Source organism: Arachis hypogaea, chromosome 8, assembly GCF_003086295.3.
Source record: "Arachis hypogaea cultivar Tifrunner chromosome 8, arahy.Tifrunner.gnm2.J5K5, whole genome shotgun sequence".
In the NCBI taxonomy this organism is placed as follows: Eukaryota; Viridiplantae; Streptophyta; class Magnoliopsida; order Fabales; family Fabaceae; genus Arachis; species Arachis hypogaea.
Genome location: NC_092043.1, coordinates 11,432,889 through 11,577,067, shown reverse-complemented (window position 1 = coordinate 11,577,067; position 144,179 = coordinate 11,432,889). Strand labels below are relative to the sequence as shown.

The following is a 144,179-nucleotide window of genomic DNA, read 5'->3' as shown; positions in this document are numbered from 1 at the left end:
GGATTTTTGATATCAAAACAACTCCTCTTGCATAAGCAGATTACTATATTCAGCCTGTAACTCCCTTTCTTCCTGTATAAGGGATAGAGCATCAACTCTCTCCATTCTCTGTTGGATACTGGTCACAAGCCTCTCCAATTTCCTCTTTCTTTTAAAAATATTCCGAAAGACATCTCGGTTAAAGGCCAAAACATCATCTCTGACCTGAGAAAGGCAACGAATAGAATTGGGTCTATCCTTGTCCCAAGCACCCCTAACCACCGACGAAAACCTTGGGTGATAAGACCAAGCTACTTGAAAACGAAAAGGTTTTACCCTAGCTCTTCTATCATTACCTTGACATCGTACCATAATGGGACAGTGGTCAAAATGCATCCTCGCCAAATTCTCCATATAGCTTTCCGGAAAACGAAAACACCAAGCATCAGCAGCCACAACTGTATCTGGCCTCTCCGAGATGAACCGATTACCCTGCATATGTCTGAACTAAGTTTACAAAGATCCATGAGCTCCCAAATCAATCAAACCACACTCATCTAGGAGAGCTCCAAACCGCTCTACCCTTCGAGAGACAAAGTTTCCACCTTTAACTTCAGATGAAAGAAGGATCTCATTAAAATCCCCAATAGCTAATAAAAGACCTAAATAATTTCTGAAAAAATCTGTCAAAACCCTCCAAGCTTCTTCCCTTATGCTAGGAATGGGACTTGCAATAAATCACTGCACAGACCCAAGTGAAACCGCCATTTGAAAACTCAATACACACCACTTGTAAACTCGCTGCCACGACATTGCAATATACTCCGGGCCATGCAGAGAGCACCCAAATACCTCCACTATGCCCTTGAACTTCTTCAATATGTATAGGAGTATAACCTAATCTGTTTCAAAAGACAGCCACCTTTTGGAAAGCACAATGAGTCTCTAAAATGATAAAAATGTACGAATGAAAATTATTTACCAATTGTTTCAGATGCACCCGAGCCAGCTTATTTCTAGCTCCTCTCACATTTCAAGCTATAATGTTTGCACAATCCATATTAATATTACTTGGAGTGAGACCCACACCTCAGATTATTTGAGGGTAGTAAGTGGAGTCTTCACTGTAACCACACTGTGCCCATTCTCAACCGGGAAATTTTGAAGAGAATTAGAACATAATCTCTTTAAATTGCTTCTGAATGGCATTTTAGAAGTTCCCGCACCTTGTGAACAAGCCCCTGTCCGTTCTGAACCAGGTCCTTGCTTGCCACCTGTCACACCTTGAGCAGAGGTAGAACCTGACGAAGCTAATTTAAAGTTTCTCACTTGTTTTAGCACTTGATTGCCCTAACTTATGTGTAAAGATGATTCAACCCCATTAAAGCCTTTCATAGCAGGTTCTTCTTTAGCAATATAATTAGAAGATTTATCCACATAAGCTTCTTTGAACTTATCATGGTCATGCCTACCCAAAAAGACCTTCTTGTCTTTTGCATTTTTTTCTACCTTGGTCCACGTTGTATCTCCTGCATGTGCCCCTTCCATTACATGCACTTCCTTATCCTTATTCTTCTCTATCCCAATTGTAGCACTACCGAAAACAAAAGGCTTCTCAATATTAGAAGAAAATGGCACATGATCCATCTTCTCATGATCTTGTTCCTTGTCTTTATTCATCCCTGTTTCATCAATATTCGCCAAAATTGAACTAATCAATTTACAGTCTACACCAACATACCCATAACAACCACACGTATTGTAGACCAACTCAAGGCTTTCATATTCAACATTCAAAACCCTCCCATCCACCTCAACACTACGAGTAATGGGAATACCTAAATCAATCTCCACACAAGTCCTCGCATACTTCCCTCTTGCTGCCATCTTAGTTGCTACATCGACTTTCACTGGCTTTCCCACCGCAGTGGCAATCCTCAACATAGCCTTCTCATGGTAGTAACGAATTCCTAAGCCGTAAAAGCGTACCCATACCATGGTTGATCCAAAAACCTCCTCCTCTGAAAAGAACTCAGGCGACCATGGCTTTACAGCAAGATAGAACCCAGATATCATCCAAGGACCACCAAGTAATACCCTCTCCCGATCTTCGAAAGCATCAAACTTCACCAGAAAATAACCATTTCTTACGTCCAGAACTTGAAACCCACCCTTCAATCTCCACACCATACCCAGCTTATGCACCATCGCCGTGTAACTCATATGCTTGCCTAAGACTTTGACAATGATTGCCTCCTTATATGGTACAGATAACGCCACCAGCCCTTCTTCTGAGAAGATGGCCCGAGGAGGATGCGAATTTTTGTGGTTTCCTTTGATCACCTTGGCTAACCTCTCTCCATCTAAAGCCTCATTCCAAAACATAGGAGACAGAGATTTCTGTCCAGTCACCATGTCGTGGAAGGAAACCTTTTGAAAGCCATGTTCTCCCTTAGAAACCCTAATACCCTCCTCTTTCTCACTAGATACAACCTACCGACGCTCTCTCCCTTAGTTCTACCGCTGGCATTACCTGTTATCTCACTGTGTGTCACTCTCTTCGTAAACCTTCCACTTACTCCGTCACTCATACCTAAACCCTAGCAGAAAGAATACAGAAAGAGTAAAGATCTTTTTTAATTGTTTGTTGTAATGTTGATAAATTAATAGTCGATAAAAATTGGTTTTTAATATTTTTTCCTATAAAAGATAAAAATAGAAAATTCTTATTTACTCCATGGTGTAAATCTATTTTTTGGTCCACTATATCTATTTACTATTTATTGTTTCTTTTTTATTTTATTAAATTTCTTTTTAAAAAAATAAATGGATGAATCACCGATATAAAAGAATTTTACTTCATAAAATAAGAAAGAATGACTCGATAAAAAAATTAAAAACATAAACCAAACCTACACATGGTATAATAATGTGACATGTTTTAAAGTAATATGTGACATATCAATATTCTATTAGTAGCGTTGATATAATTCAGGCTTATAAATCTCAGAAATCAAATTAATTAATAATTAAAAAAGTCAAATATTAAATTAATTTTTATTTTATATAAAATCTAGAATATGCTACTATTTTTATCTACGAAAGTTGAAAATACTAATATATTTATTCATAAAAAAAGAAAATTATCATTTGTACTCATGAAACATGGGTTCCATATAACAAAATTATCCAAACACTAAAAAATCACATAAAACTCCAAATTACCGTTATCATCATCCGCATCATCTTTCTCCTCTCCACTAATCACTCCATCATCCTCATCTGCTCATCACCTTACCACCACCACCACCACCACCACCACTCACCCCATCTGCTACCGTTCTCTTTCGCCATGGCCACCCCTCCTTCTCTCCTTTCTTGTCTTGTCCTCACCGATCAGGGAATCTTCGCACCAGCCCTTGCTTCGCCGCCATCAACAACCCTAGAGCCGCAGTACTCCCCTCTCCTCTCTTTACCTAACGTCGCTACCTTCTCCTCATCATTGAACTAGTGCCGCCGATGGGCCATTGCGCTAGTCGCCACCACCGCGGTCCTCTTTGCGAACCAAAACTGCTGCGACTCTCTCTCTCTCTCTCTCTCTCTCTCTCTCTCTCTCTCTCTCTCTCTCTCTCTCTCTCTCTCTCTCTCTCTCCATATGTTTTAAGCCGTCGAACCCTAATTTACTTCTCCTTCTCCTCTTCTTCCCCTTCTTCTATCCTCTTCAAGAACTAGAGACCTCCGAACCACCATCACAGCCCTACCATCATCGTCGTCCGCACTTCTAGCCGCCAGAACTGTCGTGAATTACCGTCGTCTCCACCATTTGTGACGAACCCGAGCCACCCTCACCGTTCTAGTCATTCTTTCTCTCGGTTCAAACCACCGCCAGCGAGCCACTCACCAGTTTCGCACCTCTTCCACAGAATCCTAACTCAGCCTCTGTTCTCACTCTCTTTATTTCTATTCCAACGAGCTTTCGGCGACGTCACCATCATCATCAATTTCTCAGTTGCTGAACCTTCAAAGCAACTACCATAGCTAACATTTCTCTCGCCGAAACAGAGTTGAAATAGAACAAGCTCACCTACCCCTACCTCTCAGGATTTGACTCAGGTGAGAATTGTTCAATTCGTTCAATTTTTTATATAGCTTGTTTGAGTTTGGCAATTGATTTGTTGCAGGGGTATTAGGTGGTATGAAGCACTCTATTTTGAGTTCAATGAAAAATTGAAAACGATGATGATAAGGATAATTTAAAATTTTTATATAATTTTTTAGTGTTTGAATAATTTTATTGTATGGAACCCATATTTCATGGGTACAAACGGTAATTTTTTTTCTATGAATACATATGTTAGCGTTTTTAAATTTTGTGGGTAAAAATGATAATTTACTCTAAAATCTATTTTAGCTTCTGGTAGCAAAAGTAAGGGTATTTTAGCTTATTAATAAACTTTTTTAGTTACCATTAAATTTTAAAATTATAACAAAAAAATAAAAAAATTGAACTTACTGATGCTAAGTACAACGCTGATAAAAAAATTTAGAATGGGTTTGATTTGTAGTTTTATTTTTAAAATATTATAAAAAATAATTTATATATATTTAAAAAATTTAATTTGTATGTATTAACAATATAAAATATTTTATATAATCGTATAATTACGATTATTTTTTTAGATGATTATATTTATTAATGTAGCCAATATAAAATATAGTTATTTTTGTTAATATAACGCTACGTAATTAAATATACGTATAAAACTATTTTACAAATCATAGCGCATCAAAATTAAATTAAAAAAAAATCTTTAACTTATTAGCCGAAGGCTTTGAAAAACATCTTGTCAGTGTCGAGAACCTCTCAATCTTCATCTTTCACTTTTTAGATTTTACGATCCTCTCCACGTGTTCATCAATGCTTCTGTTTCCTTACGGTGCCCCCTCTGCATGCAATTCTATTCTCTCTGCGTCATTATTTTCCTATTTTGCATGTCAATTATATTCTTTCAAACAATTGCTTCATATATATCATTTTTTTATAGAGTTTATTAGAAGATTAAATAATTTTTTAATTAATATCAGTTAATTTTTTAAAATTATTTTTTGTTTAAAATTTTAAAGCTTACATTTCAAATTTTAGATTTTAATCATAAACTTAAACTCTTCACAAAATAGAATTAAAAAATAATTTGATAATAAAAGATAAATTTATTAATTTAACTAATTTAAAATTATTTCCTTATATTTAATTTTTATCCCGCTCCTATGTTGTTATATAAGCTAATATTTATGAAGGTATTTTGAACCCAAAATCTCTTATTAACTAAGCAAAATTGTTGTCAACTAAGTCATGTGTTCGTTGATATATATATCAAGGTTTAGAAAATTGGACCGGTCATCAAATCGCTCTAGTCATTGGTTTATTAGTTTATTGGTCTAATTAGTTCAATCGGTGATTTAACCGAAAAAAATCATTTTAGAATAGAATAATAAATAAATTATAAATACACATCCTAAAATATAATTATAGTCTGATATAAATCTTAAAATATCTTCGAAATTTAAAACACTATATAAAATATCATCAACCAAATACATATGATCTTATCAAAATCCAAACTCAAAAGTTAAATAGTAATAAAAGCATATCTAAATATTAAATCCTAACATCATGGTTTATCAATCATCAAAATTCGCAAGAATTTGTTGCAAATCTGCTTCGATGGGATGATCTTCACCTTCATTCCCACCCTGATCAACAGAAGAATCAAGAGATGCAGCATAAAGACCATTACTACCACCGCCACTTTGATATAAATCAGCATCAATTTTACCTAATAAAATAGACATGTTATCAGTATATTATAAACTAACAACATTCTAATAAATCATTAGAACTAAATATACTATACTCACGCAATAAGTCATCCACATTACTAGGAAGATCAGGCTCTTTCTCTATAACCTCTTCAGTCACCCAAAAGTCAACTTGACTGATACTTTCATAATCAATTGGATCATATTGTATCTTTTGCTTTCTTTTTTCTTTTTCCTTCCTAAAAAGTTAAATACAATATATGAAGATTTAATAATTTACAAATTTGTTATGCTAAAGATTACAAATGAAACAATATAGTATTTCATGAAACATATATTACCTGGATTTAAGACGCAAATTATAGGTAACATAAACAATGTCATTCAGTCTTCATGCTCCAATCTATTTCTTCTTTTTGTATGAATCTGGTCAAAAAGGCTCCAATTTCTCTCACACCTAGAAGAAGCAGATACTTGGCTAAGAATGCGAACAGCTATCTTTTATAGACATGGAACAGAGCCTCCGAATAACCTCTACCATTCATCTACCAATTATAAAACCATAACATATTACAAGATATCAATTAAGAACATAGGAGCATAAAACAAGTTACTATTAATTAAACAAATATTCAGCCATATTCTTACCAGGCTTAAGTTCAGATGCAGCTGGAATAACTTTTTGTCTATCAAAACTTTTCTTCCGATCTCTATATAAATGTATTTCTTTCATTGCCTGAACTAAATCCAAATTGTTACACTTGCAATACAAGGTAACAAGATCAAGCAAACCTCGCATAACATCAGGTGCTTCTTTATAATTTTCATTAAAAAAGAATTTAGGATTTAGGAAGTAAGCTGCCGCATGAAGATCTTTCTTCAAATGCTTGTCCCATCTTGAGTTGATAATATCTGTGTACGGCTGATATGTAGTCTTGGATTGCCTAAACATCTCCTTAATTGCATCTTCTGTCCTTAGCATTCCTTCATAAATATATCCCAAAGATAGTTTGTCATCAGCATCAACAACCCTCAGCAAGTAAATCAGAGGGCCCACAAGTTTACATATAGTAAAGCAATCGTCCCAAAATTTGCAGTCCAGAATAATAGCACTCACGGCTCTACCAGTAGCATTCCTTCCTAATTTATGATCAGTGAAAATTGAATCTACAACCAATTGTTGCAACTCCTTTTTACGGTCAAAGATGCTCTTCAATGTAATAAATACAGTTGCAAACCGAGTTGCACCAGGACGTATAATTTCTCTCCAATGAGGTCTTTGTCTTAGCCAAGATAAGAAAACCGTATGATTGTACACAAATACTGTGATCTTTGAAGCACGAGTTGCAAGGTTAGAAATATGTACCATGCTGCTTATATCTTTTAAAATAAGATTAAGGCAATGAGCAGCACATGGTGACCAATAGATATTATCATATTTTCTATTGATAAGCCTACAAGCAGCAACATAATTGGCCGCATTGTCAGTCACAACATGCACAATATTATTTGGGCCAATCCATTCAATCACCTCAGAAAACAAATTACACAAGTGTGAAGCATTTTTTACCATACTGGAAGCATTTACTGATTTCACGAAGCACAAACCTTTAGAACAATACACCAAGAAATTGATTAACGTTCTTTGTCTTTGATCTGTCCAACCATCAGCTATGATGGTACATCCAGTTTCCTTCCATGCACTCCTATAATTATCAACTAGCATTTGACTTTCTCTTTTAAGATCAGACAACAAATGAACCCTTAACTTATCATAAGAAAGCCCCTTGTAACCAGGTCCAATACCAGCAACACCATCCAACATATCTTGGAAATATGGCGACATCACAGCATTAAATAGAATTTTACAATCCAAAAGCCACCGAGCAAATCGTTTATCAACCTCGTGTATCGCCTCTTTGTTTTGCATAACACTTTTAATACTTGGTTGAGCTCCTGGAGTTGTTCTTGGTGCAAACATAGGAGGAATGACTTTGGCTTTTTTTCTTTGGATCGCCTCCAACTCCTTGCTAACTCGAGGTACGCTGTTGTTCCTGTTCTTCTTGAGCTATTGCCTCATCAATTGCATCCTCTACCTCATCACCACCCTCTTCACCAAAACTTACTTTTCTTTTCTTTTTGCTGGTCTGAATATCTTTCAACAAACTTTCCATCTGTTTTTTCACATTATATGGAACTTTATGACATTTTTTCACGTCTCCAGTAATCTCTGCTAGATATTTCTTCATCCTGTGAATTCCATCTCCATTGAAAACCTGTAGACAAAATAAACATTGATATTGTGGTTTTCCATTCACCATTTGTAGAGCAACATATTTCCAAGCTAAATCTGTTTTTCCCCTAAGGTTAGAAGAACCTTGTGACTGACTATCATTAGCACTACGGGAATTAGGATTAGCAGCATCATTCGGAATAGGAGTCTCAGCAGGCATGTTATTATTCACAGAAGCATTGTTATCAGTAGTTGCTTCTTGATTAATACTATCTTCCATAACTGAAATTAATAAAAGTAAAATATATATGGAATTAAAAAGTAAAAACAGCCACAAGCCTACAGGCCACAACACAACACAACACAATGAACATACATAGAAATTGAACAGTTCACAGATGAAGTTCCAGAAATTGAACAGTTCATAGAGAAAGTTCACAGAAATTGAACAGTTCACAGATGAAGTTCCAGAAAATTAAACAGAAATCTAAGTTCAGTTCACAGAGGAAGTTGAGCTGCAAAATAGAAGACCAGCCAGCTTAATTTTCTGATTTTTTATTTCTTATGCTGAGCAGCAAACAGAAATTGAGCCGAAGACCAAACACAAATTGACCAACAAATAGAAATTGTGCAACAAACAGGAATTGAGCTGCAAAATAGAAGACCAGCCACAGCCAGTTAATTTTCAGATTATTAATTTTTTATGCTAACCAACAAATAGAAATTGAGCAGAGGAGCAAAGAGGGAAGAAGATGAGCACTGAGCAGAGGAAATTCACAGAGCAAGTTCACAGAAATTGAACAGTTCACAGATGAAGTTCATAGAAAATTAAACAGAAACCTAAGTTCAGTTCACAGAGGAAGTTATCAATTTCATGTATGTTTCTACCAGGGTCGATGGAAGAACATGAGCAGAGGCGAAGAACAAAGAAGATGAGCAGAGGACGAGTCACTCACCTGGGGTCGATGGAGGGCTACCGGTGTTGATTGTTGAGGACCACGCGATGAGAGGGCTACTGCGTGCTGGTGTTGAGAAGATAAAGACGATGGAGATGGAGGGCTACTGGGCAGGAACCAGGCGACGATGGAGATTGGAGGGTTACTGGGGCTGAGGATGGCAATTGGCGACACCAGGGGACGAAGGATGGTGACAGGGGGGCTATGGTTCAGGGCGGCTAGGGTTCTCCATTGGAGATGATTCAGATGAATCATGAATGAATGGGGTCGGGGGAAGAAAGGGAGGTGGGATGCCCCACGAGCGGGTCGTGTCGGGTTCATTTTTTTATTTTTTTTAAATCATAAAACGACGTCGTTTAAAGTAAACGGCCGGTCACCGATTCGATCCAACAGGCCAGTTTTTGGCCGGTTTACCAGTTCTTCTCTGCACGGTTTTCAGATGAGGATCGGACTGTTTGTAGCGCCGATTTGCGGTTAAACCGGTCGAACCGGCCGGTCCAATCCGATTTTCAGAACCTTGATATATATATTTAATTTGAAGTTATAAGAAATTAAACTAATATATAATTTTCATATATGTTATTGAAATTCTATAATAAAATGTTAGCTACTTATATGACTTTTATGATGACTTAGCTTGCGTAACATAGTTCATTTTATGTTATCCAGAATCTATAAAGTCTCTTTATACATACCTAACAAAATCGTTGTAATCAAATATAATTCACTAATTATTACTCTCAAACTTAAACCCCAAGTTAATATATATAAAAGTTTTGGCATCTAGACAGGTAGGTTTACTATTGGTCTAGGAATATATAAATAATTAGAGGGAAAGCTTTAAATATTAAGTGAATTCTATGGTGTCTTTTATTGTTGTGTCTAAATTGTTTAACTTATTTTTATAGGTAAAAAATAAAATGTATAAAATAAAAATAAAATAATTAAAGTTTATTAAATATTATTTTTTTATATTTTTTAGTAAGTTAGGCATCATAACTTAGACACCATAACATTCACCTAAATATTAACATGATCTAATGCGTGTTGGGATTGAATTTTGATAATATAAAATTATTGCTTCTGATTTAAGTGAATTAGTGAAGTTTAAATAGTTGTTCTTTTCTACAAAAACAACAAAAAAAAAGTTTCTAGAAAATTTATACTACATTTGCTTAAACCGTATAAAACAAAATTAATTTATTAGATAATATAGTGAAAAAATTATATTACTTTAATTTTGCACTAATAATAAGTATTAATGGATAATTTAGATATATATAAAAATATTATATTAATAATATTTCTATAATTTAAATTGTTGTATTCGTGATTTGTTAACAGCAAAAAATTATTTTTTGATATCTTTACACAGTGTTTATGTGTTCTCTATATACGTAACGGTCGATCGTAGACTTGGTTCGATCGTGTTCAAAATCCATGATATAATTATGGATTAGATTGTCTACCTTATTCTAGTTCTGTGAGAGTTTCATCGATAAATTTCTATTTTTTCGAGAGTCCGAAGTGATATTTAATTTTCACAGTTCTAAACCTCTAACTTATTATACTTTTCATAATTTTCTCCATTCAAGTGTATTTACGTGATTACATTTGTTGGATTGTCACTCGTATTAAAATCATATGACAGAATAAATTTTCTTAATTCCTTTTTCTGAAGTTTCTGGTATATTTACAGAATTTTTTTCTAGATTATCCATTATTAATAAGCAAAAATCTTGATGAACAACTACATGTAAATTATATATAGACTTTTTCCTCCTCTTTTGGTCCAAAAGCTAGCGTTTTTCTTTACACATTCGAACAAATTCACTGGCATTATTAATTAAAAAGAATAAAATGTTCCAATTCAATATTCAACTAATTGGGATAGCGCGTGAAAAAAGAAATTAAAAGGGACCTAGTCATTTTTTATTCAAATCGGTTGGAAGTTGGCAATGCAATTTTTATTATATCTAAAGGTTACGGCCGTAGACGTGAGTTTCTTCAATTGACGCACCGAAAAGAAAAGTCCAAAATTAAAGCAGAAGAAAATTATAATTTTAAATTCATCCTGGAACTTATCAAATAATTAGAAATTTGAGTTCTTTTTGTGGAATCTTAGTATCATTCCAAGATTCGCTTCTATTAGATATTTTATAAAAATTAAATATGATGTTACGGTTATCAAGTATAATGGTATGGGACTAATAATGGATAAATTACTTTTTTTTAATGGTTTGTTATCTAATATTATTCAATTGCCCTGTTTCGATTTTTGTTCGAAATTATCTTTATAAAAATCGATTGTTTAAATCGATTTAAGTATGTATTCATAGTAAATCGTTTTAAATTGAATTGAATTACTCTTATAATGTAAATTGTTTTAAATTAAATTAATTTAATAAACAAATATTTTATTATAATTCAATCTGTTAAACCAATTTAGTAGGATGTTGTGCTTTATGTAAATCGATTCATACTAAATTGATTTAGTAGGATGTTGTGCTATATGTAAATCAATTTAAGCTAAATTGATTTACTAAGCATAAAATAAACTATTTTAATACATACCTGTGGTAGGAATTACTTTTATTAGGTCTCTTATAGTATTAGTCTTTATTCACAAATTTCACATACATTAAATAGATATTAAGACGTCTTATTTTAACGAAGATCTTAATAAAAAAGAATTATATAGAGCAACGGGAAGACTCTGTACTACTCAAAAATAAAAACAAAATTTGTAAATTAGTTATATTTTTATATGGCTTAAAATAAACACCTAAACAATGCCATAAAGAGTTTAATTCAATAGTGTTTATCAAATAGCTTTTTATATAATAGTGCGGATAAATATATTTATTTAAAATTTATTAAAGATTATAGAGTAATTATTTGTATAATAAAAAAGTATCTAATTTTTAAATTTAAGATAAAAAATTTGAATGAAGTTGATATAATATTAGACATAAAAATATAAAAAAATGAAATAGGCTCTATTTAAATCAATCTTATTATATTAAAAATATATTGAAAAAGTTTGATCATCTTGTAATTAAAAAATTCAATACTGTCTATCATCCTAATTTTAAATTAAAAAAATATGAAAAAATTTATAGCACAATTAGAATATACTAGTACTATAGGTAGTTTAATTTATGCAATGCATTGTACTAGCAAGGTATGATATAACATTTGCTATGTGCAAATTATCAAGTTTTGCAAGAAAATCCAGCAATCAATATTAAAAAGTTATAACAAGAGTTCTTGATTATCTCAAGAAAACCACAAACTTGCACTGCAAAAAAAATATTGAATACCATCAGATTTACCGTCGTCCTAGAGTTGACAGTATAAATGTCGCCAGAAATTGATTACCGACAGATTTTTTTGTCCGACACTAATCACTGACGGATTTTCCGTCACTATTTTCAATGGATTTGTTGAGACTAAGTTGACGATTACTGTCAGAGTAATTTGACGATAACTTTAGCACTATTTCACGTGTTTAGGCGCCAAGTTAAAATTCGACGATAAATCCTACGGTAATATTTGATATTGTTTTATTTTTTGGCACAATTAAGTCACAATTAGTAGTCAAACTAAAACTCTCGTTAACAAAATTGTTCGTAGAAATCTAAAATTATTAGAAATCAACAAATTATCTTATTAAAAATAAATGGTAAGAATACAATAAAATGTCATAAAAGTAGAATAGAATGAAGCAAACAAACAAAAAAATAAAACCCTAATCCCTACAGATCCTGGTAATCGTCGTTGTCGTGGTCCTCCTGTTGAGGCGGCGGAGTAAGTGCTGACGTCGATGTCCCACCAGCAGTGCTGTCGCTAGAACCAGCAGTGCCGCTGGTTCCAGCACGCATCTGCTGGTTGTTCGCCTCCATCTACTATCGCAACTGATCTAGCTGCTCCAGGTTCTCCGTTAAGTCTGAGCTGATGGCAACGGCTCCTTCCACGCATCCAAGAAGGTCATTATACCTTTACTCAGACTGCTCCGCTTGCTGGTGAAGCTCCTGTGTCAGCTTCTGTACCTCTTCCCTCAAGTCGATAACTTCCTGAAAATCGGCAGGACTGGTGGTAGAGGCAGAGGCAGAGGAAGCCGCTAATGTGGAGGAGAAGAGGCCACTGGTGAAGAACGACCCCAATCCGAAGCGGCGAGTCTTGTGGGGTTCAGAGGCGGTCTTGCGTGAAACCCTATCAGGATCTACCACTGAGGTCTCGGAGCCAGTTTTGCCGTTCCTACTAGGCAACTGAGATTGCTAGGTCATGGCCTCCAACCTTTGCATGTAATCCTTCTGTGTCACACAAGTCGTGATTAGGATAATAGTTAATTGACTTTAACCCAAATAAATTTGAAACTTAGGATTAATTTAAACTCAGATAATGGGACGCAGACCACTTGTTAGCAAATCTCTCCTTTTTGACCTTCAAAGTATGAGTATACTTGAAAGTCTCTGCCAGTGTCGCCTCATGGTCCAACAAATTAGATTACAAATTAATATATCAACCAATAAAATAAATGAACAAATTAACCAACTAATTCAAGTAACTACTAAGAGAAATTAAACAATAACAAAATTCTTACCAGTCTGTTTTTCGTCTTCATAAAGGTCACCGACCCACCTATATACTTTGACGACTTGGGCGAAGCTCTAGTGACGTTCGTCAGATGACGATGCTAGAACCACTCATCATTATTAAAATAGGCCTCCAGTTCCTTCTTGGTGGTTGGATGGATGTACGACGTTAGGTGGTCGTGCCCCTTACGAACGTCGCTATCATCTGCTGAAGTCGTTTAGCTGTCCGGTGGTCGTAGTTCTTCCTGGTCATGAGATTATGCTCTGCATCCCATATGAATTTTAACTACCCAAAGTAATTCAACAATATTAATTAGTCGGAATAAATATAGTTCAAATACAGTTAATTAATTCAACATTATTAGTTTCTTACCGCCCACTTCTGAAACTATCAATCTCTGGTCTCAGTTAGAATCTGCGTGTAGGTCGGCCATGGATGGTCGTACATCGACTTAATGACCTTGGAGATACCCTGTGTGCAAACATTATTGTTTGGTACAAATCTATCAGAGAAAAAAATCTAATATTAACAAACACATAGAAATGCATAAACTTAAGATTAACAAACTTAACCTTAAAAAAATTATATATACTCACCCCTGCATGACATCGGGCTAAATCCTCAGCTGGCGCGGTGGTGGAGGGGCATCCTGTTGGGGTACTGGAGGAATCACCCACCGCAGACTTTGTTGCTGGATCTGCAGGAAGCATAGCAGAAGGAGGTGTGTAGTTTAGGTTTGGGACCATGATGAACTGCTGGTCCGCTGGACCCACCTATGACGTCACAGAGGTCAACGGGGTAGTTGGAGGTAGAGGGCAAGGACTGAACAGTCGCAAAAGATTCGGTGGAAACTCTTCCTCTACCACGACCACGAGACCCACTAGGTCTATCTCTACTATATGTCGTCATGTCTGCAAAATAAATGTATTATTAATACTAATCAGCATATATATAAATTACACGAATCATTCAACATTTATATTATTTAAAAAAATTGATATAATCTTCTCTAAAATTGGATATATACCCACCTTAACAATTTTCACAAATTCAACCAATTTCAATCCACAGCATCAATTAAAACACAATTAAATAAAAATGCACACTATCACTAAAAACTCCAAAGACTAAAGTCGCTAATAATAGTACTATTTATGTGAAGAGAATATAATAAAGATAAATAAATAAAAATTCAAGTCTCTTTATTTGATATTAACATTAATCTAAACCTCTTCCACTTATATTGACTAACAAGAGTTTTTTAATTAAATAATTTACTATATTCATTTTATATATAGGATTAATCAAATTAAAAATAATTATTTCATAAGTAAATGGTACATCATTATTCTTAAATGGTCACATGCACTTTATATGCCTCAAATTCTACTTTACTAGTTTTAGTTATTCACATAAAAATTAGTTTAATCCAAGTTATTATGATACTAAAACTCCTTCCAATAATCATACCTACTAAATGTATATTATATATTAAACGAGGTAATGACCAAATCAGTACCCGAAAAATTGAAACGCTGACATTCTGGTACCTGACTATTGTAATCAACAAAATAATACCTGGTTAATTTTAAAAACTGACAAGCGTGTCCATGTGCTTGCCGGACCAAGGCTCCGGTGAGGACAATGCTGACCTGGAGGCCGGATTTTGCTGACAAATTATGTTTTATTTGAGTTGTAATTTCTAATTAATTAATTAGTTAGGGTAGGTGGAAATTAGATCAATTGGATTTCAATTTGCCCCAAATCAGAACTCTTTGCCCTAATCCCAAATTAACAAGCTCTCTGTTCGTTCATTCGTAGGAGGGGATCCAAGATTGGAAGATGCATACTGCAAGGGCTCGTGGAAAAGCTACAACGCTGAGAAGGAAGTCATCGATGCAAGCCTTCGATGTGGATGGTGCTTCGGGCATTGTGAGCAAAAGTTACGATGGCTGTTGCTTTTGTCCTCTTCCAGTGGTTCCGTTGAAGTCGAAGACAAGTAGCAACCCTAATAGATGGTTTCTACGCTGCCCTATGTGGAAGGTAAGGTTGGAATTGTGATGAATATGTGAGGAAGTAGAATAATATCCCTTCTTGGTTTGTCGTTTGTTTGTATTCAGTTTTGGTATTCGATTACTCTCTGATCTTTGAAATTTTCGTGTTGTGCTAGAACACACAAATGCGTTGCGGGTATTTCCAATGGTTGGATGAAATACAAGCGGAATGTGTAGAAGGAGAAGTTTCTTCAGAGAATAGTAATATGCTGGGCAAATCAGAACCCAAAAGGAAAGGCCGAATCAATGTCGACTGTGGGGATGGCCAGGAAATTCAAAGGATGATGATGGTACTATCTGTGGTGAATGACATGAAGGAAAATCTGAAGAGGGTTGAGTTGTGCTTAATTTTTATCTGTATTTTGATTGGGTTAAATGTGGCTTTGATTATGTTTAGTTTGGCTAAGTAGGTAGACATTGCACAGTATAATAGTATAACAGTGAGACTTTGAAATTTTGTAATCTTGTCCTCATTGTAATTGAGATGAATTAATGTATGCTGTGTTCTTCTTGTGCCTTGTTTGAGTTATTGTTGTTGTGATTTGAGCAAGATATATGGAATATATGTAAGCCATGTAAAATAGTTTTGTGACCAGAATCTGAATAAACACCAAAATAACATCAAGTTATAACCATTAACTATTCAGACTAACAAAGTTCAGGCCCCAAATAAGAGTACCAAAATGACACATGTTCATAGTAACTGCTGCAGACCCAAAATGACAGTAACAAAACACAGAAACACTAGGTTAGCACTTACATGCCATAATGGCAGTTGGGTGCATGTTAACTAAATCCTGTCCAAAATGCAAATAACAACAAACTAAAAAATCCAAGAATCTCAACTCATTTCTTGTCATTTGTTGATGGCTTTGATGGTGGTGGTCCGGATGGCTTTTTCTTCTTCAAGGATGGGGTGGGCATGAAGCCTGTGAACCTGCTCTATGTGGCTGGGCTTGCTGCTGCCATGGTCTCCCTAGTCACAGTTGGTGGCCTAAATGGTGCTGTAGGTTAGGCCTGATGAGTGGGCCTAAGTAATGGACCTTGAGACAATGACCCAACATTGAATGGAGATGCAGGAATTTGGGATCTAGACCCAACATCATGCCTGACAACCCTAGGTTGAGCAGGGGGTAGTGGTGCAGCTGCTGCATTTTGTGCTGGAGTTGGAGGTGTTATAGTGGCTGCCATTCTTCTTCGAGTGGTGCTGCCTCTTCCTATTGGTGGAACTGAGTTGCCCCATATAAAAGTTGGTCTGCCTCTCCTCTTTAGTGCAGGTGCTGGTTCTGAACTAGCTGTTGGACCAACCAAGTTGGTTGCTACTAGAATGGTGGCTCCATTAGGGGGTGAAGCATTTGTTGTAGTGTTGCCATCATTGATGTTATTCTGCATCATTTTGTCCATTAATGAAAACAAATTTTCTATGGAAATAAACCCAACAGTTGAGTACAATAAGGCAACATAAATCACATTGTTTACCTGATCAGGCTGACTTTATGGATGGTTTTGAGTGAGATCTTCCTCATCTGCAACATGTAGCCTCCATGGTCTCCTCCCAGTTAGCTTCTTGCTCCCTAGCTTCTTCCTCATCAAGATCTGGTTTTTCAGTTGGTGTTCCAGTACCTTTTGTCAGGACAAGTTCTGCTATTATGTCCAGCCTTACAAGAAGCACATGAGTAAGAAAAATTAGCATTAATAAAGTTACAGATAAGAAATACAATGTAAAGTAAATACATATTGATAATGATTTTTGTTTTGCTCACCCTTTTGCAGGTTTGGCATGTTATCTGACCGTATTTTCTCTTGGCCTTGTATTGGCTGCCAGAACTTTGCTCAGTGCTATCCTTTCTCCTCTTCTTTGTAGGTCTGCCAATAGGCCTCTTGTATGGAAGGGGCAGACATGGCAGCCATTCGTGATGCTCCCAGTACTCCTGACTCGGTATGCTGCTAATGTGAAACATGTAAGTCCTATTATAAGCCTCAATGGTTAGCTTATGATGGACATAGTCTTCAGGCTTCTCATTCTTTCTTTGGATTGCTGCAATCCCATGACAACATGGTAATCTAGTGAGCTGCCATTTTCTGCATGAGCATGTCCACTCTTGTGTATTGACTCTCACTCTATGTTGCCACTTTATTACTTCAAATTGGTTGTGCTCGTCATCACCACACCATTGTGCTTCCCAGTAATTGGCTTGTCTTTTTTCTTTCTCTAACCTACTAACTTGTACAGGGGCTATCTGTCTATTATAAGCCATCAGTGAATCCTTGTGAGTTGCCATTGTCTTCATGATGTAGAACTTAAGCTCCTCAAGCATTGTCAAAATGCTTTTTCCCCGAAGGCCCACAATTGTTAAGTTAAATGACTCACAGTTGTTGCTTGTCAAACTATCTACCTTTGGCCAGTCTGAAAACCTTGATCTCGACCACTGTTCTTGTTCAAATTTGGACAGATACTCCCATGCTTGTTTGTTGATCCATTTCACAGCTCCCATTGCATCATTAAAGTCTTGATCAGTTGTTGCTTTTGCACATTGCCAAAATGCTGCCTTAAGTTCCTTATCCTTCCATCCCTTGTTCAGATTTCTCCACATATGCATACAACAGAATCTGTGCTTCACCCCTGGCATCACGTCTTGTAATGCTGGGATTAGTCCCTGCATTGAATGGTAACCACAAATAATTAGGAGACATTTGAAAAGTAATTTATAGAAACATACAAGAACTCAAAAAGCATGAACATAATGCTCATCACCTTCTGCTGGTCTGACATAAAAACCCAGCCATTCTCATTGTAGTCCCCAATATCAGTGCGCAACTCCTCCAGAAAGAATCTCCAATTTTCTCTTGTTTCTGCATCAACAACCCCATACGCTATTGGAAACAGCTGATTGTTCGCATCCTAACCAACGGCTGTTAGTAATTGTCCTCCAAAGTAACCTTTCAAAAATGTTCCATCCAAAACTATAAATGGTCTACACCCTGCTTTAAAGCCATTTTTGCATGCAGCCAAACAGATGTATAAGTTCCTAAACCTAGGCAACCCCTCTGGCTGTGGAGTAGTCTCCATGTTGGCTCTTGAACCAGGATTAGCCTTCATGATTTCGTTAAGGTAGTCTCTGAGCCTTAGGTATTGATCTTTCTCTGTTCCCTCAATAACTTCTTTGGCTTTCTCCATAGCTCTATACATCATCCTCTCGTTGACTGAAATGTCATACTCCACTTTAAACCACTTATGTGCCTCCCTCTGCAGCATGTTGGGATGGATCCTGAGTTTTGGGACCAGTTCCTCAGCAACCCAAGTACATGAAACTGATTTACTCTTGTTGCTCCTGGGGCAGGTATGCTCGTCCACAAATGTCTTTATCTGAAAGGATGCTGGGTAGTTGGTCATGGCACAGTAGCACAACCAAGGGCAGTCTGGATCATAGCAGATCACCCTACACCTCTTCTTCTCATTCCTAAGGTAGAATACCTGTCTCTCAATTTGTATGTTGTACTTCTGCACTGCTGCTTTGAACTGGTCCATGGTCTCGAACTCCATATTCAACTCCAAAGTTATTTTTCCATATGGTGTGTTGGGATTATGTTGAGAAAATACAGGTTCCTCTTCATCATCAGATGCAGGAGGGCTACATAGTTCTTCAGATTCATATTGGTACATTTCAGGTTCATTATCGCCATCTTCTCTATTCGGGTTAGGCACCTCTACCCTTGGTGCTTCATCCTCCTTTTCAGGTACAATTCTTTGCCTAGACGGTTGAGGTCTTTGATGATTTCTCCTTGCATTATTTCTCTCACTTGTTTGTGTTACATTATCTGTTGCAGAGTCATTTGAGATACATGAGAATTGATGCAATTTTTATTCACATAACCTCTAACTAAACAAAAATCAAATTTACCTGTTCGGCTTTCTGTAACAGGTTCCTCTGCCCTTTGCTCATCCACAAAAGGTTCTCCAAAATCAGAACCTTCATTCAAATCAGCAACATCATCAGCATTAGTCTCCTCTGTGGGTTCATTCACAGCTTCAGCTTCTGCAGGATTACTCTCAGGAATCTCATTCTCGGCAGCTCTTCTTTCTTGGGGTAAACCACTAGGTAGTGGTCTTGGATGTCTCTTTCTAACCTTTTTAGCAGGTTTCTCCAGAGCAGATACTCCTTTAGTGTCTTTCTCCACATTCCCGTTATTCGCAGCTTCTTTCCCTGCACCACTCTCACCTTTGTTCGACTCATTAACATCAACAGTGGCCTCATTTACAACCTCATTCACATTCTCCTTCACAACCACACTCAACACCATGTCCAATTCATTAACCTCACCACTGGTCTCATTCACACTTTTATTCTCCTTCTCATTAGCCTGATCATCAACTTTATTAGTAACTTCAACCTCTTTGACATTATCACCACCTGGATTGACTTCAACCACACTATCACTGCTACCATCAGACACGACTTCTTCATCAATGATTTCAGGGTTTGCATCAATTGGGTGATCAAAATATAGGTCGACAGTGTTGTCATTCTTCATCGCACTCTCACACATTCTCATGACTTCAGCATCTGTCCTAAGCACTTTAAGACCCTTACCTAAGTCTAAACCAGGTTCTAGCCGGTACACCTCATTGTATCCAGGGTAACCCAAGTCTAGAAATAATCCCTCAACGAAGAATAAATTACATGTCTCCACATTCACCCTATGTATCTCAGTTACTAAACCCCCGTCGTATATCATATTACCGTCAACACCCCTTTTCAAGGCACCCATGTGATGATAAACAAACATAACTAGACGATCCATCTAAAAAATCGTAGAGGGAAGATATATACAATGAATAAAACAATCAAAATGATCATAATGCTGTCGACAAAAGCCACGTAAATGAGAGGATGGAGTTAAGGCGAACTTACCTCTTCGTAGGTTGCTTCCTAGCGAAGACTGGGGTCGCGATGATGCCACTACCAACCCCTCACTGTTGACGCTACGACTTCGACAATGTCTCTCAACTCGTCTTCGTTCTTCTTCGCGCCAAGTAACCAGAGCAACGTCTCTCCCTCTTTACGTGACCTTTCAGTTTTACTCTTAGTCAAACACTAAGTCACAGTAAGTCACCAAGCAGTAACAGAGCTTGCTAATTTGGGATTAGGGTAAAGAGTTCTGATTTGGGGCAAATTGAAATCCAATTGATCTAATTTCCACCTAGCCTAACTAATTAATTAATTAGAAATTACAACTCAAATAAAACATGATTTGTCAGTAAAATCTGGTGTCCATGTAAGCATTGTCCTCACCGGAGTTTTGGTCCGGCAAGCTTATGGATACGTTTGTCAGTTTTTAAAATTAACCAGGTACCATTTTGTCGATTACAATAATCAGGTACCGGAATGTCAGCGTTTTAATCTTTCGGATACTGATTTGGTCATTACCTATATATTAAACATAGTAATATATTTGTTAAATTATGTGTATGCCTCATTGAAATTATGTGTGTGTCAATACATTTTTCTCTTTTTTATTTTAAACTAATTAAATTATATGTGTGCCTCATTAAAAAACAGAGACATAGACTTAACAGTAAAGTTAGACCACTCATCAACTATGGTTCTTGTTGAATTCTCCCTTATTTTAGCCATACTAAGAACCTTAAATATAACCAATGAGGCTAATAGAGTTATGACTTGGATTAGAGGATTTCTTTTTATTCGTGTTTTTTTTTAATTTATCTACTGTAGACCAAAAAAATTTAAAGTATAAAAATATAATATGATATTATTAATTTTATTTTAAAAAATATATTTTTATCATAAAAAGCTATTTCGAGTTAAGTCGGGTGACTCAAAATATAACTTAAATCCAACCCAAAAAAATATCAAATATAAAAAATAAACCAAAATTTGATAAAAATATGTCTTAAATTTTTGGATTCTATTATGTTTCTCCCTCTTTTCTTATCTTTCAAATCTAGGAAGTTGCCAACCAATGTACGACCACAAAATAAATTCCTTTTTATAGGTTGTGGTTTTTATTTGTGTCTCTGTTATTAGTATTGATAATTTTTTTTAACCATGTGAAATTTATACAAAAAATCAGTTATTAATCAAATAAATTATTTATATAAAATATATATTAGAAATAAATTAAATAATATATATATATTTACTCATAAACATAAATATATAATTATTAATTTAACAACTAATTTTTAATATATATATATATATATATATATATATATATATATATATATATATATATATATATAATCAAAATTTAACTACTTTAATTAGAATTGTGAATGATTCTTTTAGTGCGAATTTTTTTTATACATAAGCTTAAACTCAAAACTATAAATTAAAAAGGAAAACAAATTTACCTATCTATATCATTCAACTAATTATGACATTAGTTTTATAATTTATAGTTAGAGATATAATAATCAATAAAACTCTAGATCCAAATAAAATACTAAATTAAGTCTAATCAAGTTGTAATAATTTTTTAAATCACGTGCATTTTCTTTCTTTTTTTTCTTCTCTTTTTCCATCTCCTCTTCCTCCTCTTCTTTCAAATTTATGCATACAGGTTCTTCTTCTTCCTTTCTTCTTCTCCTCCTACTCCTTCGGTCCTTCTTCTTTTTCCAAATTTGTGCACGTAGATTCTCCTCCTCCACCTCCTCCTCTTTCTTCTTCTCCAATGTTGTGTCTTCTTCTTTTTCTTTTCCTTTTTCGTTATCATCATTACCAATAACACTAACATTTTGCAAATATCTTTATTAGTTATGATTTTCTCTGAAGCCGTCATTAAATAATTTCGGTTCATTTTTTAATTTATTTCGATTTATTTGTGTGTTAATTGAGGTTCACTTAATGCTGCTGATAAGTATTGACCAAATTTTTTATTCCTTAAGTAATTTCAGTTCCTTTCTTAGTTTAATTGAGGTTTATTTGGATCCATAAATGAATTCGATGTGTTTTTCTTAATGATTGAGTCTTTTTAACTGTTTGTTCAAATATGAACTAATTTCGATTCATTTGTGTGCTAATTGAGATTCACTTGATGCTGCTGATAAGTATTGACTAAATTTTTTATTTCTTAAGTAATTTCGGTTAATTTCTTAGTTTAATTGAAGTTCATTTGGATCCAGAAATAAATTTGATGTGTTTTTGTTGATGATTAAGTTTTTTTGACTGCTTGTTCAAATTTGAACTAATTGAATGGAATAGAGTGGAATCTAATGCAATTGAATAAAGTGATAATAAATAATTTCATTTTTTTTGCTAAAAATTTTGGTCAATACTTATCAGAAGCATCAAGTGAACCTCAAACACAAACACATCGAATTCATTTCTGGATCCAAATAAACCTCAAATAAACTAAGAAATGAACCAAAATTATTTAAGAAATAAAAAAATTGGTCAATACTTATCAGCAGCATCAGATGAACCTCAATTAACATATAAATGAACCGAAATTAGTTCAGTTTTGAACAAGCAGTCAAAAAGACTCAATCATCTACAAAAATACATACAATTTATTTCTGTATTCAAATGAACTTCAATTAAACTAAAAAATAGATCGAAATTATTTAAGAAATAAAAAATTTGGTCAATCCTTATCAGTAGTATCAAGTGAACCTCAATTAATTCATAAATAAACCGAAATAAACTAAAAAATGAACCGAAATTATTTAATGATGACACCAGAGAAAATCAAAACTAATAAAAATGTTAGCAGAATGTTGGTGTTATTGGTGATGACGATAACGAAGAAGAACTTACATGTGCGAATTTGAAAGAAAAATGAGGAGGAGGAGGAGGAAACAGAGAAGGAGAAGGAGAAGACGAAGACGAAGAAGGATATGTTTTGTGTTATTGAAACGCACGTGTGCACACGCTGGTGCGATGAAAGTGATTTTTGTTGAGTTTAGACCAATTTGGTTGGACTTGGTTGTCAAAAATACTTGGATATATAGTTGGACTGTATAATAATTTCTATATCTCCTTTTATCAACTTAAGCTTTTGAAAAACGCAATATTATAACATAATATCAGAATTTTTATGTTTATTAAAAGATCTAGAATTTAATTCTTGTTGAAATAAAATAAAAAGAATTTTAGTTAAAGATAAAATAAATTTATACAAAATTTAAATAAATTCAAAAGATATTTTTTATTTAAAAAACATATTAAATATAAATATTTATATATTTTTTTATCGGTTTAAATTTAAAAAGAAAAAGAATAATTGATATCATATCTTTTATAGTAAACCAGAGTAATGTAATATCCGAAGCAAAAAGAGAGAATTTTCGAATCTATGATTTAGGATATTCGTACAACTATATATGCGCCTAGTTTATTAAGTCCATAAGGCCATAACTATTATATTATATATAGATATAGATATAATGGCATACTGGCATATATGGAACGATAAAATTGACAAGTTTTATTTGGACATACGAAGCATTAAACTCTTTCTTTTTCTATGAATTTGATGAGAACTGATTCAAATCGATTATGAGAACTTTTAATTTTAGTATATTAATAGCCGCTCATAGTTGTTTTAATAAAAGTTATAAATATGAATGATAGTAGTTGTAGTAGGTTAATATACATTAACAATGTAAAATATTTTTCGGTATCATCCAATAAAAAAATCATTAATATGTACATAAGTTTTAAAATAGTTATTAGTTGAAAGTCAAATAATTTTGCTAATATAATAATATATTATTGGATATTTTGTTAAAATAAACAAATATTATACACATGTTATTATAATAAATTTGGGTTAATAGGGTGGTAAACTCATCCATACATCTAAACAAATGTTAGGAGTTTGAATTCTATTTTGTGTATATACAATAATTTATTCACCAATAACAAATTTTTAAATAGAGTTCAGATATACAATGAATTAGTCCTTAGTCAACTGAACTGGGAGATATCGTAAAAAAAATTATTATTATAGTTAATTAACAATCAAATTATTTTATACTATTAATAAAAAATAAATTCTCTTAATTTTTTCACAATTAATATTATAAAATGTAATTTTTGGCCATGCACAATCTTAATTAAAGGATTTAAGAAAAGATATATGAAAAAATTATAGTAAAAAAAAATCACATTTGACAATTAAAAAAAATTAAAAAAGATTCATCCCCTTATCAATATACTTAAAATTAAGTAACAAAATTGAAATTTAAACTCAGAATTTTTTAAATATTTTCTTTACAGTAGCAATGTTTTAAAATTAAGAACGTAACTTTTATGTATTATGACATCAATAAAATAACAATGTTTAATTATTTAAAAAAATAATTTAAGTACATAAATTAATAATAACTGTATAATTTTTTTATGTTGTATCAAAATAAATTTAAAATTAAAGTATAAACAAAATGAAAAAAAACCGAAGAAATATTTGTTGGCTTTTTAATAAATAAAAAATTTTCATATTTACTACACAAATTTTATGTTTTAGTTCAAATTTTAAAAAATTTATATTTTTATAAATTTATAATTTTAACATGGAACGCAATATTAAAAAATATATTAAAACTCATATTTTATCTTATTATCATTTAAAAAATTACTATTAAGATTTGTGATGTTAAAAAGTGAATATAGTGTATAACTTTTTAAAGTGGCATAGGAGTTAAAATATAAATCTTTTAAAATTCAGAAATAACAGATAGTTATACAATATAAAAAGATAAATTATATTTATATAATATATAATTTAGAAAATAATTAAAATATTACATTAATCAAATTATCATTTAGTTGGTGAAATCGAATGTGGAACAAACGTTTTGATGGTGTCATGCATTATTTTTAATTCTGAAAAATTAAAGTTTGAGTTATCATATTATTTTAGAGAGTTATATTTTATATTAATTTTTTTAACATTAAAAATTTTAGTAATAATTTTTTAGATACTAATAATGAGTCAAAAAATAATTTTTAATAAATTTTCAGAAATTATTTATCGTTTTATTTTAAATTCATAAGTTTGTAAAAAATTAAAAACTCATATGAAATTATTTTTATATGAAATTAATAGTTAAAATTATTAAATAATAATTTAATTAAATTTATTAAATTATTTAATAATTTTTAAATATCAACTTTATATAAAAATGATTACACACATAAATCTTTATCTTGTAAAAAATAATATTACCCATAATACTTATGTCCACTAAAATAATCTTCAAGATTCTAATAATCTTTAAATTCTAACTATACCAATTAGATTCTGAAATTGGTAAAAGTGCTGTATATTAGTCCTTTATTTTTGTCCGATTCCTCATTTTATTAAAGACTAATGTTATATACTTTTATCAATTTCAAAAACGAAATTTGTGCAATAAAATAAAATTGCATGTTATCAATATCAATATAAAAGAACATACTGGAGCTTAACTCACTAATTACTTAAAAAACCATTAAACACATAAATCTGATACAAAATTAAATTCTAAATTAAATGTATAAAGAAAGATTTGTTGCGTGTGTTATTCACTTATTTGTTATTTGGCATGAGTGAATAAAGAGCACGTGCCGAAGGGTCACTTTCGGTTGAAGTTGAAGAGGGAAGCGAGAAGTCTGAACACAAAAAGGAGGTAAGAGAGAAAAGTGTTAACGTGTACCACAGACACAGAGGATCACGGGACTAACCGTTTTTAGTTTGACCCAAAAGTGTGAGTCAAAACGCAGCGTTGCGGCTGACAAGGATAACAGAGACACGTGGCGGGGTTAGAGCGTGTTTGGCGCCCCCCATTGCGAATGAGTTTGGTGCAGAAGCGTACGTTGTTCATCTGAATGACAATTGAGAAGGGCCACCATGGCTTCTTGTATTGTGTCATGTCTCCTCAATTTTTGTGTTAATTGTTTCTTCAACTTCTCAATCTCACCTGCAACTGCAACAACCACTATTCTTATTTTTTCACACCCAAACAATTAAGTAGAAATTCATACGTAGTTAGTTTTATATAAAATTGTTAATTGAGATTATTAATATATTTAATTAAATTTTTATTTAATATTTTTATTATTAATTTTATATAAAAATATGAATATTTATCTTATAAAATATTATGTTTTTAGGTAAGCTATTTAAAATAGGGCAATTTACTTAAATAAATAAGGTGGGAGATTTATTTACGTAAATGTGCAAATCTGTTTGTTGTTACGATTTTGTGCAAAACAGATTTATATGTAAACCGTGGTAACCCACCACGGTTTCTAAATATGCATAAACCGTGGGAGGTCACCACGGATTAGGAGCAAATGGTTTTACACGTAAACCGTGGTAGGTCACCACGGTTTACGAAGGCAAATCGGCGTGCATAAACCGTGGGGAGTCACCACGGTTTATGAGGAAACAATGTTGAACGTAAAACCCGGTAACCCACCGCGGTTTACGTGTATCTATATATATGTAATCCGCTGAAGGCAGGGACGGATTCATTTGCAACATAAGGAAGAAAGTGGGTTGATTGTTGTAGAGAGAATTTGGGAAAAGGTTTGGAGGCAACGAAGGAGAAGTGGGTGGTGGGGCCAATGGAGGATGAGGATCGATTGTACCGACTAAATGGCATCGCTCACGTGGCAGGATATATCGACGAAGAGGTGAGTTACTGTTATTGTTATTATTATTGTAATTAAATTTAATTCTAATATAGCAATTGATATGTTAGTAGGAATATTGCTAGTAAATATTTTTATTTTATTACGTTTATTTGTTTTGTAATTCTGATTAATATTATTTTCATAAATATTAATGTTATTATCGGTATTTTTAGTAATGCATGTTTTATTATGCTTATTTATTTTCTTAGTGTGGTTAATAGTATTTTTGCACAATATTTTATTATCATTATTTTATTTTATTCAAAGTTTTTTTTTATTTATTTAAATTGTTAATTTGTTGTAGTGAGTGCACAGTTTTCTTAGCTTCAGTATTTAATACACGATAACAGAATCCATGAATTTAATGTGCACAGTTCTCTTAGCACCAGTATTATGTATGTTGTTGTTTGTAATGGTTGTATGTTAAGGGATTTTATTACCAACGTTTTGCAGCCTAGTAGGGTGATTACAGCCGTTAGGCGGCAGCAGAATATGCCCTTACATGACCGGATTATACCGTATCTGGAGACTGCGGGCTTGTATCATCTTGCTAGGCTAAACAGTCAGTGGTTCTGGGTTGATGAATCTCTGCTTAGCGCATTTATTGAGCGGTGGCGTCCGGAGACCCACACGTTCCATATGCCGTTTGGTGAGTGCACCATTACTTTACAGGATGTTGCGTATCAGCTGGGTTTGCCGATTGATGGTGCACCCGTTAGTGGGTGCTTGACTGAGTTTGAGAATCTGATGGAACACGGTAGACCAGCATGGGTGTGGTTCCGGGAGTTGTTCGGGGAGTTACCTCCACAGAGTAAAGTGAAGCAGATGACAGTGTGCTACACCTGGTTCCATGAGAGGTTCCGTGTTCTCCCTTACCTTTGAACGTTAGGGCGAAATTCGCTGCCACATGCCTTATACAGTAGGCCCGGAAAGCACGAGGAGGCAGCCATCCAGTCTCAGGTGCCTCAAGGGCCGCCTTGATCCCATTATGCCTGTCTGAGATAACTAGGATACCCTCCTGAGGAGTCACATGCTCTCGGAGGTTGGACAAGAAGAATGACCACGACTCTGCATTTTCCCCCTCTACAAGGGCGAATGCTATCGGCAGGATGTTGGAGTTTCCGTCCTGAGCTATCGCCAACAGGAGCGTCCCTCCATACTTCCCATACAAGTGGGTACCGTCAATACTGACGAGTGGCTTGCAATGCCGGAATGCCTCTATACAGGGTGGAAATGTCCAGAAAAGTCGGTGAAAGTACACCGTCGACTCATCAACCGCACCACCAATCTGAACCGGAGACGTCTTCAGCAACGTGATTGTTCCCGGCATTGTTGCCTGGATCCCTAGCATCCAACGGGGCAACTCCGCGTAAGACTCTTCCCAATCTCCATATATTTGTGCCACTGCCTTCTGCTTAGCCAACCAGACCTTCCTGTAACTAGGCCTGAAACCGTAATCAGCTTCTGTCGCTTGTTGAAGTACCTTTACCGTAACCGCAGCATCTGCCCTAACCATAGGAAGAATCCTCGCACATATAACGTTATAATCCAGCTGACGGTGATCACTTGAAATAGAAGTTGCGAGGCACGTGTGTGGGCCGTTGTACCTCCTGACCTCCCAAGTTCCCTTTCGTGCACGAAGCGCTACACGAATCAACCAAGTGCAACCCTTGCCGAATTCCTTGCATTTTCCATGATACTTCAAATGATCCGATTCGATGACTCTGTACTCAACACCTCGCCGGATGCTATAGTCCTTCACACTGAGCACAGCTTCATCTTTACTCTGGAACGATTGCCCAATCTCAAATTCTGTAGAAGATCTACCCACTCTGTTACCACTGTCTTCCTGTTGACCAAGAGCTTCCAAGTTTAGTGTGGAGAAGTGTGGAGGGTATTGATGAGAAGCAGAACTTGAAGGCCGATGCTGCGCATGTGGATCGCCGCCTGTGTTTTCGTCGCTGTCACCATCGATATCAACAGGCTCCTCGTCAGACTCATCGTCACGCATTGCATTCTCTACTTGATCAGGTCCACCAAACTCTTCGAGATAAGGCACGAGGCCACCACCGGTGCCCACAACGTTGGGAGGCTCAATGACTGCTGCATGCTCCAAAGGGACAGAACCAACAACCTCCGTTTGTTCTAAGTCAGCCACAAAAGAAGGTGATTGAACCGGCGGAAGATGCGGTCTGACCGCAGGCATCGAACTAGATGCACCACCCGCGGAAGCTACGCAAGGAACTGGAGTGGATGCCCCAGAACTATCGACACCAACCTCCAACTTCGCGAACAACTCATGGATTCTAATCTCCGGAAAACTCCTTACACAGTAGAACAGAACCCTAATATCTTCATCAGACTTAACCGCAAAGGTTTCATACTGAACACCGGTCGAGACAACCGCCATGGGAATCTTGTAGAATAGTTTCTTCACCCACTTGCAACCCAACACGCCAAGCTTCTCCAAGATGCTGTTCTTCAAGTCCGACAAACTCATAGACGAACTGATAAAAATACTTAGGGGTTCTCTGTCGGTGAACTTCACACCTTGGCTTTTGCTTTTTTTAATTTTTCCAGAGCAATGCACCAGAGCAAGAAAGCTCTCTTCCTCACTAGCCATTGTGAGAATGATCTCTTCTGGTGCTTGAATCACCCACATATATATAGATTTTCCGTCATAGTAAACCGTGGCAACCCACCACGTTTTTTGCCCATTACTCTACATAAACCGTGGTGACCCACCGGGTTTTATGTGCTTATATCTTTTCCTCATAAACCGTGGTGACTTTCCACGGTTTATGCTTGCCAAATTTGCTCCTAATCCGTGGTGACCTCCCACGGTTTATGCATATTTAGAAACCGTGGTGGGTTGCCACGGTTTACATATAAATCTGTTTTGCACAAAATCGTAACAACAAACAGATTTGCAAATTTATGTAAATAAATCTCCCACTTTATTTATTTAAGTAAATTGCCCTTTAAAATATGTTGTCATTAAAAAATGTGGCTGTTTTTTTAGTTTAAATAAAGAATTAATTATTTATCACTTTAAATACAGCTACAAAAATACACTATTTTATACATTTTATTATATTTTTGCAAAAAAAAAAATGAAAGCTAAGAAAGTAAGAATGTATTTAATTTATATTTATATTTTTAATATTTTTTGTTTTTTATATTTTATAAAAAAATAAAAAATAAAAGATAAAAACAAAAAATAAAATTTTATTTTTTTTTACAAAATTTAAAAACAAAAATATTAAAAATAAAAACACAAACTAAGCACAACATAAGTTTTTCGTTTTTGCAAATATCACCTGCAAAAACGTGGAGGAATTATTCTTCTTTTCACAATGTGTGCCGCGAAAATATAAGAGAAAAGACATTTTTTTTACTAAATGACATGACAAGTGATAAATAATCAAAATAGTTCCGCATGAATTAATTTGGTGCCCATAATCATATTTAATTAATAGTAATATTCACATGTTTTATATAAAATTAATAGTTAATAATTATTAGATAATTTAATAAATTTAATTAAATTATTATTTAACGTAATATTTTTTAATTATTAATTTTACATAAAAATAATTATACATAAATTTTTATCTTAATTAATAAAAAGACTAATTTGACCATGGTATATTCCAAAAATTATTTTGAAGTGTTTGATCGTTAAATTGATGATCCACATGCCATTTTCAAAGGCTATTTAATTAAAATTTAATTAATATGTATTGTAAGGACATATATATATATATATATATATATATATATATATATATATATATATTTTAATTAAAAAATTTCATAAAAAAATATAAAATTTAAATTTTTAATATAGTTAAAAAATATATTTAAAAACTTCTTTTAATAGTTACCTATCCTTTTAACTATTAACCCATAGTATATAAATCAGAATTTTAGTTTAATTTTTTTTAATGGTTAAGTACGATCTTGATCCCTAAAGTAGGGGGTAAAAAAATTTTTTTGTCTTCAATCTTTTTTTACTTACAAAATCGTCACTAAGATTTAACTTATTTTTAAAACCGTGTTTCGAACTAAAATATGCTTCTCCTTCTTCACCAAAATACCCAATTTCTATTCTTCTTTTTCGTTCTTCTCCATCAACAGCAACAACAATAGTAAAATCACCAGCAATAACAATAAAATCAACAACTATGAATCAAAAGGAAAATCAATAAAGCACAAGAACAATGAATCCGAATCCGAATCTGTAGCACAAGAAAAATGAATCAAAAGCAAAAACAATGAAGCCATCTCTTATTTTTTTTTCTTCTTTAGCAACAACAATGAAGCAGAAGTATAAGCAGAATTGGAAACAAAAGTTGAAGCAAAATTGAAAATAGAAATAGAAGCAAAAACAGAAGTAACAGAAGCATCAAACTCATCTCTAACATTTTAAACGTCCTATTTGTATCCCAAACGTTTCTAAATCGAATCAATGTTGTCCTACCGTCCAAATGACTAATATTTTGTTAACGGCGTTGCATACGTGGAGGTTAAGTGAGTAAGTACAAAGGTTAACATAGATACATATGCTTCTTCGCGCCCAATATACCATTCACTGTAGCAAATACAAAACGTTGAAGAATCAGAACACTTCTACGTAACATTTTCCATTCCAGTTCTCCTTACCACACACGTTTTACTCTTCTTCGAGGCTGATCACAAGGAGGGATTGCAAGGTAGTTGGCGGATCGTTGTTGGTTGTGTTGCATGAAAGCTTACACCTTTGTTCTGGTAATAGAGTGGTTTCGTTCGACAAGGTATGTACCAGGAAAAAATTTTATTTTTTAGGGTTTTATTGAGTAGTTCCACGAAGAACGATGACCATATATGAGATTGTTTGCATTTTAGGGTTTAGTTGATTTTTTGTATTCCCAGAAAAATGTTCCTTGCTTATGTTAGTTAGGGCATGAATTTACTTTTTTTTGGTGATTCAATGTGTGCTTGCGGTTGATGTTGTTTCACTATGTTTACCTGATGTAACAGGGTCTGTTGTTTAGGATGAGTTATTTTAGTGTCAAAGTTTACCACCAAGGTAGCTTTGGACTTCAAGGATGGCCTTTGAAGTATTTGGGTGGGGAGACAACTTTGATAGACTACTGCAATAAAGATGAGTGGAGCCTAATTGAGGTTTATGACATAGTGAGCAAACAAAGATATTTAAAGAAAGATATTACAGTAATGTGGTACAAATCACAGGATCAGAATACAGAAGAAGGCTTAAGGATGCTGCAAACTGACAAAGATGCAATAGATATGGTTAACATTGGGGTTAGGGAGGATATGGTGGAGCTGTAAGTAGTTCACAAAACTAGTGATATCCATGAAGAGGTTGAGGATGTACACATGTTAGGGAGTACTGAAACTATTATGTAAGTGAAGGCTAGTAGATCTGATGGGCTAGGCCCGATGGTTACATTTGAGGCCCATGCAGTTGGACAAGTGGAGATAAATTCTGGCCCAAATGTGGAGAAAGAAATTGTGGGTAAGAAAGATGGAACAAATGAATCAGATGAGGAAGAAGAGGTTAGTGATGGCATTGAGGACAAGGACTATGAACCCAAGGATGGTGAAGATGATAGTTGTGATTCATGGAGTTCTGATTCCAGAAATGATTATTGTTTAGAAGATAGTGTTGCCGAAGTTGTGTTTGGTGACAGTGATGATGACAAGGAAAGGGCAGAGGACTTAGTAGTTGTCAACATCAGGGTAGAGGATAGATTCGAGGCTGCATCAACTGAAACTCAAACAGATGCAGAAAAAGAAAGTAGGAGTGACAAAGGTAAGGAGAAGATTGTTGCAGGTTTAGGTGATGAGGAAGAAGGATACGAATATGAAGATTTTTTGGATATGCCTATTGTTGATGATGATGAAGATGATAATAGTGTTGTCAAGAAGTATCCGTTGCACAAGCAGCTAAAGGACATGAGTGAGTATAAGTGGGAGGTTGGAACTCTTTATGTCTCAAGAGAGGAGTTTAAGGATTGTGCCACTGCCTATGCTGTATACACTCGGAGGGGTTTGAGGTTTGATAAGGTTGATATTCGGAGAGTGAAGGTTACTTGCGTGGAGGGTTGTAATTGGTTTGTATACTGTGGGAAGATGAAGAATGAGCAAACATGGCAATTAACCAGCTGCCACAATAAGCATAGCTGTTATAGAGAGTTGAAAATTGGGATTATGCATGCAAAATAGTTGAGCAAGGTGTTTCTAAAAAAGATTGTTGAGAATCTAAAGATAAATCTCTCCACACTAATGAAGAAAGCATACAACAAGTGGAATGTAGAGCTGACTAAGTCTAAAGCTGCCCGAGTTAAACAGTTTGCACTTGGTGAATTACAAGGAATGTACATAGAGTAGTATTGAAGACTCTATAACTATTGTCATGAATTGCTGAGGTCTAACCCGGGTTGTACAGTTAAGTTGCAAGTGGAGAGACCACCTGAGTTTGCTTTTGAGAGACCAAAATCGGGTGTAGATTTAAGGCCAAAGTTTCAAAGACTCTATGTGTGTCTTGATGCATGCAAGAAGAGTTTTATGGTTTGTAGACTAATAATTTTTCTTGACGGGTGCTTCATCAAGACACCATATGGAGGTCAACTTCTCACGGCTATTGGCTAGGACCCGAACGATCAGATATTGCCAATAACCTATGCAGTGGTTGAAGCAGAGACTAAGGACACATGGATTTGGTTTCTTACCAATCTGTGTGATGACTTTGGCTATGACAAGATAAGGAGATGCACCTTTATGTCTGACTAACAGAAGGTACTTATTTCTACACTCACCTGAACTAAAAGTTACTTTATTGATCTTAATGTTAGTGTTAGACTTGCTGCCCTGGTGATCCTAGTGTTTGAATTGTATGAGTTATTATTTGAATTATGCATGTCCAATTCAGTTACTGATTTAATTGTGCCTATCAAATATCATACTAATTTAATTACTGCTTCAACTGTGTATGGTGGGTTTATGGTTTAGTTCCAACCTCCGATGAGCTCATTCCCGGGGTGGATCATAGATTTTGTGTTAGACATCTTTACAGCAATTTCAGGAAGAGATTTCCAGGACTGCAACTAAAACTGATGATGTGGAATGCTGTAAAAGCTACTTATTTACAAGAGTAGGAGAGAAGGATGACTGATATCCAAAAGGTTGATAATGGAGCCTATAACCACCTTATAGAGATACTAACCAGATATTGGTGCCGGCATAAGTTTAGGACTTGGTCTAAGTGTGATACCTTGGTAAACAATATGTATGAAGTATTTAACTCTGTGATTGTGGACGCCAGAGAGAAACCAATAGTCAGCATGCTTGAAAACATCAGAGTATACATAATGAGGCGTTGGGCTGATAATAGAGATCGGATAATTGAATACCCAAGAGAGGTGTTGCCCCGTATCAGGATTAAGGTTGAAAAATAAGCTGATGCAAGTGGTAAGTGGGTGAGCACATATGCTGGTCGTGACAAATATGAGGTAACTAGTATCCATGGAGGCAAAGAGAAGTTCATGGTTGATTTGAAGACTCACGAGTGTTTGTGCAGGAAGTTTCAGTTGTCTGGAATCCCCTATGCTCATGCAATGACCTGAATTAGAAAGATGTGCTTCAATGTGGACAACTTTGTTGCAAACTATTACAAGAAAGCAACTTACTCTGAGTGCTACCAACATATGGTGTATCCCCTGAATGGCCCCCAACCTGTGGGAGAAGACACAATTTGATGACGTTTTGCCACCAATCTACAGAAAACCTACTGGAAGGCCTAAACTAAAACGGAATAAAGCTGCGGATGAGAACCCAACTAAGGGAGGAGTATCTTGTGAAGGGCAGAATCAGAAGTGCTCCTATTGTTTTGCTAGAGGCCACAACAAACGGACCTGTCCAAAGAAGTGCAAAGTAGCTGCCACTATGTCGGTAAGTACTCTGCTTGGTTTTTTTCTGGTTTGGGCTTCATTTTTATTGATTGCATTCAAAGATTATAATGTGGTATTGTGGCTGTTAACTAGGCAAATAAACCTGCTGGATCTACAAGAAGAGCTTCAAGAATCATCTCTAGCACTATCTCTAGTACTATCTCTAGTCAGGCTTCTAAGCAATCACAAGCTGCTTCAAAGAAGACCACGATGTCAAGGGCAAAGAGAAAATCATCTGCCAATGATGTGAGTTCCCAACAATCTCAGGCTACTTCAAAGAAGGCTAAGTTGACCCCATCCAACAATAATTCTGGACAATAACTGAAGGGTGCTGCCAAGCCCATCCAAGCTCGTCAGCATATTCCAACTCAAGTTCATGGCTAGGACACCTCCCAAAGCATGAAAAAAAATGTGATGATTATGATGTGTGCAGTTTTATATTTTTTGGAAACTTTATTTTTGAGTAAAAGACTTCTCTTTAGTATCATTATAATGTGTGAAACTAGTTTAAAGATTATAGTTTGTTATTTCAGACCATTATTGTGGAGCAAAATGTGTAGCTCTTGTTTTTTTATTTTGCTGTGAATCTGTTGTGGTTGTAGCCAATGACAATGTTATGGTTAATGATTAAATAATATGTTAGAGTTCAGATTGTTGTTATGCTCATGAGTTGCTTAATTTAAATAGGATGTAAAATATAACATTTTATTTCATTCAATTCATTTTCACAATTCAGATGAGTTCAATAAAACAACATTGCTGCTGCACAATCTATCATTGCATTTAATTACACATGCACAATCTAGCCCTTCATCAAACTTAATTCAACAAAATATCATTTCATTACAATTTCATTGAATTCAACAAAACACCAACCAGTTCAACATCACTGCTATTTCTAAGCCAAAATACAGAGCACAAGTTAGGGATCTAATAATTTTCTCCTAACCCTCATCATCTTCAGCAACATCATTGTAGTAAAAGTCTCCCAAATTTGGTGGTGGTTGTTTTTTCACAAACCAATATTAGTGCAACTGTCCATCCAACTAAAACAACTCCCACTGCAACCATGAACCTGAACTCAACCTTATCCAATTTGCCCTTCAAATTTTTTACCTTCATTCTTAACCTTGAAACTTGTGGGGGATCTTCCTCTCGTTTTGTCCATACAAAATAGCCGCATTCTTCTCCAATCTAGGCCAAACATGAGACAACCGAGTCACACCCACAGATTGTCAAAACATATAACTCAACAACAAATAAACACATGGCTAAATCTCACCTCAAAGTTAACACAACCTCAGAACCTCCGCCTAGGATTTTCTACTGTCGATGAGGTGGCGAGCACAGGCCGTTCACCACAGTAGCAAGTTGTCCTCCTTCGACGTGCCTAGTTTTTATTTTATGTCGCCTGCTTGCTGCTTTGCGTCGCTTCAGATTGGCATTCTTCATACTCCATCCTTTTTCAAGCAGAGGAAATCGAGCTTCAGAGAAGGTGCAGCAGCAAGGAGGAGATAAGATTTTGCAATTAGGATTTTGAAGAGGACCATTTTTTGCTGTTTATCTATTTATTTTTTCTTTTCTTTTTAATTCAATAATGGTAACAAACAAACGCCCTGCCATCGTGTATACTAATGTCCACGTATGCAACGCCGTTAACAAAATGTTAGTCATTTGGACGGTAGGACAACATTGATTCGATTTAGAAACATTTGGGATACAGATAGGACGTTTAAGACGTTAGAGACATGTTTGAGACTTATCCCGAACATTGGGGACATAAATGATACTTTACTCTATTTTTAAAACCGTCCTTCGGACCAAAATATGCTTTTCCTTCTTCACCAAAATACCTAATTTCTATTCTTCTCTTTCGTTCTTCTCCATCAATAGCAACAACAACAGTAAAATCACTAGCAATAACAACAATAAAATCAGCAACAATGAATCAAAAGAAAAATCAATGAAGCACAAGAACAATGAATCCGAATCCGAATCTATAGCACAAGAAAAATGAATTAAAAGCAAAAACAATGAAGCCATCTCTTATTTTTTTTTTCTTCTTCAGCAACAACAATGAAGCAGAAGCATAAGCAGAATTGAAAACAAAAGTTGAAGCAAAATTGAAAATAGAAATATAAGCAAAAATAGAAGTAACAGAAGCATCAAAATTAAAAATACAAAGAATCAGATGCATAATTAGAAACAGAAGCAGAATCAGAAGCAGATGCATAATTAGAAACATAAATAGAATCAGAAGCAGAAGAATTAAAAACAGAAGTAGAATCAAATGTGAAAGTAACAGAAGTAGAAGAACAAAGAGGACGGAGAGTGCGATGATGCGATGATGTGGAGGTAACAGATGCGGAGGACGCCGTCGTTACGGCGACAACAACAAGGAGGGTGAAAGTGCGACGATGCAACGCTTGTTGAGGGACTGGGCAGACAATGCGACGCTTGTGAGGAAGAGGAGCAACGGGATCTGGCAGCGAGCACCGAACAATGAGGAGCAGCGGCAGCAGCAGTGGCAGCGAGGACCGAACGACGAGCAACGGTAACGACAGCGGCGGCGGATTCCCTTCCCATTCTCTTTCCCACCTTCCCTTTCCCCGCTTCTTCCCTGGAACACTTTCCAGAGTCATTCCCTTCTCCATTTCTCTTATCCCGTTTCCTATTTTTTCTTTTTCTTTTTGTATTTTTTTAGTTAGGAATACTTTAATAATAAAAATTAAAATTTTGATAAAAATAACGATTTTAAAATTAAATTAAATCTTAAGAATGTTTTGTAAAGAAAAAAATGGTTGGGGACGAAATATGATAAGCATAATTTGAGATAAGATTTATTTGTGTACTAGAATTGTAAATAAAAATGATTTAGTTTCTATATATTTTTTTTAAACCATAAAATATATTAAGATTAAATTTTCATTCTTTTGATTAACCACACATATTTGTTAGTTATAATATATATTAAATTAATAGGTACATAACTCTGTACCTATTAGTACACTCTACTATAATATATATTAATTGATGCACAGTTAGTGTAAAGAAATTTTACATGTATATTTAATTACATAACGTCATATATCAATAAAAATTAATTATCTTTTACATTGACTGTGTAAATAATTATTTATCCCAAAGAATAGATATTATATAACTGTATAAAACGCTTTTTTTGTTATATATATCTCACTCTCATATCTACTAAAAAGTTTGTTATTTTAATTAATTTTTTTCATTCATTATTAAACATGTTTAGGGACAGAGGACAACATTGAGTTGATAAAATTAAAATCACGACAAATTAAAGCTTATTACTACTCTAAGTGTGTTTCAACTCTAAACATGAATGAACCTTTCTCATCTTCTTGTAACAGATAATATACAATGTACAAAATCTTCCTTGTTGGCACTGCTTTAAATAGTTAAACATATCATCTATACAACTTACTTTTTAACATTTATGTCACATGAAATTCTCCAAACGCCTGAACTCATGTCGTTTATTATTATATGTGTTTCAAACTCATTCGATCACTTGTTATTTGGCATTATTCTCTGTATCTGTTTGCCATTTTTATTTTCTACTTTCTAACTTGAGGTGTAGGGTTATTTCACTTCCAAAGGAGGGGAAAATAAAGAAACAACCACTTGGTAATTTAAATTGAAAAAAATTTACGTACAGTTGTCTTTACGTAAAGTTATTAGTTAAAAGTCGTTAGATAATTTAACATATTTAACTAAATTGTTATCTATCGATTCCCAACTGTCAATTTTATATTAAGTCAACTACATGTAAGTTTTCACTTTTTACCATCCATTAAATTCTTCTATTTTTAATCATTTTTTTACAAAAAAAAAATTAAATATAAATGTGATATTCTTTCTCTTTCTAGCATTTAGGGATAAAAATTAAATATATTAGATTCGAAAAATCTTTTCTAAAAATAGAAAAATAACATTATAAAAAGCTAATTAAATTATTTTATTAATTAAATTTAAAAATTGAGTGAAGGATAAAATTTTAAAGAATGAGTATTATTTCTCTAATATCACATTTAATTCTAAATAAATAATAATTAAAATATAAATACATGTTATATTAAACAGTCAAATATATTAAATTATTATTAACTATAATCTGTTGGAATTTTTTTCAAAATTCTTTAACCCAAAGATCGTCCATGTTAAATCATTAAGAAATAAAACACTTTAATGCAGAAGCGTACTTGAATTCATAAATATGAATTATGATTGGAAGAGTCTCGATCTTGTAGTCTTTTGATGGAAAAAAAGCGATAAAGGCGGTTTTGATATATTGATGACCGAAACCTTGAAAGTACTGTTTATATTTGAGCATGACACCCATTAAACCCCAAAGTTCAAATAAAATAGTATCTAAAGTCCAAAAGATAATATATCTAAAATCTAAAAAATAATTATCTAAAGAATAAAAAATAATATATAGTTTTATTCTCATTTAATTCCAAATCAAAAGTAATAATAACTTATTCAATTTAACATTTATAACAATAAATAAAATTACTATTATATAAATTATTTAATTTGAAATAGTATAATTTATGATTATAATTAATATATGTATTGTTCACAAATAAATTAAAAAATTAAAATAATTTTCTAACATAATCTTCGTATAAAAATATTTTTAAATGAGTAATATTTTTACCGACATTGATATTGATGTATGTAATATAGATATATACACATGCGAGTATTGACATATCATATATCCTTTTCAAGGAAAGGATGATATTTCCTTAATGGAATTCATTTCATCATATTTAATGCATGACTAAATTTTACCAATATATATATATATATATATATATAGGGTAAAAGAAGCCACGGCATATAATACAGAGTGGGTTTGTGTCTTGTTCCGATCTCTCTCACAAGAAGCCTCATTAGTTTCATGTGACATAATGGTCCAAAATGGTGCAATGCTCCTAATGCCTCTCGTCACCCTCCATCTTCCACATATAAATATATATACACTTTAAGGTTGGTCGAGTGGTCAGCTCACTCGTCTGCTCGATTAAGTGTCGAGGATTCAAATTTCACTTTGTATATGCAGTAATTCATTGACTAGTGACAGATCCTTAAATAAAGCTTAAATTCGTAACGAATTAGTCATTCACTTGTTGAGTTAGGGGATACTATAAACAACAAAAAATATATATCCACTTTATTTATTACTTAATTATTTTATGACATTAACAAATGGATCTACATACACTAATAAGCTTAATCATTAATAAGCAATAATGTTGAATTTGTTGATCATATATTCATATATTAATATTCACATATGTTTTTTAAAAATGGGTGTTTAAGTGATTATAGATGGCATTATTTAAAAAAAAAGTCTAACTAGGTTAGTCAATAATAATTAATTAACTCGTTCGTTTAATTAAGTGTTATAAATTTAAATTTTAACTTGTGTGTGTAATAATTTATATGAAATGTTAGTTGTTTTTTAACTTTTAGCTTTTAACCAGCTTTTTTAAAAATTTATTATTATTTAATTAATTTATAAATATTCATTTTTACATATTAGTTGCTTACAAAATCAAAAGAACTATTTATTTTTTATTCTTTTTTTTCTAAAAATTGAATAAAAATAATATTTAAAAATTATTTAATTATACTATATATTAGTTAATAACAAATATTTAAATAAAATTTTAATCTGAATTTTTAATCCTTTAAACTAAGAAATAATGTGAGATACAAAAAAACGTAACTGTAATGACATCCCAAAATTTCCACCACTCTAGACTTTAAAGTTATCACATTTTCATTTGTCGTTGCTTAATTGGGAGAATGACAAGTTTAAAACCAAAGAAGATATACTAAAGAAAGAAAGAAATAAAGTAAAGAAAGTGGGTTGACAAAACAGCCATTACCACTTCTCATGCGTATTTATTTATTTATTATTTATCTTTTGGCTACTGTTGTTTTGGCAAGGGCTAATCAAATCAATGATTGTGAACACTCTCTTTTGATGATTATTTAACTTTAATGATTCAGTTAGTCATATCTACTTCGATAATGGCAAGATAATCATGTGTTTCTATTGTACAAGATTGAGAATATATGAAAGAGCTTTAGTAATCATATATTCAAACCATGCTTAAGATCTTAATAAAAGCTACTCTAATTAATTAAATAATACTTTCTCATTGGTTCAATTAGTTCAACACTCATGCTCACTCAACAATCTAAAATATTTATAATGCTAGAAAAAAAATTATAATTTATTTTATTTAATATTTAATAAATATTAAATAAGATAAAATTTGGTTATTTTTTGTTAATTTTTTTATTATTAAATATTTCTGATAAAATATATATTATAGAAAAAGGAGTTTGAAATTTTTGTGTGATGATTAAACATCAATTTTAATATATTCTTGATCACTTTACAAGCTAACATTTTTGTTTTATAAGATTAAATGAGCCAAATTTAGACCAAAAATAGCCAAATTTAATTATGTTTAAGTAATGATTTTAATTAAATAAAAATTCACATGTAATTTTTTTGCATGAAGTTAATAGTTATAAATTATTAAATAATAATTTAATTAAATATATTAAATTATTTAATTTCATATAAAGATAAGAGGGCTGTTACACATACAAGTCTTTTTGGCTTACAAGTCATACAAGTTGGCACAAGTCCAACAAAACACACGCATTACACTTCCACATTCAAGAATAAATAAACGCACGTTATTCAACCACTTCCTGTTTCCAAAGCGCACTACTCACCATACATTATGAATGACTCTTCTTCTTCTTCCTCTATGAAAACGAGTTTCTTGTCAAATTTGAAGATAATGGAACTTCAGAAATACACCCAAACGATTACAGAAATACACCCAAACGGTTACAGGAATTCACCCAAACAATTATAGAAATACACTCAAAGGATTACATAAATACACCAAAAGGATTACAAAACTATACCCAAAGGATTTAAGAAATACACCCAAAATTCGTTGAAGTACACCTTATGCATAATTCAGAACTCTTTCTCTTTCTCCTCCTCATCTTTTGCTGCTTCTTCTTTTTCAAAAATGATTTCAGAGTTTGATGTCAAAAAACAATGAAAATCGAGAATAACGAAAAAAGAAAATAGAGAGAAAAGCACGTAAATAAAGAAGGAGAAAGAGAATGCAAGAAACGAAAGAAAAAAAGAAGAAGAAGAAAAAGAAGAAGAAGAGGAAGAAGAACGTACAGCAAGAAGAAGAAGAAGGTGCAGAGAAAAAAATAATGGAAATCGAGAATAACGAAAAAAGAAAATAAAGAGAAAAACACGTAAATGAAGAAGAAAAAAGAGAAGGTAAGAAAGGAAAGAAAAGAAGAAGAAGAAGAGGAAGAGGAAGAAGAACGTACAGTAAGAAAAAGAAGAAGGTGCAGTGAAAATGAATGTGTAGTATAGTTCAAAGCGCGTTATAACTTATAAAGACTTGTATAAAAAAACGCTTGTATGTGGAGAATTATTTTATAGATAAATGATGTGAAGTTTCATCCATTAAGTAGTTCAAATGAAAATCTTTGTAGACCAAAAAAAGAAGAAAAGATAAAGCATCTTTAATAAACAAGGACATAAGGTTAATGATAAGTGTAATAGTGAATGTACTATGCATGGTGTCTTATTCGGCCTCCAACTCCAACTTTCTTACCATATAAAATATAAATAAATATTGTTTTATTGTTGTGTTGAAGTCACAAGTAATTAAGTTAGGCCCACCAAAGGCCTGCTCCCCCATGTGATCATAGCAAAGGATCTTTGACTAATCTTCTTTTGTGTTTCTTTTTCCATTAATCATAAGTAATTATTATGGCTCACCAAATTTATTACAAATAACATAACATAACATACACTGCAGGCCCTGTCTCATGATCTGAATTCTCAGGCATACATATCCCATTCTCTCTTTTGTGTTGTGTTTGTCTTTCACTCAGATGCTTCTTAATTAACCTATTTAATAATTTCTTTCACTTTAATTGTTTCACATTTTCTTATTTGTCGTCACTTCCCAATTTTCATTGGAAGCAGACGTGTAAATTGTACCTTGTGCAATGCAAGATCAGAGTCGTACTATTATTTGTACACAATAATAATAATAATAATTTTATATTATAAAAAAAAATTTAAATGTATTAAAAATACCAATGTTTTAATTATTTTAACTATTGATTTTAAATTAATATTATATATATATATTTTATAATTTAGATCAACGGTTAAAACAATTGAAACATTAATATTTCTGATATACTTAAAACTCTTCCTATATTATATACATATATTAAATTTGTCTTAAAAGGAATATGTGAAATGTTATCAAGAATGGATTACAAAATGAAAAAAGAAAACTTTTAATTTTTTCCCTCATGTTTATATAGTGCCATATTTTTAAAATACATAAGCATCAACATTCAAATGGCATAAAATTTTTTTTATTAATGTATGCTTTTAAAAAAAAATTATTGCATAATTTTCAAATAAAATATTTTGACAGTAAAAATTTAAATCACTAACAATTCAATCATAAAAAAATAAAACTAATTCGATATTAATCAATGATGGGTAAATTTGACAAAATATCCAAAATATTCAATCAGCTATCTATTTGAATAGTTTTATTGAACTAACTTAATTTTTTATAAACATAAAGTTAATTTTTATTTTTCATAGTTAAAATTAGTAGTGCTTAAATCTTTTATGATAAAAAATTATAATTTACTCTCAACAAAATGAGATAAAAAAAATTGTGTATAGAAAGATAAGTATTGAAAAAGTAAAAATAGCAAAGTTTTTGTTTTTTCAATGTGTCAATATTATAAGAAAATTTTGTGTAAATGACTAAAATAGTACATAAAAACTCTATGTTGCTAACAAAAATAATTCTAAAAGATATAAGAGACAAATAAATTTTTGAAAAATTAAAAAATGTGATGAAAAAATATTTTTCTCTTTAGTAGCAAATATATTTTGTACATACGACTTACACATTTTTGTAGAACATTTGAATACTTATTTTAAAGGAGCATGCGAAAAATTAGAGAAAAATTCAACCACTAGACCACATTTTCATTTTTTTAAATTTTTTCAATCATTAAAAAAAATCACGAAAACAATTTATTTTGTATAAACTTCAAAATTATTAAATTTTAAGAATAAAAATATTATTTTCTAATCATACTTACAAAAAATTATATCAAAATTTAATATCTAAAACTATTTTTGAGAATATATATGTTTTTTTTTTAAATTTGTTTATGATTCGTATTTTTGATATTATTTTTCTCAGAAATATAAATTTTTGGGTAATACTTTATTACTTTACCCAACAGCTTTTAAACCAAATACAAATATTACTATTAGGTGCAAAATATGGACATAAATATAACATCTCATGTTTAAATATATGTACAACAAAAATGAATCTCTTCAATTTGGTTCCAAATATAAACATACTCAAATGAGTGTGACATCCACTAACTTTATTAACGCTTGTCTTCAAATATTAGGCGTTATTATTAGCCTTAATTATCAAAGAAAATTTTCCAAAACATGAGAACATGCAAGCAGTTTGAAATTCAGTGGTGTGAAATTACAAAAATTATTTTTAATATGGAAATGAGATGGTATTTTAGTTGAATATTAATATTTAAAATATATTAAATCATAGTGTTTCAACACGCTTTTCACGTGTTTCAACACATTTTCCATGTGTTGACCAATATATTGTCACGTGTCTAACACGCTTTCTATGTATTGCAACACGTCCCCCCACGTGTTGACTTTTCACCTACAAAATCCACCCATATCTAATTACACCAAATAATTTCATTTTTAAAAAAAATACTAATATTTTTTTCATATAAAAAAAAATCAGCCGGAAAATTACTTTGAGTATTTGACAACTGTTTCTTAACTCATTCACTCACATGATGATGATGATGATTGCTGAAAACGTCATCAACAGCATAGTACTATCCATAGACACTTTACTTGTGAATATAGCACCAACCTGGAAAGCACACCATCATTCTTCACACTTTCACATATAATTTCCCTTTTATGATAATCTTACACAACATCTTGAAGGTACAATTTATTTACATATATAGAATCTTCATTTCCTGAAGCCTCTTGTAATATAGTGACACAATTTACAGTTAAAAGTTATCTGATTTCTGATCCCAGACCCTCTTAATAATAATGCCAAGAAACCAAATGGTACTTTAGACAGCTAGACTAATTAAGTTATTAGGACCTACTACATTCATTATTAATTGTTAATTAATATTAATAGTAATTGTCATAAACATGTTCAGAATATTACAGATGTTATGTCTGATAGCGACATGTACCAAATTTAGTGTTACCAGCTATGTTTTCCATAACCAATGCCTAAAGAACTCCATTTGTGGGTGTGGGGAGGGAGGGTGGCTCGAGAAGTGATGACAAATAATAGAGCTAGTAGCAATAGCCAATTGCAGTTCACAAAATATGTATTTATTTTTTTAAATTTTTTTTGATTTCTCACGGTATTTCTCAACCCAACAGGTTAAGAACTAATCCGTCGCGGATTTGAGTTCCATTTAAGGGTCTGCCACTGACCAATGAGTTGCTGCATGCACAAGGTGGGATTCAAACCCCGATACTTGCTTATGCGGACGTGTGAGCTAACCACTCGACACTTGCAATTCACAAAATATGCATTTATTATTTTTATTTTTATTATTTTTATTATTGAATTGAGTATACCATTAAATTAACTTCACTCTGATAGATAAAAAGTAAATCAATTAAACGTATAAAGAAGTGTGTTTTATGAAAATATTATCAGAAGAGATTTATCACTCAATTAGTTTGAATTAAATATATATTTTTTTATTACCATTAGATTGCTGTATGTACAAAATGATATTCGAGTTTGCGACAATTACTTAAACAGGATGAGTGAAAATTTATTAGTTTAGCACGGGAGAAAAACGGTGTGCAAAAATTGTCTCATATGGAGAGTAATGCCCCATTTCACCTAAAAGTTGAAAAAGAAAACCCAAATTTAGCGGAAGAAGATACAGCTTTGTCCATAGGGCATGCTGGCAATATCAAATTCTCAAAAAGGAGGGAGTAAAAAATAAATGCAGTTTCTTTGAGGTCCTATCACTAGACTCTTTTTGCCATCCTTTTTGAGAACGACTAAACCTCTATAATTATACTATATGATGGGGACATTGGATGTTACATTAGAGTTCATGCTTATAGTGGCATCATCTAACATATTGATTAGGAATTTTGTTGAAATGGTAAGAAAGAGTGTCCATGTGTTGGGGTGAGTGGTGTGATATCTTACGTAACCTTCAGGAAATACAAACAAATGGAGAGACACATGTCCTGAAAGAGAAAGAGCAAGTACTCCTCGACCATAGAACATGTCACTCCCCACCATATAGAGAGGGAAATGCTGAATGCATATGTGATATGTGCACTTTTTATTTTTTTAAATGATGGTAAAAATGATGTTTTACTAAAATGTATGTTAAAATCGTGTAATATAAAGACATAGATATCCAAAAAATTTTCTGAGCCAAAAGCAATTTTGTTGAGTGACAAACTTTTACTCTGCAAATGTTGAATCATGTTTTTTCGCCACTACTAAAAAGACTTTTTGGTCCTAGAGAATTACTTTCATTCATATATATATGAATTGAATATTTTTCATGGATTTGGGTAACAACCATTAGAAGATCCATTCCAATATATAACTTATTATTGAAAGACTAATGCAATGCATGTTTGAAGCAAAATCTAATATGTCATAATGACCCAAGATGAGTCCATTTGAAAAAGCGACATAACCTCGAAATTACAGAATATGACACCTTGGTCATGATGGGGTGGTAGATGGATGACAGACAGTCAACAAAATCTGATTGATTAAGCATCTAATTCAAGCATACACTTTAGTAGGAAGCAAAGGTGATTAATGAGCACAACAATGAATCACATAGACATTATTTAAAATAAAAAGAAAAAAATTCAGATAATTTTATTATTGCTGGCCAAGGACCATCTAACTCCTTGCAAATGATTGGTTAAAGCAAAAAGACCTATCAATATATAATTATATATAGCAAAGCAGGCGCCTAACAAATTTGAAAGAAATTCACTGATGATATATTATGAAACAAAATGTGATAATATGTGAAAATTATTTAGCTAGAAAAGCCACCCCGAAGGCCCCAAGACCTTAATAATAATAAAAAATAAAACAATTATATATACAAAGTGTGTTATTGCTGTTGTTGGCTTGTGAATGCATCAAGGAATCTTCTTCTTTAGTCAAGTTAAGTTTCCTTCTGACAAGTCCTTTGGAAAGGTCAAAGCTGTCGCCACAAATATAAAATTATTTTGAATTTCAAAATTGGTATCACAGACATGTCATGCAATAGCAAATTTGAAATGTTCATTTCATTTATAAACTGTGCATAGTGGTTGCTCAGCAGTATTTTGTGGAATCTTAATTAGTGGTATAGCACCAATGACCCAAGAAAAACGGTCTCTAATATCTTAATGAATAATGTTATATATATTTTAGACAGAAGAGAATTGTTCAATACCTTCAATGGCCAAATAATGCAGTTAGAAGGAAAATGACATTTTATGTTTGTTCATTTGTTGATTACCTATTACCATCAGAGTAGAGCTCAGACAATTGATTGTCATCACCGACAGCCAACAATTATACTGACGATTTGAAGCCCTACATATCAAAGAGAATTGAAAAATTTGAAACTTACATCACTTTCTAACAATGGTGACAACTGACAACAGAATTTAAACCATCATAATGCCATTGAAAATGGTTGGTCAATGATATACATATACATATACATATACATATTTATTAGGTCTTTTAAGTTAGTTCCATTTTTGAAAGTATTCCAATCTAATCATAATTAATCATCAACCATTAGCATAAATTGAAAATTTGTGTTTTGTATTTACAAATTTTGAAGGTAAGTACAAACTTGATATGTGCTCTAAATCTACATGCATTGTCCTCATTCTTTTTTAGCACAACAACTCTGTCCACTGCATGGCATTTTGAATGTATATAGATGACCATAGTTAAATCATTTCACATTTATGCATTAACAGGATGTGAATAGACATAATGTTTAAAACTACAGTTTGAACTGATACCTAAAGTTCATTTGGGTTTGAAGCTAGGGAGTAGTAGGGTTGAGGTTACTCAATCATAGTATTGATTGTCAACGTAGTGTGTAGCCACACGGGATTGAAATTTGTTCCCTGAAGAATCTCTTGAAATAACAGTTATCTGGTTTCTGTTAGGTAAATTTTTTTTTTTTTTGGTATTATCTGTTAGGTAAAATTTAAAGATGGCAATATCAATCATTACCCCTAACTCTACCATGCTCGCAAGAAATCTTAGTTATGCTTCATTATCATTCCCAAATCTGTAACCAACTGGGATTCTCTTTGCAAGAATTCCTTACACAATATATAAGAAAAGATAAATACTGTTCTGCATAAGAGATTGCTCAAATCACCTGAAATCAGTGGAATCTTCTGTAGAATTCCTATTTATAACAATTTAATCTTCCAGGCATGAGTGTTTTCTCATCTCAACAGCAAAAGGTTATTTCTCATTCCTTGTTCTGCTTAACTATTATATATCTTGTCAAATATAGGAACAAATTTGGACTCATGGATTAAGATTTAACTGAGGTATATTGACATGAAACCAAAACTGGAAAAAGGGAAAAAGTTAGCAGTTATGTAAAGTACATCAAACTATTTGCCCCTGCATCAGCTAAACTATACCAAATAATCACTGTAGAGATCCATTCTGCTCTCCCAAATGCTCAAGCCCTAGATTCACTTGAACCAATCACGTGAATGATCACTATTTTGTACATATACTGAAGAGGCTTGCTACAACACTTAAAACGTGGTGCATGCATGCATGCGAACATATGCAACCATGTCATATAATATAAGCTCCTCTAGGGTTTGAAATCCTGCTCTAAAAAGGAACAAGCCAAATTCAACATTACATTAAGTGGTATAAACAGTGATGGTAAGTAATGGGAGCTATTTCTTATTAATTAACAGATAATAGATCAAGTTTAAGAAGACAATCCACAAACTTATGCGCATTTGTTATTTCGATACTCCGAAGATGTATTGACACTAGTTTGGCCTTTGACTTATTACCAATCAGTTTTGTTAATTTTAGGACCAATTTGGTATCAATATTATTCCCCTTTATCATTCTCTCCTTTCTGAGGGTATGTGTTAATAGACAAATACCAAACAAAATGAGTTAAAAATTGTAGACTACAAAACTCCTGACAACCGGTTTGATTCAGATTATTAGAAATTTAATGTATTTGTGTGTTTCACTGTTTTGCTTAAAGAGAGAGAAATGAACATAGGTGTGAAACTATTAGATGATTGTCATAATTGGGTACAATGTCATAGGATAACAACAGCAGCAACAGCAGTCAATTTATTGAGATGATTAACTCAGCACCTTGATTCACAAATAGAATAATAAAATTTCTCAAACTTGTTTGTAAAGAAAAGCTGCCAGAGCACCTAATCCAAATCAATAAAATGACTCTTTATTATTTTTTAAATAATAATATTGCTAGGAATGCTCAAATAGAGACATTACTCCCTTTAATTTTTCAAACTCTAAACCATGGTATTCAAAGTGTACTTAAATAATAAATAACCTGCCTCGAGTGAGATCATCGAGCTGACTAATATGAGGATACAACATCCTTTTCATCTCAGTTCAACACACCCGCCCCCCAATGTTTTTTTAAAGCAATTGTTAGGATTTCAATACAAAACCTAATTTGGGAAAACAAGTTAAAACCACTTGAACTAATCAAGTTTTGAACTAAAAAACTATTAAACCATTGATATTTAATTTCTGTAATTTAACTGAACAAAATTGTGTTCTGTATTTAAAAGTCCTCAAGGGATCTTGTAAGAATGTAATGAGGACGAACTTCGAATAATTACGAGTAAACAAATCTAAACAAAGAATGGTTTACCTATACATCTTGATGGAAGTGTAGCAAGAACCTGAAAACTGCATGGTATATAGATAGCAATAGGCAGAGGACAATCATCACAGGGACCATTCAGAGCGAAGCATTAAAGCAGCTACCATGGAATCCCCATGCATGACATATGCAAGGCCAGGCTTCAAGCAAAGTTTATTACCCATGTTAAATTTTAGATAGGATTCAGCCTGAAAATGATCACTGGTTGAATCTCCAATCATCCCACTGAGACTAACGCCCCAGCCAAGTGGATCTTCAGAAACATCAGACATGGTTAGAGCCCACTGAACAGAATTGAAATTTGGATCTTTCATCTCGATCCAGCCTCCCAATTTTACAAAGTCGGCAAGTTCAGACTCCGCCATCAGAGCAATGGAACCAGTTGAGACCTGTGTCCTTGCTTCCACCCATGGTGATACTTCAGGTACTGTCTCGGATACTTTATGTCGCCTGGACAAGACTATTGGAATCATATGAGCTCCAACTTTTCTAAATTGCGCAAATTGTAAAGGCACTCGTTGAAGACCCAGAAGAGACAGCTTCCCCCAAGAAAATTCAGATACAATTTTCCCAAAAGTGCTGGATATACTCTCCATTGTATTAGTCCCAGTTGGCATTCCAAGTCCAGCAACAAATTGAGCCAATGAAGCAGTTATATTTGACTTCCTCACAGTTATGCCAATACCACTACCATTGTGCAAATTTAGAAGGGGAGGTCCAAAAGAGGAGAAGTCTGTAAGGCCCTTTCCAAGGTAAATGCGCAGAAATATGATATTATTATGTCAGGGATCTAACTAGCAAAAAGTAGAAAAGAAAAATATACATTGGCAGTATACACGAATCATGGTGGTGTTTTTCTACTCTATGCAAAATACATTTATCTAGTGCCTCATATTATAAGAATTATATCTAAAGTGAGCAATAGTCTAGTTCATTAAGTTATGAAATCTATCAATCGGATAAAACTGATGTAAGATAAACCATTCATTTTGATTCTAGATATACACTGGTAAACCTCAGGGTTAGTGTATAACAGCTTCCCAAGACAAACCACATTCATGTAGAGAAAACACATGTTTAAAAACTTTGAGAGCTCACTCCATCCTTGAAACTTCTAATACTGAATTTTAATGAGAGTATCACACTAAATGGTAGTTCCATCACATTCCAACAGTGAACATTACTAAATTCATCAAAGAGAGGCACAGAATCAAATAGTACCTCATCGGAAGAATTTGAAGCAATTCCAACATCTCTACATTTAGCTCCTATTGGGATAGCCATCAGAGATAACCAATCATTAACATTTTTAGTATAACTGAGTTTTGCTAGAGAAAGTGGCATTTCAAGGACATCATTGGGGTGCTCCTTCCCGTTTTGACTTGTCACAAACTCTGCAGCAACAGTATCTTGCCCAATGTTGGTTTCAAAAATGAACTTTGATCCAATGCCAGTTCTTATTCTGGACGTAGTAATGGCATCTAAGCTCTGTTGATCAAGGCTATCCATGATCAATAAAGCATCCTGCATATCGACCCTTCCTCTTACATGAGTGGTAGATTCCTGGAAGGGACCTCCCTTGGATGATTTATAGAAGGAAAGCAATCTCTCAACCTTCTCTTGTCTGTCTCTGAGTTTCATAATGTCAGAGAATGCTTCTCGGTTTAAACGTTTGAGGATTTGAATCTGGAATGATCATAGTGGAAGCAACCATCAAATAATCATAAAGTATCACTGAAGAACTATGCATCCATTTGACAGGCACACCTTTTGGTGTTAACAATACGAAACAGACAAAAAACTAGCTTAAGAGTTAGTTTTGTTATGCCAGCTGTCACTTGTGTAACTGAGTTTATAGTCTGTTATGCAAGGTTGTGTTTGATAAATTAGATACACACAAATACAGAGACAAAAAGAAGCAAAAATATGTTTATAGAACACAAATTTCATGTTATTTTCTATCATTTACAAAAATGTGTATAAGGACTATTCATGCACACTTATTTCAGTGAGTAAAATCATCAAACACTTTCTTCACACTTTTCTCTTACATTTCTCTTTCAGGCTTAGCACTGATACCTTCACAGCGGTTCTTCTTTTGAATCATAAAAGGAAGAAGCATAGTGCGAATGTAGTAGTATAATAGGATTAACGTTATCCAATTCAGATGAAACCACAACAAATAAGCGAATGCAACAGGTTAAACAGAATCAACAAAGTTGAATGAATGAACGAAGAAGAGACAAACCTAAACGCAAGAGATAAGAAGGAGAAGAAAAGGTACCGGATTGCGACGAGGATCGAAGAGTCCATGAAAGAATTCGTTTCCGGATTTAGCGACGGCTTTCAATTTGTCGAACACTATGTTTGCAGGCTCCATTAAAGCACGACCTTATCTGAACTGCAAATGCTACTGATTACTAAATGAAGCCTCCGTCGAGTCGCCGGCGACGACGCTGTCAAGTGTTGATGGAAATGGAAAATGGAAGCTTGGAGTCGGAGACAGCTGCGGCTTCGGGTCCAACCCCAACAAAGGGAAAATTTTGGGTCAGATGGTAATTTTTGTTTATAATGGGCCACGAGCCCAAAAATGAAGAAAACGTAAATTTCATATAGATAACAAACTTTTGGGCCTTGACCCATCTATTTTGACAAAGTATGTTTTTCAAAAAGTCAACAACCTACTATAGTTGACCCAAAATAACAACAACCTACTATCATCATTGTTTTAGGGTTTTAGAATTAAAAAAATATAGGATAATAATATATTATTTGTCAATTTATTATTAATAATAATTAATTATTATATTTTAAACACATGTATAAGGAGACATATCCAAGAAATACATATATAAAGACACTTCTATTAGATACAGTTATAAAAAAGATATTTTTATTAGACACATCCATAAAGACACTTCCATTAAACACAGTCATAAACAAGAGTTGGTAGAAGTTGGTAGAAATGTTGGTAACATAACGGAATTGTTTAAAATTTTATAATCTTTTATATTATAATTTAATCAAACACTTGTATTTTTATGCCTTTTGAGACAAATATCTAATTGAATCAATTTTTTTTTGTGGTATGATAATATATAATTGAATAGTTATAAAAAATTCTTTTATGTTTATATTGTTTGCAAATTAAATTACTGCAATGTTTATGTATTAACTGTAATTCATTATTCATTATATTAAATTTTGTTTTTATCAAGATTTGAAAAATCAGACGAGTTATTAAACCGTTCTAGATATTGGTTTATTAGTCTAATCGGTTCGATCGATAGTTCAATCTTAAATATATTCCAAATTTAAAATGTTATATAAAATGTCAACCAAATCCATATAATCTTCTCAAAGTACAGTCTCAAGAGTTATATAGTAAAAAATATATCTAAATATCATGAAGATTTAATAATTTATTAATAGTCAAAATCTGTAATTCCATAATAAATTACTTATCATAAATTCAAAATTCAAAACACTCAGTGCCATAAGTCTATAACAAAACAGCAGCATAAGTGCATAACAACAACAACAATAGCTTAACAAGTTACTAATCAGTAATTACAAATTCCAAACTCAAATCAGTAGCATTACAAAAGACCAAGAAATCACAAATCACAAATTTAACCTTGAATCCCTGAAACAGAGTAACATAGATTCAACTTTCCACTAACCTCAAATCAGTAAATTAGTAATCACAAATTCCAAACTCAAATGTCAAATCAGCAGCACTACAAAAGACCCAAGAAATCACAAATTCAACCTCAAATCCTTGAAACAGAGCAACACAGACTCAACTTTCCAGTTTCCACTAACCTCAAATCAGTAAATTAGTAATCACAAATTTCAAACTTAAATCAGCAGCATTACAAAAGACTCAAGAAATCACAAATCACAAATTCAACCTCAAATCCCTTAAACAGAATAACAGACTAAACTTTCCACTAACCTCAAATCAGACGTGACGGCGAAGACAACGAAGACAGGACAGCGGGACGACTAAGACACGATGGCTAGAAGACGGTGACACCATGGCGCACCACTTGGATGCCTCGAGCAGCGATTTCACCTGGGAATGGAAGACGTGCCGAGCTAGAAAGGGGAGACGCCACGAAGAAGGAGAAGGAAGAGGCCACGGAGACACCGACACAGACGAATGGCAGCGGCGGTTCTGTCCAGGGAGCTAGATTTTTGGGTTGGGAAAGAGCTAGGCCAGTAGGGCTTGCTCTTGCTGTAATGCTGTGTGTTCTGTGTTTTGTCTTTCAAAGGAGGGGGTGTTTGGTGGGGTGAGGGACTGAGGGGGTAACGCGGGGGTGGCTAGATTTTCATTTTTTTTCCTTAACAAATCAAAACGACGGCGTTTCATATGAACGGTCGGTCCGATTCAACGGTTTCCTAGCAATTTTGCTATCAGCGGTTTCACCAAGAGGACCGAATCATTTTTTATGTCAGTTCTCGATTGAATCGATTTAACTGACCAGTCCGGTCTGATTTTTAGAACATTAATTTTTATAGATGGGCTAACAAGAAAACTATATTGATTAGCAAGTGTGCAAAAGTATTTCTTGAATTCATAGACAATAAAATTCTTTTAGAAGAACGTTACATCTCCTTAAGAGCTTAAGCAACATAACTTTTAGCAAAAAATTGACAAAACAAATGTTTTTTCTAGAATTGTCAGAGACCAATATTTTTAGTAGGAATAAATAAAGAATTAGTTAGTATTAACTTAAATATAAAATAAATACAAGAGAAAAATACTGGTCAGCTTATATATTTTCTAATTAGTTAAGCATCTATTATATATTACTAATTTTACAATTAAAATATGACACATATCACTTTATTATTATAATTAAAATCAATTTTTTTCTCTAAAATTCAAATTTTCTTCCATCCTCTCTCTCTTTCTTTATCTCCCTTATTCTTCCAGCCACTCTATCTTTTTTATATATCATTATCAATGACTAATTACAAAATTGACTATAATGTGTAACGTGATATTCTCTAATTGTATTTAAATTAAATTAAAATTAAAATTGAAACATAACTATGTTATATATTACTAACTAATTTAATAACAAAAATGCGTCACATGACACTCTCTTATGAAAATTGAAAAGAAATATTTTTCTCCAAAATTAATAAATTCCCTTCCTACCTTCTCTTATCTACCTCTCTATTTTTTTATTTCTCTCTATCCTTTTCACTCTATATATAATTTATATTTTATATTTTATATTAATAATTTGACAAACCAAAATGTGTCACTAGATATTTTTTCATTACAATTAAAATAAAAATTTTTATTTCCAAAATTAACAAACTCTCTCTCTCTCATTTTTCTTATTTATCTTTCTCTCTTTTCTCTCATTCTCTATTTTTTTCTACTTTTCTGTTCTACAAAAAATAAAATTAAAAAGATAATATAATTCAAATTAAAAATATTATTATTATTATATACATATTTTTTATTTAGTTTCAAATTTTTACTGTTTATCTTTCTAATCTATATTTTCATTTTTCTTCTTTCAAATATTTATTACATATAATTTGAATAGAATACTAATGTTATGATTAAAAATTATAATAAAAATTCAATTGTTTAAAAAAATTGAGTTAATTTTATAACTATCAATATAAATATTTTTATACTAATATCTGATTATATTTTTATATACATAAAAAGAAAAAAATTATTTTTAAATAACAAGCATAAAAATTAATTATTTTTATTTGTGCAACAGATTTAACACCTAATCAAATGTAAGAGTATATACATTAATTTTTTTTAAATTTTAGATAATGAATAAAATTAATTATTAGTAAAGAATTAAACCTTTCACATAAAAATAATAACTAAAAATCTTATTATTTGATTTTTTTATATACGGAGACTCGTGTCTTTTTAACTCATGGGACCTGTTACGATGGGTAACCAGAAATTAGTGGACTGGACTCGTTGGGTTGGCCCAATCGTCTGAAGGAGAAAGCCCTTTGATTAGTTCCGCGTCTGAGAGCCTCCGTCCTACTTGTGTGTATGAGAGAATGAGGGGTGGTACCTGCAAAGATATTCTGATGACTAAGTTAGCAAAGGGGGTAACCAGGTTTAGAGAGTATTAGAACTTAGAGATACCCGAGGAGTGTCAGTGTATTTATAGTGGTGAACCAATAACTACCGTTGGAGTAGTTCCACCTTTTAAGGAGAATAACCGTCCCTTTATCTTAGGAAAGTTGAGATATGGCTCCTGGAAGTGGGTTGAGAGATTTTAGGGGTAGTTACTTATTTGAATAAATGTTATCTGCCAGCTAATCTTCACTCCCGACTTCCTTAGACCAAGTCGTCGTTAGATCCGACTTCTTGAGGGAAGGTCAGTGTCGAAAGATTGGGCACCTGGGCGTTAGTGTTGGGCCAGGGTATGAACAGTACCCTTACTCGAGTACAATCTCTTTTCCTTAAGAGTTGGACTCGAGTATTTTAACTCGAGCTTGTAGCCGACGTGAAATGGGAACCGACGTGATTCAAAATATTTCAAACAGTCGTATCTAATCAAATGTCGCGTCCGTTAGGGTCTTTCGCATTTACACGTGGGTTGGCAGTTTCATTGGTAACGGTGCATTTCTTTAATGATCGCGTCGATTTACCACTATGCCCCTAGCGTGTTTATAAATGCTTTTCCCTATCTATCTTTGTTTTATTTCTGAAAACTTTTCGCCTACACACTGTTCTGAAAGAAAGCTTCTTCCTTCTTGGAGTGCCTTGCTGTCGCTGTTTCTTCTTCCTTCTGCGTTTATTAACAAAGGTTAGCCTTTTCTTTCTCCTTTTTATCTAAATATTTTATCTTTGTGTACTTAGAGGAGTTTTTTGCGCATCCGTAGTGAGTCTGTTGATAGGTCTAGTGACTTTACTTTGGACCTTTTAAAGACCCTATTTTTTATCTTTTTCCATTTTCCTCTGTAGAACTCGTCGCCCTTTCTCCTATTTCTTTTACTGGAAAGGATGACTTCTTCCGTTTTCTGAGTGGGTAGATGTTACTGTTCTTGGGAAGGAACCCCTAGTAGACACAGATTATATTACCGACCTCCGTACCCACCATAGAATATGTGGCTCTGATGATGATGAGTCTAAGTATGAGTTGATTGTCCCGGGCCCAGAAGATCGGGTTTGTTTTGGGAGGGCTTCTGATGCGAACCCTCGTTTGTTTTTTATGTATGAAAGCCTTTTTACCCGCTTTGGAGTTTTTCTACCTTTTTCTGATTTTGAGATGGCTGTTTTGTCTCACTGTCGTGTCGCTTCCACCCAGCTTCACCCCAATTCTTGGGGGTTTCCTGAAGATTTACCAACTTGTCAGCGAGGCACTGGATTTCTCGACTTCTTTGAAAGTATTTTTTTTATCTTTTTCATATGACCAAGCCCTTCAGTGGGCAAAACAATAAGCAGCAGTGGGTGTCTTTCCGAGCTATTCAAGGCCGGAGAATTTTCAACCTCTTTGATGAGTCCTTCCATGATTTTAAAAACTTCTTTTTCAAAGTTCAAGCCGTAGAAGGTCACCACCCCTTTTTCCTGGATCAATCTTCTTCTCCTCGCTTTCTCTTTTATTGGTTAGAGGCTTCTCCTATGGAGAAGTATGGTCCGGATGATCAGGACAAGGTTTAGAAGCTTGTTGTGGGGTTCTTTCAAGAAGTTTTGGGAAGGGCCCCTTATCTGGACACAAAGAAATTTCTTCAGGGGTCCCCGAGTTTTGTTCGGACCCAAATAGGTAGACTTTGTTGTTGTTTTTTTATTTTCTCCGACTTGATTTTATTACTTCCGACTTTGAACTCTTTTCGAGTTACTATTTCTGACTTCTTTTGATATGTGGATTAATTCTTTGCTTTCTTCTTTTTTAGAAATGGTGAAGAAAGCTTCTAACTCCTCCTACCAGAAAGTCCAAGACGCCAAGAAGAGGTCTCGGGCACGGGTGGACGCGGCAAGGGCTGCTGGCACTCTTCCTCGCCCTCTTCCTCCCCCTCCTCCTCCTCCTCACCACTTGGGGACCTCCTCTCGTCCCATCATGGTATCTTCTTCTTCTGCCTCTTCTCTTTCTTCTCCTCCCCCTCCGCCCCGATCTTCCCCTGAACCCGAGAAGAAGAAGCGTAAGACTTCTAGCTCTTCTTTTGGGGATTCTACATTCGATGGTCCTCAATTTGTCCGGAACCATGTCTTTCCTCATACATCAATCAGTATGGAAGATGCTATAGTTCGGAACCATTTGAATGTTATAGTCTTGGGGAGTGTCCGGGTGGCAGGGGTGTGTACTAAACTCCTTGATATTTTGGAGAAGACTCCCCTTAGCTCTTTGGGTTCTGCCCAAAAGGTGGAGGAGCTTGAGGGGAGGATTTCCCTTTATCAAAAAGATGAGAAGAGGCTAAATGAGGAGGTCGCCAAGTTGAAGGAGGAAAAGGATCGGCTTCGGGAGAGGGAGAAGAAGTTGATGAGCCAGTGTGCCATGGCGGAGGGCCTTAAAGAGAAGGCGGAGCAGAATTACATTAGGCTCTTTGGGAAGAACCTTGATTTGAAGAAGGAGCTAGCTGGATGTCCGGATGCTTTTCAAGATCTGGAGGACTCGATAGCTGAGGGTGCGGAGGAGACCTGGAGGATCTTTAAGGAACAAGTCGGAGTTATTGCTCCCAATTTGGACCTTTCTCCTTTAGACCCTGACAAGATCGTAATGGATGGTGTCATTGTCTCTCCTGCCAGACCTGAGACTGACTCCGATATGAAGACTCAAGGGCAGAGAATAATAAAGTCTCCTCCACATTAGGAAGGCCTTCCGAGTTCCTCGGGGGTTCCTTCTCAGGGTCTTGAACAACCTGCTCCGTCCTCCCCTGTTGTTGCTCCGACTTCTCTCCCTGTTGATCCTCCTTCTGGTGGCCATGGTCCTTCTTTTGGTGGTGCTGATCTTCCTTCCAATTGATACTTGGTTATTAGGGCCCGGCCTGTGGGCCCCTTGTTTAAACAATTTTATATTTTGTTTTGTTGTGGTTGGTTCCTGACTTTTTCTAGCTTTTTATGGCCGTTAACAAAAAATGCCTTTAACTTTTGTCCCTTTTTTTTTGGATAAGGGGTTTAAATTATATCTGGTGCGTGCATGCTTTTGATTTTTACTTTGTTAGGTTTTTGTAAAAACCTTTTTGATCTTTTGCTTTTGAAAAAAGCCTTTTATTTGGGCATGCGGTGTTTTGCCTGAGTTATGTTTGGATTTTTAAAGACTCGGCACAGCTTTTGCCTTTCATTTTTTATGTCTTTTCTTTTATCTCTTTTTGAAATTCCTTACTCATTCAAATTTTTTTTATTTGAATAGTTTGTAACTTAGGTTATTTTCGCGATACATTTCGCTTTTCTCGGTATTACGACTTGTTAGTCGTTATCTGTCCGAGTTACATGATCAGCTTTTATAACCTCTTTACGCCAACTTGTATCTCGTCATTTTATCCTGACGACCACTTAAGTCAGTCATGGGATTTTTACGTTTTGTCGAACTTAAGTCGGCGCATTTCGTAGGAAAAATAACTTAATGGAATTTTCAAAGAGATATAAAACGAAGAAAGATCTTTTATTTATTTGCATAGGTACCTTTTGCTACTAAGGGGTTTAACAATTGTTGCCCCTTAGTCTCCACTTTGATGCCTTGTTAAAACTCCCTTCGGGAAAACCCTTTTTTTCTTTTTTGGGAAAAAACCATTAAGTCGGGAAAAAGAGTACATCAGGGAGTGGAGTTCGCTTTTAACTGTAGTACCTTTTCATATTACAAGCATGCCACGACCTAAGTAACTCGGTGTCGTTCAAGTCGGTCACCTTGTAGTAGCCTTTTCCTAGGACCTCACTAATTTTGTATGGTGCTTTCCAATTAGCAACAAGCTTTCCTTCCCCAGACTTGTTGACTCCTATATCGTTCCTGATCAAGACCAAGTCGTCTGGAATGAAGCTTCTTCGAATGACTTTCTTGTTATATCTATTTGTCATCCTTTGCTTCAATGTTGCTTCTCTTATTTGAGATTGTTCTCGGACTTCAGGGAGTAGCTCGAGTTCTTCTTTGTCCCCCTTTATGTTTCCAACCTCTTCGTACAAGCTCATCCTTGGACTTTGCTTGTTGATTTCAACTGGTATCATGGCTTCTATGCCATAAGCAAGTCGGAAGGTTGTTTCCCCTGTGGCAGACTAAGGTGTGGTCCGATAAGCCCATAGTACTTGAGGGAGTTCTTCGGCCCATGCTCCCTTTGCATCTTGCAACCTTTTCTTCAACTCTGCCAGTATAACTTTGTTGACTGCCTCGGCTTGTCCATTCGCCTGTGGGTGCTCTACCAAGGTGAATTGATGCTTGATCTTCATACTGGCTACTAGATTTTTGAAGGTAAAGTTGGTGAACTGAGTGCCATTATCAGTGGTGATGGAGTGAGGTACCTCATACCTTGTGATAATGTTCTTGTAGAGGAACTACTGACTTCTCTGGGCAGTGATGATGGCTAATGGTTCTGCTTCTATCCACTTTGCGAAATAGTCCACTCCCACTATTAGATATTTTACTTGTCTAGGCGCTTGGGGGAAATGTCCTAATAAGTCCAACCCCCATTTTGCAAAGGCCCATGGAGAAGTTATACTAATGAGCTCTTCGGGAGGAGCGACGTGGAAGTTCGTATGCATTTGGTATGGCTGGCACTTCTTCACGAACTCGGTGGCATCTTTCTGCAAGGTCGGCCAGTAGAACCCTGCTCAGATAACTTTCCTGGCTAATGACCTTGCTCCGAGATGATTCCCGCAGATACCATTGTGGACCTCTTCCAAGACTTCTGTTGTCCTTAAGGTCGGGACACACTTAAATAATGGTGTCGATATCCCTCTTTTATAGAGAATATTTTTAGGTACTCGACTAATGGGTTCATCCATCCGAGGTCTAATCCGGATACTTCAAGAATGTCTTGCTTGGCCTCTGCTTTTGCTACAGAGGGTTCTTGGAGAGTTTCTTGGATCAGGCTTCTATTATTCCCTCCTGGCTTGGTACTAGCTAACTTGGAGAGGGCGTCTGCTCTGCTGTTAAGATCCCGAGTTATATGCTTGACCTTGGTTTTTGCAAAGCACCCAAGATACTCTAAGGTATTGTCCAAGTACCTCTTCCTATTGGGGTCTTTAGCCTGATACTCTTCATTTATTTGAAAGGTCACCACTTGAGAGTCGCTAAACATGACTACCTTGGTTGCTCCGACTTCTTCTACTAGCTTTAATCCTGCAATCAAGGCTTCATATTCTGTCTGATTGTTAGAAGCTGGAAAGTCGAATTTGAGGGAGACTTCTATTTGTGTTCCCCTTTGGTTAACAAGTATTATGCCTGCACCACTTCCGGTTTTGTTAGAGGATCCATCTACATATAGCTCCCACGTAGTGGATTTTTTCTCTTGATCTCCTGCATATTCTGCTACGAAGTCGGTGAGACATTGGGCTTTTATTGTCGTCCGAGACTCGTACTTAAGGTCGAAATCGGATAGCTCTATAGGCCATTGAACCATTCTACCTACAATATCCGTCTTTTGAAAGATTTGCTTCATGGGCTGGTTCGTTCAAACCCTTATTGTGTGGGCTTGAAAATAAGGTCGTAGCCTTCGAGAGGCTACTATTAAGGCATACGCAAATTTCTCGAGTTTTTGATACCTTAATTCAGGGCCTTGTAAGGCTTTGCTGGTGAAGTATACAGGATGCTACCCGACCTCGTCTTCCCGTATTAGAGCTGATGCTACAACTTTGTCAGCTTTGGACAAATACAGGACGAGTTCTTCCCCAATTTTAGGTCAGGTCAGAATGGGAGGTTGGCTTAAAAACCTTTTGAACTCTTGAAATGTTTCTTTGCACTCAAGAGTCCATTCGAACTGGCATCCTTTTCTCAGTAAAGAAAAGAGTGGTAGGGATCTTAATGCTGATCCCGCCAAGAACCTAGAGAGGGCGGCAAGTCAGCCGTTCAGTTGCTAGACCTCCTTTAAGCAAGTTGGGCTTTTCATTTCTAGGACTGCTTTACACTTGTCGGGATTAGCTTCGATTCCCCTTTGGGGGTGTGTGATTGGAGGGAATGCAAGTATATTCCCAGGAATTCTGAGATGGGAATGATTTATTTCCATGTTTGGTTCAAGATCTAAAAAATCATTTCTGAGTATGTTTTATTCCAAGGAATTGAATTACCACCCATTTAATTCCCATCTCTCCCCTGGTTATCTTTAATTCCAATGGGATTGGAATGTATATAATGAAACAAAAAGACTAAATTACCCATGTTATTTAATACAGATTTCGGCTTTTTCTTGATTTTTCTCTGAAGAAGAAAACGGTGAAACCCTAGCAGAGCTTTTTCTTTGTCCCCAAATCAGTGAGACTTCACCAACGCCACCGCCACCGGAGCTGCGCCGGTGCCACTGTGACACTAAACGGAAGACTGGTCTCCTTCTCTTCTTTGAGTTCATGTTCGCATTGCTTCTCTTTGCGAATTCTCTTTGAATTCTCTTCGAATCTCTCATTAAGGTTTGGGTTTTTTTTTATGCTTTCTACTATCATATTACACTAATTTTCTGCAATAGACTGCTAACTTAATTATTTGTTTTCTATTTTGCTTGATTTCTTAGATGCTCTCTGTGATTATGTTGCATGCAAACATCGTGTTTGATAATTTGCCTCAAATAAAGAGTTTAAGCATGTTGTCACCGATTTTGATGATTTAATGATTTGTTTTCTGCCTGGTTTATTAATTGCTTCTATTGTATAGTTTCAGCTCTTGAACAAAACTTGAATATCACTTTCTGTTTGTTGTCGTTTTCTTTGAATATTATATAATAATTGCTGAATTTTGATCTTTTGAATTTGTTAATGTTTCTTTCTTTGTCTTGTTGTGATGCTTAACTTCTTTGTTACTTTGATGTTTCAAGAACATTTGATTAGCCATGGTATTGCCATTAGTTTCATATTGAAAATTGGTTTCCATGGTGTAAAAGGTTATTGGTTGTGGTATTCTTTAGTTTTGTTGGAAGATTTTATAATTGGCATAACTATTTGTTAATATTTGTTATTTGTCCAAATAGCCAATAATAAATACTGTGCTTTCTCTTTGAACTTTGGTCTTCTGTTTCCTTTTGGTCTTTCTTTATTGTTAACCATGCTTAACACTAATAAGCTATTCCATAAAAATTAATTAAAACACTAACTATGGTTTTACGGGCTATGGTTATCAATAAACTACCATTTTCATTCGGTGCTTATTTTTTATAGTGATTTAAATTAAAGTTGCATCAGTGCATGCGTTGCTATGTGTTTATTATTTCCCAAAATCAGTGTGTTAATTTGCGATTTTAATAGTAGATCATATGTCAAGAGGCCTTTGGCTGGCTTTTCAAATCAATAAGGTTATAGGGCAATTACTAGTATCTTATCATGGGATATGTAAAATTTTAAAATGCGATTATGTCAATCAATAGTGTCAAACCACGCTAATAAGGGATAAGGCACACCATATTTTACAGTGTTGGACACTTGAATTGTTGTCAATAAACTCATCCAATCTTACTACGAATGCAAGACACAGAACATGATGACAAGGCATATATAACATGGACACTTATATTAAATTTTTTAATTTTAATAAGTATAAGCTAATTTTAAAAAAAATTTATTTTTGGTATTTTTAAAAGTACTCGAATAATTTAAAAATTGTTATTGTCTTCTTGATTTATCAAAAATAAAATGAGAAGTTTGTGTTATTTGTCCAAATTGCAACATAGCTAAAAGAAGAATGGTAGTAGTAAGTAATAACTTTTGGTGAATAGAGAATTTGTACTTACTAAATTAGTGTTTTGTCTCATGTATCATGTGTTCTTTATTTTAGTAAGTAATAACTTTTGGTGAGAAAGAGAGTTGCAGATACTGTTTTAGGCCTATTCCTATGTACCTAGTGCCACTCTTCTTTTTACTAAGAAAACTCTAACCTGGTTTTACTAATCATATATTTCTTGTGGGGTGTGACATATTTCAACATGAGTGTTGCCATTGCATTTCCCTCTTCATATTTGTACAATGTCCTTATTGTCCATCCCTTCATAACAATACTACTCAGTATCATATTGATCTTGTCTCTGTCTGAAAACAGATTAAGACCTTAATTTTGATTCACTGGAGCAGTCAGCATACAATCTTTTTTAATAATTAATATAGGATTTTTTTTCTTTATATATATAAGATAGAGTTATGTTAACATCTATTGCACTACTATAAAAATACAATGATTCTACCTAATCAAAGTAGAATCATATAGCCTTTATCTGAATTATTAGCAAATCTTGTATCTATATACTTAGTCGACAGCATTTTGTTGTCATGCTCTACTGAAAAATAAAATAAAAAAGGATGTAAATCTGGACCATTATATCCTATGATATGATTTGAATGCATTTATCCATATCATTGTGCCAAAAGTTAGCTAAGAATAATACAACGAACAATACAAGAAGCTTGAAGAACATATTGTGAACTCAGTTATCTGTATGAATGCAGTTATAATCTCTCTGCTCTTTCTCTCAAGTCATTAGATGGCAAATTTTTTTTTTAAGGCTAGAGAAAGTTAAGACCGGGATCTCTTTTTTGTATCAATGTAATAAGTAAGATATTTATCTTTTTGTGTTTTACTACAAGAGTTGCTGATACTTCTTCATTACTCACATAAATTGAGCATGTTTTCTTATGTAGCTTGTGTGCACCATCTATTTGGACAAAATTAAACTTTGAAATAAAAAATATTTATATATATCATATTCTTATATTATATATATATATATTCCTAAACTTGTCTTTTCTGGTTGTTTCCCACTGCATTGACATTGCTACCAGAAAGAAAAGAAAGGAAAAGTTATTTATATTCCTAAACTGGCCTGCTTGATTTTTTTTTACAGAATGGATCCCAAACAGAAGATGAAAATTATTGCTTGCTTGATTTTACATTTCGAATTAATGAATGACCTTATGGTTAAGTTGTTGATGATTTGCTATGTTTTGATTATATTGCAATTGAAAAAAAAGAAAAGAAAATGGAATGATAATTATAGTAGGCAAGTAATAAGAGATGTTAGTGTTGATAGGATTATTTATTTTAGTGATCTAGCATGTATAGAAAACACAAGAATGGATAGATGTGCCTTTCATGCATTGTGTAACATGCTTAAAAGGGTTGGAAGGTTAGAACAAAGTAGGAATATGGGTGTGAAAGAAATGGTTCCCATGTTTTTACATATTATAGCACATGACGTCAAAATTAGAGTAATAAAGAGGCAATTTGTGAGATCTGAAGAAACAATTAGTAGGCGGTTTAATGATGTATTGCTTGCTATTTTGAGATGTCATAATCTATTACTAAAGAAACCTCAACCATTTAGACAGGATAAAATGGATGAACGATGGAAATAGTTTAAGGTAATTTATTTTGCTAATGTTATTAAATCTCATATGGTTGGTGTTCTTTATGATTGAGTTAATTGATCTTTGTTTTGGATTTTAGGATTGCCTAGGAGGCTTAGATGATACTCATATCAAAGTCAATGTCCTTGAGGCTGATAAGTCTAGATATCGAAATAGAAAAGGTGACATAACAACCAATGTGCTTGGAGTGGCTGCTCCCGATATGCAATTTATCTACGTACTGGCGGGTTGGGAGGGTTCAGCTGCGGATTCTAGGATATTGTAAGATGCACTATTTCGCAATGGGTTTAGTGTTCCCCAAGGTATTTTATTGAGACTTTAATATGTTATCAAAGTAACCATTTGATCTTTCATTAATTTTGTTTAATTGTGTATGTCACACTAGGTCATTATTACTTATGTGATGCTGGATACATGAATTGTGAAGAATTTTTGGCACCTTATAGAGGACAAAAATATCATTTGAGTGAGTTTAATCCACATAATCAACCCAGTACAGCTCAAGAGTTTTTTAATATGAAACACTCACAAGTTAGGAATGTCATTGAAAGGGCATTTGGAGTATTGAAAGCAAGATGGAGAATTTTAAGGGGAAGATCATTTTATCCTATTAAGACTCAAGAAAGAGTTATAATTGCTTGTTGCCTTTTGCATAATCATATTAGAAGAGTGATGGTTGTGGATCCTATTGATGAGATAGAAGATCAAAATATACTTGGAGTAGATGGTGAGACGATCCACCATATTGAGACGAGTGATGTTTGGGGTAGATAGAGAGATCAACTTGCACAAGAAATGTAGAACCAATGGAGGAGAAGACATCACGCTCGATAATTGTAATAATTTTTCTATGTGTGAGGTTGTCTGTCATAACATTGATTTCATTTTGTTTATGAGTTTGTGTTCTTGTATAAGAGTTGTGCATGTAAGCTTATTAGTGCAAGTAATTTTTTACTTTTGAGACTTCTTTGTAACTTTCATTTGGATAATAGTAATTTTTTTAGTAAATTTAATTGTGATAATATTAATTTTAATTAAAGATATTTGTTATTAGGGGTATTTTAGTAAATTTAAAAAGATTAGAATCGATAATAATTTTAATTAAACATATTTTTATTAAGGGTATTTTAGTAAATTTTTTATTAGAAGTATTTTTGTAAATTCAAAATGTAAAAAGCAATAATTTTAATTAAACATATTATTAAGTGAAATTTAGAATCAATAATAATTTAAGTAAAGATGTTTGATATTGGGGGTATTTTGATAAATTTAAAAAAAATAGAATCAATAATAATTTTAGTTAAACATATTTGATATTGGGGGTATTTAAGTAAATTTAAAAAAATAGAATCAATAATAATTTTATGTGAACATATTTAATATTAAGGGTATTTTAGTAAATTTTAAAAAAAATTAGAATCAATAATAATTTTAGCTAAACATATTTATTATTAGGGGTATTTTAGTAAATTTATTATTAGAGATATTTTGAAATTAAAAAAATAATGTAAAAAAATAATATTTAATTAGCTTTATATTTAATTTTTAGTCATTAATATTTTAATTTGAATGAGTAAGGGTAATTTTGACATATTACATAATATGACTAAGAAATTTAAATTCAACCAAACAAAAATTTATTTATTCCTAGGATTATTACATAACATTCCAAGACATTAAATTTTATAAACAAGCATAGGTATCTTATATTCCAAGTAATCTTATTCCTAGGCATTATATTCCTAGGAATGACATTCCTAGTAATAAAATTTAATCTTTGAACCACACACACCCTTTGTGTAAGCATGAATCCCATAAAATTTCCTACCTCCACCACAAAGGTGCATTTTGCAGGATTTAGTCTCATCCCATGCATCCTTATGGTGTTGAAAACTCGCAAAAGGTCAGCCAGGAGGTCAGCCTCATCCTTGGTTTTTACTAGCATGTCGTCTACGTAGACTTCCATTAATCCCCCAAGGTGAGGTGCGAACGCCTTGTTCATCAGTCTTTGATATGTGGCTCCAGCATTTTTCAGTCCAAAGGACATGACTACGTAGCAATAGTTTGCCTTAGGAATGATGAATGATATTTTTTCTTGATCCGGCTTGTACATCGGGATTTGATTGTATCCTGAGTATGCGTCTATAAACGACAAGTACTGATACCCTGAGCTGGAGTCTACTAGGGTATCAATGTTTGAAAGTGGATATGGGTCTTTGGGACACGCCTTGTTCAGGTCGGTGTAATCGATACACATCCTCCATTTGCCGTTTTGTTTTTTTACTAGCACCACGTTTGCCAGCCACGCCGGATATTTGACCTCTTTGATGAACCCGGCTTCTAGGAGGGCTTGCACTTGTTCTTCCACTACTTGGGCTCATTCAGGTCCGAGCTTCCGTCTTCTTTGCTGAACAGGTCGCGAACCGGGGTATACTGACAGTTTGTGTGACATGAGGTCGGAATTTTCTTTTAGGAGCCTTATAAGCTTCTTCTTCAAATCTTCTTTTAGGTTGGCTCCTATGTTGATGTTTTTTCCTTCCTCTTCTCCGACCTGTACCTCCTCAGTTTTTTTCCCGGGTTGTGGTCGCAACTCTTCCTTGGCTCTGACCCTTACGAGCTCAATTGTGTGCACCTACTTGCCTTTTCCTCTCAAGTTTAGGCTTTCATTGTAGCACTTCCTTGCCAGTTTCTGATCTCCCCTTATGGTTGCTATCCCTTCTGGCGTTGGGAATTTCATGCACAGGTGGGGGGTGGACACCACTGCTCCGAGCCGATTTAGGGTGGTCCTGCCTATTAAAGCGTTATAGGCTGACCCCACGTCGACGACTATGAAGTTGATGCTCAGAGTTTTGGATTTCACCCCTTTTCCAAAAGTCGTGTGGAGGGGTATGAATCTCAGTGGCTTTATTGGTGTATTCCCCAGTCCATACAAGGTGTCAGGATAAGCTCTTAACTCCTTTTCATCCAACCCCAACTTATCGAATGTCGATTTGAACAGGATGTCTGCTGAGCTTCCCTGATCTACCAGGGTTATGTGAAGATGGGCGTTGGCAAGAACCATAGTTATTACTACTGGATCGTCGTGTCCAGGAATGATGCCTTGCCCATCTTCTTTGGTAAATGAGATGGTTGGAAGGTCGGGGGCGAAGACTTCCTTCAAGTGCCTCTTGCGAGATGACTTTGTGAGGCCACCTCCACCGAATCCCCCCATATATGTGTGTGTGTGTGTGTGGTGGTGGTGGATCTCTTCGGTCACGTTTTTCAGGTCGTAACAATCATTTGTGGAGTGACCATACAGCTTATGGTACTCAGTAGTCGCCACAACTCCCCCTTTTTTATTTTTGATGGGTCTAGGGGGAGGTAGTCTTTCAGTGTGACAAATTTTCCTATAGACATCAACTAGGAAAACACGTAGAGGAGTATAGGAGTGATATCTCCTAGGCCTTTTCAAGCCAACTTCCTCTTTTTTCTTGGGCTCTCTCTCTTTCTCTTTTGATGAGTGAGAGTTCCTAGGTCTCCAGCTCGGCTCTCGAAGTCGGGCGTTTTTCTCCATGTTGATATACTTCTAAGCTCTCTCCTGTACATCGCTTAGGGAGATCGGGTGCCTTTTCGATATGGACTGGGAGAAGGGACCTTCTCGAAGTCCATTTACTAGGCCCATAATCACTGCCTCCATGGGCATGTCTTGAATCTCCAAACACGTTTTGTTGAACATTTCCATATAGTCTCTCAAAGGTTCCCCGACCTCCTATTTTATTCACAGGAGGCTCGGTGCATGCTTTACTTTGTCATTCTGGATAGAGAATCGCATCAGGAATTTTCGCGAGAGGTCGTCGAAACTGGTGACCGACCTTGAGGGAAAACTATCGAACCACTTCATCGCTGCTTTAGTAAGGGTTGTTGGAAAAGCCTTACAGCGGGTAGCATCAGAAGCGTCGGATAAATACATCCGACTTTTGAAATTGCTCAAATGATGCTTTGGATCAGTGATTCCGTCGTAGAGGTCCATATAAGGACTTTTAAAGTTTCTTGGAACTTTTGTCCTCATGATGTCCGCACTAAACGGGTCTTCTCCTCCCAAGGGAGAATATTCTCGGTCGCTACGGGAGCTTCGACTTTTGAGAGCAAATTCCAGCCTTAAAATTTTTTCTTTTAACTCTTTTCGTCGCTCTATCTCGTTCCTCAAGTTCCTTTCTGCCTCTCGCTGTCGTTCCAGCTCTTGCTCCAACTGTTCTAGGGGCCCTTGGTGACCGTGGAACAATCCCATGAAATCAGCTGCACGGGGTTGTCCCTCTTTTCCAGATTTGCGCCCTTCAGAACAGTTTGCCTTTGGGTCTTTCAACTCAGAGGTGCCCTCTCTATGCTGGTTGGTCGCCCCTTGATGGGTGACTATATCCGCATCGTGGTGTCCAATGTCTTGATTCTCTTGCTCAGAATCGGACGCTATGTGGCCATCTTCGTGTGAATCGTCCGCGATTATTGGTTGATCTCGCGGGTCCCTGGCAACGACGCCAATGTTACGATGGGTAACCGGAGATTAGTGGACTGGACTCGTTGGGTTGGCCCAATCGTCTAAAGGAGAAAGCCCTTTGACTAGTTCCGCGTCTGAGAGCCTCTGTCCGACTTGTGTGTATGAGAAAATGGGGGGTGGTACCTGCAAAGACACTCCGATGCCTAAGTTAGCAAAGGGGGTAAGCAGATTTAAAGAGTATTAGAACTTAGAGATACCTGAGGGGTGTCAGTTTATTTATAATGGTGAATCAATAACCACCGTTGGAGTAGTTCCATCCTTTAAGGAGGATAACCGTCCTTTTATCTTAGGAAAGTTGAAATATGACTCTTGGAAGTGGGTTGAGAGATTTTAGGGGCATTTACTTATTTGAATAAGTGTTATCTGCCATCTAATCTTCACTCCCGACTTCCTTAGACCAAGTCGTCGTTAGATCCGACTTTTTGATGGAAGGTCGGTGTCGAATGAGGCCCAATCTTTGGATTGAGCCTTTTATATAAACCTGGGTCTTAGTGTTGGGCCAAAGTATGAATAGGACCTTTTATCCCATGCAACCTTTTTATAAAAATAATTTAATTTTATAAATTTGTGTCATAATCTATAATATCATGACAGAATCAACATAATTTTAAAAGATTTACATTTCCGTAATATTATTATGAGTAAAAATAATAGTTAAACATCTAATTTGAGAACACAACCAGTAATCACAATAATTTGTTATTATTATTCAAAATTATTTTATAGCTTCCGAAGAACCACCTAACTACTTTCAAATGATTAAAACAAACGAAAATATTCACATGATGATATCTTCACGTAAAGATGACATTATGAACTATTAGATGGTTCAATCAAACATATTTGAAAGAACGCGCCTACCAAGTTTGAAGGAAATTCGCAGATGCAATACAAAGGGCTCTAAACTTCTAATGATATATGGTAAAACAAAATTTGATTTATTGGAAAAAAAAATTGCTATAAAACCAACAAACACCTCGGCAATATATACAAAGTGCGTTATAGTAGTTGCATTAAGGAAGCTTCTTCACTCAAGTTTCCTCCTCACAAGTCCTTTGAAAAAATCAAAGCTGTCACCAAAATAGAAAATTATTTTCAATTTCAATCTCAATGGATGTTATAAAAGTGCAATAACACATTTGAAATGTTGATTGATCATGTCTTCCTTCTAGTTTTCCGACCAACACCGACCTCCCCTGCTAAATCATACAAAATGAGGGACCACTATAGGGGAGATTGGCGTAGGTCGGACAACTAGAGAGGGGCCGAGGAGAATTTCACTAAAATTTAAGGGACGTAACTGCAAATTTGAATTGTTATGGTGTTGCTTACCTATTACCATCAGGGTGGAGCTCACACAACTGACTATCATCACCAACAGCCAATAAATATCCTGAAGATGTCAAACCCTACAAATGCAGATAATTAAAGAAATTGAAACTTACATTACTTTCTAACAACATATTAGTATTACACACTGTTGAAGTTATATTATCGAAAATAATCATTGTTAATAGTTATCACATAAATTGTCTAGTTCTTTTTTTGTTTTCTTGTTGCAGACTCTATCCAATTCTACAGTGAGTTGGGGAAATATTTTCATCTGCAATACCTGAATAGTTACCACATGCTCGACCACATTGTCGTCGTTCTTTTCTTGTACAATAACTCTCTGTCCACTGCATGACATTTGGAATATATAGATGAATGTACGGCCGTTAAACCATTTCACGTATAAGAACGAACGCCATATTTCTATCCGTATAAAAGCATAAGCTGTATCTAAACACAGCGAAGCCTTGTCTTATTAGGCGGAGTCAGCTATACAGATCAAATGACGGCAAAATGCCCTAAGATTTGAGTGAGGTGTATTGATGTGAAACTGAAGTTGGATAAGGAAGAAATAAAAATCAAAAGTAACAAATTTTAGACTAGATCAAACTATTTGCTCCTGCATCAGATATATTATAACCAGATAACCATTATAGAGACTGGTTCTGCATTCCAAATCCCAGATGTTCAAGCCATAGATTTACTTGAACCAGTAAAGTGAATATTCTTTCTATTCTGTATTTTTAAAAATCTGGAATTTCCTTTATTGACATACTAGTGGGGTAACTCGAGAATTTGAGAAAGTCACCTGTGCAACCATGTCTTATAATATAGCTCCTCCAGGCTTTGAAATCCTGCATTCAAATGAGAAGGCCAAATTCAAAATCAACTTAGTGGCATACGCAGTGATACAAACTATTGGAAGCAGTTGGTTAAACTTACAAGAAGTCAACGGAAAATAGAGCAAACTCAAGAAAACTTAATCCAGAAGAAGTCAATGGAAAAACTTTAACTGCATTTGTTGTATCTTTTTTTTTTCTGAGAAAGTATCTATTTTGTTCCTCCACAGATTGTAGTGACATCACATCAGTCTTTGATCTATCTATCAGTTAGTCTCGGTTTTGTTAGTTTTAGGACCATTTTGGTGTCACTTTCAGGATCAGAGGGTATTAGATGAATATCATAATTGGGGTATAATGTCAGAGAGGACAACAACAAGAACAACAATAATTAATTGAGATAGTTAGCACAGCACCTTGATCGATAAATAGACGATAAAATGTCTCAAATTTGTTAAAAAAGGTTGCCAGAACATCTTCTCTTTGAAATCGGTAAGCCTCCACTGACAATTCTCTAAGTTTTGTATTTAAGCACGTTGTTGGCTTCTCGTTATTGACATTCAAGCCTATACCTGCAATTTTATAAGCATGGGATGGCTATCAACCTACATCATGAGCATAAGCTTTAAAAAATTCTACTCCAATCCAATCTCCATTAAGGAAAATTAGAGTATTAACAGAGAATAGGGATTTAATAATACATGGAAGTACAATCAGTCATAATTTATTAGCCTTTGCTATACAAGAATGTCTTGCTACCTGCACTGACATTGAACTTCTTCAACTTATAGGTTGAGGTGCAAAGAATGCCACCAACTTTTAAGCCGTTTAAATAAAGATCATTTGGCCACTTGATTTTGACGTCAACAGAGGGTAATCCCTGGAATGGAAAGTCGTGGAATAAAAAACATTTAAGATATGTATCAATCCGAAAACAATTAATATTTGCAAAAAATCGCACCTTTTGATTTCAGAAACTGACTAAGCACAAAGTAGAAGTTCTTTTCTAACCCAAGAAACTCATTCAGATTTTGTAACATTATGATGCCGAAAATTGATCTTCCTATTTCTTTCAGAAAACTTGCAGCAGATGGGTCCTATCTAGTTCACGGGCAGACTAGGAATTAAGCCAATACTATAAAACTAATCACTTACATTTTTGTTGCAAATATCCTTCACTGCTTCTGTAATAGCAAGGGAAACCACATACTGCACCAACGGAACTATTCGCCCATCCTCCATTTGCAGAGTAAAGGAAAACAGGAGACAACCTAAGGGAGACTCCCAGACATTCTTTGAGCGACCTGAGAGTAAGCGCTCAGATCAATCTTGGCGCAACATATAACATTTATGATCAAACAGAACAAAGAATCACAAAAACTCAAACGTTGTATCAAACCTCGCCCCTTGGTCTGAACATCAGCAAGACAAACTGAACCAATAGGAAGCTCACAAAAGTTGCTACACAAAAATTGTACAATATTTAGGATGATACAATGAGAATGGAAATCAGCAAGTAGAAAACAAGATAGAAACTTGATAAAAGTAAGGTTAAGAGTTTAGACACAAACAAAGTATAGAAATTCAGATACATCACAATTTTTCAGCTGATCCTTCAAAGTCTAACCAAAGCATAGTCTATGAAACACACAGTACAAAAAAATTAACCGAAGTGATTGCTCAGTAGATACGTACTGTGAAACTACATCATGTGTAGAAGCTAACCGCGGCGACCAAACAAGAAGCCTGCCAAATGTATCAGTGCAAAGAGAATTCATGGAAGAATCAACATTGAAGGACCTTCTCATAACATTTTCACCATCCAATTCTGATTGCAAAACAATTGATAATTCTTCATTGTCAGGGAGCTTGAGAGTGTTACTGCTCTTAATAGCTTTAGCAGCTTCTATCTCTGCCAATGATTTACCGCATAAAACCAGTGTGCTGCAATCCACTACTAAAAAAAAAGAGCAAAAAAGTATGGGAAGTTACTTCATTTGATTGAAAGCTTCAAACTTTAGCTTCTTCGATTTTTATCAAAAGATCCGAACTATAAACACATCCTTAATTGCTCAATGAATGATAAGAGTTTGATATCACCCCTCAAATTAGATACAGTGAAGCTTTGAGCTTTTTAACTACCCAATTGCAAAGCTTTAAACTTTTTAATTACCCAATTGTTTAGCAACGTTTTTGTAAGAACAGAAAGCGATGGTGACCGAACCTGAAGACGCCATGAACGTGGATGCAGAGAGATTATTGCAGTAGCAGTAAGAAACGCTTGTTTTGTTCACTGGTTTTGATCTCAACGAAGGATAACGCAGCAGAGAGTGAAAGAGAAGAACCCGCAACAGCATCAACCTACGCTCCGTTTCTTTTTCAAGTCTTCAACTTTGTCGAAACGTTTCTTTTTCTCCAAGTTCGTTAAAAACAAGACCCGGTTTTGATAGGATCATATCAATTGGGTATGGGGGTTTTATTTTCGGGTCGGGTTGACCCAAGGCGTCGATAACGAAATTGGAGCGAAGAGAGTAATCAAAAGCAGAAAGCAAAGAGAGGTGGTTCTAGAGAGTAATGGAGGATTTGCAGAGTGTTCTTGTGGATCGCAACTTAACAGTTTCCAGTGTCCCAGAAAAGGGTCGTTCCCTCTTTGTAACAAAGGATTTTTACCCTGGTGAGCTTCTCTCTCTCTCTCTCTCTCTCTCTCTCTCTCTCTCCAAGCTGAGTTGTATTGCTAGTTTGTATTGTAGTACTTGCTTGCTACTTTTTCTCTTTGTTTTGTTAGGAATTTAAATGCGGGATTTTGGTGTTTGCAGGGGAGGTAATCATAAGTCAAGAGCCTTATGTTTGTGTTCCAAACAACAACTCAGTTCAGAAAAGGTGCGAAGGATGTTTTACAACAACTAACCTTAAGAAATGCTCACGGTGCCAAGTTGTGTGGTACTGTGGAACCTCTTGTCAGGTTTGCTGCATTTATTGTATTTTAATCACAGCTTCCATGTTTTGCTGCCCCTCATGCTTCAGTTAAACTTAAAAAGGTTTTGTTTTTCTAGTCAAAATTTTTCATTTTCGATCAATTTGACATTGGTCAGAAAAGCATTAAAATGTGTTTAGGGTATAAACTCTTGATGATGCTGAAATTTTTGTTACTTATAAGGAATATCAGGTTTTTGTTAACTGATGGCTTCATCTCTTACCTCAGCTGATAGCTGCTTCAGCTTTTAACTTTTATGTACATTTTTCTTTTTATGAATTGCAGAAGTTAGAGTGGAAGTTTCATCGTCTTGAATGCGAGGTCCTCTCTAGGCTAGACAATGACAAGAAAAAATTTGTCACACCATCCATTCGATTGATGGTTAAACTTTATCTTCGAAGGAAACTGCAAAATGAGAAGGTGAATGTATATAACTGGTGACTGACATTATGTAGCCTATACTTCCTTTTCTTGTTTTATGGACGTACCGGTATTCGCAGTTCCTAATTTATTAGTGATGTCAAAGTAAAAGGCCATCATTTCTGGTAATATGTTTCATAGTATTCTGTTGGTAAGAATCTTAGTAATTTGTTTGGTAATCACTGCAGTTAGTAATTGGAGACTAAGAAGTTAGTATTGAATAGCAGTGGACATTGCTTTGCTAGAATCTATCCCTGCTTAAATTTGCTTATTGTTTTGCTTTATCTACAAATTGTAGAATGCCATTATTCTTTACCTTGGTGATATATTCTGCTTCTTTCAAATGCACTTGAGGACTTAATTAGGCCTAAAGTTCCTATTTATGCCTTCAGTAACTTTCTTCTGTGATCTGGAAAGCATTTTTCAACCATTGATCTGAACATTGGTCAGCTAAGAGAAATTGGTTTATTATTCATTTTATTGCCAGATCATACCAAGCACTGTTATGGACAACTACAACTTGGTGGAGGCTTTAGTGTCTCGTATCCTTTTAATATTTATCTTGTCTTCTAACTTTCAATGTAATGAAGTTAGATTTTTTTTATATATACTTTTTTTTTTCATTTATAACATTTCCATAGTCATTGTTCTCTTTAACATTCTCTTCCATGAAGACATGTCTGACATCACCAAGGAGCAACTGCTGCTGTATGCACAGATGGCTAATCTAGTAAACGTGATACTACAGTGGCCTGAAATCAATATAAAAGAGATTGCAGAAAATTTTTCTAAGGTTGTTCCTCAAACCTAATTTTGCTTATGTAATTGTTCTATGTTGTTGTCTTGGAAAAATCACTTACAGCACTCTGGATTGATGAAAAAGTTGTCTTTATGTGGTACATACATTATGTAGAATTGAGACTCTGATGAAACCATTCTAAGGTCAGATCCTTCTAATCCTGCAGTTTGCATGCAATGCACATACCATTTGTGACAGCGAGTTGAGACCATTGGGAACAGGATTGTATCCCGTTATTTCCATTATCAATCACAGGTGGGGTTAAAATAAAATAAAAAGCGCTGTCATCCTACTTTTTCTTGTTAGTCTTCTAATGATGGCTATGCCATATAGCTGCTTGCCCAATTCTGTGTTGGTTTTTGAGGGAAGGTCAGCGTCAGTTCGAGCTGTGCAACATGTTCCCAAAGGTAGTGAGGTATGTATTGCTTTGTCTTGCCTTGGTACAAATATGAATTACTGGTATTTGTGCAGCGAATTGAATGCTTACAGTTTTCTTTATTTTTAAAGGTACTAATAAGTTACATAGAGACTGCTGGAAGCACTATGACTCGACAGAAAGCTCTCAAAGAGCAGTACCTATTCAATTGTACATGTCCTCGCTGTTCTAAACTGGTACCTGCTAGATCATTTACACACAAGATCTTCTTCTTTGATTCATAGCATGGTATATTTCAGTAAAACTCACATGCTGTCATTGGCTAATTCAGTTAAGTTAGTTTTGAAGGGCCAGTATGATGATATCCGAGAAAGTGCAATTCTAGAAGGATACAGATGTAAAAATGAAAAATGTGATGGTTTCTTGCTTCGTACTACTGGTATGTGACTGACTATGGCCATCATAAATGTCAAATATGTTGAAGAAAAACATTATCATCATTTACTGGCTATTAAATTTGTAATTTCATGTTACATCTTCCCCTTATGAACAAGAATGAGATCTAAGATAGAGAGTGATAGGCAACCTGCCTGGTGGTTTTATATCTTTCTTATCAATGACATTTCTTCTTTTTCCAAATAATTTGCTGAATTTGAAGATGGAAAAGGATTCCAATGCCAACAATGTGGTCTGGTTAGGGAAAAGGAAGAGATAAAGAAAACTGCAACCGAGATAAATTCACTATCAGAGGAAGAAGCTTCTAAGCTTTCATCTGCCGGCTGTATCCTCTAATTGTTTCTCAGAAGAACTTACAGTGTCATTATTTTATCAAAACAAACAGAAAAACTTATAATGCAATTAGCTAGCACCTTAAATATTAAGGCAAGAAGTCAACTCCTTCACTACTTGTAGATTATCAAGAAGCTATTTCCATATATAAAATGATTGAGAAACTGCAAACAAAACTCTATCATCCTTTCTCCATCAGCTTGATGCGAACTCGAGAGAAGATTTTGAAGGTTGGCTCCTCTTTCTAGTTCGCTGTCTATTCTGCTATTATTTGCTTATTATGTAATATCTTGCATAACTTCTATTATGATTTCTTTTTCTTTGCCAAATAAAAACTAAAAACCTCTGGTCTTGTGCTATCTCATATCTCTACATTAAAGGGCTTGTTCTTTGTTGGCACGCGATGTAACAATGTTTGCTCGATAATTTATGTTACAACTCTGAAATAATGGATGGAATAATATGATGTTTTTGTCCTCTGCAGTCATTGATGGAGCTGGAACATTGGAGTGAGGCTTTAGCATACTGCAAATTGACCATACCAGTCTATCAAAGTATGTGCATGTGCTATGTATAATTTAAGTGACTAGAATGGTGCAAAACCTAAACCATCTTAACTATATTTATCATAGTTCGGCTTCCCGAATTGCTTTGCCTGTTAGGTATGAAGTTTACCATTAATTGCTTATATCCATTTCTGAACTACTTTACTCCATTGCAGGTGCATATCCAGCTATTCACCCTCTACTCGGTTTGCAGTACTATACATGTGGAAAACTTGAATGGTTAGAATCTCTCAACTGAAGCTTCAACTCTAAACTCTTTTAGTCTTAAACTGGGTATAGGGTTGTGTTAAAGTTTTTTCTTTTTTAACTTGATGGAGCATCTGCAAGAGTCTTATATATCATGAGATGTGTTGTAGGGTTTAGGGAAAAGATATCTCTAAGCAAGAAACTCTGTTCTGTTCTTTTGGTCTACCTAGCGGGTGAAAGGCTTTGTTAATTTTTACTTGATAGCGAGGTTATTGGGCCTAATATACAGGTATCTGGGAGAAACAGAGGAAGCCGTGAAATCACTGACCAAGGCAGTGGATATACTAAGGATTACTCATGGGACAAACACACATTTTGTGAAGGAACTTTTGATGAAGTTGGAAGAAGCCCGCGCTGAAGCATCTTACAAATCTTCCTCTAAAGAGTAGGATAGTAGGATTCAACTGTGATTCCCCAATACTTCATGTTATTAGGTTTTAATAGCAAAGTGTTAAGTGTAATTTGCATTTTTAAAGCAATAATTAATGAACCTATTCTTGCTGCTCCACTGAAATTTTATACAAATCCTGTACTAAATAAATTGAGTTGCTTGTTACGTATAAAGTACACAATTCCACACAATATGGCTTGACCAATACAACTGCATTTTTCACAAGTAGATTGAAGAGAACTTGTTTAACAAATCCTAATTTTTTTTTAATTGCCCCTAATGAAAATCTCTACCTTTCTTGATTATCTACTTGTTATCCGAATTTGCCAAACGTGCCTGCAGCTGAATACACAATTCTGATGCTCTGGATAGCAGTTTTCCTTGTTGATCTTGCGAATTTAATGACTGAGGAGTTACCAAATTTGCGGGATCATCAAGGACCTGTTGGAGCTGACAGCATAGTTGGGATGTTACAGGGTCATATTTACAAGTTTCAGCAATAAGCTGAAGCAACTTACAGCCTTGGTCTTGGGACAAAGATGGAATACTTGGTACAGGAGGAACAAGAAAAGGATGTTGGAGTAGCTGAGGGATTCTCCACCTTTCATTGCGATCCCATGCAAGGCATTTCTTCATAAGATCCATAAGCCATGGGTTTGGGACAGGTTCATAGGTAATTTCATGGTTTGGATCAGTTATGACTTTGAATTTTGCCCAAAATGTCTTGTATTCAGAAAAAGGTGTTCTCCCATATACCATTTGATAAAGGATGCAGCCCAAGGACCAGATATCTGACGGCCGTCCACACTTAATTACGTTTCCATTTGCATCGGTCTCATTACACATAAATGCCTCTGGAGACATGTAACTAAGAGTTCCCACCTACAAGAGTTGAACAACTCAGTAAACAATTACTGACATTCCCCGTAAACACCCCCCCCCCTCCCTCTTATTTTTCTTTAAAAAAAAAGGTGTAATTTGGAACATAGTCTATAAAGATTATGAGTAAATTTTTATAAAAACTGCAATCAAGACCTCATAAAATATGACCTAAATTTTAATAGGGTAAAGTACTGTTTTGGTCTCCAACGTTTGGGGTGAAGCCTATTTTGGTACATCAATTTATAGTAAAAGCATTATTTATAGTACATTAATATGACCTATAATAAAAGCATTATTTATAGTACATCAATTTTGTTAAGTGTTAGTAAGGGATTTGATGGTGAGATAACATTGATGCCATTTTAAACGTTTTGGGATAAAAATAGAACGATTAAAACGTTAGGAACCAAAATAGGATTCACCCCAAATGTTGGGAACCAAAATAGTACTTAACCCATTTTAATAAAACCGCTTAAGAAGTTTGTAACATCACAAGTATGCAGGTATTCACCGCATGTGGGAATAGCTCAATACAAACAGAATAAATAAAAGAAAAATAAAGGTCAGGCATACCATGTGAATAAAAAGGAAGGTAAGCATTACCTGTGACTCCCGTTGGATGTTAGTTGTATCACTCATTATTGCTTTGGCTATGCCAAAATCAATTAGTTTCAGGGAACCCCTGACAAGGAGGAAGTTGGCTGGCTTCAAATCAGAGTGCACAATACGCTCCTCATGAATGGTGTTGACAGCCTGAAGAATTTGCTGCAAAAAGGATTCAGTAAAATCCTTAGGTAACTCGCCAAGCATAGGAAAGCTCCAAAACAATACAAACTCTATCCCAAAACGTTAAATGGATCACCATAGACACACGAATGATTGAATATCTATCACACTCTCAAACAAGAATAAATTGACATTGAAGCATATGCACATAAGCAATGTTATCATACCCTCTGCAATATCTCTCACTTTAGTCAGTTGCACACACATTGTTTTAGATAATTCAAACAAGAGAATTTAGTGACTGGGAATAGCAGTAGTTATCAAACGTGCTAGTGAGGATTTGAAACCTGCCAATAAAATCGCAGCCAGTTCTCATCAATGGTCTGGTTGCATCCATCCAGTTCCTTCCACTTCTGGGACAACATGTGAGCCAAATCAATTTCCCCATATTCAAGTACCATGTATATATATCCATCATCCTTGACTCGCCCATCCTTATTACTTAAGGATCCTTTCATGACTTCTGCTAGCAAAGCTTTGTCGGTCACCTATTTGCGAGATTGAGTTAATACAGAATACAGCAGGACACAAATAAGATAATATCTATAAACCCAACTCCAGAATTGTAAAATCACAAAAATCATCAACTGTAACTTGTCATACACTCAGACATCTGGAGATATATGAAACATCAATAGCAATAGCTAGAAGCCTAGAAGCAGGCCACATTTCAAAAATAAAAAATTTAATAGAGTACCTCATAGTCTATAAGCTGTATAATGTTATCCTTTCCTTTCAGCCTATTTAAATACTCAATTTCTTGACAAAACCCATATGCTGTAGCATAATCCCGACCCTTGAGCTTGATCTTCTTAAGTGCATAGATCTTACAGTCTGAAGAGATCACCTTATGTACCTCGCTGCTTCCTCCACTGCCTATCTTGCCAAGCCTTTGATAAAGCTTGCCATTGACTTTAAAAAACAAATCAGGGTCATAGGTCCTTTTCCGAGATGTTGGAACTTTACTACTTGCACCCTTCTCTCGTTTTTCTAAGTTAGAAGACTCTGACTTCACATCTGAACATGAAGTTTGGGGACCTGGAGCCTGGGATTGTGGGTTGGAAATCTCTGCAGGCTCTTTTGCTATAGTTGACTTATTGTCAAGACATGACGAATATTTTGAAATGTTATTTTCTTTTACCTTGCCTCCCTGTTGCTCCATAGATTGGTTGTGCTCCTGAAGTCCCAACTCTGCATCAGCAGAACGGGGAGCTTGGGAAGCTGTTGCTGCCTTATCAATTGACATTCTATTAATGTCCTTCGGGGAAGTATTTGCAGGTTCAATAACCCCTTCAGCTATAGATTTAGGATTAACATTAATCTCCCCCATAGGTTCCGCTGTTACACATGAACCACTATCTACAAGCAAATGAGAATAACGAGTTGTTGAATTGAGCATGGGAGCAGAAGTTGAATGGACTGAGGTAGTTGTAGCACAAGAAGGTCCCACAACTGAAGATTGAGTTGCTGGCTGACTTAAAAAGTTTCTGAACTGCTGGAGATTGTCCTGAGTAACAGTAGTTCTCTTAGGCAACATAGAACTTATTCCTCCCTCGGATCTCAAATTCATGTTACATTCTACCCTTTGATGATTCGAATCTTGCTTGAATCCAACTGGTGGATCATGTTGGCTGCTTTCAACCCAATCCATTTCTGTCAATCCAAGTGAACTCATATAAGATGACAAGTTCTCCAACTCAGTGCCCTTTGCAACATGGGCCCCTGCATGTTAAACGAGGAGAAAATATATGGCAGGCAATACCGACATGTTTGGTGTATGCACAACATCAGAAACTAATTCCAACCCGAAAAAGAAAAATAAATTCTTTGACACTGCAAAAATGAACTTTCCAAAAAACAATCCCTTAAGGAGGAAAAATTAGCAAAAATTACCCTGTACGCTAGTGTTGGTGTCAATCGAAAACTGAACTTTCTTCAGACCATCCACATTTGAAGATCCTGCAAGCAGGACACCAGCAGTGTTAACACCCTTCCCCTGATGTTGTTGCACATGTGCATTGAACGAGTTACAACCTTCGCCATCATAGGTATCGTTGCAAGGCCCTGAAATCAAAGGAGGCGTAATAGAGGCGCTGTTTTGACCTTCAGCTGCAGCAGTTGCTTTCTTTATTCTGCGCGGAAGCAATTGCTTCGACGACACATCTAAAGGCTTGTTCACATCCACAGCAGCAGTTGCAGTTCCAGACAAGTTTTGTTGCGGAAGCACTGAGCGCTTCGGCCTTATGCAATTGGACTGCATTGAACCTGAGAGAATTCCCCCAAAAAAAAAAACAGAAAAACATAAACCCTAGACTTAACCTCTAGTAACATTAAACTCAAAGAGAGAAAAAAAATTGAAGTTTAAGAATCAACGAAGCTACTGCTCAATTAAACAATGAATAGTAAAGAGGATTACCGAGAGGGCGGTGGCGCTTCAAGGCAGCTTGAACATGGCGGAGGAAGTCAGTAGGAGAGTTGGAAGAAGAGGAAAATGAAGAGGAGGTAGCGGTGGAGGTGGAGGTGGAAGTGGTGGTGGTGGCTGCTGCGGTTCCAGTGGCGGAGTTGGTCGGAAGGTTAGCCTTCCCATCCATGGAGCAATAATCTCCGCCGCATGCTGATGAAGGGAACACCCCCTTACTTACTTCGACAGATCCATTCCATTGATTTTCGACTATTCAAAAAGCAAGTGGTAACTTTATCCTATCTATGAAGAAGACAATGTTTATAATGATGATGATGATGACGAACTACGAAGAAGAAGAAGGTATCCAAAGCACTCCAATCTGTAAACGGAGAAGAAGAAGAAACCCAGAATTTTGAAAAGGAAACGAAAATGCTCGTTTGGCGCTCCCACTATCCTCTTCCCATCTTCTCGTGGGCTTCTAATTTTTTTTTGTCAGAGTAGGCTCGTGGGCTTCTATTGTGCTTTATCAAATCCAATAGATAATGGGCTCGTTCAGTTGTCTGTCGCTTTTTCTTCTTTCTAGGCCCAAAATAAACTCATTCCATATTGGGCTCTGACATTGCATTTGGGCTTGGAGTTAGAGGGTAGTTTTTTGTCATGGGACTCTCCTCCCAAGGAAATTACTAGGATCCTCCATGAGGATGATAAAAAGACCACATTGCTCTGAATAACTTGAATCTAGTTTCATTTTCTTTTGTTCTCTTATGGGGATTTAGCCCCTTTTAATACTAAAAAAAAAAACTTTTTTTAAGTAACTTATTAAACCTGACTTTTAAAAGATATCTTTATAAAAATACATTTATATTTGATAAATTAAATTAAAAATATCTTTTAATAAGTACAAATAACAATAATTATTTTTTATAAATAATTTTTAAAATATTAAAAATACCACAATAGATATATCATATATATATATATATATATATATATATATATATAAGAGTAAATTTAGATATTTATTAATGTATGAGATTATATTATACTTTTTTATTTTAATAAGTACATGTTAATTTTAAAATGCTCCTCTTAAATGCTTCCAAAATAACTGCTAACTTTTAAAAATTACAAGTATAAATATGTAATTTTTTTATATTTATCAAATACAAAACATAGTATTTATGCTTTTAAAAAAAATTACAATATTTTTTCAAAAAAATTTTACTAAATCAAGAATAAACTATCCACTTTTGCTACAAGGAAACAATTTCAGTTATAAAGAATATAAACCAACTTAATACTCATAACTAATTAAAATTCTGAGCCCTCAATTATAATTAATTTACCCTTAAAATTAAATTGTCCTTTTCAATAGTGAAATATATGGCATGGTAGTAAAAGATTTGATTCTCCCTCTTAACAATCAAAATGGAGTAAGAAATATTTTTGTAAAATTTTTTGGAAGGGGGAGGGGAATTGGTACATTTAAAACTTAAATGTGAGATAAGAATCAAACATTATCCTAAAATTTAATGTACATGTCTGCATGACAGAGTTATAAGTCAACACATACTTAGTGAAAGCTAAATGATACCTTACCAACTAAGAATAAAGTGTGAATCTTCCAACTACAAGTCTTTGATTCATTTTATCAATGAGACAAATTGAAAATCTTACCCTCTGCAAATTTCAGGCACCAGAAAAAGGACACCAAAATATTTCCAGATACTACCCCAAAAGTAAACCCAACAAATTGGTTTGTGTTTTTTTAATTCGGGATATAAAATAAAAATACTTTATATGTTTTGTTCTTATCAATGTATATTCCTACTTGGAACTAACCATTAAAGAACTGACTAAGAAATATTCCCATAACGTTACAAAAAGAAAAAGAAAGAAATTAGTATTATTATTACCGAAATGAAAGAACAATCTATAGCTACCAGTCAAGCACTCTCTTTTTAATTGTCTTTAATTTTCAAATTTCAAACATAAACCTGAGAAACCCTACTTTCAATAGATACTTTGTAATTTTTAATGGGCATAGTTGTGAATATAGAAATTAAAGCTGTAAGAACTCAAAGAGAATCTGTTTTGGCTTTTAATTTGAAAAATAGTGAAATTAATTAATTTCCCATGGTGTACTGGTTCAAAATAATTTGTACTTTTAATCTTTGTTCTGACAATTTTTGCATGGCAACTTGGAAAGTATCAAATCATAAAATGTACATTGGCCATTATATATATATTTAGATTTTTTTTTGGAGTTTGAAATTAGTGAGGTTTTGAAAAAATAATTAAGATGTTTGTTCCATTATCACTAAAAATATTAAATAAGAAATAGTTGTCCTAGAATTATTATTTGATCTCATTATTGTAATGTTTTACATCCAGCAGTGTAAAATAATTATTCAATTTGGATTTTCTAAAACAAAAATCTTTACAAATAATTGTGTCCTAAAACAAATTTAAACAAGATCAATTATGTTCTTTAAAAAAAAATCCTTCTTATCAAAAGAATTAGGAAAAGAAATACTTAAATAAGGCTACAAAATATATATACCTAGATTATTTTAATTCAATATTTTTTTATCATTTCTGAATTAATATATATAGTTAATTAGACTTTATAAAAATAAAATTACACTTGTTTCTACCAAAAAACAAAATTTAGCCACCATATTTTAACATTGAATCATGATAAAAATAAATGAACATATTTTGTATTTATCACAAAATATTGTTACAGTTACTAAAATTTAATATTTAACCACAAATAATATTTCCTATAATCTTTTAATTCGAAATTTATATTCTTTATTTTAGTAAAACTGTTTTTTCTTCCATTTTTTTTTCTGTATGAGCACAACAATAATTTAAAACACGTCATAAAATAGAGTATTAAGTGCTTGTTTGAGCGTCATTATTTTGTTAAAAAAAATATTTTTTAATAAAAAAATATATATTTTCATTTTTTAGCGTGTTTGGCAAATTTCTAGTAGTAAAAGTAAAAGCAGTAAAAAAATAAAAAATAAAAAAGATCTTTTGTGAGAAGCTATAATTTACATCTTTTTTTAAAAGATCTTTTTTCCTTAAAAAAAGATGTTTTTTATGTGATAAATAAACAAAAAGTACTTTTATATTATTATACCCAAACATAATTGATAGATAAAAATATCTTTTTGCATGAGATATCCAAACATAAAATTACTTTTACTTCTTCATAAAATCTTTTAAAAAAAATAACTCAAAAAAAAATCTTTTTTTAAAAACTCATCCAAACAAGCTCTAAGAGTCCCAATTTATGTTTTAAAATTTTAAATCATAAAAATAAAATAAAGTAAGATATGCTACTTAGTTCCTAGTAGTTAGAAAAGAGGACAATAAAATCAATATGTGATCTGCGTGTGTCACATTTTTGTTTCTGGCATCACTTTTGGTGCCCTCAATAACTGACACACTTCTCTTTAATGCATCCCCACGAGAACCAATTACATGTCTTAACACCTACTCTCTTTCCTTCTATTTTCTTAAGCTCAAATATATTTGTTAGTTGGATAATGTTAAAAAGATAAAAAAATTATTAAAATTTATTTTATTTAATATTTATTAATTTTTATAATAATTAATAAATATTAAATAAGACAAATTTTAGTTTTTTTAGATTAATTTCTTTTAATTATTAAATATTTTTATTTTTAGTTTTTACTCTAAATTTGAAAAAAAATGATTATTTAAAAGAATTATATTTCATCATTGTCATGCTTTTTTTTAATAATAAATAATTATTATGTTTTTAAAACATATTAACTATTATCCACATTATCGAATATCATTCTTATTACTACCATTACTTTGGTTAATAATTTTTAAAGTGTTTAGCTAATTTATATTTTAAGAATGCATGTTAAATTTACAAGGTTTATAATAAGTAATACAGAATTAAATCTTTTTAATACATTTAGTGTAGTTGTTAAATCGAAAAATTTTAATAATAAGATCTCTATTCTCGGTAATGTTCTAAATCATTATATGGGCAAGACAATTTCATATCATATCATTAGAGAAGATCTTTTTCTAAAACTCTTTGATTATCACGCTTAATGAATTTATGACTAATACTTTATTTAGATAGATGATAAAAAAATTAAAAAATGAAAGAAAAAAAAGTAAATTTTTTATGTTATTTGAATGAAAAAATAAATAAATAAAAAAATGAAGCGAAGATTTTTTTGTTTAAATAAAAAAAATAAAAAGAGAGTAAATTATAATACAACAACATTACGTTAAGAACTTTATCTATATTATATTTAAATTAAAGTATGCATTATATGTGAAATAATAAATTTATTTTTATTATAAAATAAAATATAAATATTTTTATTTATTTTTTTATTATATTTTATAAATATTATAAGATATTATAATTTTATATATTTAATTTAAATTATTTATCTAGTATATATAATATTTAAATGTGAATTTTTATTATAATAATATATTAAAACTAAATTTATATTAATAATCGTTAATAACAATATAATTAAGGATATTATTAAAAATATGTAAAAAATAATATTTTTATTGAAGATATAAAAAGAAAAATAGAATAACAAGAGTTAGAAGTAATTTTATGTTTTAACTGAAGTAGCAGCTCTATATATTAGAAAAAAGAATTATAATTTGGTGATGTATATTTTTTATCTACTCATGTACAACCCTAATAATTTAGTGTATTATTATTCAGACTAATCTTCTCGAGTTCAATATACTCTTTTATTTTATTGTCTTTTAAATTTTAGTTCTTTGTTATGAATTTTTTGTTCATTTTTTATTTCTTAAGCTCTTGTACTTAAGTTTTTATATGATATTAAGAACTTCTGATTTTTTTTTAATAATGGATGCATTTCTACATTCATCTAGCAATTCACCTTCTAGCAACAATAACAATTCAATTGAAAATTTTGCCAACAACAACAATAATATTTTTACTAATTTCAATTCCTTTTCTTTTTCATCTTAGTTGTTCAACTCCCAATCTTTTATTCCGATTAGTGATAAATTAGGAGAAAGAAATCACAAAACTTGACAACAATAAGTATTGACAGCAGTTCGAAACCAATTTTTGAAGAATTGATGATCAATCTTTAGTTATTGTGCATTCTTAGGTACTAATCTATTCTCATGGTCATACAAAAAGTAAACTAATATCAACAGACCCTCCACTAAAATTGAGTTTTAGAGTCTTATTGCATGTGAAGCTGAACTTGTTTGGATCAAAAACTTTCTTTTGGAATTATAGATTGAAATACCTACAGTTCCAGTTATTTGCTATAACAATTTAAGCATTGTGCTTCTCACAACCAAATTGATATTGTATGATAAAAAAAAAGCATTTTTAATTGGGTTATGCTAGGTAATTAATAATTTTTTTGAACAACATGAACAACCACCAATCAAATCAAAACACACTACACCTCCAAATTATCCACCTAAATCTTAATATTAGAATAACTATCGGCACACCTAGTAAAATGAACATCTGATATGTCTTTGTTTACATTATTTAGTATTTTTATTGTCTACCTATACTTTTCCTTTTCAAGTAGACATTCAATTCGTCAAAGACAAAGTCAATTCGAAGCAACTACAAATTGTCCATATACCAGATAGGGATGGCAAAACTCTTTGAGACGCGGGGATTCCTGCGAAGACTGCCCCGAATGGGAATCCGACTGTGGGGAATTTTTTCTGTGGGGATGGGGACGGAGGACGAAATTCCCCCGAGGCAGGCGCGGGGACCCGAGCAGGGGATCCCCGCCCCATTCCCGCTAATCCCGAAGTTCATAAATTTACTGAATTGCCCTTAATAGTTTATTTTCTCATATATGTTTTTTAGTCATTTCACACACACACACAGAAACCCCAAACTCCTAATCTTCATTTGCATAACTCTTCTTCAATTCGAAATCCCTAACGTTGTCCATACTCCATCCAACCTCTCTACAGCCACCCTCTCGCCGCTCTCCCTTCTCATCGCATCGTCACACCTCACCGTGCCATGATCCTCACCGCGTCGTGCTCTCTATTTGTGGCATTCCTTTCCATAACTTTGTCATCGTGTCCATTCTCCTTTTTGTTGCCGCGTCTTCCACCTTGTCCACTTCTCTATCTCCTGCCTCGCCGTTGCGTCCCTCCACTGCGTCATTTCGAAAGAAGTCACCATTTTGTTGTTTAGATTTTTTGTATAAAATCTTGTTGTTTTTGTATAGAATGGATACTTACACCTCTATTCACATGGAAATTAATAATTAGTTAGAATTATTAGATAACTAACAAATGGGGTCCCCGTAGAAAATGGGGACCTGTAGGGAATGGGGATGTGGAGCAATATTCCCCCATGGCGAAAAACGAAAACGTGAATGGAGAGTAAATTTGGGAATGGGGATGGGGAGCAGGGAGACATCCCCCTGCCCCATTAACATCCCTAATACCAGAAATTGAGCAAATAGCTAATATACTTACTAAACCCATTTTAACCTCATCGTTTGAAAGATTTAAGACCAAACTCAGAATTGTTCCTCGACATAACTTGAGTTTGGAGGGGGATATTGAGGATATAAAAAAAAGTATAATAAAAAGAAGGGGTTAAAAGTAATTTCTCTTTTAACTAGTGTAACAGTTCTATATATTAGATGAGAGAGTTATGATTTGGTGATGTATCTTTTATCTACTTATGTACAATTTTAATGGTTTAGTGTACTATTATTTAAGCTGATTTTCTCGAATTCAATATATTATTTTCTATTTTATTGTCTTCTGAGTTTTAGCTCTTTATTTGTTATAATTTTTTTTGTTTATTTTTTATTTTTTGAGTTTCTGTACTTAAGTTTCTATCATTTTTTTTTTGTTTTTTTTTTTTTGTAATTTTATTATTCAAATAAGATAAAATAATTTTTTCATTATTTTTTCATTTTTTATTTTTTCTCAAACCAAACAATACCTAAAGATGTTTTATAATATGAAGTTTTAATAAAAACAAGATAATGACAGCTTAATAGTAGAAAGCATTCCTTATGCTTAGCTTCCAGCTCACTTTTGTAAGGGAGAGGTTGTAAGGTGTGGTGGATAATCAGTGATCATAGGTAGTGTTGATTATGATGGACGTAGAAATGTAGTATAATGACTAAGAAGATATGATAATTTATTATTTATGTGTCTTCTAAATTTTTTAGAAAAAGTAATTTTTTGATATAGTATCAAAATTTTTATAATAAAAAAAAAATTTAAAGTTTGATTCTTAGAGATTCAAAAGAAATAATTTTAAAATAAGATAAATAAAAAAAATGATGGTATAAATAGAATTAAAATTTATTTCAAACATTAAATATTAAACTAAAATAAAATTAATATTAAGAATATTTTTTAATTTTTTAAAAAAATTTAAGAGTAGAAAATATAATTTACTTTGTTTTAAATAATCAAACAATTTCTCCATTACATTATTAACTTTTTTTTTTCCACTACTAGGTACTAGCACTTGAATAGTTTAATTTATAACCATGCTCACATCATATATTATACTAATTTAAAATTCAAAAGATAGTTAGTGACTGCATTTCTAAAGTTGTTATCTTAATGTCTAACTAAAACAAGTAAAAGAGATTAAATATATGAATGCTACTGCATATATATTATTATCAACTTTGCAGAGTTTCATTTTGCTTTTCCCAACGGAATTGTGAGACAAAAAAGCACATAATAATGCCACAATCTAAAGCCTTGATATTTGGTTACTATAGATATGGATAACTGAGTTCAAATTGTATAATCTAAAAATTTTGAAAAATACTCTTATTAAATAGATTATTCTTTCTATTATTTTCAATAACATTGTTAACATATAAGTTAAACGAATAAATTTTTGACAAATTTTATTATAAGATAATTATATTTTAAAATACGTTATTTTATAAAATAAATTAATTTTTTTCTTCTAGAAAGATCAATCAGTAGAGTAATAAAAATTTATTAAAAATTAAAGTAGACAATTTAAATTTTTTTGAAAATAAATTTGAAAGTTTACTCTACATTAAATTATTTTATAAACCGAAATTATTGTATACTATTGTTGACACTTGGAGAGACCCCTCCTCCTAAATCTTAACTAAATTAGTTTAATTGCATAATAAAAACCAATTAAAAACATAAGATTAGTTGCCATAGCATGTGTGTATGCTTGCTTAATTAGAAATTACATTCCACACACATTGATGGTAGAGTTTTGGAATAATATAAAGTTAGCGGTTAAAGCAAAATTTTTCAAAACCTTTTGTAGGGCATTAATTAAATTACTTATTACTGATTTTTATGTTAATTAAAGTGCACAGCTTTATTCCATGGCATATGGGTCTCGCATGATTTTGAGGCAAAAGGAATCAAATTACTACTAAATCAGCTTTTCCCCATTATGGTGTAATTAGTGGACTTCCTTGCAATTGCTGCAATGCTCTTACCCCAATAAACTCAACCTTGGGCGCAGTTTCAATAACGACAACCCTAATTAATTCTTCACCCCTCTCAATCATAAATTCGTGCCGGTTGGAGCTATGAAATGAAAGAAAAAAAAAAATATAGCTAGTTAGTACAAAATAATATACAAAATACAAGTGTACAGTTTCTTTCATGTATATATATGCACATTATATAATAAATATAAAGATAATTTACTAAAAATGCATTTGAATTATTTTGTTATTGATAAAAATATTCTTAAATTTTATTATTGATAAAAAAAATTTTAAATTATTTAAAAATATGACAAATGTATAATTATGAATTGAAATATTCTACGTTAATAAAAAAATGATGTGGTAAATACATATTTTTTTATGTGAAAAATGAGATTTTTTTATGTTAATAGAGCGAATTATTTGTGATCATAATCAGACATTTTTAGCATATTTTAAAATTATTTGATAATATTTTTATCGAGAACAAAATTTAAAAATATTTTTACCAACGTCAATATAATTCGGGTACATTTTTTATTAAAATATAAAAATTTTTTACTTAGATATGTACTAATGTTTGTCAGAAATTATTTTTAATATGAAAATAGAGATGATGTTTTGGTTGAATATTAATATTTAAAATTTATTACAGTATTGTGAAAATCATTCAATATGTCTCCACGTGTTGGTTAGGATACTGTCACATGTCCATTACACCCCCTACTTATTGCAACACGTCGCTCACATGTTGACTTCTCACCTACAAAATCTATCCATCTGTAATTACACCAAATAATCCCATTTCTAAACAAAACACCAATATTTTGTCTTGTATAGTAAAATTAAATTATTATTATTAACCAATTATTATATATCTATGAGATCTGTTATGATATGGTGCATGTCAGCGATTATGGCTGATTTGACAGTGTGACATGGTCTTTGTCTTTAATTAATTAAAGTCTTAACTAAGATTTTCGGAGGCAGTAGAAACTACTAAGAAAGGTTCCTCCAATCCTTCTACCAAAATAGTGTTAGGAAATTAAATGGTTTCAGAAAGTTTGTAGTAATTAATAATGGTGATTCAAGTCTGTCCCATATAAAGATCCGTTCAAGAATTGAAGACATCTTAGAAAGCACCAAAACTGATAACTATAAATAGATTCAAATAATATTGGAGTGCTATTTAATAATGTGAGTAAAATTTTAAATTGGACTTGATTATATATTTAGTTTAAACTATAGTACTTAAATGTCTAAATCTTATTAGCCTTTATTAGTAAGTAATTAATATTACTTGAGTCAACTTGACCAACTCTATTGGTCCATCCTTAAGAATCACTCATGATCAAGAAAAAGAGTCAAATGAGATATAAGATATTACTAAAATAAAAATTTAGAAGCAGTTAACTTCATGTGAAGTTAATAGTTAAGAGTCGTTAGATGATAATTTAGTCAAATTATTAACTTATTTAACAACTCTAATCTATTAATTTCATATAAAGTTAACTGCACCTAAATTTTTATCTATTACTAAAGAAAAATTAGTATAAAGAACTAATTTTATTTAAACATTTTTTATTATTTTTTTGTTGTTCACGGTATTTTCTAACCGAACAGGTCAATGACTAATCCGTCGTAGATCTGAGCTCCATTTAAGAATCTATCGCTGACCAATGAGTTGCTACATACACAAGGCAGGATTCGAATCTCCGACACTTGTTTAAACAGACGAATAAGCTTATCACTCTACCAACCAAATTGGTTATTTTTTATCTGGTTAAACTGAAGGCAAAGACAACCTAGTCTATGCACAATTAACTTGAGAGATGCATTGGTTCCATTAAAATTTTATGGACAAATATACGTGTATGTTCTAGAGGTAGTTGGGTAACTTGGTTCTCACAATAAATTTCATTGCATTGAGGATCAAAAAGCATTTATAATATCATGGAAATTTGAGCACCAACATGATCCACTTTTTATTGAAACGTGATGGTCTGCTTTAAAATATGAAAAAAATGTACCCTAGTACAGTATATTGCATTCTGACCAAGCAAAATTAGTAATAATAATTATCACCAAGGGGCAAGGTTTTTAATCTTTTATCCCGGTAAAAAAGAAAAAGGAAAAAGGGTATAGTAATAAAATCTTACATCCAAAGTTGGAAATTGAAAGATGGCGTTTTGGAAGAGAAATGGTTGAAAATAAAAGTTAAATTTATGTTTTTGTGCTATTTTTTTTCTCTTCAAAATGATAAACTCAAAATACACTATCAAAATAATAATAATAAAAAACCTTGCTAAGGTACTTTAGTTGGCATTGATGGGTTATTTTTTTTCCTGGTATTATTTAGTATGACAGAACAAGAACTAATATGTCACAAATTTAAATATACTTTTGATACTTAATTAAATAGATGAGTAAACTAACTACTCGATATATTTAAATTAGTTAGTTTTTTTTTATTTTTTGACAGATTAAAAACACTAAAAATTTCGATAGTAAAAATTTTAAATTAAACCTCTAATTCATAAACATTTATTCTTTAAGTGTGTAACTTGATTAATGAGTTATTTCATAATATATATATATATATATATTAAAAGAATTTAAAAGAAGAAAAGGTTTAGAGTTTAACAAACAATCAGAAGTGTGTATTAGTACTTTAATCATTCGTGGGAATTAGTAACCTCTTGAGGCAAAAAAAGATGGTGAGTATGATATTTAACAACTTCTTAATTACAAATAGGACAGCCAAATCATGAAAAGAAGGGGACCAGTAGTAGGCCACATCTCTTTACTTTCCCATTAATTCAAAGAAAAAGAAAAAAAAACTCTTGAATCAAGAAAAAACCAATAGCTAGATACCACATCATGATAGATCATACATTTCTAATATCTCCCAAGAAACAATAACTATAGATTCCTCCAAAGCTTCATAGACCCAACACTTGTGAATAAATATTCTAACACTATAGACAAAACAAAAACAATGCTTCAAATCCCAAGTCCCAATCTGCTGCAATTTCTTCCATGTAAGGCATTAGCCATTATTTGTTAGGCTGAAGTCTCAAGCAGAAAAAGAAGCAAACTTTTTCAACAATGAGCAAACCAAAACCTCTTAAACCAACAGTGACTAAGCATGTAAGCCACCACCACCACCAGAAGCCTCAGAAAACAGAAAAACAACCCTCTTGGGCAGTGGTAAGAGGCTTATTGTCTTGTAAAAATGTCCAGGTCCAGCAGCAAAAGCCGCTGGAAAAATCACAGCCACAGCCACAGCCACAGCCTCAGTCACAGAATCAGGAAAGTACTAATAAAGAAGCAGTGAAGAAGAAACAGCAGGCACAGAGAAAGCTTCAAGAGGAAGAGAGCAACAACAGCAAGAAGTGCAAGAAGATGAAGTGTTCAGGCTCTCTATGCAACAACACCAAGATCACGGCGACGAGGCCGGAGACCGGAACACCGGATATTCACAAGAGAAGGATGATGACATCAATTACCAACAATGATGGTTCTTCAAGCAGATCCATGAAGGCACCTCTGAATGAACTCACCAACAACAATGGTGTTGTTTCTGCATCTTCTTCTTCACTCTCAGCATCTTCTACCTCCTCTGCCGGTGGTTCTTCCTTCAGGGGAATGCCATTCAGAAGACTCTCTGGTTGCTATGAGTGTAGAATGGTGGTAGATCCTGTTCTTGGTTTCACCAGAGACCCTTCTCTTAGAACCACCATTTGTTCATGCCCTGATTGTGGTGAAATCATGAAAGCTGAGAGCTTAGAGCATCATCAAGCTGTTAAACATGCAGGTAAATGAATCAAACTCTTACCAAACACTTCAATTTCTCATACAATCATTAACTCTTCAATTTTCTCTAATAGTTTCTGAGCTTGGACCTGAGGATACAAGCAAGAACATAGTTGAGATCATATTCCATTCAAGCTGGCTAAAGAAGCAGACACCAGTGTGCAAGATTGATCGAATTCTCAAGGTTCATAACACTCAAAGGACTATAGGAAAATTTGAAGAGTACAGAGACTCCATCAAAGCAAAGGCTACAAAGCTCACAAAGAAACATGCTCGTTGCATAGCAGATGGAAATGAGTTACTCAGATTCCATTGCACAACCTTCGCATGCTCACTCGGCCTAAACGGTTCATCCAACCTCTGCAATTCAATACCTCTTTGCAATGTTTGCAGCATAATCAAGCATGGTTTCAAGGTCACAACCGGAGAAGCTGCCAGCGGCATTCTAACCACGGCCACAAGTGGAAGAGCTCATGACATGGCCGGATTGTCGCTGGCCGACGAAGGAAGCGAAAAGAGGGCAATGCTGGTTTGCAGGGTGATAGCAGGGAGAGTTAAGAAGAACAATGCAGAAGGTGGTAATGGTAATAGTAATAGCAGCAGCAGCACCATGGATGAGTATGATTCAGTTGCAGGAGAAGTTGGAGCTTATTCCAACTTGGATGAGTTGTATGTGTCCAATCCAAGAGCTATATTGCCATGCTTTGTTGTAATCTATAGAGGGTTTTGATTTGATTATTATGTCAACTTTCTTTAGATTTATTAGCTGTAATTCCAAGTTTAACATCATCTGCTTGAATTATTATTATTAGCACTTTCTAGGGGAATTAATATATCAGTTTTCCACTGATTTTTGTAACTGTTAGTAGGTATGGTAATAGATGTTAGACTTTATCTATAGTTGTATAATGTATATTATGGCATTTAAATTCACCTTATAATCTTGTCATAACCATGGTTGTATCTATGTAGCAGTAGCTAAGTTTGGTTTGGTTGCTCGCGGTATCCGCTAGTCCGACAGGTCAAAAACTAATCCGTCGTGGATCTAAATTCTATTTAAGAGTCTGTCGTTGGTCAATGAGTTGCTGCATGCCGACACTTGCTTAACTGACCACTTGATCAATCCAAGTTAATTTTTGTTAATAGCTAAGTTTGGTTTAATCCCTAGAACTAAATCTATTAGTAAAGCAATAACCTTACAGCAACTATTAAAGTAAAAACGAAATATGTTGAAATAAAACATTTATTATTATTATTATAGACAAATTTAAAACCAATAAAGATTGGAGGTAGCTAGAAATGCTTGCCCTTACAAATGGGGGACCAAAAAGTATCTAGCTAAATAAATGAAGTAATTTGGCAGTGTTAAATTGCGAAATTACTTTTAAAAAAAAATAAAAAATAAATGAATATAATAAAATAGTGCTTGTTTTCTTGTATAGTTGAATTCACTTAATTAATAGGAAACTCTTCATGACTCTTATAATAGCTCGATACATGTAGCAGCAACCTTTTGGTACTACGGTATTATGATTAACGGAATTGATGTGCATTATTTCATATAATCATAGTTTAGCCATCGTACTAGTACATTGTTTAGCATAGTAACGCGAATTAAGGCAACTTCAATTCGTGCGTGGGACCTAGATTTGTGTGGTTCCTCTTCTAATTTCCATCGAATAAGGAGCCCAGTTGAAACCATCGCTTGACTCTTGTTTTGTACTCATTATAGCATCATTAACGTCCTCCAACCATTATTTGTTCCCCAAAGCTCGCAACTCTCCATGATTTAGCAACAATAACCACCAACATCAAGAGAAATATTAATATTGATACTTAAGCGCAAGTCTAAATTTCCCACTAATCAACAAGACAACAAGAAGAAACAAATCACTAAGAACTAGTGAAATATAGTGTTATTTATTTGTGGACACACCCCATTAGAGGTCGTGGTCGGATATCGAAACCCATGACTAGTCTGTGCAATACAAATAGCTAAAAAACAGAAAGTATTATGCATGTATATCATGTGTGAGATAAGATATGACTATTTTTAATCATTTCTTATTAAGCAAGAATGTTATACTCTTATGTTAATTAAATAAATCGTAATTCTTTATTTGTTATATTTTATATTAATCATTCACATGTAAAAAGATAATCAGCTAACTAGGCTAACCAGTTTTTTAGTAAGATTTAAAAAAAAATAAAGTTCACAGCTCTTAATTTGTTTGTTAGCTCTAATTGCAGGACATTTTCTTAAGAGTGTTATACTCGTTACTTTTTTCAAAGCGTATTAATATTAGCTATAAAATATTGACTCAATATTTAAATATAACATTTTTCTAATAAGAAAATATGGATAAATAATAAAAATAATCTCTAAAAGCTCATTCACGAGTCAATTTGATTTTTAAAAGATCTAACCACTCAAATTGCCCTTGAAAGATACATCGTGAATGGTCCTTCCATTAGTATCTTTAGGGAACCAATTTGATATAGCAAACTTTTCTAAAATAAAGAAGTTAATAACTTGAGAAAGCGGAAATTAAATATTCTTTAAATCACGACAATAAAACTCATACATGATAAAAATTACAAATTCAATAGTGATTGAGATCAACCTTTTACTTTATTATTTTACAATTTGTCTCGCTTTTCAAAAATCCACACCCCCCCCCCCCCCCAACACACCAAAAAAATAAATTTTTCCTTGACTTTACCATTAAGATATTCTGAACCTCATTATAGCTAACCAAATATGGCGCGAAAAGGGCGGGCAGAAAAAATTGTGGCGTGGGAGTTTCGCGGTAACTTTTGCAGTTTGTGCTTTGCAGTTATTGGAAGCTGTGAAGGGAACACATTATCACAACAACTTGACATGTCATGCTTGTGACTGAAGACCGAAACAAAATGGAAGGCTCTTTTAAAGGAGAAAGGAAAGTCAGACTCAGAAACATGAAGCCTGTGCCTTAAGACATGGTGAGAGTAATGATTGATACAGAAAAAAAAAATCATAAACTTGGTCAAGGGAATAAAAATTCCGTGGGAAGACTTCAAGAAATAAATTCCATACAAGGCACTGCCACTAGCATGCATGGTAGAGACATTACAATAGCACATCATAGCAATGAGTCGGCCTTATGCAGAGCAGCCACTGTGATGAATTGTGAGGTGGGGTTCACTTGTGGGGTCTACCATGTTCATTGTTTTTGCTATGTGGTGATAATTGCTCTGCCCATGTTTGGACAGGGCATAACCTAATTGTTTTAGGACCACTTTTGTGTTGTTCTTACCTATGTTCTTCTAGGGTTCATGTTCTTCCAGCTCTATGTACTAGGTTTTCTCATTTGGGTATAATTTAAGGAATAGGAATCTTGCATTATTGCTAGCTAGCAATTTGCCATGGTGTCAGAATGGAATTCTGTAGTAGAATTTTGCTGACTAATTTTTTTAAGGATTCTGGTTAAGAATTTTAATAGTAGAAGTTAAATTTCATTTATTTCAATGAAAGTTTTCAATTTAGAAATTAACCAGTGGTTTTAAAGCATCAGTTGGTAAAAACGTAACAAGAAAATGAAAGAAAAAGAAGTGTATAGTGGGCTTTCACCCTTTTTATATTGCTGTATTCAATATTATGGCTTTGGCTTGGAAGAAAGACCTGAGATTATGCCTGGATGCAGCTTCATAATGTCCAAACCCCGGCATAAAATGACCCTACAAAACAAAGACATGGAATGTAGTATAATATAAATGCTTTTGCATTTTAATAATTGTTGGAGAGTCAAATGATGAGCAAGGTGATATCCTTGATTACCTTGGGGGATGGGCTCTGACCACGTAACCAAAATCCTCTCTGATCTGAGATCACAATCAATGGTGGACATGGCTCAAGAGATGTTTGTATCTGCCCCAACAAACTCTCAATGCTGCTTTGTGGTGTCTTAATCTATTCTCCACCATGGGTAATGAGAACGGAACCAATAAGGACATAAAAATAAGGAGGTGGTGTTTTGTCAAACAAGATATATTCATGTTCAATCATTCTAGATTTGTTATACATATCCAATAGGTAATGGGCTAAAGAAAAAGTGAAAAAGTTCAGTAAACCAATATTTTTTTTTATAAAAATTACTATAAAAAGACAGATAAAGACATAAAGTTCAGAGATAGGAACCAAAAAATGTGAAAACCTAAAGTTATTTTGGTATAAAATGTCCCAGGTATTATCTTGCTATGCATCAAACCTAGCAGTAACCAATTGTAAAGCCCATCTAGTAATATATCTAGATAGAGGTTTCAACAAAGAAAGTAAAAAGAACCATAGCACTTAATGACAAAAATGAGGAAGGCCAATCTTACCACATGCTCAATCTCATCAGATGGAAGCTTTTCAATGATATGCTGAAAATGTCAAGCTGATCAACCATGTTAAAATAAAAGTGGAGACTTGATGACTTCTGTAAAAAGCCCTGAATACAATAAAAAAAAGAAGGAAAAGTTTGTTTAATACAACATTATAATACAAGAGCTGATTCTGGTGTGAGTAACCCAAAACTGGAACTGATATTTGAAAGCTAGAAGTTGAATCCGCTATTACTATTAAGAATAATTTAAGTTTTTACCTTTTTCATATTTCATTGGGGGATGCAATCACTTGATGCATGAGGCCTTGTGGAAATAGCAGGTATTACAATCTTATCAGAGGGAACTGCTGCATTCAGCGCATCAACTCATGCATTTTTAAAGTGCAGTATCTGCTACAACAACAAACACCAACAACAAAGCCTATCCCACTAGGTGGTAATATCTGCTACCTGCTGCCATTTAAAATGTGATATATGCTTTTTACCTTCTCATTGAACTATTGCAGTCTCCAAATTATAAATATAGACTGGCTTTGATGGTCCAGACTAGCTATTAAACTAGAACAGTCGGCAATGCATCTTGAAAAATCACACACTATGAACCCGGGGGAAGCTAGCTGAACAAAGCCATTAATAAAACCAGCATTGTCAACTTGAGATCTCAATCCAGCTTTTACCAGCTCCTTTTAAGCCTACTTTTTTCAAGGCTTCCCTTGCTTCGCTTAAACTATCCCACATTCCAAGAGTTGCATAAACGTTTGACAGCATTACATATACAGAAGCATCTTCTGGAAATGTAGCACGAAGATGCTCAGCAACAACATTAGCAAGATACTGGTTCTTGTGAGTTCCACAAGCGCCAAGCAAGGAGAACCATATCGTCTTGTCAGGCTTAAATGGCATGTCACTAATCAATTTTAGTGCTTCTTCGAAGCGTCCTGCTTGACCAAGTAGATCAACCATACAACTGTAATGCTCTAGGCACCTTTTCAATCCATGGTCTGTTTCAACAGAATCAAATATGGCCCATGCCTCTTCAACTAGGCCACCATGCCTACAAGCCGTAAGAGCACCTAGAATGGTGATTTCATTTGGCTTTTCACCAGATTCTATCATCTCATGCAGAAGATTGATTGCCTCGTCTACTCTTCCATTTTGTGCACATCCAACAATAATCCCTGTCCAACACATAGTGTCTCTTTCTGAAAGACAGCCAAACAACGCTAAGGCATCCTCAATGTCACCACATTTTGAGTACATATCAATAAGAGCAGTTGCAATAACTCCCTCTGATTCATATCCCTTTTTAAGACAGTTAGCATGAATTTGCTTTCCAATTCTCTCAGATGCCAAGGTTGAACAAACTTTAAGAACAACTGTAAGGATAAAATGGTCAATCTCAAGATCCATACGAGTCATATTCATAAAGAGGGATAAAGCCAATGAATTTAAGCCAGATCTAGCACAAGCAGCAATCACACTGGACCAAGCCACAACATCTTTTTCTGGCAACTTTTCAAACAATCTCAAAGCAATATTAATATTCCCCTGGTTCGCATAAAGATCAATAAGAATGCTTCCAATAACGCAATCTAACTCATAGCCACTTGTGATGACCAAACTATGCACCTGAGATACCAACCTCAAGTTCTGGAAGTACATACAAACCTTTAAAGCAATACTAAAGGTATAAGAATCGAAATATGCACCAGTTTTATGGATATGTGCAATCAGACTAAGAGCCTTTCCATAATCCCCATTGACAACATACCCAGAAAGCATACAATTCCAAATTGCCAAGCTTTCGACAACAAAAGAATTGTCGAAGAACTGATCAAAGATCAACATTGCTTCATCCAATAACTTGCAATTGGAATACATATCAATCAACGCTGATATACAGTAACTGCAAGACTCAAACCCTGACTTGATAACATAACAATGAATTTGTTTCCCCGTTGCTATTTCACCAACCTGACCACAAATTTTGAGAGCGCGTGGGAATGTGAACTCATCTAGTTTAAAGCCTAGCACGTGCATCCTAGCAACAAACTGTAATGCATGGGGGCTTCCAGTACTTGCTAGACCAGCAACGATGCTATTCCAAGAAACAATATCACGTTCCGGCATTTGATCAAACAGCTTCAGAGCATCGCCCACCAAGCCACTTTTAGCATGACCCAGAATGAGCGTGTTCCATGAAGTCGAATTCTTAAGTGGGGTCTCATAAAAAACTTGCTTTGCATCCTTCAAGCTCCCACATTTGACATACATGTCCAAAAGTGCATTCATCAGAACAGTGTCAAATTCCATTTTTGCCTGAGCTACATGCTGGTGAACAAACCTACCCAGTTCAACATCACCCACTAGACCACACGCCTTGAGAACCGCAGAGTACAAGAACCCATTGGGCTCCTCTGTTTCAGATTGCAGCATCTGATTGTAAAGCGAAAGGGCCACGTGGGGACTCCCAGAATTGGTGTATGCAGAGAGCATTGTGGTCCAAGTAACGATGTTTCTGTGAGGCATTTCGTCAAACAGGTTTCGCGCATCATCTACATGGAGACACTTTGCATAGACAGAGATCATGTTGTTTACGGGGAAAACATGATTCAGAAAGCCAAGTTTTATGATGCAAGAGTGAAGTGATTTGGCGTGTTTGATAGATTGAAAGATCCCACAAGAGCGCAGAGCTAATTGGATTCTGTTTATATCCATTTTTCTTTAAATGCATCGATGTTCTATACTCAATCCACCACTTTTATACTTGCAAAAGCAAATAGAGAATGAATTGAAAACCTCTGATTCAACTAAGTGAATGTCAAGAATAATGGTCAAAGAATGTTTAACTTCATGTGCTAATAAAACGTGAGTATGAAATAGATGCTCCAAAAGCAAGATAGTGAGGTTGGCAATCGTATTAATAATATGGTAAAAGTGGGAGATAAGAGATTTACCTATAAAGCTAAGATGCAAAATACTAAATGGAACAGAGAACTAGCTATTTTTAGGAGCTCCTTAAGATGTGTCACTTTGAACCATAGTTATCAGAACCAAACCAATAATTGATCCAGTTGTCCGGGTCATCGAGTCAGTGGTTCAACCGGTGGGACACTAATTAACCTGGTTGACCTGGTCATAATTAAATAAAAATATCAAATTATAAAAATAAAATTAAAAACAAAAGTTAAAACTTAAAATGCATGGCTTCACAAACATATTAATAACAATCAAGTATCAATTCTTAGACATAACTAATGATTCAAAAAGAGATAATAAACTAGTCATTAGTAGTTTAGTACAAAATACTTTCTCAATTTAAATGAACAAGAGACACAATCAGTAAATCAAATCCAATCAAATCCAAGAGGTGATCTTAAAGTCAGCATCTATATCTTCATTGGACAAATTTGAAGCTTGACCAACATTTCCTTCATTTTGATTTGCATCTATATTTATCAAGGTTGCAAGAACCGAACCGGTCAATGAACCAGTAAAGTGATTGGTTTAATGGTTCAGAGGTTCAACCGGAGTTCAACTGGGATTCAACCGGTTTAATTAAATATAAATTAAAATTATTAAAAATTTAATATATAATTTTAAATATTTAAATTTAATGATTTTTAAGTCGATAAAATTTAAAATTTTAAAATTTTACCTAATAAATTATCTATAATTTATCATTAAAAGTTCACAAACATCTTCAAATATAAAAATTTATAACTAATAAAAATCAAAATGCGCATAAATGACAAATTGGAATAAGAAAAATCAGCATAAACAACTCAATCAGAAAAATCAGAGAAAAATTCCAACATAAACAATGGGGTGAAGCTCTGCACCATCAACAACTCACATCAGAAAAATAAACAACCAGAATCAACAAATCAAAAAAATCAGCATAAACAATTCAAAATCAAAATCATAGCACAAACAACTCAGAATTGATTCCAGCATAAACAATTTGGCGCATTGAGTTGAATTGAATCAAGTCAGTCCATGTTTATTGCTTAATAACTTTCTGTTATTGTAAGTGTTACTCTCATTCATCAATGCAGTTTATTTTATTGTTTACCTCAACTTGGTGAGTCTACTTTTTGTCCATATGATTATCCCCAATGGCTATCTCTATCAGTACTGCATAATCTAATGCCAGCAGGCACCACCAATTCATGTTGAGATATGATTCTTGAGCCTGGAAACTTTGCCATAGATGATTCCTGGATCAATGATGGCTGCCCCAAAATCCGATTTATATAGCCCCATGTAACTTTAGTACCTTCTCTGTAAACAAAGAAATCACAATGAAATATAATCAAATGTCATTTTCAACATATTCCTATATTCTGATAAATATAACCATGTGTCAGTGTGCCACAAATAACCAAAGTGGGAACAAAAATCAAGTGCAAAAATAAAAAGAACATAGTACCTAGTTGTATATACTCCTGCAGCTAATGCAGTACCTAGTTGTATATAGCACCAATTTTTTGTTTCATAATCTGATCTAATTCCCAAAAGGTTTGTTAACAGTTGCATACCTTCAATATGACCAAAGGTTGTGTTGATCGCAGCAAGCCATTTATCTCTTTCACCCTGTTCTATAAGCATTCTCCTTTTATGATCCTCAGTCAATTGCTTCATGCGCTTGACCTTCAGCCTCTGCCATTGCTTTAACTCTAATAGTTTCTCTTTCTATCTCAGCACGCTCTCTCTCGGTCTGACGCTGTGGTGGCTGCGGGCTCGCGATTTGGGGAGCTAGGGTTCTTCTTTCAATTTCAAAATTTCACTTCAATTTCAGAGAGGAGGGGAGAGGAGTGTGGGAGTGGGACTGGGACTGGGACTGGGTTACGGGCTTATGCCGTTGGGGTTGGGGATTCAGGGTTCTTTTTTATTTTTTATTTTTTAAAGTCAAAACGGCACCGGAGGAGTTATCATCAAACCGGAAACCCTTCAAAAAACCGGTCGGATCTAACGGTTTACCGGTTAATAACTGATCGACCGGTTTTGTAATCGATTTTTTGTCAAACGGTTTATGAGACTAATCAAACCAGCCTAATAATCGGTTTTCAATTAATCCAATTAAATCGACCGTTTCGGTTCGATTTTCAGAACTATGATATTTATATTGATGTATTTTTCAAAAATCAATACCAAGAATAATTCATAATAGCAACTGAGTTGTGATGAAAACATTTTTAAAATTCTAGCAAAAAAAAAATCTGAGTTGCAGAGAGCATGAACTTCATTTTCAACAACAAATTCAATTATGATCATTTTCAGCAATAAAAGATTTAACTCAAAAGATTATTTACAGATTTACAGTAACAAAAAATTTAACTAATTTCAGCAAGACAATAGATTCAAGTTTCAGTGATAAACTGTGATAATCAATAACAAATTCAATTCATTAGTGATTTTTAAAAAAAAATAGTTCAATGATATTTTCAGCAACAAATTAAACTTTTAGTAACAAAATCAAGGTATAATGATGAATTACAACAACAAAAAATTTAGCAAATATGCTTTAAAAAGCAACAAAAAATTTAACTAAAATGATTATTTAAACAAGACAGCAACAATCCAATGTTTAGTAATGATAATCAGCAAAAATTCAACTCAGTGATATTTTCTAACAACAAAAAAATAAGCTTAGTGATATGTTCAACAACAAATTCAGCTCATTAATAATTTTCAAGAACAAATTCAACTATGATAATTTTCAGCAACAAAAACTTTAGCTCCAAATATGATTGACAGTAGGAAAAAATTTGGCTAAGTCATTATTTCAGCACTACAGTAACAAAGTCAACCACCAATGATGATAATCAGCAACAAGTGATACTTTTCAGGAAAAAGAAATAAAAAACAGCTCAGTGATATTTTCAACAACAACTTCAACTTTTAGCAACAAATTCAAGGTGTAGTGATGCTTTACAGTAACGAAAAGCAGGGCAATTGTTGGAACTCACCTGCCCAGGGGACCAACTGATGGTGAAGGAAGTTGAGCAATCGAGCCGAAGCAAGAAGACGGCAATGACCACCAGCCGAGGGAGCAGATGCTGGTTCCGTCTGCTTCTGCTTCCGACGACTGACGACACGGAGCACGACGATGAGCTTGAGTGCGAGACAGTGAGTGAGTGACTGAGACCAGTGGTAAGAGTGGTGACTCGAGAGAAGAGAGATCGAGGGCCAAGGCATTCACTTGAAACGACGACGTTTTCTTTTTTTTTAATTAAGCATGACCCGATCCAGATTATATAAACCATCCGGGTCACCGAATTTGTTAAAACCAATGTTTTGAAAATCAGATAGAACTGGTCGTTCCGACCGGTTCAATCTGGAACCGAAGATATAAACGGTTTGGTCTGATGTCTAAAACTGGAAATTATAAAACCGAATGTTAATTGCTGAACCGGACAGAAACCGGCCGGTCGAACCGGAACTGGAACCGGCCGGTTTGGATAAACCGATGCAGTTTCGCGCTTAACGGGGAGAAACAAAACGCGCTTCTCCATCTCCTTATTCCTTCGAGCAGAACACGCCCTGCCTCAACCCGGGAAAAACCTACCCGCCACCACCGCCGCAGGGAGTAGCCATGTTTGCCGCCGTCCGTCGCAGTCAGGGCTTGTCTCCTCGAGTCTTCATGCGTCACAGTCAGGGGAGTTCTCCAAGTTTTCGATCTGTTTGCATTCACCAGTCGCAGGCGCACCGCTTCTTCCTCGAGCTCGGCGGCCGTCGTGTTGTCGCCGTTGTTTGTCGCCATCTGTCGCAGTCAGGGGTTTGTCTCCTCGAGTCTTCGTTCATCGCAGTCAGGGGAGTTCTCCAAGTCCTTCCCGATAGTGACCTTCATCACAGTAACATGTTCATCTGAAATGTTTGTTTTACGGTTTGAAATGTCAAAGTGATGCGAAAAGTGGGTGTGGAGGTTGTGGGGTTGGGAGCCCTAAAGTTCACTGGATTCCTTAGAGAACAAATGCAACATAATAACATGAGTTTTGAATCAATGTACACTGTTCGAATGCTGAAACAGGTACTAAACTACTAAAACCATTCCTTTTTGTTTTTGCTTGAATTTTAGAAGAAAGAGCAATGTAATGTATTCCTATTTATGATTCCATAAGATCAAGGTTAAATTAACAATTCAGGTGGAGTTGAGTTTTGTTTATGAGTAATTAAATGCACGAAATAGAAATAGGATTGCTAATTTCTCTTGTGACTTTCATTATTCTTTTTCCCTTGTTATGGTGCTGTTTTGTTATGGCAGTGTGATTCTACGATCATTGATCAGTGTTTTGAATTTGGAATTTGTGATTAGTGACTTGTTAAGTTGTTGTTGTTGCTGAATGCTAAAAATGGAAATCAAATCAAATCAAATGCTGGTTGTTGTTATGTTATATTTTCTTATTCGATGACTACTTGTTATGTTGATACCTGTAGAGAACACTTTCCTAACAAGTCCATGCATGCCACATTATGATAATGGAACTGTTGAAATGAATATTCATTTGAAACCTCAACTTGGAAACTACACTAGATCCCGTTTATGGCTTACTCAACAAGAAGAATCTGTTGCTAAGAGAGCTCTCTTACAACAGATGAACACAACGCTGCCTAAGATTAAACCGAAAAAGTCATCTTGCAAGGTTCAGGTTCATGTTCAGTTAGCATAATACCACAGAATGATCAGCATTTTCTAACTGAACTAGCTCAACATTCTTTTGAAATTGATAATCCTTTATCTCCTGACATTTTCCTTCAAAGTCAAAATTGGAGTCAAAATTTAATATTTAGATATTTCTTTTTACTATTTAACTTTTGAGTTTATATTTTGATAAGATCATATGGATTTGGTTGATGATATTTTGTGCCGTGTTTTAAATTTGGAAGATATTTTAGGATGTTTATTTATAATTTATTTATTATTTTATTCTAAAACGGTTTTTTTGGTTGAACCACCAGTTAGACTGGTTGGACCAATAAACCAGTAAACCAATAACTAGAGCGGTTTGATGACCGATCCGATTCTCAGAACCTTAGTTAAAACCCGTGCGGGTTGACCTGTTTTTTACGTATAAAAAATCAATGAGACAGAAAAACAAGTAAAAAAATAAAATGATTATATAAATGAAACACAAACTTGCAATCAATCCATATACATATAGACACAACAAAAAAAAAAATCATATATATGTATTTAGAAGATCTGGTTTTTGTGAAGAAGCAAATGGTTGAAGTTTGGCATAGAAGGTCTATGGACATCAAGAAATGAAGAAGGTCAAGAAACTTGAATTGTAGCAATGCACTGCGCCTAAAGTTACTAAATTCAGTTCAGTTACATGATGTGCAAAGAAAATTTCATACTAAAATACAAAACTTCAAGTTCAACGCATCAATTTGTATAAAATTTTACGTCTAAAAATGTACACTCAAAGCAGGTGTTAAAAAGGATAGATATCCTATAATTAACTTCTCCTTGCATTACTAAAGAATACTGATGCACCCTATATCAATTTTAGAATTATTTTGATATGCTTCTAAATGTTAAATACCTTGGTCACATACTAGGAAAATTTTAACCTTGAAATTTAAATTTTATATGAAGAAATAATTAAGTTTGTCTTTTAGGTAGCGTTTGTTCTCGGAGACAGGACACGGACAGCACATTCTTAAAAAGCATTTGGAAGCAAAGACATGGACACTGAACATATTGTTTCCGGGACAGTTTTTTATACTTTTGTGTCCACTCTTTTACCAAGGACAATGATGGACACGGGATTTGGAAGAGGGATACGGACTGTTTTTATGAATTTTTTTCTTTTTTGTCCATGGTGCTATTTTTTATTATTCCACTGTTACCCCTTCTTATTTTTCCTATTTTGCGTTGTTCTCATAAAGTACTTTTTTTACTCCATGCTCTTTTTCTATCTCTATGTTCTTTTTCTTTCTCTTTTTTTTCTCAGATACTCTCTCATTTTTATAAAAAATTTTATTGGACTGGATAATTTCTTTTTTCTTATCATTCTTATTTCAACATCATTTTAACCTTATATTATATTATTTGATTTATAATAAAAATAATAACAAAAATAATTAATCGGAGACTTTTAAAAGATAAATATTATAAAGGTAAAATTGATATTTTAAAATGCTAAAAAAAATTTATAAATTGTAATTGATTTTATATAATTTAAAGAAAAATTAATTTTTTGGAAAGAAAAATAAAATTTTAGATAAAAAAAAATTAATTTTCTAAATAGATTTTTATGTGCAAAAATTAATTTTTTTTCATTTAAAAATGGATTTTTTTAAAAACTGATTTTGTATTTAAAATTAATTTGGCTTATTAACCTAAATAAAATTTTTTATTAATCAAATTCAGATTTTTTTTGTTAATATTAACCATATGTATTCCTACATATTAATAATAAATTTTAAGAAAATAATTATATTTATAAATTTTATTTTAATATAAATACTATTATATAATTTTTTATTAAAATTTTTTACTGTTTCAAATATTTTTTTTAAATTCCCACGGTCTGTACTCTTACGTACTCTCATTATTTATTAAATTAGTTTATATAAAAAATTTGGAATCACATGGTTATTTTAGTCATTTTATATAATATTTTAATTTTATCCATGTGTATCCAAACATAATACTGGACATTACATTAGTGTCCTATCTATCGTATCCAAACACGATACACAAAACATAATTTTTAATGTCTCTGTCCTATTGTCTTTGTCTCAATGTCCTGTTCAATGTCCTGTCATGTGGCATTGTGGCAACACAACCTGAATTCGTAGGTATCCAAATCGCTTCTATCCGGTCAAGACAATAATTACCCAGACTAGTGCAGGTCGAGTTTTAGTCGAAATGGGTGCTTGAGCAAGACAAGCTTTATTTGGCTCAATATATATAACCTAATATACATCAATACATTTAATATAATATAGATGTTGAATCACTCATATTTTAATTTAATTTATGTTCAAAACCTAGAGATGAACACGACATCCCTTTATGAAGAATATGTATGTATATGAGCTCCCACTTCCCACAAGCCTACTAACTACCGGTGATACATCATACATCAACATTCTATTAAAGATCGGATTTAACCAAATTTGCTCTGAGTTATGGTTTCACCTGGAGAAGAAGGGGCTTGGAGGTTTCCCAAAGGAAAAGCTACCTCAAATTAAAGCACAGCAGTATAATAATTAACTACAAAAAATCTCCCAAAAACTTATTTCATTATTCAAATAAACTTATGAGTTAAAGATACCCTTTGATCCCAATCTATGAGATCAGTAACACTGGTACTTAATATTTTTAACTATCAGACTACAATAGTACAGGTATATATAAATAAAATGGTTTGATATCCGCTCACACACCCCGTAACATGCAAGAAGCACCAACTCTATCACGGGGAATCAGGCGCAGTTCTGATCCATGCTTAAGAAAGACATTCCCTGGAAAAGAAATTTACAATGTGTCAAATGAAATGTAACTACTATAATCAACTTTTATATGGTATTAAATAATCTTTATTCAATTTCATGATATAATCCTTCTATAAGAACCCATAGTCGCAAACCCGAGCCATGTGAATCAAGCAGTTTCAAGATATATATTCAGCTAAATCAGAATAGATCACCCCAAATGTTTGAGTGACATTTTTTCCTTTTCCACATGCTTATTTTTAAGCAGCGTTTCAAAATGAAGAAAGATAATGTTAAGCCAAATTTCAAGTGAAAGATGATGCAGTTCTTTGGTCACAGCCTCAAATTAAAAGAAATAAATGTAAAGCATTGGCATACCTGCACTCTGCTGAGGGTTTATGCCAACACCATCTGCATGCATAAAAAGTAATATAAGAAATGCAGGAAAACAAGATGGAAATTACTATAAGAATAACATAAAAGTAATACCAAGTCTGAATTCACAAAAGTACTCTTAAATCTGGTGGTTTCACAATCATAGGGTCCATGTTAGTATTGGTACTGGTAGTGGTAGCTTATGTTTGACATATTGCTTTTTTCCTTCTTGATCAACAAAAATTAGAATTTTCAAGTGACAAAAGAACACCTAATCACCTATGATGGGCTGAACAATTTAATCAGTAGATGAGATATTTTCTAAATCTCAATTATGTAATTAGTCAAATTAGCATCTAAAGCTTCTATCTTTTGGAAGGGAGAAGATCCCCTGTAATTTAAGATCTAAATATATAATAATTGGGCAAACAAAACAAATGACCATCAAATTTCTAGGAATTGTGCAAACTTTGATAATAATAATAATAACCAGCATCAGAGTTTAGAGCATGCGATAAATCCGAAAACCCTAAGTGCACTTCATTGCATCCAATATATCAAATTAATCGCGTTATTAATTAATTCCATTCATCAAAAGTTAGAATATAAATAATTGACCGAAAAAAATGTCCAAGGAAATTAGTATTCAGCATTCAGTATACAATCAAACCACAATTTGCAAGTTAGAAAAGCGCGATATATAACCGCCAAAAACCCTAAACTTGAGAAACCAAATTAATAATCAAATAACGGAAGCTAAACGATAAACGAATAAATAAATCAACAAAAAGAAAAGCTTGATCTGCTGGAACATTACCATTGGTGATGATAGCGCTGGTCTGCGGAGGGACTTTGAATTCTTCGGCAGCGAATTTGAGAACGGCAGTGAAAGGTGCAGCCTCTGGAACGCTAAACCTGAAATAATTTCGGACAACAATTAAAATAATTTGTTAACCAAAAAAAAAAAAAAAGAAGAAGAAGAGATGAGATTCAAAAAGATACATACACTTTGAAGGGAAGCTTGGGATCAGAAGTGAGTGTCACCTTGAACGACACCTTTCCGCCACCACCCGCCATCTTTGTTTCCTTCACGATTCTTCTGTGCTTACTTCTATTCTTTCTTCTGCGTTTCTCCGAAGCTATTCTTTCTTCTATTCTTTGGGCTTAGGTGAGTTTATAATAAAGATTTTTTTTTAGTTATCTTTTGTAAAAAAGTTTATAAAAAAGTAAAATTAATTTTATATTTTGATATTTTATATAATAAGATTTTTTTTCGTGATTATATAATAAATTTTTTTTATTTATTAATTATATTTATATATAATAATATAAAAATATTTTTTTATTTATTACATAAAAAATATTTTTTATAATAAAAAATATTTTTTAAAAAAATATATAAATTATAATTTTTTAAAAAATTTATTTTTTTAATATTTTTATTTTTATTATTAAAAATTTATCAAACACACTAAAAAATTTTAAAAATATATTTTTTTTATCAAAATAATAACACACAAACAAACACTTTGTATATTTTTGGTAAATTTTCTTTCTTTTATTCTATTTGGGCCGTACTGGGAATTTGATATTGGGCTATAGTGGTTGGACCAACTTTTTTTTGTTGCAATTGATATTTGAAACACTCTAAACCTAGAAATATTCAAGTCCAAAAAAAATTTCTTAGATAATATTTAAAAAAAATATTTTCAGTAACTAAATATATTATTATTATTATTATTATTATTATTATTATTATTATATCGGTTAAATAACCAAATGTTAATTAAAGAGATTACATATATTGTGATAACAAGAAAATTAATATAAAATTCATGTATTGTACCAAAAAAATTAGAAAAGGTTACCTTTTTATGTTGAATGACTGCTAGCATATAATGAAATAATTGTAGAAAATTTGAATCTTACTATTAGATAGATATATATTTATACGTAAGACAAAATCAGTTGGTGATAATTAATTAATTAATTAATCAATTAATAATAAAGGGTTTCTATTTGTTTAAGAATGATTGAAGCACGAAGGTATATAAGGATAATTTACATTAATAAATTGAATCGGGTTAAAAACTTAAAATTTAATTTAATTTAATTTAATATTATCTAATTTAAATTTAAATATAAAATATATTAAAATTGAAAACAATTTGCATTAGATTAGATTGTACTGAATTAAATTAAATTTTAGGTTTAACTTTTAAAATTATCTAATCTCATTCAAACAAATCATTTTTCTTTTTATAATTAAATGTATATATCATTTATATATTTTTATTTTATGATGTGATCCTGTTAAATTTAAAAAAAAAAAGAAAAATAATAAGAATAAAAGGTAGATAAATATTATTTAAAAGAAAAATATAAAAAAAATTTTACTTATAAAAATTGAACGGATGATGTATATTTTTTATTTTTTAATTGTTGTTTAGAAAAATTATTAAGATATTATATTATTATGTTAAGTTTTAGGTGTATTCAATTTAAATTAACTATTATAATTTACATAAACTCATTATTATTAGAAGAAGTGCATATTCTATTTTATAATAGATAATAAAAAAATTGATAATTTGATATAATATTTTATCTAAAATAGATACAATAAATAAAAATTTTATGTCAACTACTCATGTATATATAAAAAAAAAAAATTTCAACGTTTTGGAAAAACTAATAACAAATAAATAAGAATAATAATAACAATTAGAAATATTATTCTTATTAATATATATATTTTTTATTCAATTTTTATAAGTAAAAAGAATAAAATCACTAATATTTTTTTTAATTTTTATATAACAAATTTAATTAATATATATATAAACTAAAATAAATCTTAAACGATCTCTAACCATTATAACAAATATTTAACCAAATTGCATATTTATGACTGTATACACAATGTAGATAAAGTCATAACGTTTATATTATTTGTTGAAATGAAATATTGTTTCCACTTTACCGAATTTCAAAGTGTTATCATTTAATCTTAATTTTCATAGAAGTACAAACTTGAAAGGACCAAATAAATACGTATAAATTGAGGGGATGTTTTATAAAGACGCGGAAAACGTCCTTTTGTAAAAACGTTTACGTGTCACATTATTATTGGACGTATTAATAAATTGGTTATTTTTTTAATTTTTTAATAAACTAAAATAAAATTAATTTTTTTTATAACAATAATAATAAACTCAATTTTTTTAAGAATTTAATTGTATTTTTAAATTTTTAGAAATTTAAATATCTACAAATTAAAAAGTTAGAGATATATTTATCTTTTTATCAAAAAAATTAAAAATATTCGATTTAGATTATTTAATTCGATCGAATTAAATCGGATATAATAATTATAATGTAAATAATTAGATTTATTATTGTTGCTATAATAAATTGAGTTTGTTCTGATTTATTAAAAAATAAATTATTAACCGATTTAATAAAGATGTCAAATAATAGCATAACACATATAAATATCTTTAAAAAAAGACATTTTTAGTATCTTTATTCAAGTAATTTTATAAATTGGAAGTAAAAAAATAAAAATAATTTAAATTTGACAATAGTATGAACTTACTCAAGCAGATGAGTCTCTAATACGTGTGGGCTTGTAAGTGTTTTTCTAAGAGCAAAGTTCAAACCATTTTTCAATCTTTCACCCTTCCGTTTATAAAAAATGTGTCCAATGTATGCTTGACGCGTATCAACGATTACCTCATTGCAAACCCATCAAGGAAAAAATACATTCTTTAATAATAAAATTTAATTTTTGAATCACATACATCATTAGGACACATTCCTTAAGAAAATACATGTCTCACTGGCCATAAATTCAAACAGCCACAAGGCCCCTCTAACAGTAATAGACATGAATGTAAAATTTGGAAATTCAGACCTACTAGTAAAACCTTTTCTCTATTGTATTAACTAGTTGGGTCAGTGAAATATGATAAAAATGGATGAAATTCTAATATTTATTTACTATGTATTAATATTTAACTTCCTTCTCATCCAACTAGAATATTTTATTTCATAATAGAAACTACTTACGTTGCAAAGTCTAAAAAATTAATTAATATCTTTTCATTAAATCATCAAAATCGATGACAATAAACTTAAATTTTTTATTTGAAGCAAATTATTAAATACATTGTTTACATGCAACATAATCATAAAAAATATCTAAAAAATCAAACAAAATAAAAAATAACTAATCAAATTAGTAGTTTATTGTAGAAAATTAGTGTAATATGATGTAGAAAGTATATAAAAAAAATCGAAGAGAATTCAAAGAGAGAAGCAATGCGAATATGAATTTGTAGAAGAAGATATCAGTCTTTTGTTTAGGGTAACAGTGGCACGGCGAGGAGAGAGAAGGACGAGAGAGACGACACGAACAGAAAGCATAACTCGAACAGAGACGGAGGCGAGAGATGTGCGAGCAACCAAGCTCAAACGAAGGAGAGAGGCCAGATGCGAGCACGAGCACGAACACGAACGTGAACACGAACGGAAGTGAGATGTGATGATGAACACGAATGCGAACGGTTGATAGTGAATCTTCTTTCTAAAATAAGGAGCTCAGTGCTCGTGCGAATCCAGATCAGCGACGAGGCGGCGCCGACGTCGATGGAGCCTCCATGAATTTGGGAAAAAAATTGGCTAGGGTTTCGTTTTCATGGAGGAGTTGCTCTGTTAGGGTTTTGTTTTTTTGTGAAATGAGTAAAAATTTTGAAGAAAGTGGATTAGAGTTGAATGGCATTTTAGTCTTTTTACATTGTTATACACATTCCATTCCCATTGGAATTAAAGATAGGTGGCTACTCCAATGAAGATTTTATGATTGTCATCATATGAAGATATTTCATTTTGACCATTAGATGATAGATTGTAGGGTTTGATTTTATTTAAAGTAAAAGTGTTATCTTTATTTAAAGTGTTGCTAAACAAATAAGTTACACTTTTTAAACAAAGATCATCATAAAAAGATGTTTTTGGCATCTTCATAGGAGTAGTTGCCTTAAAGATAACCATGGGGAAGATGGGAATTAAATTGGTGGTAATTGAATTCCTTGGAATAAAATATATCCAGAAATAATTTTTTAAACCTTAAACCAAATATGGGAATAAGATATTCCCATCTCAAAATTCCTGAGAATACATTTGTATTCCCTCTAACCACACACACCCTAGAGATAATTTTGAGAGGAATTTTAGGGGTAAGTAAATTTTGTATTTTGTAGCTATCAATTTATTATTATTAGTATTTTTAATGATAGGAGATTATATTTAATGGTGTATAATTACTTAATTTTTTTTATGGTTAAGTATTGGCCAAATTTTAATAAAAGTATTGGCCATAAACTTTCTCAATATTTAATATTTAATTTAGTTCTTGAATTTATAAGCGAGTCGTCATGATATTTTAATTGTCTTTATTTCATCTCTAAATTTTGTGAATGTGACTCATATTAGTTTCTGGATAACTTTTGATGCACAAATATTAACAAAACACTGATGTGAACAGTCGAATATCATGTTGGACTTTATAAAACAATATCGTTTTTATTTTGGCATTTAAAGAGCCTAAAGACAACATCGTAAGTGGTGTTTATTAAAACTTTTTCTTCCAAAACAAGTAATTCAACATCGTTTTTGGACTATTTGAGGGCAAAAACCAAAACAACGTTGTTTAGTTTCAACGTGGTATTTAATTGTCTATATCAGTACTCCATTAATATTTATATGCCAAAAATTGTCCCAATGACTAATGTAAGTTGCGTTTGCAAAATTTGAAAATTAAATAAAGACAATTGAAATCTAAAGAACTATATTAAAGTTTGCATATACGTTCAGAGACCAAATTGAATACTAACACTTATCACACCAATTACTTTGTTTAATTTCAAAATTTGAATCAATTTGACCACGAGACCATTTAATACTTTTAATTTCATCTAAGTTAAAAATTCAAGTATAATTATCTTTATATGAAGTTGATAGTCGATAATTATTAGATAATAATTTAATCAAATTTATAAAAATATTAAATTATCTAACATTTTTTTATTATCAACTTTACACAAAAATAACTTCATATAAATTTCCAATTTTTTTTTAAACACACGAGAATCAATATTTTCTAGGTGTTGCTTCGACACACCTTTTATCTTATTTGGATATTGAATGCCCACTTAGCCACCTACCTTATATTTTTTTGACTTATTACTAGTGTATAAACCCGTGCTCAGCACGGAAAAATTTATAAAAGTAAGAAAAAAATTTATATGCTTTGATATTTAAAACAAAAATACAAAATAATTATTATTTTAAAAAATATATAAAATTATTATCAAAATCAAAGTTTAACTTAAAAAATGGAGTAATAATTATTTTATATTTTTTAAAGTAAAATAATTATACACTAATACATAATTTAAAAAAAATTAAAATATTTACATTAGAATACTATTTTTTCAAACACTTCTCTATAAACAACATTGATAGTGGAATTTGCAGACATTCCTACGTGATTCATAAGTAAAACTTTTAAACCTCCCTTACTCTTAACTCTTGAAAGTGCCACATATAGTTGGCCATGTGTAAAAACTGGTCTGGACAAGTACAATCTAACATGAGATAAAGTTTGTCCCTGAGACTTATTAATTGTCATGGCAAACGATACTATTATGGGAAACTGTTTTCGTTGGAATCTAATTGGGACGGTTTCATTTGTTGGTACCATATTTATTCTTGGAATCAAAGCAATATGACCAACATTGTTACCCGTTAAGACTTCACATTCTATGACATGATTTCCAAGCTTCCTAACTTGTAGCCTTGTACCATTACAAAGATCACTGGATTGGTCAATATTCTTCAGTAACATCACCGGAACATCAATCTTGAGTATTAATTTATGTGGAGGCAAACCAGAATAATTTATGCTATTCAGTAATTCAGGACCATAGAGATCTAGTTGACTCTCCATATTCCCTTCATCCATACATATGGAATCTGAACTAAGATATAATTTTTCCCCTCTAGGAATGATAGCCATCAGATGGTTGTTGATCTCTTCAACGATGTCTAATGTGGGAGCCAGTATAGTTCTTGCTTTGAAAAAAGTCTTTGAGGACATGTTTTCCAAAATATTTGGATAAGAAAAATGAACTAACTCATCAAATGCTTGGTTCGAAGAAGGAATAACAATATCTCCTGAAAGACATATCTCAGATTCACCATCCATATTGTCACCTATTAGACCATCACCAACTTTCAATAACCACTCACCAAATTGCTCTGTCTCATCTTGATCTGAAGCATTCGTCCCTACAGAGAGTCTCGTATTTTTTGTTAGTTTGAGCACCTGACAAAACTTTTAAAGGTAAGACAAATTTACGGTTGAATGAACGATATCTTGTCTTGATCCTCGTGGAATGATAGGAAGAATTTATCTAAAGTCTCTACCTAGTACAACCACTTTTCCTCCAAAGGGAAAATCTTTGCTATATGTTGGAGAACACCTCATGATATCACCCAAGCATTTATCAAGCGCTTCATAGCAGTACCTGCTAACCATTGGAGCCTCATCCTAAATTATAAGTTTGGCTCTCAACAGTAACATTGCTTGAGGGGAACCAGGTTTGATGTTACATACAGAATCCTCAGTTATATTCAGCGGTATTTTGAACCTTGAGTGTATCGTTCTTCCATTGGGAAGAAGTAAAGATGCAATACCACTCGAAGCAACGTTTAACACTATATCACCCCTTGAGCAAATCTCAACAGACATAAGGTTCCAGAGAAATGTTTTTCCAGTACCTCCATGACCATACACAAAGAAAAAACCCCCTTAATCACAATACACAGCTGTAACAATTTTATCGAATGCATATCTTTGCTCAGGTGTTGCGATGGCTAACATGTCTGAGGTATTTTTCTTTAAATCATCCCTGTTAAAGTTTAGCTCTTCCCTTATAACCCTTTCGGTTAACAAAGTATTATCAACTTCAGTTGCTAAAGGCATAGGAGGATAGTCTTTCAAGGTTTTACCATAGGAATGTAAGATCTTGTCTATATCCATTAAGCACAACTGCTTAATCTCATCATCTGACATTATTAACTCTGCATATTATACAATACCATAAAAATTCAATCAAACTAAAAATGATTAATAAGGAAGAACTTTTATCATTGTAATTAATAGAAACTCACCGCTCATGTTCATCACGGCTCTCTGTCGATACAAAATATCATCTGAGAGTTCATGCCAACATCTATCCCAAACATGTTCTGGTCTTGAGATATTGTTGGATGTTAATAGAATGACAAATAACCTCCTAACATATGATCCTGAGGCCTATGAGCTTGCTTCCTTAATTGCATCAATGAATTCTTTGTCATCTTGCAAGAGTCCAAGGGCGAAGCATGCATCTCTATATGTAGCATAAATTGTTCCTCCTACTGTTCTTATATCTCGAAAACTCATACATCTTCTTTGAGTATTCAAGAGAAGCCGTTGGTAATATTCTTCGGTATTTGCTGCAAAAAACTTAGTTAAAATCCCACTTTTAAGTTGCTAAATGGATTAAGCTATGCTATTTTAATTATTATGTAGCTTCACATCCGCATAAGAATAATTTTTCTAAAAAATATAGAAAAATAAAAAATCGTATAATCTACAAATTATAACTGTTAAAAGTTATTTGAACATTTATTTTCTAGTGTAGACAAATTGAATAAAATGGACGTGGGGTACAGGCTGTTAAGATTTTAAATTTAAATCCTTAAATAAGTAAGATCAAAATTGAATGTAAACTCGTCATTACCTGCAAGTACATGAGTCAACCTTCCAATTGCGAAGCCTTTCTTTCGAGAAAACCACTTTGAAGAATCGTCCTTCCAAACAAACTTGGTTGGAAACTCATCATAAGTCAAATTTCGAGCATAAGGATATGACATGTTCGCTGCCATCCATCCCATAAAAGTTCATAAGGATATGACATTTTCAGCACATGAATCACATATGGTTCATAAGAGTTCAGATTCCTCATCTTGAGTTGCACTTTGAATATGAACTTAATATCCCTAAGCTTATTAATCTCTTCGGGACAGGAATTTTTTCCAACACCCTTCACAATTAGCGAAAAAAAGTTCATTCATGCTCTCATAAGTAATAAAAATTAAGGTATAGTCCACACTATTAACACAAAAAAATGAATATGACATCAAACCTTAGTCACACAAGACTGCCTAAGGTCATTAGCAGAAACTCCAAGAAACTTTGCAGCTTCTCCATCAAACAAAACAAAAGAGGCAGCATCGGTGTGGTCTATCACCCTTATGTGAATGTTGTACCTATTATTCACCAAAAAATATACAGTCCAAGAACAACACACTACGTAAATCTTACCAATAATCAGAGTGTCTATACTATGTTATTATTGAATTGGACGCAAATAATTTTTTAATGGCTTATCCAAAAGTCTCCATCCCACAAGGAAGAATAAAACGTATCAAATGGAATTAAAAAAATCTAAAAGCAGGTGACCTCGTGAACAAATCAAAGCTAAATAAACCAGTAGCCAATAATTTTTTTTTATATTTCCTTTGTGAATCAGAAACCAAAAACACAGAAATAGCAAGCCACAAAAGTAACTCTGTAATGTGATTTCAATAATAGTTAATCTAAATCTCCAACCCCACATTCACACAATTAACACCGATTGGCCATAACAAAAGCAAAAATTATGAGCAATGCCTTTTAATTAAAAAAAATTACTAATCAAGTAGAATTTTACAACATGTAATCAAGAAAAAAATAATAATCATGAACAGTGTGAAACTTCACATTAAACTCAAAAATAACACATAAGATTCCATATTCGATTTGAAAACTCAGAAAAGGGAATTATCCAGGAGTCTCCATCCCACAAAGGAGAATAGTTCAAAATAATTTTTATTATATATAATTCATAAAAAATGTTATAAAAATACCTATTATAATAATAATAATTTAATAGTGTCTGAGCAAATAATACAAATGATTAGATTACACCATTATCTTCGAGGACAAAGAGTATATAGTGTGTGAATGTTAAAGAAGTATCGTGAGTCATACCTTGGCTCATAGAACTCATAGTCTCTAATGCAATTAGGACAGAATATCTTTTCTCAAGTTACCTCAAGTTACGACGACACTTCTTACATCCTTTGTACCACCAACCAAATTCAGTCTCAACTTCTTTAATTGTCCCGGCTGTAACAAATACAGCATCCTAAAATCGATGGATGCGAGGGTACAACACAACAATTGAGATTATGATCCAACAAATATTAGAACTAATACAATGAAAAAAAGGAAGACTAATAAAGAAAGGATTTTACCTGATTATGCTCCTTTATCTCTGCAATTGTTTTGTAGACTGATAGACGTAAAAAATCTTCCTCATCTGAAACAGGTTGATCACAGACCAGCGGCATTATGCCTTGTCCGTCAACAGGATCTAATTTGTTCACCCTTGCATTTTTAAATCAGAATTTAAAGAAATTTGTTAATAGTTTAATAATCAAAAGCATGGTATAAATATTCTGCTGGCCACAATACTGATCTATACACTGTAACTCGCAAAGAAATTCTTGGCAGCTGGAAACTCAACATTGATAAACAGTTTCGAATTGTAGTTTGTGTTGGATACACCCATGACCCCTACAAAAGACATAACAAAATAAAAAAAAATACCATAAGCATATGATGACACAAAACATGCATTCAGATACCAGTAAAATAAACAAATAAACAAACCACTATAAAATTTCATCTTATCCATTTGGAGAATAACCACATAGGTAAGACATGGGTGTTCCTCCAGATACTTGAGCAATTCAAAAGCAAAAGACTGCCACAACGTTACCCTTAATTTCTGTCCACCCCTATAAAAAATAGAAATTCTTGTAGAGTAAAGAGAGGCACAGAATTCCAAAATAAGATTTTAAAACAAAAGCCAATATCAAAAAGATATTAAGCATTACTCAAGATCATTCAAGTTCTATGGTGATATAACTTGACGGCTTCCCGTCCCGTGTGAATTCGACTAAGTTACCCTTAGAAGCAAGTTGACCTATCACATCTACAAAATAAAGGCACCAATCTATTCATTAACAAAACTCTTAATAAATAAAAATATAAAAATAAAAATATTAAGCTGGCCCAAATTTTTCTCTTTGGAATCAACGCATTTTATTTATGTTGAAATCAGATCCTTTTAATTTTCTTAAAAATAAAAATATAAAAGACTGTTAATAAATAGTTAGAGCCTAGAAATCGAAGTTCGTGAAGAAACAAAAAATAAATAGGTTACTACTTGTGTTTAATGATAACTTTAAAGGTACTAATTCTTTAGTTGCTATATATATGAAAGCAGTCTTTAGATGTGTTAGAATAAAACGCATAATAATAGAAAACAAAGCCAATAACAAATTGAAGAAAAATTTTAATAAATACATCAATTGAATCCATATCTGTCCACTATATGTTCATAATAAAAAAGACAGCAAATGATGCAAAACAATATATATACATAAAAATTAGACTTCAAAGAATTAAACAACACATGCATTGTAGATTAATCTAACAAAGTACTTACCAACTAAATAACCATCTTCTTTAAACTCTGATTGAATTGTTTTGAACGGAACAAAATTGAATCCGTTCAATGGAACTGAAGAATCTTGTACCGGACGCACAATCGTGTCCCTCTTAAAGTGGATTCTAAATTCGTGTCTAGTAGGCTTGAACTTGATGGTATTCAAAGCAACTCCAAAATTAGTGACCACGTACATGTTGCCCTCAGCAAGTAAGCCATCGAAGATAGGAACAAATATGTCTTTTACAGTGCATTGAATTGTATCTCCCTGAATGCATTAATTTTATAGAGTCAGAGATAAATGAGGTTTATTGCTCAGTCATTACCAAAATAAATCTAAAATGCAAAGAGAAAATTTTACCTCTTTATCAAGGACAACCATCTCAATAGGTGCCTTCATCCCAGATCTTGCAAATTGAGAAACGGTCCAAAGTCTAATGACACATACTTTGAGCTTTCACACCTTATGCGCTGGACCAGCATTGATACACTTGATGAGATCATACCTAAAAATCAAAGACCTCATATTTAACGAAAGATAAAAAAAACTTATTGTGAAACAATCCACATGGCACATGAACTCACCTAGCTGCCATTGCTACCTACCACTACAAAATTACTCAAATATTATGAATTTCAGTATAGATAAAGAATAAGTGTGGTGATCACCTATGCCATACTTATAAAGAGTCACAGCACTGTTCAGCCCCAGTATTAGTAAGGATTGCAAGAATCTTTATGTTCCTATCAAAATCCAACTAAAAAAAAAAAGTTTTTGGACTATTCAGGATTAAAGAATCTGAATCATATCAATAAAATCAATAAGATAATTATCAAAATTAGGTTAGAAATTAACAGCCAACATTTATTGTGTTCCATTTACATGACAAACTGGAGTTTAATTATGAAAAATCAAAATAAGAAGCAATATATGCTGAAGAGGAAATCACTATATTTACATACACTAATTATGTACTATAAATCACAATAAGTTTCGAAAAGGCATGAAATTATTTTATTTCTGTATGTTGTCAAATCATTCTATATCATAGATATTGACATTTCAAGAGGTACAGAATAAAGGTGGTATGAGAATTAAATTTGATATATAGCACCAATTTTTTGTTTCTTAATCTGATATAATTCTCAAAATGTTTGTTATCAGTACCTTTCATATATGACCAAAGATTGTGTTGAGAATATAGTGTCATATTTTCTATAATTTAAAATTTGAGGCATTGATTTTTATTGACTCCAAAAAAAATATTGCAACATAAGACAAATAAAAAAAATATATAAGATTTAGACAAAACAAAAAAAATTACGTGAAAAGACGTATTAAAATAAGGATCAACTGTATGATAAAATTAATTATATATGGGTTGCATGAAATTTGGGATTAGGGTTTTAAATTACATATATTAATGAATTAGTTTAGAGACTTACCATGATTACAACCAAGGTTCTGAGAACAGGGGAAGGACCCAACGAAGGATCCATTGGGAAGCTACCGTTAGGACTGGGCATGTTTGTGTGCAAGTGTTCCAAGTAATTGGTTTTTTTTTTCTGTGTAATCTAAAACACAAAACACAAAACACACAACCTTGAGCTGAATAATCAAATAATCATCTACAAATTTTACAAAAAACACAAAGCAGCAGCAGTACAACAGAGCCAAAACCCAAAAACCAAATAATCGTTCAACGATTTCAGCAAAACACAAAATCCTATAATCATTCAATAATTTGTTGATTTCAGAACAGAGATTCAGAGATTAAAATGAAAATCGAAGAACAGGTGCACACCAAAGCCACTGACCTTGGAGACAATGACGCCGAGACGACGGCGACAAGACGACTGCGAGCAGGAAGCATCCGACGGAGGATGGGCGCCGAGTGATGAAGGAGACATCAAACAGGGGATTTGACTTGAAAAACACCGACAGTACAAAGAGAAACTCCTCGAACAGCCACAGACGGTGGCAGTCGGTCACTCCGTTCAGCGGCAGTGGAGGCTAGCTAGGGTTTTCCCTCTTTGTTTTCTTTGAATGAAGAAATGAATGAAAGTAACAGCAAGGAGTAACGCGTTATTCCTTCCCCCTGAAACGACATCGCATTAGGCAAACCGAGCGGACACCGGTCCGGTCCAAACCGATCGTTAGGCTTTCATTTTTTTAAGTCAATAGATTATAAATTAATGTATTATAAATTAATGTTAATTCATAAAATTAATAAAAAGATTAATATTTATATTAGAATAAATAACAATTATGAAATAACAATTTTATAAATAACAATTTATTTATTTTATTTTAGACTTTATAAATGAAAAGATTAATTCACTAATACAACGAATTATAATTAATGTAGCATAATTAATTAAGTAATATAAATTATAATAAATTATCTAAACTATATTAATTATATTAATATTTAAATATATAATCAAATCAAATAAAATAAAATCAATTAAATTGAGAAACTCTCTCCAAAACATGCCACGTCAGTTCCATCATTAAGTGCAGATATCCGATTTTTATATAATAGAATAGATATGTTTGACTGGTAAATCTTTTCATATCTAATGCATACAGTCTCCTTTTATCAATATAGAGTATAGACAATATATTTTTCGAAATAATATTAATATGGACCAATTAAAAATTATTCTCTATCTTTATTCGAAAGAAATATGGAAATCTCATCTCATATGCGACACATGTCATTCAGTCACGAGTTCTTAAATTAATTCCAAGAAATTAATTCCACAATAAGACATTTTTGACTTTTCTGAAATTCTGAAATTCACGTACCCGAATTCTTAGGGAGGCCTTTGGTGTGGTTTAAAGCTGATTTACTTAAACACAATTATAATGTCTGTGTTTATTAAAAGTTATTTTTAATTTAATTTAATTAAATATAAGTATTTTAATTTTTAAAAAGTTATATTTTAAAAGATAATTTTTGTAAATTACTTTCAAAAAATAAAAGTTTTATTAAATTTAGTCTTAGACTATTTTCAATAGAGAATTCATCTCAATTTCTATTTATGATTAATCTGTCTTAAAAAATAATTTTACATCTACTTTTGTATTTAAACACTAGTATATTAATAAATTGTAAATAGAAACTCAAAGCATCTCTCTCTTTTTCATTAGGAGGAACTAACTTTAGTCTCTATTGTGGTCTCACTTAATTAATTAATTAAAATACTTCAAATTAATGTAATTATTTTTTTTCAATAATACTATTTAAATTTATAAATTTAAAAATAATTCACTATTAAAAGATATCAATATTAAATAAATTCATATATAACAATAATACACAATATATAATTCAGAATGACACTAATTTGTAAAATTACTTAATACAAAGAAAAACATAATTAAGCTATATATTGACGACAAGCATTGTGAAATTGCCATACGTGTTTAATCAAGTCATCTTTCAATTGTCTATGTTGTTGCATGTTTCGAAGTTGGACATTTCTTTGAAAAAATTGATGATATGGTGCAAAATGTTCTTCTCCCAACTGAGGTTGTGATAAGCCATTTTCGACATCATCATACTCTAAGTCTTGAGCAAAATTTCCTGCATAAATGTCTCTTTCATCCTCAACAATCATATTATGCAATATAATACAAGCTCTCATTATGTTGGCAAGCTTCTTCTTTTCCCAAAAGCGAGCTGAACCACGTATAATTGCAAAGCGTGCTTGCAACACTCTGAATGCTTGCTCCACATTTTTTCTTTGTCCTTCTTGGTATTGTGCAAATAACTTGCGTTTCTTCCCTTGTGGCTTTGAGATTGATTTGACAAATGTGGCCCATTCAGGATAAATACCATCTGCTAAATAGTATCCCATAGTATAATTATTACCATTAATAGTATAATTTACCTCTAGAGTACGATCATTTAGAATATCATCGAACACTAGAGAACGATCTAACACGTTGATATTGTTATTTGAACCAGAAACTCCAAAGAACGCATGCCATATCCAAAGGTCTGAAGATGCTACAACATCAAGTACTATGGTTGTAATCCCACGATAACCACTCATGTACATACCTTTCCATGCCTTTGGACAATTTTTTCATTGCCAATGCATGCAGTCAATGCTACCCAACATGTCAGGAAAGCCACGACCCTCCGCCGTTTGTAGCAGGCGTCGTACATCATTTGGATTTGATTTTCGCAAGTATTCATCCTCGAACACCGAAATGACACCTTCAACAAATTTTTTCAAGTATTCAATTGTAGTGCTCTTGCCTATGCGCACACAATCATCAACAGCATCAGCTGCTACTCCATATGCTAACATCCGTATCGCAGCGGTACATTTTTTGAGTGGTGACAAGCCTCTTCTTCCAGTTGCATCAACCCTGTGTTGGAAATATGGATAGACATTTGAGAAAGTGTCTACTATCCGAAGAAACACATGTCTTCTCATTCGAAATTAAATCTCCGTAAAAAAATGTCAGCATTATACACCAGTTCATCTGCAAAATAATCTTGGAAAAGGCGATCATGTCCTGTTTCTTGATCTCTGTTGATCCATCTATGAGGAGTTGGGATAGAGTTCCTATCGATATCTTCTTCTTTTGAATCTTCGAGTAAACACTCATCGATCCAGTTATCTATGAGTGTGTTATCTTGCCATCTTCTTTTGCCATACAAAACCTCATTAAACATATCATCAAAATTTCTAACCCTATCTAGAAATGTAATTTTTAATTCTTTTTCGAGGTGAGAAACAAGAGCTGAAGTGGAGTTGCAGAATCATTAATAGCTGATATTTATAAGTGTGTCTGCAATAAGTACCTACTTCTCAACGGCTACTTAACGGGTAGTTTTGCAACGGCTAGTTTACAACGGCTACTTAACGGTAAGTTTTTTTTGTCTAAATTTAAAACGGCTAGTTTTGCAACGGTCACTTTCATAAACAATAACAGCATAATAATATTGACTAATTTAAAAAGTTACATCAGAAATAAATAAAACATACTACATCACATACTAGTAATACGCAATAAAAATAAGAACATGCTACATAACTCTACGAATACAAGGAACCATTAAGTAAATCACTTAGCGATTATTTTCTCACATGCAATCTCATGAAGAGCTCGTCGTTTTTCACTCATTGTAGACGTGTCAGCATTAAGTATTTACATATCCATTTCCCTTTCCCTTTCCTTAGCCATCCTTTCTATTTTTCTTTCTTTTGCATTTATCTCTATTTCTTTAATATACCCCTGAGTTTGTAATTCTTGTTCTTTCATTGCCGTTTGAGCTTGTAATTCTTATTCTTTCATTGCCACTTGAATTTGTAACTCCTTCTCTTTGATTGCCATAATCTTTGCTCTATGTTTCCTCTCCTCTCCTCTTTCTTTTTTTCTATCCATTAGTTTCTTTTCTCTATCATTCTTAATATCTTCCATGAGAGATAATTTTTTAACAACCGATGATTTCTTTTCGCTAAAATCTTCAGACATTCGTGCTTTTCTCTTACTTTTTCGTTTGCTCTTTTTTTATCCTTGTGGGCGAACGGGAGAGTCCACATCGGGTTGACATCCAACGGTGTTTCTAGGTTTGATGAGGATGAGTATGCTCCAGTTGAACTAACATTGGTTCTCTTTGAGCCGCCACTCTGTGTAGGTAGTTGGCTTCTCCATTTTTGCTCCAACCAAATCATGTTCCAATGCTTTTCAAAAATAAATTTTCGACCATAATTTGTGGAATAAAGTTTATAGGCCAACTCCTTTATATTATCAACATTCGAACCACTCCTATGTCGGAGCAAAATTCTACACACTAACTGTGAATTCGACTCCGAAATGTTTCTCCCTTTTGATCGGTACCAACTATAGGGTCAGTTGAAACATTTAACCATGCATTGATCAGTATCTCATCCTCTTTTCAATGCTAGTGTTGAATACTATCTTACCTCCGATCTTCAATATCATCATCATTGAGGTCGATAGCATCTAATCCACGAGGGTTGGCAAATTTTGAATATTGCAAATTTGGACTAGATTGTATAGGAGTCTGAGAGGATGGGTTAGAAGAGCCACCAACATTAGATGAGTTATGTCTTGATGCATTGAATTGAGTTGGAAACGGTAAGGAAGTTGGAGTAACATTTTCGATAGAGGGGTTAAATATGGATGAAAATAGAAAATGTGGTGTTTGTGAATTTTGATTTTGCGGTTGGAATATAGGAAATTGATTATTATAAGGAGCTTGAAAATTGAAATTAGAAAGATTTTGTGGATTTGGATTTTGAAATGTATTCGATAGTGTGAAGTTTTGATTTGGAACTTGAGAGTTTGAAGTTTAAGATTGTTGGGTATTTGAAATTTGAGAAAAATTTTGTAAATAATTGAAAAAAGAGTTGAGTTGGTTTGGATCCATTTTTTTGAACAAAAAATAATATTAGCAGAACCTTGATTTCGTAAACTTGGAAGAAGATGAAGAAGAGTAGTAGAAAATGTGAGAATAGAAGTGTATCTAAGTGGTATATATAGAGTAACAAAATATTAATTTATTAATAATAACGGTATCATAGTAACTGCTAGTTTCCAACGGCTAATTTGGTAACGCCTAGTTTTGCAACGGCTAATTTTAATAATGTGGTTAGTATTTTAAATTTTAAAAATTAAAATAATCAACCCAACCAACAATTATTTTGTAAGGTGTAAAAATTAAATTTATTTTTTAATGTAAATAAATTTAATTAATTATAATTTAATATAATAATATAAATAATATTTAATATTAATTATGATATAAATAATTAATATAAATTATTAATTAAATAAAAATTTAGTTATTATTTAAATAATTAATATAAATTATTAATTAAATAAAAATATAATTATTTAATATAATTAATTATTATAATTATAATTATTACTAAATTAATTATTATTTAATTATTTAATATAATTATTTATTTAAATAATAACTTGCTATTTGACAAATTATTATTGGTTATCCCAAATTCTCATTTAGAGGGACTCGTTGTTCTTGAAAACTGTGTGAAACTCTACTCTACTTCTCTCCAACAGTTGAAAACTCTATTTGTCAGAAAAGATAAAAGAAGAACCTAAGTGTTGGACTTGCTCTTAATGTGTGAGTTTCTGTATGTTATACATAGGAATAGATCCAAAAAATTTGGGTTAAGTACTGAAATCGTCCTAAAGTCTCGGATGAAAATTAAAATCGTCCCCGACCTTTTTTTGTTATTAAAATCATCCTCAACGTTACAAAACGTTATAAAATCGTCCTTTTCCACTTCAATTTTATTTTTTTTACCATATTACCCTTCATTATTAATAAAAATAATTAAAAATAATATTAAAAAATTAAAACAAACTCCCTTCCCCTCCCCTCCCCCCTCCGCTCACCCCCTCACCCCCTCACTCACCCCCCACCCTTCACCCCTCACCCCTCACCCGCTCACTCACCCAATCTCCTTCCACTTCATCCCTCTCCCTTTTCTCACCATTCATTACTCATAACAAAACAAATTAATAGCAACATTCAGAAAACAAAATAAATCAACAAAAAAATCAGAAGCTTAAGAATAACAATTTCAATAATCACATCAATTTCAATAAACAATAATTCAATAATCATCAACTACAATTTCAGTTTTCAGATCCAAAAGTTCAATAATCATCAAGTTACAATTTCAGAAGAAGTTCAAACAGAGCAGAGGAAGAAGCAGAGGAGGCAGTCACAGAACCCCTTACCCTCACCCCCCACTTCTCACCTCCTCACCCCTTTCTTCATCACCACTAACCCAGTAACACCCAATTCCCTTTTTCATCAGCAAAATAAATAAAAAATTCAGCAACAACATCAATCATGTATATATTCTTCAAAAAAAAAAAAAAAAAAAATAGGAAGAACGAAGGGCGGCGGTGGGTTGGACGCAGAAGCGGCGGCGGGCTGGACGCATGGGCGGCGGCGGACTGGACGTAGGGGCGGCGAGCAGGTTGGACGCAAGGGTGAGGGGGTGAGGGGGAGAGGGAGTGGGTTCTGATGATGATGGAGAGGGAGTGGAGTGAGGGGGAGAGGGAGTGGGGTGGAGGGAGAGAGGAAGGATGCTGGGTGTGGGTGGGAGTGGGGTTTTATTGTTTTAATATTATTTTTATTAATAATTAAGGGTAATTTGGTCCAAACAAATAGAAAAGAATGATTTTATAACGTTTTGTAACGTTGAGGATGATTTTAATAACAAAAAAAGGTTGGGGACGATTTTGATTTTCACCCCATACCTTAAGGACGATTTCAGTATTTAACCCAAAAAATTTTAATATCCAATGACTGTATTTTAAACGAATTTTTTTATTATTGTTTTTTATTATATTTTTTCAATACATAAAAATAATTCAGATATAATATGTATTTTTATAAAAAAAATATCTAAAATTACCAAAATATAATTATATAAGTTGTTATTAATATTTTATATAATAATATAATATTAAATGTGTTATTATTTTAATATTATTAAAAAAACAAATGAATTTTTTTAAAATATATACAAAAATAAATATATAAAAACTAATTTAAAAAGTATAAAAAATTGAGTATATGATATTAATTTGGTTAAGTAAAATATATTAATAAATAAAAAAATTAAAACATAAACATAGTAAAAAATAATACATATAAAATCACTAAATCACATCATATTTTTTATTTTTTTAAACACATATCTCATACATAAATATAATTTTAATTTTAAAATTTTGAGAATATTCTTGAGTTCTTTATCATGTTAATTTCCAATTGTTGATCATTGAGATTCGTGGTCAAAGAAATCAAATTGATTTCTTTCTACCATATTATCTATCCAGATTTTATAGAATTCTGTTGCTTCTAGTCCGATTATTTCATTTATTAAATCTTAAGTAAAAATAGAATCGTTTTTTTCATTCACTGTATTGACATGAATTAAGAAATGAAATCATGTTTTTAGTTTTTAGTTTAGTTTGACTCGCCACAATATATGTGCGGCTAAAGATAATATACTTAGGTAACAAAAATACATAAAAGATAAACAAATAAGTTTTGAATTCTGATTCTATTAATTGAATATTCATAAATACGGGACGAGACTATTACTTACCCCTTTTATATCTGTTTCTGGTTATAAATATGACAAAAAAATTAAAAAGTAAAAAAAATGAAGTGATGAAATATCAAGAAAAATATCCATAAATATACCATCATTTCATTTGAGAATGGGATGAAATGAATATATGAAGCTTGAAATTTTCTTTTTTAACAAACATAAATAATCAACTTAATATTAAGCAATTTTTTAATTGTAAATTTACATCTAAACTCTCACTTTTGGAGGGTTTAAGATTTAAGGCGGTTAATGTTTAAAATTTAGTGTTTATAATTTATAATTTACAGTAAAAAATTAATTTAAAAAAATTAATTATTATTAACTGAAAAATAGTTAGTTCTCTAATCAAACTCCTTTTTTTTATTCTCATTAAAATAAAAGGAGATTGGCAAAATCATTTGAAAAGTAATGACATCTTTTACTTGGTCCCTTTCCCACTTAAAGAGATTAGTATAAATGAGAAAGTCTGCAATCAAAGAGGCCATATGAAAGATATGCCTGCAATGATTTCTGCTTTACACATATTTGTAACTTTTATAGGTTCTATCACTATTTTTTTTTTTTTTTGGTGATTAGGTTCTATCACTATTTAATTAATAAATTAGATTTACATCCATTTTTAAGCTAATTTTGTTGTAAATCAAAAAAATATTAGTATTTTTGTTGAAAATAAAATTATTTGATATAATTATATGTGAGTAAATTTTGTAGATACAGAATCAACACGTAAAAGATTTGTTGTCCATGTGATAATATCTTGACCAATACACAAAATGTGTGTTAAAGTAACAACATTTTGGTCAACACATAGAGAGTATGTTACACACATGTCAAGCTACAGTAACACGCTCCTATGTGTTGTATTAACATTTTTTACACATCCACAATATTATAATATACTCTAAATATTAATATTCAACTAAAACACTATCTCCATCTCTATATTAAAAATAAGAATAATGCTAGGAAATCAAAAGGGTATTAGCTAAAAACTAACCAAATACTTTTGGGTGAATCCAAAATCTTTACGAGTTAATATATATGGATGTTCCTTCTGCTAAGTATCAGAATGCTTCTTTTTCATACTAAATTGATGTTCTTTTATATATTTTTTGAATTTTTTGTATTACAAATGTTAATGTCTCTATTTCTTTAAGAATTTCATAATTTTTTTAAATTTTATAGATATTTAATTATTTTTGCTAAAATATAACTGGATATTTCTTTTGTTAAGTATTAGGATGTTTTTTTTTCATATTAAATGAATATTTTTTTATATTTTTGTAATTGTCAAGGATTCCTTTTGGCTAAGATTAAGTGTGTAATTTGCAGTCTCTTTAATCATCAACTACAAACATGAAACGTGGCTGTTATCCCTTTAATGAATGTGATAAAGGCAATGTTTAATATTATTGCTGGAATAGTGGTGTGCGCCTAGTATAGCTTTTGTGTGCCAGCTAGCATTTGGAGAACCTGGGGTCGCTCACCTTCTTGCACTCCTCCTCCTCCATTCCAATCTTGATGAAATCGTCCGCCTGGTGGACCTTGGTGTCATAGGCCACGTGGTACGACTCCAAGCCGGAAATCCTCTGCTGGACTTGGTCGATCCAGGCTTTGTCCTCCTCTAGGAACACGGTGCATCCGCCATAGTTGAGGGACGTTCATATGAGGCTGTCGTGACCCAGGCCGAACAAGTTTAACTCCAACTGCAACGGTGGCTCTGGTAACACATCTGGTTCATGAAAGGGAAGCGGTTTTTGTCGACGGTGGCGAATCCGACTAGCCAGATATCAGTGATAGAAGAGGAGTAGGTCGCGGTGGGAGGCGGAGAGGACCTGACGGTAAGAGAAATGGGTCTATATATGTGATTGTTGGAGGTGGGTAGGTTAATGTGAAAGAGAAGATGAATATTTTTATAGGTTTTAATTAGGTTTATTTAATTATTTTAAATTTTTAAATTTTGAATTTAAAAAATTTAAAATTAATTAATTATTAATATAAATTAATGTGATTTTATTTAATTTTTGTCTGTAATCTCTTGATTCCATATACTTCTCCTAAAAATAATTTCCGCCATTTTTAATTTGCAACAAATTAAATAATCCTATTTTTGCATAATAATAAATATTTAATAGTGAATCACCAACGGAAATTGGAACTCTATTTTTCCTTGTACGCACTTCTTTACTTTGGATCCAACAACATGATTTTGGTCAAAATCCAACCAATTTATTAGCACAATAATGCATGCAATAATGAGTGTTTCTTGGCTTGAGGACCCATGGCTACAAGCATCGATGTCCATGCAATAATAGTTAGTTCTTGAGAATTCAAATTCAATGTTTGACACTTAAGAACCCATACCATCTCAGATCTCAAATTTTCACATGCATGCAAAGCAATTTGACAATTTTCTGATGTTATCTCCCAAATACCTACATGGCTCTTTTTACGCACCCAACCAAGATTCAATATAATAAAATAATAACTATATTACATATACACTAAAATTAGCTATTAAAGTTAGTTACTAATATAAAATATATATTAAAAATAAATTAAATTACATATAAATTTATACATAAATACATTAATAATTATTTTTAGTGGCTAATTTTAATGTATAAATAATATTTTTTATAAAAATACAATTTCACTACGTATGCACTCGATATATTAAACATGGTTTTGATATAAGTATTTTTTTAATAATTAAATACGTATTTTTTGTTTTATTAATTAAAAATAATTTAAATATATAATTAATTAATAATAATATTTTATATAAGAAAATATTTAGTATATGAATAATACTTTTTTTTAAATATATAATCTGACTGATGATAGCATAAACGTTTTCGAAATGTTGTTTATTAATTTTGTTTTTTTTTTGTGACTGTTTATTAATTTTGTTTGGTATAATATGTTGGCGCACATGCATCTCTGTGTTAAGTTATATTTGATGTGAGAAAATATATAAATATTAAAAAATCTTGTCGCTAGATAGACTAAGGTATCTTAATTTGTTAAGAAATTATTAATTTTTTAATTTATTTATCGAAATACATATATTAATTATAAGAGTTTTGTTCATTTATAACACATGCTAAACATATCATAAAAAAATATTTTATACAAAATTTAATACATTGGATACATTAAAAGTATTAAAAAAATCTATTATTATATTTTTAAAATATGTTCGTCGGACACTAATTAGTTAAATTTTAATTATAATTACAAATTAAGTTATTTCACATTAAATAATTTATATAACGGTGATCTTATTTATTGTCAGAAATAATGAATTGCATAAGTTATTATTATTTTTTATTTAGATTTAATAAGTGTCACATTTAAATATAAATAACAGTATTTTAAAAATTGAACCGAACCGATCGATTCAATTAGATTAATCAAAAATTGGTTCTCTGTTCGGTTTAGTTGGTAAAAAAAACTGCTTGACAGAAAACCAACAAAAAATCAATCAAACTAACGGTAAACCAGTAGAACTGATAGAATCAATCGATTTTTTAACGATTTTTCAATTTTTAATTAAAAAACCCTTAAATACCCAGCAACCCTCTCTCTCTCTCTCTCTCTCTCTCTCTCTCTCTCTCTCTCTCTCTCTCTCTCTCTCTCTCTCTCTCTCTCTCTCTCTCTCTCTCTCTCTCTCTCGGAGCAACAACCCTAACATAGTTCCAGCGCCCCCGCCCTGCTGTATCTTTTTCAGGCGCTCGGCCCTCTTTTTCTCGCGCTGCCATAAAATATACTCGGAGCTGTTGTTGGCGTCGCCATCTCTGTCCTCATCCTGCCTCTGTCTTCATCTCGTCGTCAGCTGCTTTAAACTCGTGTCTCTATCCTCGCCAAAAGTAGTCTCAACAGATCACCCATTTTCTCACCGTCGTGCTCGAAACTCTTCTCCTCGCCATCGCAAAGGTATTCTCGGAGCTCTTCTCCTCACCTTTGTGTCTCTCTCTTCAAGCTCTCTATCTCTCTCTGAGCTTACTGTCTCACTCTCACTACGAATGTCTCTCTGAACCATTACCTCTATTCTATTGCTTGTTTATTCATAATAGGGATCTTGCTTTCACCTTCATCTTCTGATGGTTGCTTACTCACAGTAGCAACTTTGTTCTCACCTTCATCTGATGATTTTGTTCAGGTCCACTGCTCGAGTTAATTCTTCCGAAATAATGTTGTTGATTGTTGATGATACTTTATTAATTTTGTTTATTTTTTATTTTATTATTTAATTGTATAGATTTTGACTTCTAAGTTTGTCTTTTGAACTTTTGGATATAAATGTGAATTTTGTGTTTTGGTGCTACATGTATTGTTAGCTATTTGACTTGTTGATATAATTAGAAATTTTGTGTAAATTTATGTTCAATAATCCATACTTAGTTGTTGACTGTGTTTAATTTGGGTAAATTTGTGTTTGTAATGATTTTTTTTCCAAAAATAACATTTCATTGAATGAAACTTAAAGTTGATTCATGATGCGCTTTCCCATAAAAAACCAATATGATATTAGTTAAAAAGAAAGAAAATGTTTAAGAAAAAGAAAAAAAAAAGAAAATAGCTTTATGAAAGGATAATGTAATCTTTCTTGTACGTAAAAAAAGAAAAAATATCTTCTAAGCGCTTCATCTTTTTTCTCTTTCCAGTGTTTGAAAGTCGTTCTCTAATTTAGTAGCTGCCTCCAAAATCTGCTGGTGACAAATTTTTTCATCCTCAAAAATCAGTTTATTTTTTGTTATCCACAATTGCCACAAAAAGTGAACTACATATTGAATCTTCTTCCTCTCATTTCTGCTTTGTTCCAGGTCTTCATTGAGTTTAAGCCACCATTTTCACATTTTAGCATCATCATTCATGTTGGTGGGTGTTACATCTGAGTTTTGCCAGGTTGCCGTCGCTTGTGGGCAGGTTAGCAATCAATGTCACAGTAATTCCTCCTCTTGACCACATCTCAGACAAATTGAAAAAATCTCAGGTAACCTTTCAGAGATTCTTCTTACAACTGGCAAACCATTGTGAAATACCCTCCATAAAAAAATTCTGATTTTTTGTGGGCATTTTAGATTCCACAAGGAGGACCAGAGTTTCTTTGACTTGCATTGAATCGAAAGTACCTTCAGCGGTGGGTGATAAAATTGATGAGATACCTTATACCCTGAAGCAACAATATATAGGCCTCTCCTCTCCAATGATCAGGTAGGCCTGTCTTTGCCCTCTGTAATTTCTGTTTGTAAGATAGTTTGGACAATTTATGGGTTAAATTGTGCTATTATTGATTGGTGGTTTCATTTCCTGTGTTCTGTCATTAGTTGTTCAACCCATTCTATTCGTGGATAGTTGGTTGTTTGAATTATTATAGTCAGTGTTAAAAACTATTTAATCCAAGTATCTATCATAACCTTCACCGAATTACCCATTTCTATCTTCTAGATAAGTCCTTTTTCTATCACTTTTCTCTCTTCCAGCATGCTTCTCCGCCCCAAGAGGGGTTGTTACCTAATTCGACTCTTGAAAAATTTGAATACCTTAAGTATTTACTTCTATATACTCTGGAAATAAACGAGTCAGGTTTAATCAGCAGCCGCCAATCTTATTTTCCGAGCATAGCCATATTGAAGGCCCTAAGATCCTTAAAGTTTAGGCCTCCCTGAGATTGTAGTCTACAGATTACAGTCTGTTTAATCCAATGCATCTTCCTTTCTGTTCATCTCCGTCCCCACCAAAATTGCATTATCATCTTGTGAAGTTCTTCCATTAAGATCTATGGGAGCTTAAAACAGCTCAAAGTATAAATAGGAATAGCAGTTGTCACTGCTTTAATTAGCACTTCTCTGCCACTGGCTGATAGCAAGGATCGTTTTTACTACTGAAGCTTCTTGGACACTGTATCCTTAAGATAATTATGTGACTTATTTTTTAAAATAAAGATGGTTCTATTGACAAATATTATTTTGAATAATTTTATTAAAGTTAAAAATTAAAAAAAAAAGATAGTGAAAAATTATATTATAATTTAACTATTTTTTATTTGTATTTGATTTTTTAATTATTATTTTTAGTTAATTTTAATGAATTTTATTTAAAAAAAAGAGTCAAGCGGGCTAGCCCACAGACTCGCCAATCTGCCATAAAGCAGGACGGGCTAGCATTTTGAACCCATCTTAGTTGGCAGAGCGTGCCGGTTAGGCCACTTTACCACCCCTAATTAAAGGTAGCCTTCTTCGGTCTGTTAATCACGGAGGAAAGTCCTAAATATCTATCTTGGTTCCCTATATGAGGCATCTATAATACATCTACCAGCTGATTTCTTATGACCTCTAGTGTGTTATAGCTAAAAAATACTGATGATTTATCCAAATCAATGGCTTGACCACTAATATGGGAATAAGTATGTAGCACACTCAATAAGTGTTGGCAATTTTTCGCTGTAGCTCTACTAAATAGGATTGAGTCATCTGCAAAAAATAGGTGACCAATAGTTGGACTTCTAGGATTAAATCTCAAGCCCATAATTTCTTGCCTCAGTTCTCCTCTGTGGAGCAGATGGGAAAGCCCTTCTGCACAAAAAAGAAATAGATAGGGGAAGAGAGGATTGCCATGCCGCAATCCTTTACCTTGTTTGAAAAAAATCATAAGGTTGTCCTTCCATAGTAACAGAGTAAAAGACTATCATCACGCACTCCTTTAACCAGTCCACCCATTTTTTGCAAAAACCATCTTCTCTATCATAACCCAGACAAAACTCCATTCCACCGTGTCATATGCCCTACTCATATCTAATTTGAGAGCTATCTCCCTTTCTCCAAACCGCTTAATTTTCAAGAAGTGCATGAATTCATGAGCAATTAACATATTATCACTTATAAGTTGGCCGTTGATAAATGAACTCTGATTGTGGCTAATGATTTTATCCATGAAATAATTTTATAGAAAACACTGCTCAAACTAATAAGACAAATTTGCTTCATAGTATCAGCATTAGAGACCTTTGCAATCAAACAAATATTGGTATGATTAAAAGCTCTCAATAAATGACCCCCGAAAAGAAACTAACCACTGTCCGTATCACATCAGTCCTTATAACATCCCAAAAAATTGATAAAATTTGGCAGTAAAATCATCATCTTTAGGGGTAGAAAAAGAATTTATTGAAAAAACAGCATTTTTTACCTCCTTTTTTGTAACTGGTCTAGTGAGTCTTTTATTGATGCTGGCTTCAATTTTCACTGGTACATCCTCTATTTCATCCGCAGGGTCTTTTGGATAAGGGGATTTGAATAAATTCTCAAAATAGTTTTGAACAATGCCTGCTATTACTTCTGGATCCGATCTACCCTCCCCTTCATTATTTGTCAATCTGGATATACGATTCTTTCTATTCCGTGTTTGGAACATGGAATGAAAGAACTTTGTGTTGTTGTCACCCCATTTAATCCACTGAATCCTAGATTTTTCCTTCCAGTACCTTTCCTTCATCATGTAAGTCTTTTCCAGTTCCTCTTCCAATTGACGTATAACCAGTCCATTTGTCTCTATACCCTTGTTTTTCTCCTCTTCCAGCTTACCCAATAATTGAGCGGTATGAGTTTGTGAGTTTGAGGTCGTCGTGTTCTGCTAATTGACAATAGCATGCATGCATTGACTTATATATTGGGGACTCTTTAACTTCCACAACCCAAACTGCCTTTACTAAGCTGACCACTTCTTCCTTCTTGCACCATCACTCTTGAAACCTAAATCTCTTCTTGGCTTTAATTAGTGTTGCCTCAAAATTTAGGAATAAAAGACAATGATTTTATCCAACTTTACTTAGATGCGAGATTAAGGTCCTCGAATAGGAATTTCTCCACTCATTAGAAACCAATCTCCGATCTAGTCTCTCCTTGACCAGTGCACTACCAAAATTTCTATTAGACCAGGTGTACTTTGTCCCCTCGTATCCAAGATGACATAGGTTTCCTCCATTAATAAAGTCTATGAAGTTCTGAATTGAAGTTGCTGGCTTAACTCTTCCACCTTCTTTCTCATATTGTGTCACTATTGCATTAAAATCCCCGATTACTAACTTGAGATCACCACATAATTCCAACATCTCTAGTAGTCTGATAAACTGCTCACTTCTTAACCTGTCATCCGTGCTCAAATATACTCCAACCACATCCCACACCTTCTGCAATTTAGGATCTTCTCATTTGTAGTGAATGTAGAAGTCCTCATGTTGGCAAATCTGCATAACGACCTCATCCTTCCAACCTACCACTAAACCTCTCGACTGTCCTCTTGGTTCAACACAGAATAGATTAGTAAATTGAGCTCCTCGAACAATCCTTTCCACATTCAAGGTGTTATTTTTAGTCTTACTAAAAAATAACACATCGGGGGAATAGGTTTTATAAAAACCTTTCATATTGTGAATTGTCAGGGATTTTTCCAAATTTCGACAATTCAACATGATCATCTTCATGGAATGGTGGGTGCCTCTTATCGGGTGGCATCCTCTTCCATCTCTATATGTTCTTCTGATTGACAGAGCTTTTTATTTCCAGCTACTATTTTTCTCCCCTCCATATCCTCCGTGCTTCTTTTAATCCGGCAAAGGAACTTTGTTTTTTATTTTTTCTCTTCATTTGTTTCAATTTCTGCCTCCCTCCAATTCCAACATTCTCCTTTTTTCTTCTGCTAGATAAACAAAATTGATTTTGCTATTGTAATATCTGATTCTTCTGCAGCTCTGTCGTATTTTCTATCAAGAAGTTATTTGAAACATTCTCATTTACAACTTCCTTCAGCACCTGCATTTTTGCTCTCCCCTCCCTCCCTTGTATCTTCAACTGGCTTTGGATCTCCTCATTCTCCTTACACTCCCTATTAGTCTCTTCCCTCATAGATAAGTTTGATAGGCCCTTAAGCAGGTTAACTGGTGTAGGGTTCTAGTTTCGGGATATTCTTTCTGTCTTTTCCTTACTGTTATAGCAGTTGGTGTTTTGCTTTTCCATACCTATCCTCCTTTCGCTCTGTTCAGCTCGCAGCCATCCTCCCCATAACTCTTTCTCCACTTTTCCGTTCACAGCATCCTTTAATTGCTCATGAAATTCGCGTACCCTGTGTCCCACCTGTTCTCAAAAATTGCAAAAATTACCGATTCGTTTATATCGCAATTTTAATTCAATTACTCTCTCATCTGAACCTACTATCTTTAGAATTCTTTTCAGCAGCCTTGTTACATCCAAATTAATATGGACTTTAACTATTCTATGCTCCTCCTTCCTCTTTATAAGAAAAAAGTCCACATTCAAAACCTCTCCCAAAGCACCACTCACCTTTCGTCTTAATTCTTTGATTTTGCAGTGCTCTGGCAAACCCCAAAAATAGATCCATATTGGGACATACGCAAATTTCTTTTCCTCGATTGCTACTCCTTACCTCCATCTCCTTAGGTTCAAGAAATAATTCTTAAATAACTAAGGTGTTCTTTTTTCAATTCTTAACACATTCATTTCATTTGCAAAAAAAGAATTAAAAGAGATTACCTCAGTAACTTTGCACTTTAAAATCTGTTGGCTGTCTCCATATAGAAAGTAAGGCTGATTTCATTGTTCTAACGCTAAAAGTTTGGTCTATTAATATTCTCCCAACAAGATTTTGTGAGTATTTCTTCAACTCCTCAGCAATGATCATAAATGATTTAACATTATGTATCTTTTAAGGATAGTTAACAAGGATGTAACTAAATTTTTTAATTTAATAAAAAAATTCAATTACAAATTTTTAAAATATAAAAACTTTAATAAAAAAATAATAAAACTATAGAAACCAACCTAACAATGATTAAGTGAATACAAAATTTATGTAGAAAACAAGTATGAAAATGTGAGGTGAAGAGTTGATAGCAAGCTTGGAAGTCAAAGTGGGGCATTTCCTTGCTTTTTAATCTTTTGGTTCTTTAATAATTAATATATTGGTCCCTCATCGATGTCTTCCGAGTCAGAAATCAAGAGGGAACTGGCATTCTTATGCATCAATATGCAAGGTAGGGTAACAAAACCTTTTTGCTCAATTTGAAAGAAAGAAAGAAAGAAAAAGTAACGATTAGGCTATACCCTCAGTACCAACACCATCAAAATCAAGTTTTGCGGAATCAAAATAACCATCCAATATATTTGATATTTGATCATTTCTTCATCTATAAATCTTGAATAAAGTTATTATTATTATTAGAGCAAGTTACTCAAATAAAATAATTAAAACACAAAATTAATATATTATAACTTTTTCAAATTGAAAAATGCAATTACAACTTTTTTATATTTATACAAGTTGTGTAAACTGTTTGAGGCAGCATATCTATTGTTATATATTCTGGTCTTAGAATTAGAAAATGCTCATTTATTTTTGAACTTTTAGTACTGCCTGTAGCGATTTCTATTTCAATCTTTTTTAACGTAAACCGCAACTGGTAATAACAATTTATGTTAATTTTAAATTCGTTGTTATCAATAGCAATTTTTATAGATATAAAAAATTATAATTGCATTTTTAGTTTGAAAAAGTTACAATATAATAATTTTGCGTTCTAATTATTTTATTTAAATAATTTGTCATTATTATTATTATTATTATTATTATTATTATTATTATTATTATTATTATTGGCTTGTAACTATCTGCGACCTCAAAGAATAAGAAGAGTATGTGATTTGTATGGTTTTAGCCTTTTAGGGTAAAAATTTATCACTAATTATTTTTATATGAAGTTGATAGTCAATAATTATTATATAATTTAATAAATTTTACTAAATTATTATTTAACAGTTTTTTATTATCAACTTTATATAACGCGACAAAACTTAAGCGAGTCTTCACTTTTCAATTTTTAATACGAGAGACTAACTGGCAACCATTTTGTAGATAAATTCAATGATTGCCTCATAGGGTGGCAAATTACCATACCGAATTATTTTTGGTTTAGACATTTAGTTGATTCTTCCATATGTTTAATATTAAGGACATGAAAAGGGACATAAATTGATTACCAGTTCACAAAGTTCTGTTCAGATTGACAGTGATTATTGCATCAAACACATACATCAACTTTTGGTTCGGATTTTTTATTATCATCAACCAGAATATTGGTTACGGGATTGATTGATTGATAAACGTAATTGAACCTAAGCGATTATATATAATTAAAAGTAATTTAAGAATAAAATTTATAGAGATATTCATAAGAGATTTTTTTTTGGAAATCATTTTTGGTACATTATATATCAAATAGTTGCATATCTAAACTAATTCAGCCAAAGAGTAATTCATCGTGAATTTAAATTTCACTTAAAGTCTGAACAATAAATTACTGTATATATAAAAGACAAAATAGATGAGTAAGTTGATCACTCGACTAAAGTAATTTATTTTACACTTTTTCAATTTTTATCAAAAGAGGAATATGTAATGGTAAGTAATGAATTAATTAGCCATGGTTCTCTCTCTTTTTTGAAATTAAAAAAAAAAAACTATAACAATGTCTTGAGAAAAACTTTGGCTAAATCATTAATAAAAGACATTTGATAATTACATAGGTACCCTAAAATAATATTAGAACTTATATACACCAAAGAAGAAGAAACTATAATAATGTTTTGCAATGCACACTTCTCTAAAAAATTTAATTATAATGTTTATTTTTTAACAAACTTCACTCTTCACTTTTAATACATTCTTTGACTAAAACATTTTTATTAAAGTTGGCTAATTAATCCGTTACTTATTTACACCATTACTTTGATTTGGGCCAAAATATTATATTTTCATTGTAAAGAAAGACATTTACCAACCACATATGTACCTTAAAACAATAAAACTTTAATCAAATCCCTAAATCATACACTTACTTCCTACTAAATGAATTACTGTATAATAACATAAATATAATGTACAAAAATGATGTGCAAGGTAAATAAGAAATATTAATTTTTTCACTAATAAGAAAAAGTTAAAATTAAATTTATACCCTAAAATTTAAAGACTTTAACCCAATTCCTTAATTAACCATACACCATAATTCCTTAATAAAAAATAACTCTATAGTAATTAAAATACAACTTAGAAAAATAGTTTTCAAGAAAAATAATCAAAGCATTATTAATATGTTTAATGTAAATAAAATAAATATAAAATTGTATTGAAAAAAATTTGTTTGCCCCACTCAAATAACAAATTTGACTCCACTTAAGTTTTTCTATACTCTTAAGCCATATAAAAATAAAATGCTATTTGTACACTAAAATCAGTTATCAATTATCATCATATATATATATATATATATATATATATATATATATATATATATATATATATATATATATATATATATTCATTTTTAATATATATTTTGTATATTATATATTAGTTACTAATTTTAGTGACAGATTTTAATGTATTCGTAATATGGTTGAAGAATAAAAGAAGACCTACCATATGCATATGTTATAAAAGTATTATATTAATTATTTAATAAAAAACAACTAAACATATAATAATAATAATAATAATAATAATAATAATAATAATAATAATAATAATAGTAAA

General features: G+C 32.9%; 8 protein-coding genes across 22 annotated transcripts; 2 read left to right on the top strand and 6 right to left on the bottom strand.

The window, feature by feature from the left end:
* Positions 1–6,415: 6,415 nt before the first annotated feature.
* LOC112704998 (uncharacterized) lies at positions 6,416–7,645 on the bottom strand. Its single transcript, XM_025755860.2, has one exon. It carries the CDS (start codon positions 7,643–7,645, stop codon positions 6,416–6,418), a length of 1,230 nt encoding a protein of 409 aa, XP_025611645.2.
* A 39,805-nt stretch (positions 7,646–47,450) lies between these two features.
* LOC112706109 (uncharacterized) lies at positions 47,451–52,986 on the bottom strand. Of its 5 annotated transcripts, none has more exons than XR_011864531.1 (5): positions 52,685–52,980; positions 51,622–52,086; positions 48,871–51,143; positions 47,983–48,059; positions 47,451–47,682 (listed from the first exon to the last, which is right to left on the bottom strand). XR_011864531.1 is itself a non-coding variant. In XM_025757237.2 (3 exons), exons 1-3 carry the CDS (start codon positions 52,778–52,780, stop codon positions 50,466–50,468), a joined length of 1,239 nt encoding a protein of 412 aa, XP_025613022.1. In that variant the 5' UTR covers positions 52,781–52,980; the 3' UTR covers positions 48,858–50,465. The 5 variants fall into 5 exon arrangements, 1 of the variants encoding a protein (XP_025613022.1); XR_003155653.2 differs by having other exon boundaries at positions 50,389–51,143; XR_003155655.3 differs by lacking the exons at positions 47,451–47,682; positions 47,983–48,059 and having other exon boundaries at positions 48,936–49,341; positions 50,389–51,143; positions 52,685–52,986.
* Positions 52,987–71,104: 18,118 nt separating this feature from the next.
* Positions 71,105–75,031, bottom strand: LOC112706108 (biotin--protein ligase 2). Of its 2 annotated transcripts, none has more exons than XM_025757236.3 (10): positions 74,817–75,031; positions 74,288–74,546; positions 73,992–74,053; positions 73,748–73,896; positions 73,352–73,472; positions 73,009–73,164; positions 72,562–72,607; positions 72,034–72,100; positions 71,754–71,830; positions 71,105–71,491 (listed from the first exon to the last, which is right to left on the bottom strand). In XM_025757236.3, exons 1-10 carry the CDS (start codon positions 74,947–74,949, stop codon positions 71,449–71,451), a joined length of 1,113 nt encoding a protein of 370 aa, XP_025613021.1. In that variant the 5' UTR covers positions 74,950–75,031; the 3' UTR covers positions 71,105–71,448. The 2 variants fall into 2 exon arrangements, with proteins under 2 accessions (XP_025613021.1, XP_025613020.1); XM_025757235.2 differs by having other exon boundaries at positions 74,288–74,549; positions 74,817–75,018.
* Positions 75,032–75,128: 97 nt separating this feature from the next.
* Positions 75,129–79,270, top strand: LOC112706107 (histone-lysine N-methyltransferase ASHR1). 4 transcript variants are annotated; one of them, XM_025757234.3, is made up of 14 exons: positions 75,129–75,266; positions 75,409–75,554; positions 75,852–75,986; positions 76,474–76,528; positions 76,661–76,779; positions 76,952–77,040; positions 77,119–77,200; positions 77,293–77,397; positions 77,510–77,600; positions 77,820–77,942; positions 78,074–78,180; positions 78,435–78,504; positions 78,672–78,735; positions 78,992–79,270. In XM_025757234.3, exons 1-14 carry the CDS (start codon positions 75,167–75,169, stop codon positions 79,149–79,151), a joined length of 1,446 nt encoding a protein of 481 aa, XP_025613019.1. In that variant the 5' UTR covers positions 75,129–75,166; the 3' UTR covers positions 79,152–79,270. The 4 variants fall into 4 exon arrangements, with proteins under 4 accessions (XP_025613019.1, XP_025613018.1, XP_025613017.1 ...); XM_025757233.3 differs by having other exon boundaries at positions 77,498–77,600; XM_025757232.3 differs by having other exon boundaries at positions 76,474–76,779.
* On the bottom strand, positions 79,260–83,719 carry LOC112706106 (serine/threonine-protein kinase MPS1). 4 transcript variants are annotated; one of them, XM_025757229.3, is made up of 7 exons: positions 83,238–83,654; positions 82,856–83,086; positions 82,715–82,780; positions 81,519–82,474; positions 81,109–81,309; positions 80,639–80,800; positions 79,260–80,035 (listed from the first exon to the last, which is right to left on the bottom strand). In XM_025757229.3, exons 1-7 carry the CDS (start codon positions 83,410–83,412, stop codon positions 79,460–79,462), a joined length of 2,367 nt encoding a protein of 788 aa, XP_025613014.1. In that variant the 5' UTR covers positions 83,413–83,654; the 3' UTR covers positions 79,260–79,459. The 4 variants fall into 4 exon arrangements, with proteins under 4 accessions (XP_025613014.1, XP_025613013.1, XP_025613011.1 ...); XM_025757228.3 differs by having other exon boundaries at positions 81,519–82,543; positions 83,238–83,650; XM_025757226.3 differs by having other exon boundaries at positions 81,519–82,543; positions 82,715–83,086; positions 83,238–83,719.
* A 10,774-nt stretch (positions 83,720–94,493) lies between these two features.
* On the top strand, positions 94,494–96,503 carry LOC112706104 (uncharacterized). Its single transcript, XM_025757225.3, has 2 exons — positions 94,494–95,552; positions 95,626–96,503. The coding sequence occupies exons 1-2, from the start codon at positions 94,844–94,846 to the stop codon at positions 96,279–96,281; spliced, it is 1,365 nt and encodes a 454-aa protein (XP_025613010.1). The 5' UTR covers positions 94,494–94,843; the 3' UTR covers positions 96,282–96,503.
* Positions 96,504–99,024: 2,521 nt separating this feature from the next.
* LOC112706103 (pentatricopeptide repeat-containing protein At4g08210) lies at positions 99,025–104,805 on the bottom strand. 4 transcript variants are annotated; one of them, XM_025757224.3, is made up of 7 exons: positions 104,460–104,805; positions 103,994–104,202; positions 102,876–103,050; positions 100,177–102,473; positions 99,914–100,023; positions 99,369–99,500; positions 99,025–99,268 (listed from the first exon to the last, which is right to left on the bottom strand). In XM_025757224.3, the coding sequence occupies exon 4, from the start codon at positions 102,445–102,447 to the stop codon at positions 100,567–100,569; it is 1,881 nt and encodes a 626-aa protein (XP_025613009.1). In that variant the 5' UTR covers positions 102,448–102,473; positions 102,876–103,050; positions 103,994–104,202; positions 104,460–104,805; the 3' UTR covers positions 99,025–99,268; positions 99,369–99,500; positions 99,914–100,023; positions 100,177–100,566. The 4 variants fall into 4 exon arrangements, with proteins under 4 accessions (XP_025613009.1, XP_025613008.1, XP_025613007.1 ...); XM_025757223.3 differs by having other exon boundaries at positions 100,177–102,486; positions 104,460–104,798; XM_025757222.3 differs by having other exon boundaries at positions 100,177–102,684; positions 104,460–104,787.
* A 5,354-nt stretch (positions 104,806–110,159) lies between these two features.
* Positions 110,160–111,932, bottom strand: LOC112706102 (ubiquitin-fold modifier 1). The gene is made up of 4 exons (XM_025757220.2): positions 111,752–111,932; positions 111,563–111,660; positions 110,749–110,781; positions 110,160–110,400 (listed from the first exon to the last, which is right to left on the bottom strand). The coding sequence occupies exons 1-4, from the start codon at positions 111,820–111,822 to the stop codon at positions 110,315–110,317; spliced, it is 288 nt and encodes a 95-aa protein (XP_025613005.1). The 5' UTR covers positions 111,823–111,932; the 3' UTR covers positions 110,160–110,314.
* Positions 111,933–144,179: the final 32,247 nt, after the last annotated feature.

Excerpts from the sequence above, each read along its gene's own strand:
- LOC112706103 (XM_025757221.3), bottom strand. The coding sequence starts at position 102,636 with ATGGATATAAACAGAATCCAATTAGCTCTGCGCTCTTGTGGGATCTTT.
- LOC112706108 (XM_025757235.2), bottom strand. The coding sequence starts at position 74,949 with ATGCTGTTGCGGGTTCTTCTCTTTCACTCTCTGCTGCGTTATCCTTCG. Across the intron at positions 74,550-74,816 it reads CACGTTCATGGCGTCTTCAG|TAGTGGATTGCAGCACACTG; the intron begins GTTCGGTCACCA and ends CTTTTTTTTTAG. Across the intron at positions 72,608-73,008 it reads TCGTCTATTTATCGATCAAG|GATTTCAAAGCCTGGAGGAG; the intron begins GTGCTGTGCTAA and ends ATTTGAATGCAG.
- LOC112706106 (XM_025757226.3), bottom strand. The coding sequence starts at position 83,412 with ATGGATGGGAAGGCTAACCTTCCGACCAACTCCGCCACTGGAACCGCA. Across the intron at positions 83,087-83,237 it reads GAAGCGCCACCGCCCTCTCG|GTTCAATGCAGTCCAATTGC; the intron begins GTAATCCTCTTT and ends GAATTCTCTCAG. Across the intron at positions 82,544-82,714 it reads CACCAACACTAGCGTACAGG|GGGCCCATGTTGCAAAGGGC; the intron begins GTAATTTTTGCT and ends TTTAACATGCAG.
- LOC112706109 (XM_025757237.2), bottom strand. The coding sequence starts at position 52,780 with ATGGAGCCTGCAAACATAGTGTTCGACAAATTGAAAGCCGTCGCTAAA. Across the intron at positions 52,087-52,684 it reads TCGATCCTCGTCGCAATCCG|ATTCAAATCCTCAAACGTTT; the intron begins GTACCTTTTCTT and ends TGATCATTCCAG. Across the intron at positions 51,144-51,621 it reads CTTCAAATTCTTCCGATGAG|GGCCTTACAGACTTCTCCTC; the intron begins GTACTATTTGAT and ends TACCTTGGAAAG.
- LOC112704998 (XM_025755860.2), bottom strand. The coding sequence starts at position 7,645 with ATGTCGCCATATTTCCAAGATATGTTGGATGGTGTTGCTGGTATTGGA.
- LOC112706107 (XM_025757231.3), top strand. The coding sequence starts at position 75,167 with ATGGAGGATTTGCAGAGTGTTCTTGTGGATCGCAACTTAACAGTTTCC. Across the intron at positions 75,267-75,408 it reads AACAAAGGATTTTTACCCTG|GGGAGGTAATCATAAGTCAA; the intron begins GTGAGCTTCTCT and ends TGGTGTTTGCAG. Across the intron at positions 77,943-78,073 it reads TAAGCTTTCATCTGCCGGCT|ATTATCAAGAAGCTATTTCC; the intron begins GTATCCTCTAAT and ends CACTACTTGTAG.
- LOC112706102 (XM_025757220.2), bottom strand. The coding sequence starts at position 111,822 with ATGGCGGGTGGTGGCGGAAAGGTGTCGTTCAAGGTGACACTCACTTCT. Across the intron at positions 111,661-111,751 it reads CCCAAGCTTCCCTTCAAAGT|GTTTAGCGTTCCAGAGGCTG; the intron begins GTATGTATCTTT and ends AAATTATTTCAG. Across the intron at positions 110,782-111,562 it reads CAGCGCTATCATCACCAATG|ATGGTGTTGGCATAAACCCT; the intron begins GTAATGTTCCAG and ends TTATGCATGCAG.
- LOC112706104 (XM_025757225.3), top strand. The coding sequence starts at position 94,844 with ATGAGCAAACCAAAACCTCTTAAACCAACAGTGACTAAGCATGTAAGC. Across the intron at positions 95,553-95,625 it reads TCAAGCTGTTAAACATGCAG|TTTCTGAGCTTGGACCTGAG; the intron begins GTAAATGAATCA and ends TTTCTCTAATAG.